The sequence below is a fragment of the Micrasema longulum genome, unplaced genomic scaffold, assembly GCF_059751315.1.
Source record: "Micrasema longulum isolate JH-2025_06_02 unplaced genomic scaffold, ASM5975131v1 h1tg000192l, whole genome shotgun sequence".
NCBI lineage: Eukaryota > Metazoa > Arthropoda > Insecta > Trichoptera > Brachycentridae > Micrasema > Micrasema longulum.
This window is the reverse complement of record NW_028277397.1, coordinates 507,139-651,317: the sequence shown is the minus strand read 5'-3', so window position 1 is coordinate 651,317 and position 144,179 is coordinate 507,139.

Sequence of the window (144,179 nt, the reverse complement as noted above, 5' to 3'; positions counted from 1 at the left end):
ATTTACTTATAAAATTATTCTAAAAACCCACGTAAATAACATCAATTAAATCAACCCTAATAATGTAATACCAAAAGTGCACACACGGCACAAAAAACTTTGTTATAAAAACCAAAATGCATAGACAAATGATTTATGAGACTGCCTGGTTGGGAACTGAAAACGTTGAACAACCTCCTGATAACTATAGAATAACTCAAGCGCAGCCAACTAACCAGATCTTTTCCGTTCTTCACTGGTTGCGCACGAAATTATTCAATTCATCAAATCATTCAGAATTCTGTCTTAGAGATGAACTCACAAGATATACGTTAGTAGAGTTTACTATTCACCAGAAGAGATTCCTAAAGATAATTTTACTTATTTAAATAATCACTAATGTAAGTAAGTTGAGAGAATTTGACAATTCTTACGCGTTCCGGTTTCACAAGAAGAGTTTATAGTAATGCTAAAGAAAGAGACTGCTAACGCTGTAGAGCGTCGTTTCTGTTGCACACGTCCAGTGAACAGAGACAGCGCTATACAAAGTGAATTAGGCCGACCGTGTATTTCTGTCGGCTCTCGTACCTTTTTGTTGAATAGTTTGAGCCTCAAAATTTCGAAAGAAAAAAATGAGTTTGATTTGTTTTGAAAATACCATCAGAATGAAATTCACATGCACGAGTGTGGCTGATCACCACCATACAGCAAATATCAGCGGGTACGATAAAATAATTTAAAGTAGACTTATAAATAATTAATTTTAAAATTATTTCATTTATTAATCATCAGGTAAATACACAAACCAGTACACCACCAGGCTGACTATTCTTTACTCTATTTTTTTAGAAAAATTTTAACCTACGAATATAAACTGGACAGACACAATCAATAATTTCTAGAGTAATAATATATTTGATTACATTGGTAGTATTTTTTATTAGCAATCAAAAGAGCCAACGTAGGGTCACGTTGGCTCTACTGATTGCCAACAATTAATGCTTGTATGGTAAGTTGGTAAAAAAGTACTTAGATGTGGAAAAAACCCAGCTCAGCCACCAACATGGAACTTGGTCAATTTCAATCATGAAACTGGAAAAGTCCCTAGCCCAAAACTTCTATGCAAACAAAAAAAAAAATTGTACCAAGGCTATTTAACAAACCTGGTGCCAAAGTTAAAGACTCTATCAAATTGGAGCAAAGAGCCAGATGATTAAAGGACATTTTTATAAATAAAAAATATGACTCCAAATTGTAAAAATGTGTTTATCTGTTATATTCTTTTTTTTTTAATCGTAATATTGTCTTTTTATTCCGTTGTGTTGTTTTTTTTTTTGTTTATTTGATTTTTTTATTACAATTTCCAAATGATTTTCATTTGTTTTAGAAACGCGTCTATGAACTTTTATTAACTATTTATTAGTTTGGCGTGATCTTGATTTTGTAAACTTTTGTTCAATAATTTTAATGGAAAAAATAAAAATCCATCTCTGCAGCTAAAATCAATAATCAAAACTGCTTACATATTGTAATCTTAAGTTTGAAATCAAACGTTATAACCTCTTGTAACGTTGATCCAGTCAATGCAAATATGGTAATATACAAGACACCAAAGCAATTATATGCTAAAATAATACTCGCTTACAGATACAAAAAATATTCTTACTAAAATTAAAGACATAACCTCAACAATATAACACATACCAATAATACAATCACGAAATCCTCAACACAAAGACAACTCAAACAAATGCTAGCTTATATCACTTTTATAGAAAGAAATTTTGAGTATTATGCAATTAAGACCATCGATATAAATCCGACCTTATAGCAGGGGCGAATGCTCCTTATAATTGATCACATGCAACTTACCATATTTTTTTGACATCGTAAGTAATGTTTTATAATACTGTAGTATTATTAGAAAAAACACATCACCAAAAAAATATATATCTTTTCTTGGGTAAGTAAATTTATAACATATTCCTTTATTCCATACAGCGACCAGTTGCGCCTCTATTGGCCAAAATTATTACGACTGGATTACACGAGATTACTCTGCTCACTGTAAAATCACTAATTCAAATACGTCTTTAACCTAAAACTTTAGAATCTCGTTCGAAAAATTACACTTGCGATTACAGTAAAATCTTGCAGTTTTCATTAATGTAATTTAGTCTTTCAATACTTTTTCATAAGGGCTAGTATTCTTTAAAATACATCAATTTGACTTACGACAGTCTAAGGAAGGTGTCAATATACGCACTCGTTATGTGTGAAAAAGAGATAACGAATAAATTTTGTATGTCTTAATACGGAAGTTACAATAATAAGTAAGTAATTGATCATGTTTCGGTGGTTTGAAAGTAAATTTGCTTTAAAATAAATAAATATTTTGATATTTTGATCGAAACTAATTGATATTTTAATCCATAATATAGTATAAATCCTTTAGTGCGTTTTAAAGAACAAAGATTCGCTAATTGTTTTTTAATTGTAATTCGTTTTTGTGCATATGATGACAGTTGAATATTGCAGGTTATTCTTCAGTATTCATTTAAACTTTTAAAATTTAGTTAGAGTAACAAGTGAAAAGTGTCAAAAATAAATAGATATGAAGAATTATAATATGTATAACTAATGTCGTTTTGTGAATAATAATGTGATTTAAAAGTCGATGAAACAATGATTCTTAAAACGTAATTTATGTTTTGTTTGGTGAACTATCGTACTCGGTAAGGAATTAAAATTATTTAATTATTATCATTTATTAAGAAATAGTGTTTTATTTCAAGACAAGTTATAATAGTCTGACTTAATCAAAGATGCACCGGTACGCTAATGAATAATCCAGTTTATTAATTAATCTTTCGACGCTTAGCCCAAAATGCGAAATAGCTGTGCGGATGGGTCGTTGCTTTTTTATGACGCAGGCGGGGGTTCGAGTCCATAGGGGTCCCAATTTTTTTTTTGCAATTATGTTTTTTCAAATTGTATTTTTTAAATCAAATGTTTGTGCAAAATTACAAAATATTTTTACTGAAACTATTAGCCGCTGGAGCCATTTGTTAGGAATTATTTATTAAATTTTTATATGCCATACTACCGCTAGGGACATTTTATCGGAATTTTTATAGCTTACCAATTTAAAAACTCACCGCTCGCCACTGCCTTATAGTCCTATTGAGTTCAATAAAATTAAATATCCCAACTCAGACAAAACTTACTCTTTCATACCGATAACCATAGAACTAACTATGGTTTTCATTCCCCTATTCCCAGTATTCTTAGGTCTGCCAACAAACATACCAGTCTTGATTTCTTTGTTAATAAGTTGTCTTCTTTCAAACGATCACTGAATCAAATTCAATTATAAACACCTCTCTCCCGATTCCACTTCCACAAAGTCTACTATAAACCATCGAGTCTTCCTAATTTTTTAATTAATAATTTTCTATGTATAAATGTGTCCATAAAAATGCCCACTGAGTGTATATATAAATAAATAAATAAAAATCTATAATCTGCTTTCACGGTCTATTAAAAAAATAAAAATGAGAAAATGTTCAAAAAGACTATTCAAAAATAGAGAGTGAAGCCGGGTAGAAGTTGAATGGATTGTCTCATTCGCCAAAACCAATATTGAATCAACTGCAACACAAATGAAGTTATGTTTTTGTTCTTTAATAAAAGAACAAAAACATAATAATAGTGCGTTTTAGAATATTAATAACAAAGGTGTACATAAATTAAATATAAACTTTAATACATAGCGTTTAAAACTGTCTGAACATTTTGTTAATTATCTCTGGTTAACATTTTTGGTTGCTTATGTTACTATTGTTATAGTTATGCAATTTTATAATTTTTTGTTATGTATTCATAAATGTTTTTTTTTTTCACATTTATGTTCAATACATGTTAAAGGCAATTTATGCCGTTTATGTAAAAATAAATAAATATATATAAATAAGGTTTTTTGTTACATTATTTTTTCTTTAAAATGAAATAAGAAGTACATAAATATTTTATTTATTCATATTTTTCTCTCACAAACTATAATTAATAATAAAAATAATGTGTCCTCACTGGGTACTCGTGCCGAGGACACTTAACAATATACGTTTTTGAAATGTTTTTTCATTAGAGAATAAACAAAGAAGACTAACTAAATAAACAAAGATATTAAACAAACTATTCACAATTTTAAAAACAAGGTATATATGTACATCTATATTATTTACATTACAAAACGCACAATGAAAATAACAAATTATGTTAGTGATAGAACAAAGTCTCATAGTCATTTCACATAATTAGCTAAAACCCACGGAAAGTTCTGCATTTAATTTATTTCAACATAATGACTATCAGAATAGATTTATAAAAAGATTCGTTATCAAAATCACGACACAAAACGGTCTGATATAAACATAATTTCACTCTTACTGTTTGATGGGCCCTTAAAAAGGGCTACTATGTTTTTTTTAACAAGTATTTATTTACGTTCAAAGGAACCGTAATTTTAATTTCCCTTTGGGATACATTTCATCCTTAAATTGCTCAGCACATTTCCCACTGAATAGTATTTCTGTTCGAATGACCGCTAATAGTAATTTGATTCATTCCTTAGAACATGTGAACTCTATGCCCATTCAAAAAACCCACTTGTATGGAAAACGTAGGTCCTTAATTATTTATTAGATCGAGTCTTTTGGAAAAACAGTGATTTATTCAAGAAGAAAACTGTTTGAACTAGGCGATTTCATATACAACATTTAATAATAAAACAACATTAATAGAAACATAATAATATTGGGTATCATATTTACGAAATTATTATATGGTAATACTGAACGAATTGGAATATTTTCTTTCAGAAAATCTGCAATCAATAAATTTTATTCTAATCCAATGTCCCCTAAATTATATGGTTTATTAAAAATTATCCAATTCGCACAGTAGCAAATATCAAGTCATAATGTCCCTACAGTCAAACTCGCTTCTTTCATTTCAAAATCTATTTAGATTTCTCTTTTTTTTTCTCATGTCTTATATAATATATTATTTTTCTCTTTACTGTGTAATATGTTCTCTCATTATATTTGTGAAAAACTTCAACTGGATGTATGTACTATTTTTTATATTTTGTATTCTTATTTTTTATTCTTATGTAATAATTGTTGTTAAAAAAAACATTTTTGTACAAAAGTAAACACTTTGAAATTCCTGTCAACTGATTTCAATTCCAAATAATAAGAAACAGAACTTTTTTGACCCAGTTAACTTTTCACTAATATTTTTATTGCAAAAACTAAAACAATAATCTCCAAATTACTTAACAGTTCAGATTTGTATAAAAAAATGATATCTGATTTATGCAGATTTTGTTATACTTTTTTAGATAAAAACTTTTTTCAATATGATAATCTAATTTATAACCAAACACAGGATAAACAATGAGTCAATCGTGCAGTCCATTATTTGATGACATGTTTATAAATGCATTGGAGAATGAAATATTTTCAAGTAATTTACTTTTACTCAAACTCACTATATTATGGCGATGGTGTGAAGACGATATTTTTTGCCTTTTTACAGAGACAGATCAAGAATTTCAGACATCATTTATTTTCCTTATTTTATTTCATACAAAAATAAAATTTACTTTGGAAATAGAAAAAGATAAAAAATTTCATTTTCTTGACATGTCTTTGACACTTTGTATCCCGGAGCTGTGTAAACAAGTAATTATATAACGTTTATACGGCTCCGGGATACAAAGAAAAAAAAATAAGACCCTGTATATGTGCGAACATTGCAATGTGGCTCTCTATAAAGGCCAATGTTGGCAAAACTATCTTACAAAAATGACTTATTAAAATATATCAAATAAAAATGAGAAGTTTCAATTGATTTAATCCATTTTTTTCATAATTATGACACTTTTAAGAAACCCTTCACAAAGCATGAAATATCACAAAAATGGGCCGGGCACAGGGTAAATTCTATGTGTTTTCGGCCGGTATTTAAAATGTTAATAATAAAAAAATAATTTCTAAATCTACCGTAAACCAACATACAGACACAATTATTCATAATTTTGCAAATCATCAAATTGCCCATAAATATTCCGCATTCCATTTAATCTATATGTTAAATAATGTTACACTAGTTGATAGGTACTTATTTAAAAAAAAAAACCTAATAAAATACAACAAATTTTTACTAATAATGGATATAATGAGTACTTAATTGATAAAATATTGGATTAAAAAAAAAACGCTAACTTCCAAATAAATATTTTTTTTTATTTGAAACGCGAGCTTTGGGGTTCTTCATTTTAATGAAATAAATATTTAAAAAAATCTTTTGAAATTAAAATAATTTATTTTATTTTATCAGTATGCTGCCAATCAAATAAACAAATCACGTCTGTTGTCTTAAAATGATGGTTATGTTAGATGGATACGTTCAAAACTAGACAGACGTGGACTTTAATAAATATTGTTTGTTTGTTTTTTTTTTCTTATTATGAATCGCTTTGATTTCTTAGATTTTCATGTAGTCTAATTTTAAAATTTTATTTTCAACATGAATTATTATTTAAGCACTTCAGGTATTCTTTTACTCTATTATTAAAGTTTCTTTTATTTTTTCAAATCTAGATTGAATCGCAATCATTACAATTTACTTGATATATGCCAGATTTTTTATATTTATGTGCTATGTCTTTGTGATTTTTTACCAATGTTCCTACATTATTAGTTGTGTCGAATGCAGGTTTGATGTTTCGTGGTAAGGAATGAGATAATTGTTGAGAAAAATTGTCAAGAATAAAAAAATCCACCTTCGTTGTTTTGGTGAGTTCGCTTTATATATTGTGGGTGTAGAATATAAATATTTATTCAAAAGTTTGCGATTTTGTTTTTGATTTAAAATTTCATCAATTGAGTTCTCATTATATTTATTTATTTTATTTAATCCAATATAAAATACAATACAAATACATAGTTAACAAAAATGTCTATACAATAGGTAGGTACATTCAATATATATATATTTTTATGGATATAGCCACTCCACTGGCCCACAGGCACGTTCCGGAGTGTCAGTGTATTTTTTATTCATACATAATTGTACATAATTTCACATCAATTGTGTAAAAATTTAAAAGAAATAAAAAAAAAAAAAAAAAATTAAAACATATCTACATCAATAAAACGAGAAAGGATTTTCAAGAAACTATAATTACATTCTTATATATGAAACATATTCCTCAGCTTCCTGTCTAGTCTTTTTAGTAATCCATTTATGTACTCTAGCTTTGAAAATATTGTTTTTCATTTTGTTCGCCAATATGTCCTTGCTTAAAAAGTTGTATAGCTTAGGGGCCAGAAACGTATAATGCCTTTGTCCGTAATATCCATTACTATAAGCAATTTTATTTACTGTAGTAAGTTATTTTTTAAAATTAATATCATATCAGGTTGTAGTCCCGTGCAATCTCATGGGCCAGAGGCCCGAGGTTCAAACCCCACTCTACCCCAACTTGATTCCCATGTTCTTATAGTGAGTCAGTTACAACTCCCTAAAACTGGCTACCAAAATTGAAATATTCGGGTTAATTTTGAGAACGCTCAAATATTAAAAAATATATATATTTATTGTAAATATAATAATAACGTTAATTAACCTTTTTATCATTGAATGAAATGTGGAATGTTTATGGCGATTGGGTGATTTGAGAAATTATAAATATATGTGTCTGTAGTTACCGGTAGATATCTAAATATTTTTTCAATATTTATTGTTCAACACAAGTCAAGAAAGTAAACTTTTTCTATTCTTTAACATAATGAATTGAAAAGGGGAAGATTAATCTGAACTGCTCAGTCCGTCCCTGTAAATAAACAAAATACATCGTCCGCATTTCGTCGCCATAATTTGATACGTTTAAGAAGTGGTGAATTACATAAAAACACTTAATTCTCCAGTTCATTCATAAATATGTCAGTAAACAATTGACTGGACGGTTGTCTCATCGGCAAACTGTGTGTTTGGCTAAAAATTACATAATTCTACTAAAAAAAGTTTTGATTTCAACTAATTTTACAAAATCTACATAAATCGGAAATCAATTCTGCATCTGATTTTATGTTATTATATTATTATACATTTAAAATAACGCGTAAATAAAATATTTTTCAAAAATACAGCATTTTTCATAATTATACACAGTATTTATTTTCGTTGACAAACTATTATAGCCAACATTGATCAGATTATAAACAAGCAAAAGCCATTAAACAAAAATTTAACTACCTTCCGTTGACATCCAGATTTCTTTTGAAACCTGATTCTTTTTGGTCTTTAAACTTTTTAATCGCGATTTTTTAAAGTGATGTTTTTTGGGTTAGTGACTTTTGCCTGAGTGAAGCGGCCACAGTATATATATAAGCTGTTTATTAATAAATACCTTATAAACTATTTGAATATTTAAAATTTGACTTTATATTTTTTAACACTCGAAATTTTGAACAAAATCAAATTTTTAAATCGTCCCAATAAACCGATTAAAAAACCATATTTATCTGTGGGAAACGAACTTATCAAAATAAGGAAGTTTACAATTTTATTTCTCAAATCTGTTGTTATGACGTCATAATAACGAACAACGGATTTAATCATATTTTGATGCTTAAGTACTTAAGATTTTATATTAAAACTCCCCGTGGCGGTTCTGGTGAAACACGTGACAGTTTAATGAACTAAATTAATTTCAGATGAAAAATCAACCCTGCATTTCCCCGGGTTAAATTCTCAATAAACTTAAAAGTTTTCACTAAGAGAAAAGGGAAAATATGTTTCTGAACTTCAACTAAACGGATAATTTCAAAGCGGTGCAAAAAGCACGTTTGAAATATTGATGCTAATAGATTTTTTTTTTTAAATATGCTTTTGTATTTTTTTACAAGAAGTAATAAATACAACTGAGACAATAACATATTTTTTCGAGACGAGAAGAACGAAATCATCTAAATAATAATGTTTGAAAAAATTAACTCTTCTGTGACACGTTGCTTCATACATTATCACAATGATGATTAAAGGTCAAATATATAAAAATGATGATTTTTAACCACTTTTTTTATTTATTGATTTTGCGTTTATTTTGAATGGGCTCAATATTTTTAGTTTTAATATAAAAATCAAACCACGGATTTGAGTCTACTGAACACTTAATTTTATATTTACTACTACTTTTACTATATATATTAGTTTCTACTACTACTATTAAACATATTTATTTAGATTTTTTTTTTAAATTTAAAATATTCAAAAAGGTTCCAGGGTAGAGTGCGAAAATTATAAAGCAATCAGTTTTTTGAACGCTGTAGGCAAAATGTATGGAAAGATACTGATTGAGAGAGTAAAAAAAGTAAAAAAGAAAAGAGTTTGAGATATACAGAGTGGTTTAATGAATGGAAGAGGTTGTATGGATCAAATATTTGCTTTACAAAACATGATAGAAAACATTCTTGCTATTCTTGATTTTCTGCGCATTTGTCGATCTGCAAAAAGCATTTAATAGAGTTAACAGATACACATTATGGAAGGTGCTATCGGAGTACGGATTGAGCGGAAATCTGACATGGGCTTTTGTTTATCTGTATACACAGCACAGCATGCGTTAGGGTAAATATATAATTCACATCGTGGTTTGACATTAACAAAGGAGTCAAACAGGGATGTGTGACGTCTCCATGGCTGTTCAACATGTTTATCGATATCTGCATGAAAGAACTGAAAGGTTTAAGAATGGGAGATCGAACTGTCAATTGTCTTTTGTATGCTGATGATGCCGTGTTTCTTGTTAACAACAAAAAGGAACTGCAATTCTTGGTAACAAAAGTTTACGATGTATGCAAGGGAGGCGATTTGCTGATGAATGACGATAAATCGAATGTGGTTTTTTAAGGAAGTTAATTTATGACTAAATGTGAAATCACTGTGAATTGGGTTATACAAAACAAGCGAATGTGTGGTAAAACTATGTACCACAGATGCATAAATGTCGAGATCCATACGCTATGTAAGGTTGAGATAGACAATATCGACAAAATCAAGAAAAGAGCTCTGCGCTGGTTTGGACATGTAGAGCAAATGGACAGCAAAAGAACGGATAAAAATATTTACAATGCGAATAATGATAAAAAGAGGAAGACCGAGAAAGACATGGCGTGACCAAATCCAACAAAAACTTGAAGATGGACATGTCAAAAGTCGGAATAATCAGCGCGCGTGCATGAGAAGATGTATGAATGCTGAGGAAGCGAGATCGTATGGAAATATAGAGTGATATTTATTTTTTTTATTTTTAATTCAAAAATTTCATAATAAGTACATGTTTTTGTAAAATTCTAAACATATCTACTTTTTCACATAAAGTAAATGTTATCACTGTAACTCTCCAAAAATAAAGACTAACTCTTGTACTTGGAAAGTGACTTACACTGTTTTAATTGTTTATTTATAAGAGTTTACATAATTTTAAATACGAGTAAATAAAAAGAAAAATAAAAACAAAGGATTTATAAAGAAAAACCTTAAAACAATAATTTATTCATACTAATTAAAATTTGATGTTGTTTTTACACGAGTTCAAAAAAATCTTTTGATTAAATTTTGAATACAAGGCTATTTTGATCATGACTTGTATGGAATTTAGGAATAGATGTGGCGTTATATTCTCTCTGCCTACCCTTACGGTAAAACGGCGGATGGTTTGTTGTTGTTATTTTTTACAATTTTTCTTGATGTACAGACTTGTATGATGCGTTATTGATAGATTAATAATTTATAATTGCATTTTTATTTTTATAAATCCTTAAGAAATTTGTTTTTAAAAAATATATGTACAAAAAACCGTTGTGTTTAAATAAATTCTTTATAATATTTAAATCATGTTTAAAATTAAAGAACACCCACTTTTTAAATATTATTATTGTAATTTTCACAACACTATTCCGAAGGTATAAAACTATAAAGGTTCATTAAAATCCCCCATTACCTTGCCCTTAACAATTGGTTTTTCCCAAAATCAACATTACTGTACATTCCAAACTTAGTAAAATTAATTTATTTATCTTAGCACCTAAAATTATTAGCCATAGTAAGAACCTTCCATCCCTAATTATCTTCACAATCGTTTGAAAATGCCCTAAAAATGCGAAACAATTGTCAAAAAAATGTTTGTTCTTATATTGTAAACATAGTTTAGTAGACTCAAATAAATGTTTGCTTTTTTGACGTTCAATCATTAGTGTGGCACAAAAAAAAATGTCGTCGCTTTTAAAAAATAAAATCCCGAAATTTTATTTTTTAAATGCGCCACTTTTGGGTTCGTTGAAAAAATTTAAAATACCACCCCAGATATCCCTCTCCTATTTTTTAAAGTGACTACGTTGAATTTAGCAAACTTTAAATATACATTTTCCCATCAGATTTGGAAAAATATATTTGTTTAAATAGACAGGATTTTAACAAAAGAAAAATAATTATGTAAGTACGCTGCAATTGTTTGATAAATAACAATGATTCCAATACTAAAATAAATCTGTGTATTAGTGCGTATGGGAAACGAAATCGCTAAACTGTCCGAACGTTGGCGAGTCATTAAGTTTATCTCCATACAGAACAATGTGCGGATGTGCCTCTTTTCCGGTAGTTTATAGCAACTAAATGCACGCGTTGACGAGCGTTCAGCCAGCGACCTTTGATCTGTGTTGAAAAATCGACAATACACCGATCGCGCGCCTGCGCTTGTGCCAGCGTGTGTGCCAGCGCGTGTGCCAGCTCTGCCAGCCACAAATATTCCGGTCTACTCGTTTGCCAATACATATTTGCTATCGTATTGGCAAACTTTTTTGTATTGGAAGCTTGATAAAAATCACATTTTCAACTTTTGTGTTCTCACCTAGAATCAAACTTAAAATCTTCCGTGTGTGAGTCAAGAGTCTTTACCACTACGCTATAGAGGCTGCTATTTGGTAGGTAACGCCACGGTTAGTAACAACATTATTTTAATCAAGTCACAGTGAAACAATTCCTATTACTTATGTTTGACAATGATAAACTTCAGCCCTACGGCAAATTGGAAACAAAAAAGATGTCTTGCGAGCGGTAAAAATAAAAGGGCACGCACAAAAGCAGAGATTTTCGTATGATTTTGATTTGAACACGACGGTAACTCTAAGGTCTGGTTGTTGAATCGTTAGTTAAAGTGGAGATTTACTACGGTTTAATTTATTGACGAATTCGGTTGTGCAATCGTTTTACTATCAATGCGTTATTTCACCCGCGTTTTTACTTGAGTGAAATGTTGTAACCACAAATGTTTTTTCGATTCCAAATCTGAAAAACGGAATGTTGTATTTTGTTCAATTTTTACACATTGTTACACTGTGAAATGTGACTTTGCAAACGTCAAAAAAGCGAATAAATTAAACGAGGTGACAACATGGCATATTTAAACGCAATAAAATAACAACGGTTTACAGAATCTTATAATATAAATAAAGTTTGTCAATATTATACAATAAAAACCAATGAACAATAACAAGATTTTGATATCTTATTTGAAAACAAGAATGATAGGAAAAATTAGAAGACAACAAAAATACGGTAATCCAACAAACTCTGAAATAATATAATGTAGACATAGAATTAAGAATAACCAATGTAGGTATAAAATAATATAATATTCATTATATTATTTGTTTCTTACCACTACTAATAACTTTTACTGAATAATTTTCAAAAAGAAGACAAAATTTATCGTCCGAGGTTGGTGGAAAAATACTGTCAAATCGTTTTCAAAATGCTTTCGTTTTTTTGACAATAAGTAAAAAATGTCATCGTCAAACGAACTCTCCGATTTAAATTGCATGAGTATTGATAAGCATAGTCCATTCCGTATTCGGATATAAAACAATACTGAGAGACGTGAGTAAATAACGACAACCGGTAGACGTCAAAAAATGACACCATCTTCATTATTCTACTATTAACGTTTTACTCGCCAACATTGGCAGGTTGAATTTTTAACTTATGTTTGAAGAGTTTTACTATCCACCTTTAGTAACAACAGATGAAAAAACTCATTTTTTCCATTTGGGACGATTACTACAGATTTTTTACTATTACTTACGATCAAACAACCAGGCCTTAGCCAATTGGCGCAGGATAACGTGAAATTACACATTTTTTTATAACGCCAGATTTAAATAAATCACAAAAATTTCAATAAAGCACAATAATTACCTTTCTTAAGTGGTTGTAACAAGCACAGATAATATATTAGTATTATCTTTTATGTGGTAACAAACAAATTAAGTTATTCTTTAAAATTTTGTATTCTAATATAAATATTAGGTAATAAACTCAATACATAAAGCTGTTTTTTGCAAAATGCACATCGTTTGTTGTGTGGTCAGCCAGATTTTTAAAAATCATTAAAACTAGTCAAATATATATTTATATTAATTTTTTATCAATAATAAATGAATGTATCTATTATTTATCGTTTGCCAAAGTAAAAAATATTCCAACTGTTATGTATATTTGATTTTTCACTCTTTTTATAAATGTGTAATTATCTCAGTTTCCTTTTTCTGTAACTAGCTGCTTTATGCCTTTCAGTTACAGTTTCAACAATAGATTTTACCACGCGTGTTTCATAAAAATAATCCATCGACGAATAAAACAAAAATGGATGATCACACAAAGAAAGAATGGTAAATGGTACACTAAAAACTGGACTGTCCAAAGTAAACCAGCTAATAAAAAAATAATACCAAACTCTCATTTTTCTTTCCTTAAAACGATTTCCATCTCTGTTGTAAAAAAGATACGCATTAAAAGAAGTTTCAGCAAAAATAACTATCTAAAAATGTGATAAAGGTTGATTTAATTGCGTTGGTTAACACACGTATATTACGGCCATTTGTATCAGTCCATTAAACTTTTTGAGTTGTTATAAAAATATTTGAAATATCAGAAAAACGTATGAAAATGAACAAGCTTATTGACCCACGTATAATATTGATAGATTGCTTCTCATTGTATGTAGCTTTGAGGTTTAAAATTAAAATTCAAACCCACACACGAATATGTTGTCGAGTGACAAGCTTGCACGGTGGTAAATACCGCCGTAGTCAAAAGGAAACTACAGCAAATTCCAGTGTAAGTTTGGTGCCTGCCAATCAGCTAATTGCTTTTGAGCCGGCAAATAATGGTGCTCAAACTTTTGAATGTAGAAATGAAAAAAGAAACTGACTTGTAAAACACATTTATCTTTTCAAAGCCAGTGGTGCATAGGGCACTGCATAAGTAAACCAAATGCAGCATAGTTTGATCTTCTGTTACATGAAGGGCAATGAATAGGCCTCATATTCTGATTTATTTCATTTATCATTACTCAACGGCAAAAACATTTCTGACTATCGAAGGCAATTGAAATGGCTCGAAATTAGACAGCGGAGAAACTGTTACTCCCTTTAACTTCTGTCCACTATTTTTCATAGTCCTTTTTCTTCTCTTAATGCCCTGTCAGGTATCCCCAACATTGGCAATCACTCTGACAAAAGTCTCTCTGTCCTTTGCTGCCCGGAAAATCTGCTACACAATCCGGCAGCCAGTCCAGTCTCGTATATTTCACAACCAGGACATCTGTCTTTTTCCAGCCTCCCCGTGACTCTCAATAATGCCTTTCAAAATTAAATGAAGCAAGTGGTACTTTTCTCCACACATTGTATGCCCTAGATACACAAGTAATGAACTTTCATGGTAGTTAATAGTTCTCTGTTTGTTCTAGTTCGACTAAAGACTTCTTAGTTTTTTGTCCAAGATATCTTAAGCATTTTGCGATGCAACCACATCTCAAAAGCCTCCAGCCTGTTTAAAGTGTTCATCTTCAGTGTCCAAGTCCTCACAGCTATACAAAAATACAGACCACACTTAACAATATTTGCCTTATTTTCAAGTTAAGATTAGAATTGCAGAAGAGGGATTTCATTTTATAAAAAACAACTCTCGTTGTCTCAATTCTGCATTAAATTTCTATATCTGGGTCAAAAGTCTCAATTAGAATGCTGCCGAGGTACTTAAATTTGTCCAGTTTTTCAATGTCACTACCCTTTAATTTGAGAGAAAATGCGGTGTAATCAAGTCGGCTAAATGTTATCCATTTTATTTTACCAAGATTAATTGTTAAACCCAGTTGTTTGCCAAATGCATCCACGCTATTTAACAACTCCTGAAGATTGGTTATGGTATCCGCCAGCAAAACAGTGTCGTTGGCGTACCCGATATTGTTGATTACAGCTCCATTGATCTTTAGGCCTCTTTCATTGTGGTTCATCGCTTTCTTAAAAACATACAACCTTATTGCACTCCCTGCTGAATGGGTATTGCATCTGATGTTTCATTTCCTAGTCTGATTTCAGCTTTTTGGTACTAGTAGAGGTTTTGGATAAACATATGATCATTGGTGTCTATATTACACTCCATCAATATTTCCATCAAATTGAAATGTTTAAACCTGTCAAATACTTCCTCATAATCTATGAAACATGCAAAAATCTATTTTCTCTGATCATGGCACGTCTGCAGCAAAACATTAATAGGTAATAAATATTAATAGCTAATAGTCCTAACGCAATAATATACCTCCGTGCTGTGAAAAGTTTTAACGTTTATTAGTTCACGGTTTACCTCTTCGTTCTAATTCTCAAAGCACTTTTTTAATACCCATCAACAATTCCTCTTTCTTCTCTTACTCATATAGTATCCATGCGACTTGACTGTTAAATCATCTCCCATCCCTTTAAAGATGTTACTACATTACTTCTGTTTAAACCACTTCTGAAGAAACATCTTCTCTCTCTTCCTTGACTTATTCTTCTTTCCTTATTGTTACCTTTTCCTATTGAGAACTAGAATGGATTTAAGTGAGTTTATATATAAATAAAGATATTTCAATTACGGAATATCTTTGGTTTTTTTAACATTTTTATATCAAATACGTTTTGTAACTTATATTACAAAATTTTATTTTTATTTTATTGGTTGAATGGAAGAAGTTGGCATTTGGTAACTCTCACACATATTAAAATTAAACGTTTTGTTCAAAAAGTTAACTAAATATTGCTAAAAAATGCTTAATATGCCGCATTTATTAAGGGAAATATATTTTTTTATTTTCTTTAAAATTATTTTAGAAAACATTACTTCACAATGTTTATATTTTTTATTTTGTTTTATTTAATTTATTGGAATTACATGTGAAAAAATATAACAAATGAAATGTACAGAGAACAAAATCAATGACAGATATCCACAGAAACACGTGAAATATACTAAATCTTTTGTTTTCGATAGTGTAAAATATGTTTTAGAAAATCATTGTGAAGGTAGGAGTGTTAAAGTGAGTGTAAATATGTGAGAAAGTGGTTGATTGAGAATAAATTGTTGATTTTTAAAATAAATAAATTTTTCAAAATTTAATTCGTATATTTTAATCGGTATTTGTGGGATATAATATTTTCCTGCCATACGATTTTTTTCAAAGAAGGATAAATAATAATCAAAATAATTTTAAAACTTTTATGTTTTGGTTTTTGATTCGATAACTTCTTTTTTAATATGTGAATTGCATTATTCTTTGCTTGTAATGTACGAGGTTTATATTTACTTCAAAGGGATAGTTATTTATTTGTTTACTTCAAAAAAAAAATCTTTTAAATTTACTTCAATAAAAAACTTTGTTAAGTTATTTAGTTAATATGTTATGAATGTTTCAGGAGCCTTTCCGCATTTGCTCTAGTGACAAAGAAACCACATAATATTCGTCAGGAGAAGGCGGACTGTTGTAATTCGTCAACAGATCTTCCGATCCACTTGAAAAGTGTTCGGCATTTGGTGTCCTGCTATCATTCATACCTTTTATTGTCTTTACTATATCTATCATGTATAATGTTACCTCTCTTGACAAGTCCTTATGACTAATTACTACATGAACATCTTGCAAATCCTCATTTAGACTTCTGCATCGCGCCTCCAGTGGCATTATCTGCAGACTAAAAAAGGGGCAATGCATCAATAGATGGGAGACATCTTGGAAAGTAACATCATCGTATGGGCAAGTGTTGATCTCAGATATCTTGAATCTGTGTAAATGGCTCATGAATCCGCCATTTCCTGTCAGAATTTGTGTAAGTTCGTATCCTACACGCTGCAGTTTCCTAAATTCAAAAACATGGTAAATAGATGGAAAAAACATTTGATTCCTTTACTGGATGTTCAGTGATTTATAAATAGCGAGTATATTTGTGATTTTATCTATGTTAATACATTTAATTCCAGCTTGGGCGAGTAGCGGTAGTCATTACGGGAGCCGTCAGAGATACATTTAAAATAAATAGTTTTTCACAGTGGACTGTTGAAGTACCTCTGGGTAGTGGGTGTGATGAGAAACTCTGTCAATATGGCGGTCGTTGATTGCTCGGTAACTAGGATGGAACTGTACCGATCGCCAACAAGTGAGGTGCATTCGCGGTCACATCGTCTTGTGTAATCAAACCAACTTGTACATAAAAGGGAAATTGGTGTTCTCGATATTGTATGGCGCTAGTTGTGCGCTATGCTAACAACAAAACCTTTGCAGCACAAGCGAATCAATGTTCCGAACAACTCGTTGCGTTGTGGCGATAATAAAGAAAAACAACGATATCAGTACTTAGTGCCACGGTGTAGCTTTTAAATATAACAAAAATTTGACTAAATCGTGGAATTCCGTACACGATTTCGAGTTAAGAAGCGAAAACACTCGTTGAGAGTCCTGGTTCTATTTCACACAAAGAACTGTTCTCTTTTTTAGCCTAGACACAGAAAATAAATTCATATATAAATTATCATACTGCGTGAAAAAACTCCCTCGAGTCTCTGTGTGGTAAGTTGTATTTAGGTAACCTGAGGTTAGGAAATGATCGCCTGATAATTTCTGTCTCCTTTCATCTTACTAAAATTACATATGTGATCTGCTTAGTGTTCTAATTAGCTTAAATCGCTTTCTCTTAATGAATGTTTTATATATTTGTTTCAGGGAACTTGATATTTTGTCAGTTCCGAGATCCAGATGGACAAAATATTTTATTTAAAATTTTCCAATACACCTTTATGTGTGGTGTATATTTTTTACGTGTTATGGTTAACTTGAATATAACATAAAAAATTATTTCATTATTTTTTTTAAATTTATTATTTTATGTAATTTTAGTTACACTTTTGATTTTTTAAAATTTTATTCATTTCTTTTATTTGTTTATTTGGTTTTATTTATTTATTTCTTTTTAATATTTTTAACATATTTTCAATTTACATTACATATTTTTTAATTTACAATTTTAACTTATTTATTTTATTACTTTGATTTATGAAAACAAAAAAAAATACATATTCGTAGTAGGTAGTTGCCGAGATATTACTTTAACAAATAAACACAAGAGGGTTCAACGTTGAGTTTTACTTTTGATTTGCGTTACAGAATGTTTTTTTTTATTCCTTAACATTTTGTTTATGCTGTTTTATTTAAAAGTATTACTTACAATATGTGTACTTATAGATGTTATAACTGTAAATGCTCCTTGAGTGTATATGTGTGAGTGTAAAAGTATATTGAACGATAACACACACACGAGTCAAACGATTTTACCTAAAATATAGAGCATCGACACAAGAAGCAAATCAGTATTTTTTATTGAATGCTTTACGTTATATTCTGAAAGCACAACATTATTGCAAACTGTACGTTACTTTATTTAGGAAATCAGACGACATATTTAGTGCAACGTCCTGGTGGACATTAACTTCACTCCCGCTACGGAGACATGAAGAACAAAGGAAGACGGCCTGCAATAGAAACACAGGGCATGGTAATGTCAGTCACTAGCATCATGTTGTATTAGTTCAATTCAGTTCAATTAGTTATAACTCTTAAGTTATTAAGTTATTACTCTTAAGTTATTACAATTAAGTTGTTACTTTTGTACTTCATAACAAAGTGGTGTATTTTATTCACTAAATAATAAATACGCATTTAACGTCAAAGTCGTTTTGTTTACTACCTTTAACTAGAGTAGGAGCTCCACCCCAACAACAACTAAAACCCTACGTGTGTAATTATTTTTTTTAAAAATCAAGCCCGAATTTGAATGAAATTATGAATTTTGCCAGATCATAAGTTTTCTAAATGCATAAAGCTTTGTATTTTTTTCAATAAATAAAATTCCACCTATGGTGATTTATTTAAATAAACTCTTTTTATTAAAATATATATATTTAAGGTAGACGTTGACAAAAAACACCATTTACTCGTTGATTATCATATGTTTATGTATAACACAAGTTGAATTTAGTATCTTTCGACATCTCTAATAAAAAAATGCTGTATTTTATATTAAAAAAAAAAAAGAAAATGCTGTCTACATTAGAACAAGTATTTACTTTACCAATCCAGAAAAGACAGTGCCTTAAATGTTTGTTTATATTTTAATTTTGCTTATTTGTATATTTTTTTGCCTTCTTCACTGTTTTGCAAACATATCACAATAATACTATATTTTTATTATAATTATTTTTTATTTATTTTACAGAAACAAACAACAAACAGTCGACAATGATATAGTAACATAAAAAAGATACGGTTTAAAGACATACCAGCGAAGTTTCTAAATGAAAATCACACATATTAAATTGTGGTTCAACAAGAGGATGTGTTCATGTGTATTTTTATGAGAGTAAGTACTATGCTTTACTTGTAATAAACGCCGTTTTTTTTCCAAATTGAACTGAACGGAACTGAACTGAAATATATTTAAACATTAGATACATCATTTGGGGTTCAAACAATCAGTAGTAATCAGGCTGTGATTCTATAAAATGCTGCCCACGCCCAGTTGCATTCCACCGGCAACACCGCTAACTAGTCCTACTCGTTAGCGTCCACGTCGCAAATCCTATGCAATAGGATCACACTCATAATGGTATGATCACAGCAGATAACAAGACGGTGAAAGGCGAGTTTCTGGCACCTCCAAACTAGAACCAACCAGCTAAGAGAAGGTAACCCCGACAGAAAAATCCACCAAAGAAGGCAACGGAAAGCCACTCTAGTCACCTTTTCCCAGGAATCACTATGGCGATCACATCCAATAAGCAGTTGTCCTGGCTGCGGAATATAAGAGTAGCGTAAGAGAGATGCTTTCGTCGTAGTGATCGCCAACGTCGGAAAGACCTGACAAGGCACGGCAAGAAGAAGAAGATAAAGCATGTTCTACTTCGCATGTTTATCTGAAAGAGTTCTTCCAACCTCTATCACCGCATAGGCTATCTCTACTTTCTAGTAACGAGAGAACGCTTTCAGCACCCATTCACCGCTTAAATTGTTTGCCTCCTCTTTTACAGTAGTAGCTGCTCGATTATGGAATAATCTTTCCACTAATATAAGAGACGACCCTTCTTTATTTACGTTCAAATCACGTATGAAATGTCATATTCTAAATATTCGTGTTTTTTTTTCTACTCCCTTTTTCCTTTCCTCTTCACCCCTTCTCTTTTCAGAGTATAGTTTGTTTAGATTATAGATATTCAGTCAATTAAAAAAATCATTTATGTTTATTTATATTTTGTTTTATGTAATGACAGTATTATAATACAGAAACAACATCGAAATTCTTTTGAGGATGTCCAAATGCTCGCAGACTGGCTAGATTTTCTCCCTAGGGAGTTGTTCATATTTAAATTGGTTGCAACAGAGAGGAAAAACATTTTTAAGAAGGGAATACGGGATTCTAGGAATTAACAAGGCTTATTACCTGTCATTTGGCTGGTTTAAGTGGCCACCTTACACATTCTGTAACATTCATCATTCTGCCCACGTTTAAACATCCACATTTCCCAACTCTTCCATCGGTTGAATTTTATAAAGTAAAAAAGCTGAAACCTTTATCATGTAGGTGAGATTTATCCGGCTGAACCATCCGGACTACTTGGTAAAAGAAGAAGTATAAAAAATTGACAATTTTTTTTCAGGCGTTGCCTAGTAGGTGAATTGGTTCAGCCGGATGAATCTTATCCACATGATAAAGGTTTCAGCTCTTTAACTTCACAAAAATCAACAGATGGAAGATTTGAAAAAATGTGGATGATCAAACATATGCAAAGTGGTGAATGTTACACAGCGATTGAAGAGGCCACTTAAACCATCCAATGACAGGTCATAATCTCTGTAAACGCCTAGACTTCCGCATTCCCTCGATAAAAATGTTTTCCCTCTCTGTTGCATAAAAATAATTTATAAAAAAGAATTAAAAAAATTCAAAAAATGTTTGTAAAAAACTTGAACCGTAGACTACATTTCAATTTCACAGATTATCGCCTGATAAAGTGTTACTCACCAACATAATATCTGATAAAATAGATTTCTCCAAATTGGTTACCCGCATTTATCTTAAGGTACCACAGAGACAAACGCGTTATACACAACTTTGAACATACCTAAATGCAGAACAAATTTTACAAAAAACGCTACGATTAACCGTATAATGGAAACTTATAACCTTAGAGTATAAAAATCTTCTAAGCCTATCTATCTTTGTCGTTAAATTTCTTCATCAGGAAATTTAACGACAAAGATATATTTACAAATAACATTAATTTTATCAAAACTGCCATAGGTAATAAATTATCTTTGCCCGCATCCTCCTCTCCGTTTTTCTCTATCCCTGAATAAATAAAAGTTAAAAAGTGAAAAGATTTTTTAATACAACTACCGGCCAACTAATTGTGACACCTGATTTTTATAATTAGAATATTTTTTATCAAACTTATATGCTATTCTTATTTATATATTATGTAGGTGCCTATATTATGTATTTACATGCTTGTTTTGAATTAACGTACGCGTATTGTCATACCTACTATGCTTTATTGTTGAGATTACATTGTATTCACTGCATTTTGTGGTTACTTACCGTATTGTATGGGACTCGTTGCACATTATGCATTCAGTGTGTATCAATTAAATTAAAAATGATTTTTTTTCAGAATAAGGTTTAAAAATTTACTAAACTTTGAAAAATATAATTTATGACATTTATAAACATATATATTTCCAAAAAAGTTTTGAAAGTAGATATAAATGATAATTATTTTATTTTATTTTTTTAATCAAACTTCAAACCAAGCTCTTTCCTGTACCCTTTTCAATATAATTACAAGTTTTAATTGATTTATTTTTTATATACTAACGCACCTACACACACGCACTCTCTCCTTCATTCATTCACACACGCACATGCACACCCTCCCTCATTCATTCACACATACACACATTCACATACACACACATGAATACAAATGTCACACACATACAATTACGTTAACTCTTTTTCTTATATATTATGTATTATTAGACTAACAGTGGATTTTTTAAAATGGTTCCAGTATTGTTAATATATTTATACTTATTTAATCAGGTTATAACTGTAACAATCCCAAATAAAATAAAATAAACAAATCTAAACAGAAACAATATGTTCATATACCACTGATTTTCTCAAAGTGAACAGTTTGGGTAGGTAGGAAAAAATTACCTTAGGGCAATATGTCCGCCCTAATGCATATCTGTGTGAACTGTATAAAGTGTTTTAATAAATAAATCAGATACAGCCCTTTGCACCCGTTTTGTGTTCCATTCAACGTAAGTTCCAGAACTAAGCTTGTAGTCAGTAAATGTGAAGCAGCGTAAAAAGGCGCGGCATACAGCTTTCAATTCACAGTAAACTGGCATAGACAGTTTATTTATTTTACTCTACTACGCAGTTTGCTCGGGAATTTCGATGCGACAATGCTCATTTTACAGAACATAATTTCAAACACTCGTTTCATGAAGCCTATCTAACTATACTTCAGTTTACCGTGTTTTTATTTTAGTTGGTGTATCTGCAACAATTTTGTAAAATTTCTGAATTGAAATAAACGTACAGTTTCAACTCCTCGTGTTTGTACAGATATAAAAGGTTGTTTCACAATACTGCCTTGGAGGCTTTGCTAAGCTTTGTGCACTCAGTGAGTCAAAGGTTTCTCTTCTATCTAGTGTATTGCACGCTGCTCCAAACACTTTGTTGGGGTACATAACACTAACTTGTACCCGTAACAGAAAGCGTATCATTTCTAAACTATGTTTCTACCACCATTGCCATATATTAAAACTTCACAAAATGAATACATACCCTTAACATAATGTAGTTACTTCGATTTGTTATTTTTTAACTAATAAAAAATAAATATTCAACATGTTTCCCAATCGAGTTAGGTTTTTTAATAGGTTTTACACATTAATGCATAAAGTGCAAACTAAACAAAACGTGTACCTTTTTTGTTAAGACCCGTAATAGATAGGAATTTGCAATGGCAGGCTTTGTTATAGTCACTAGACTCTAGGTTGAGAAAGCTGTGCCATCTATTTTGCTCTCTTAGAGACATTCTGGATATAGGCACTCTCAGAAGTGTGTATTTTGTTATGTTTCAATCAACTGCAACCTATGCAATAGTTGGCTGGGGGGGTTGTGCGGCATCCATTTTAAAGCCTCTCATAATTTCAACAAGTAATAACTTATATTTACATATTGCGTATTGTATATTTTTCAACTTATTTTGAAATGTACCTACACTTCAGATAATATTTAGTTTTGTTTAAATTATGAATACACTTTATAATATTCACCAGTCTTAAGATGCTCATTGGAGGGTAAAGCGCTAATTGGTCAAAAAAATAACTGGAAGTGAACCAAGAATTTTTAAATTAATAACTTATATGTAAATATAAGTTATTACATCATTACAATAGAATTCCATCAAGAATTGTCAATAAATAATTTAAATGAAATCTTATATTATATTTAAATTTATTTAAACAGATAGGGAAAACATTTTTGAGAAGGGAATATGGAAGTCTAGGCATTTATAGGGCTTATGACCTGTCATTGGCTGGTTCAAGTGGCCACTTTACACACTGTGTAACATTCACCATTCTGCCGGATGAATCTTATAAAATATAATATTTTTCTCTTTACTGTGTAAAATTTTCTCTCATTATATTTGTGAAAAACTTTAACTGGATGTATGTACAATTTTTTATATTTTGGATTCTTATATAACAACTGTTGTTTTTCCTTAATTAATAAAATAAAAATAAAAAACTTCTTGATGATTTTCCGAATGTTTGAGTTTACTGTTTACCATATTGATGTGCCACATATATTTATATATATATTTAAAATTAATTTTATGTTTCTGATCCTGTATTTGAGATGATATACTCATGTGTCTGTGTCAACTAATTGCTAGTCCCATCTCAACACAGGATTTTGAGTCCCATGGAGTTGGGGCTTATGTCTCAAATAAAATACAAAAAACTTATGTATGAAAATAAATAAATAAAAATGAAAATCGGTTGTTGACTAATAAGGGGTTAGTCGATATTACCACCTTTTGAATTTATTCCGCCGAGAAAGGTGTCCCTTAAAATTTGTATCGTTGCATAAGCTGTGTATGACGTGGTACGATACTGATGGAACCACACATTTTGTAGACGCAATTGATTAAATTCGGCTACAATTTTTTTTTCCAACACGTCACGATAGTTTTCCCACATCATAATTCCTTTGCAAGCCATCGATGACAGGTGTCCGGGCGATCACGAACACTGTGCCTCACCGCATCAATATTTTCTCATGTATGTTAAGCACGTTGTCACATAGATTTTATTTTGTCTTCCAGTTTATATTTGACTTGCTTGACACCGAAAAACATACACAATTTTCTTCAAATATTCGACGAATATTTAAATAATTGTTTTTTTTTATAATACCAACATGTCATTGTGGGGTTAGGTATTCCATATTTTTTTAACTGTGAAACATTTAAATAATTCTACCCACTCCTTAAAAAAATTGGTTACTTCCTTACTCTCTACTGGTTACTGCCTTAGAAGAAACGTAAAATATTACTCAACAATATTGGAACCCGTTTAAATCGTGCATGTTAGGAACTTGGAAAAAGTTCAAAATATATTTCTAAGATTCATCAACCTAAAACTTAATTTTTCATCTGAACTGATTGACTTAAATGTTTTCAATTACCTTTAAAACTGGTCATCCCTCTTCAAACGAAAGATTTTTGACGATACTCTCATTTTTTTTAAAATGACGAATGGCACACTGGATGTTCGTGATTTAACTAGACTGACAAAGAACTCAATAGATATACAAGTATTTATTTTAAATGCAGATAATTGGTAGAATTCCATAATAAAATTTGGTGGTAAGGTATCTAAAATAAAAAACTTATATTGGGTTTAATTCCACTTTAATTTTTAAAACACACAAGAGAGCATAATGTGACGCTTTTTGTCTAGTTAGGACATTATTAAACTTACTTTAAAAATTAAAAAGTTTCCTTATATACTAACAATAATTGTTATGTTATGATGTAGGTGCATAAAAGTGTTAAAAGTTAATGGAGATATTGGACAATATTTATTTTGTAAATTCTCCAATCGTCGAAAACGAGTCTGGAGAGATTGAAATATTTTGTTTTCCATAGGTAAGTCAGTTTTTAGAGTGAATTTTTTTAATGGCTTTAAATTTCTTATTTCCATTATTTGAATGCTGTAAAAATCATTCTGACTTTCTGTTTTGTTAATCTAAATTTAAATATTGCCAACAATATTTTGAGTATGTCAAAATTTTCGTAGACAAAAACTGGATTCAACTCCCTGGGGAGCTGTTTATATTAACATATTACAGCAGAGATGAAAAACACTTAAGAGAAGGTAATATGGAAGTCTAGGCATCTATAGGGCTTATGACCTGTCAATGGCTGGTTTAAGTGGCCACTTTACACACTGTGAAACATTCACCATTCTGCCTATATTTGAACATCTATATTCCTTCAATTCTTTCATCTGTTGATGTTTGTAAAGTTAAAGAGCTGAAACCTTTATTTATGCGAGTGAGATTCATCTGATTGAATTATTTCACCTGCATACTAGGCAACGCCTGAAAATGTTATTTTTTCAATTTCTATACTTCTTCATGGACCAATATCAATAATATTTTGAGTTTGTCCAAATTTTTGTAGACAAGAACTGGATTCAACTCCCTGGGGATCTGTTTAAGCACTTAAACCAGCCATTGGCAGGTCATAAGCCCTGTAGATGCCTAGACTTCTATATTACCTTATCTTAAGTGTTCTTCATCTCTGTTGTAATATGTTAAATATTGCCTACTGAAAAATTTAATTTTTTACCTCAAACTATTATAATATTTCTACACAATTAAATATTTACCCATGTTAGTATCTGCATATTATCTTACAATACCAAAAAACTTTTTGGTTTTAATTGCAAAAACTTTAAAAAAATAGATATAAAAATAGCAAATAAGTAATTCAAAAACATTTTTTAATTGACTACTCTCCACAACTGTCAAATAATATGAGCTGATAAATGACACCAAAACTAAAATGGTGGCCAGACAACATCGGCGTAAAACATAAAACGCACCTGTATAAAATGAAAGATAAAGAGTGGTAAGTTGTAATGATGGTCATATTACTAAACTCAGCTTTATTTGACAAAATATTTATGTCCGATTAAATCATTGTTCCTATTAAAATTGTTTTTAAATTTTGTTTCACGGACACAAACAATAAATTTCCAGAGACATGTATTAATTTCTAAAGACAAAAGCAAAGCCTTAATTAATAACAAGCAGTTTTAAAGACTTCGCTATAAAACAACGAACAACACCGCTATTGTCAATTGCAAAGGTTAAATTCGTTAAAATACAATTCGTAGCGCAAAAAAGGGGTCTTAAAATAAATTGTCTCAGGTAAATCAACGAAAAAAACCTTAAACACAACCTTCTGTTCTGTCGCAGTTGATAAACGTTCCTTTATTCAAGTGAAATAAAAATTCTCCTTTCATACAATTTTCAGGGCCGCCATTATCAAAAAGGGTTTTTTAAACTACCTCTTTGACCTTAACATACATTTAAAAATTGTAATTAACCGCACGGTAAGGTAATAAATATTTTTTTTTAAATGATTCCTTTTTTAGTAATTACAAGAATTTTCATTAAAAAGGGGTTGTTAATTTGTACATGGCAGCTTTCAAAAAAGTGAAAAGCATGGCTAGGAGTATCAAACGAAGCATTCAAAAGCATCAAATCAAACGCCGCCTGTATAACTCCTGCACAACGCCTATTTCCCTCTACTCATGCGATCGTGATACCTTACTAGGGCCCAAAACACCAAAATATTGGTTTGTGGTGGTTCAATTTTCTAGTAAATGAAGAAATAAGAGAACTGAAGCAGTAAACTCGGGTGATAAGTGCCATCCAGTGGTAGAGATGCAACTCCCTTGGCCATGTACTGCGCATGCCTCCTGAGAGCATTTTTTTTTTGTGGAACAACAACATGCCAGGAGGCCCAATTACATCACAGAAACCCAGGCTTGAGAAAAATAACATAAATTTTTTTTTGTGTTCTCACCGGGAATCGAACCCGAAACCTTTCGTGAGTGAGTCAAGCGTCTTGACCGCTACACCACGGAGGCCGCCACCTTAATCACGCTTGCCTACTTTACAAAGCATCAGGTTGTCGATGTCCTGGACGTCCACTTCTAACCGATTGTCGGCAGTTCATGTCAGAACTTCTAGACGCGAACCTTTTTTCTTCGATCGAACACATTGAGGTGTTAAAAATGCTCACTTTCGTCCACATGACATTCCATTTTTAAGGCTTGTAGTTACACAAAATAATTTATTCAAAGTATGATTGAATAAAATTGATTAATTGTTAACATAATTAATTGATTGACATATGATTTTTAATTTATTGGATTTAATTTTTCTTTTACTTTTTAAAAATATATGGATAGCATTTCATTTTGTAAGAAAATTATTAAACTGACTTAAATATTTACGAAGTATCCTTGTTGGATGCTTAATTTCATAGACCTCGGGACTGTAAAACAAGACCTGCCCTCGGAAATAAGGGAACGTTTTATTTTACGTAAAGTAATTGACGTTATGGTATTAATTGTCAATCTTGGAATAAATGAAAAGGGTAAGGACTCACGATTTCCTCCCTTTAGCTCTGGTCCAAAAAAACTACGTTTTTTTTCACAAAGTCACTTTTTGCGTTTCGTTTATATTGATGATTTGAATGATGTCACGCTCGCGGTACGTTTTAAATTGTGTGTTTGCGCATGTTGCCTGCTTGACTCGCCGTCAGGGAGGGAGGTACATTGGAATTCAAAAACATGGACCACTGGAATCAAAGTAAGGAATGGCTTGGCACTTGAATAAAATAGATAATGAATCCGAAACAATCCTTACATGCTAAAAATAATTTTTGTTTAATGGTATAGGTGTATAATATTGCTAATGGGGCGGTTTTTTAAAAGTATGTAGGATTTTTATATGGACAAAGAAAAGTAAAGTAATTAAATATCAATAAGCGTATAATAAGTACATTTTATTAGGCGAATAATATGAAAACTGTAAATCAATTAAAAATTAATACCTAAATATATAACAGTTTATTATTGCGAGAGTTATTTGTGGCTGAAAATCGCTCATGTTAAAAATCTGCACAATCGATTTTCTCGATTTGTCATTTTTAGAATTATTTATTTATTTGGTAATTTCCATTCCATTATAAACAAAGATTATTAATTTATGTACTTACGTGAAAACTTTCAACGCTTATCAATTCATGGTTAACCTCTTCGTTCTTATTCTCAAGGCACTCTCTTATTACCTATCCATAATTTCTCTTTCTTCTCTAACTCATAAAGTGTCCATGCGGCACGACTGTGGAATCATCTCCCATCTACCGTTAAATATGTTACTACATTATCTCTGTTTAAATCACGTCTGAGGAAACATCTCCTTTCTCGTCCTTAATCACTCCTCCTTTCCTGTTTCCTCTTTTTTCCTCTTTCCTTTTGAGTAATAGTTTTGATTTAAGGTAGTTTATAAACAAATACGTTTATTTCTATTTTTATATATCTTAAGCTTTTTAATCTTTATTTTCTATTGAATATGTTCTGTTACTTGAATTATAAAAATATTTTGTTTTATTTTTTTATTATACAATTAAAAGACGAGTGTTACTTTAATCCACAAATTTGGAATATCCAGTGACCGGTTTCATCGCTTTTGGGACATCTTCGAGAGTGGACGCGGATTAAAGTATCACTCGTCTTTTATTTATACAATAAATTACAATTAACTTCCTTTAGGAATTTTCACTTGTTTTATTATTTTATTGGTTGGTTGGAAGAAATTTCCACTGGCAATAAACCCATAACATAAACCCATAAGCCCTGTACAAATGACATTACGTATAAGAAGTAAAATAAATAAAATTGAATTAAAAAAAAAATGTGACTCTACTGGGGTACCCATGCAGAGGACACTAAACAATAAACTTTAAAAAAAATATTTTTGCATGTGTGAATAAACAAAGAAGACTTAATATACAGAGATAATTAACAAAATGTTCAGACAGTATGAAACTCTTCTCGAGGAGGACGCTTGTTTGACTAAAAAAAAAAACAACGTTAAAATAAAAATAATCACCATTTAACCCTTAATGACAACTGATGGTGCATAGGTCAATATATTTGAAAAGAACATGCAGTATATCTCGATCATGTATAAAAAATTAAAAAAAACATTTAGCACCCTAAGGATCAAACACAGGATCTCGAAGATGAACATTTTAACTACTACAATATAAAGCGGACCGTCACTCGATTATTTTTTTCAGGATATTTACCTGAGAGTAACTATCGAGCTGAAAAATTCAAGATTTCTTACAAAATCAATCAACATTTTGTCAATTTGCCAATTTGCACTAGTTTTGACAGCTTTGAAAGACAAAAATGTTCATCGATACACGAAAAAAAACGTTCGAAGACTATTGATTTTCTTTGCTATGACAGGCGTCATGCAAATGACGCCAGCGATGTTTGAAGTTCTGCTCACAGTCAACGCTCTCTAGGAAACCAGGGCCATTGATTTGCAAAGAAAACGTTTTAGCGACGCCACCCGCCACCACGTGACGGCTGCTAGACGACAGCACCGCTTTCCTAGAAAACCATAGCTCAAGTACTGATTGATAGTCTCGATACATATCTACTGAAACAATATTGCATAAATCACAACTTATGACACCAAAACAACTATACTCTAAATCATTACTTACTTAAAGATTCAAAAACTACTCTTACTCAAATAAAAGACAAAACCCCTACAATACATCACATGCAAATAATAAAATCACTAGATCCTCAACACATAGACAACTTAAACAAATACAAACTAATACCACTTTCGGACAAAGGGATTTTGAGTGTTATTCAATTAAAATCTTTAACCTACTTCCACTATCTATTAATACAATTAGTAACGAAAAAATGTTTAAGGCTATAAGAAAATAAGAAGGCTATAAGAAAATGGATAGTGGAGCTACATAGAAGTAAAATGGATTGTCTCATTCGCCCATACCAATATTGAATCAACTGCTTCACAACTGTATAGCTTATGTTAGGTATTTGTTATTTTCAGTGTATGTTTTGTAATATAAATAATATAGATGTACATAAATACCTTGTTTTTAAACCTGTCTGAATATTTATTAATTATCTTCGTTTTTTTATGTTAGTCTTTTTTGTTTATTCTCAAATGTAATTTTAAAAAAGTGTATTGTTAAGTGTCCTCGGCACGGGAAACCCCAGTGAGGTCACATTATTTTCATTATAATTTATAGTTTGTAAGCAAAAAATATGAATAAATAAGTAAAATAAATAAATAAATAACTGCTTGACGTTCTGTATTTTTCTTACGTACTTTTTCAGCCTGAAGCGCTTACTAAAATCAACCTCTAACGCAGCGGGGTAATTATTATTCAACATGTGAACTGAATCTTGTCAATATTAAGAGCCATGTTTTACTCAACTAATAATGCGCCAAGCTATCGAGGAGCCCAAACGTATGAAAACCATTCTATGACCATTGGGTATTAAGTTAGCTACAGTTCGCAGCAAAACAATGGGCCGAACTCAGGTTAAGAATCGCCAAATGGATATCAATTTGCATTGTAAATATTTTTCAATATGTACCTGTGTATTTATGATTGGGTTATTCCAATGTATTTTTCTAAAATTCGCCTATATTTATTTTATAAAACTGAAAATACATGTGTGTGTTTATTTTTTATATTTATTTATCTATTTTATTCATAATATACTTATGTAACATTTATTGAGACATAAATTCCAACTCCATGGAACCAAAGTCCTGTGTTGAGTTTATTTGTTTGTCCGTCACATCTCCGAAACGGCGAGTCGTAGCGGCCTGAAATTTAGACACGTCATTTAAGATGCGATATCAAGGTTAACATTGCTATTTTCGAGTAAAATTTGAACCGACCTCTACTCGATAAAAACTTAAATTTTATATGGATTCCTAGTGCGGCCCCGACATATTGTCTGTAATCAACTGTCATTATTAACAGTTAACATACTTAAGTTCAAAAATGTATCTCCTAAATTGAGGAAAAATAGTATCTGAAGTAAATATGTCGATATAAGGAAAGTTTTTAAGCAACATAATACACGCGCCGGGACAATAAATGGCAAAAATTAATGTTTATCATGGGAAAACATTTAAAATTAATTACCTGTGAAAACTGAATCTTTAAACACATTTGACGCTCCTATTGCTGCAACCAAACATACTGCAATTCACCATAGTCTTTTTTATTAATTATAACGTAATTATCCAAGTTGTTTACAAACAAAGCCAAGCACATCGGCAAACGCATCAGATCAAACCGTTACAAAATGGCTACCAATTGGTTGCCAACCAACAAACCAAGATTGCTTGCGTTCTATGAAACATAGTGATAGGGCTTCTCTATAGGTTCACGCATTTTACTCTGAGGTTTTTTAAAAATATTTTTGAATAAATCATTACACACACAGAACAACTCAAAACAATGTATTATTAATAAATGAGCGGGGACATTGTTATAGTAAAACTTCACGGGAACATTGTGGCATAATGTTCTCATTAATACGAACAACAAACTATGGACGTTCTTAGTAGCTTAGGCACTGTCTACAGAGAGTTTATTGCATCCCAGGTGCAACAAACACCATTGTGACTGCACATAATATTATCAAGAGGCTTACAATAAGCTAACAAAGCTTTGAACGTATAAAGTATTCGGAGAAACATCAAAATCATGACAGAAATTTAAGATTCATACGAGTAGTTTATAACAAATGTTTCATCTACTGTCTGTTCATTAATACTAGAATTTCCAATTAACTCTTTGATATCTAATGATACAATTTTTTTCTGATGCAAACTAACTCATTAATCGTAGTTGCTCTAAATTTCACTTATTTTGGCCCCATGCAGATATTTTTGATACTAAAATTTGTACTAACTAAATTATGAAAATCCCTCTCTTCCATTTCTCATCCTCAACCTTTTTACACTGCTTTTGTTTTCTTTCCTTATCTTATATTTTATAACAATATTTGAATTGGTCCAAATGTTGTAGAGAAAACACTGGATTTCACCCCCCCGGGAGTCGTTAAGATTAACAAATTATAACAAGGATGGAGAATACCTTAAAAAAGGGAATATGGAAGTCTGGGCATTTACAGGGCTTTTGACCTGTTAATGGCTGGTTTAAGTGGCCATTTTACACACTGTAAATATGGATGTTCAAACATAGGCTAAATGGTGAATGTTACACTGTGTGTAAAGTGGCCACTTAAACCAGCCATTGAAATTCATAAGCCCTGTAAATGGCTAGACTTCCATATTTCCGTCTTTAAGGTATTCTCCATCCCTGTTGTATTTTGTTATATTTTATGTTTTTTTTTTGTGTAATATGTTCTATCATTATATTTGTAGAAAACTATAACAAGATGTATGTACTGTTTTTTACATTTTGTTATTTATTGTTAAAAAATCTCGTATGTGAAAATGCATTTAATGTAACTTATCTCTGTAAGTATATTAACATATTACAACAGAGATGAAGAACATTTAAGAGAAGGTAATATAGAAGTCTAGGCATCTACAGGGCTTATGACCTGTCAATGGCTGGTTTAAGTGGCCACTTTACAGACAGTGTAACATTCACCATTTCGCCTATATTTGAACATCTATATTCCTTCAATTCTTTCATCTGTTGATGTTTGTGAAGTTAAAGAGCTGAAACCTTTATTCATGCGGGTGAGATTCATCCAATTAAATTATTTCACCTACATACTAGGCAACGCCAAATATAATTTTTTCAATTTCTATACTTCTTCATGGACCAGGTAATTTATCAACAATATTTTGAGTTTTTCCTAATTTTTGTAGACAAGAACTGGATTTAACTTCCTGGAGAGCTGTTTAAATTAACCTATTACAACAGAGATGAAGAACATTTAAGAGAAGGTAATAAAGAAATCTAGGCATCTACAGGGCTTATGACCAGTCAATGGCTGGTTTAAGTGGCCACTTTACACACTGTGTAACATTCAACATTTTACAGCTCCCCAGGGAGTTGAATCCAGTTCTTGTCTACAAAAATTTGGACAAACTCAAAATATTGTCTGTAAGTATATATTTTGACTTTTTCGAATAGTTTTAGCTACTGTGAAGTAAAATCAGTTTTACTACTCTTTTACAAACCTCAATATTTTATCTTGTTGGAAAACAAACTTTTTATCCTACGATTCCCTGACGGTAAAAATTTATTTCACTATTTCTTTTTTATATCCAAACAATTTTAAAAGTTAAAAAAAAAAAAAAAAATGTTTTTAATCTATAAATACCAAAATTCAAAAATGAATATTAAAAAACTGTACTAAATCTATATTCAGAGACCAAAAGGTTAAACAAAGCAGCTACGTGATATCAAACAGAGAATGGCTCATTTCACACATATTGCGGCATGCCACGTGGCACGATAACATTAGGCTGGATTGACATTTGCAGTTGATGATGCACATATTCTTATAAGCTAATACTAACGTGGACAGATTATAGTAAAATTATAACTAGTGGAAGCTTCTTACAGCTTGTGTCATCTTTATATTTATTTTGTTATTTTAAATATTAGAGAACATTAGAGTATCCAACTCAATACAAAATATACATTTGAACGTAGTTATGCAGAAAGCAGCCAGTCATAGAAAAGTGAAACTGAGATATTAGCACTTTTTTTTTATTTTTATTTATTTCATAAGTTAGCTTAAATTAAAACTAATATAAACTTTTATGTACATTTACATCATCTATATATATTTACATTTCTATACAGTAACTTATACATTTATTTTTAAATTCTTTCAGACACTTTTCATTCTTCATACATTCAGGCATCTCATCATACATTTTTAAACCCTTATACATCAAACAATTTTGTGACTCAGCTCTTTTCAACTTTTTTTTCACTTTTGTGGAAAGAGAAATCAATTTAATCTACACTACATTTTGAATGTTTTTGACTTTAACAAATAATAAACAATGAATACATTATTTTTTTCTTATATTCCAAACAAAAATCTTATTATGTATTTAACCAGCCTTAATGATTTTTCATGTACCCTAAGATTTTTCTAGTGCTGTGGGTGTTTTATGCAAATTGGTAATGCCGTTTTTGTGATCGGCATCATTTTCAGAAGGTGATTAATACAGTTTTTGGTTTAAAAATGGACTGGCTGTTTTTAGTAGAACATAGAATTGACCTTACTGCGCTCGATAACACCAATATCTCATTTTTTCAAAATTGTCGACTGGCTTCTTTCTGCATAGCTACGTTCGTTTGTCCTATTTAGCATGTAGTTCGGTGTATTATGATATTAGAGTGTTAGTGTCATTAGTGTCCTGATGAAGAGACGGATGCGTCTCAAAACCGGGAGAAATAAAAAGTCGGTAACTGTTTATTCAATTGTTGATTGGTCACAATACAGAATTTTAATTAGACTTTTTTTTTATTGCTAGTAAATAATTCTGTTTTTTGGCAAAAGATGCCGTATTTCGGCACTGAGCTTAAAAGTATTCAAGGTTACTAATTGTGATGACTAGTTATGATTTTAAATCACTGTACTACGCATTTAAAATAAATATCTGTAATTTTTATTTTAGTAGTATTCTTATATATAAAACAATAATATGTCGACACATAAATTAATGTTCTTCCATTCTTTTTTTATGTAATAAAGGAAAAATTCAAAATATAAAAATTATTTAAAATAAAACAATGAGGATTATACAAAAAAAATTACATATTCTAATGTATAAAGAATGCACAAAGAAATTGGCTTGCTCACAGTAAAGCAACGAATTAAATATAATGTGGCAATTTTTAAACATAAAATAATTAATGGGATAAATGAAATAAAAACAATAATAAAATTTAACCAACAATGTCATACATATTGAAACAAAGGGTAAAAAGGATAAGATTACCAATGAGGAAAAAAACAGAATCTCAAAACTCATTGTACAAGGGATTGAAGCTGTACAATGAGTTACCTGAAGAAATAAAAATTGCCTTTGGTTCAATCGACTGTCCTGAACTACTATGCAAACTTTCTATCAATGTTCCTTCTAAAGTTTTAAGAAATTACTCTCTTCTTTACATACTTCTTGTTTCATCTAATTATAAGGAAAATCCATATTTATGGCGAACTTTTAATAATTTTAATGTAATAGATAAATCATTTTACTAAGATTTATTTGCAAATAATCTGATTGATGTACGGCGTTTGCTTTCGAAATAATTCATAGTATTTTTTCTTTTCTTTTGGATTTAAATTAAATTACTATTCATTTTATGTTCGAGAATCCTTTTTAACTTACTGCGATGCTACTTGTGAAAACCTGTAATTGGCTTATTTGTTATTTGTTTTGTTATATATATATATATTTAGGACAATTATAGCTGTTGGTTATCCAAATAAATAAAATGAAATAAAATAAATAAATAAATAAAGGAAATAGAAAAAAAAAATATTTAAAAATAATTTTAAAAAAAAATGTTATTGAGAAATTCTGTTAAAAAAAATTGTATTATTATTAAAAGTTTGTATTAGTTCTTTAGATGTTATGAACTAACTTAATAAAGCATAAATAAATAAATTAAAAAAAGTTTCTTCAAGACAGACAAAAATAATAATTAGAAGTTTAATTGTCCATTCCCTCAGGCTATTCATCATAAAAGATAAGGACCAAGACAAGAAATATTTTCACGTTGTTTCGACTTCCGTTGCGAATTCTTCAAAGCTTTTGTTGCTGGCGTTTAAAGCTTTTTAAAGAATAATACAAAATATATTCAGACATTGAAAAAATTAATGTGCCTTGCGTTTTATGAAAGCAGGGAACATCTGCCCTAGTCCCGAAAAATTCTCAAACTTTACGAGAGAAAGTGTTCTTACATTTTTGTTTTATTATTTTGAAATACATGACGCTAGGATAACAGTCTTGTCGGGATTTTAATGTAGGCAAATTGGTTAAGTTTTTTAACATTTTGGTAAAGAGTTTTTGATAGCTCGCGTTTAAAACTGACTTTAAAACTTAACTACTACCTGTTTCATAATACACTAGAACTTTATTTTACATAGTTTTTTACACGTTTTCAAAAAACACGGTCCAAAAATTGAGTAAAAAAAATACAAATATTTATTTATTTATTTTTATTTATTCATATTTTTTGCTTACAAACTATAGTTAATAATAAAAATAATGTGACCTCACTGGGGTTTCCCGTGCCTAGGACACTTAACAATATACTTTTTTGAAATTTTATTGGAGAATAAACAAAGAAGACTAACTTAAAAAAACGAAGATAATAAACAAATATTCAGACAGGTTTAAAAAAAAGGTATTTATGTACATATTTATTATTTATACACTAAAAATAACAAAAACCAAACTGAAGCTGTACACTTATGGAACAGTTGGTTCAATATTGGTATGGGCGAATGAGACAATCCATTTTACTTCTACCTAGCTCCACTAACCATTTTTTATACCCTTTTTAAACATTTTCTCGTTACTTATTGTTTTAATAGATAGTGGAAGTAGGTTATAGATCTTAATTGAATAATACTCAAAATCCGTTTGTCTGAAAGTGGTTTTAGTTTGTATTTGTTAAAGTTGTTTATGTGTTGAGGATCTAGTGATTATATTATTTGTAAGTGATGTATTGTGGGAGTTATGTCTTTTTATTTGAGTAAGAGTAGTTTTTGAATCTATAAGGGAGTATTGTCTTAGCGTATAATTGCTTTGGTGTCATAAGTTGTGATTTATGGAATATTTCTTCCGTAGATGTCTGTATCGGGACTCTGACTCTATTAACCTTTCGTTTTATATGTATCCAAATTTGTAACAGATTGTTTAACTTTCATAGAGGGTTTTCCTGCGATTGCCATTAGTACTTTCATCTCTGACGTTCTAAGCAGTTATTTGGTTTTTCTATTTAGTTTTTCTATTTAGTTTTTCTACTTGGTTTTTCGTTTTTTTAATTATCTCTTTATCTATCCTTGCTTCCGTTGTATACACCATGATTTGGTCTGACACACGTTTTGTATAACCGAATTATGTTTCCAATAATCATGTGTTTATTGTACTATACGACAGTTTTTAGGCATCCAGATGTTTACTAACTGAGATGAATATGTTTTTATCATCACTATGGCAGCATCATCTGCGTGGCATGTGATGTTAATGACCTTATCTTCCTTAGTAGATTCATTACTTTTTCTTATTCTTAAAAGCGTTTTTTTATATATTTATTCTGCTTGCGTAAGAACAGGTTTTTGGCGTATATATTGTTGTGCTATATTTAGATATGAAGGTGTTAAACATTGCTTTGTTTCTTTGTTGTTCTCAATATGTGTTATTTTCTAAATGTTAATATTATTTATGTCCCGAATTGAGTTGTTGTAACTCCTGGGAATGTATTTCAACGTATTATATGATTTATAAAAATAAAAAATATGTATTTTGATAAAAACATTTTTCCACGCTGCGCTGTATCTTATTAACATCAGAGCCCCGATTACAATGGGAAGTTAACAGAGTTATCTTTGACAGTCTATAAAGAAAAATTAATATTTGCGTACGAACATTAGTTTATTTGCATAAACATTTAAAGTATCTTTATCGGCAACCTTTAATTAAACCTGTTTAAAAGAAAAACATGTATGCATACTCTGCTTTTTATACAGAAAATTGAAGTTTACTTTGTAGATAAAATTGAAGACAAGTTGTAATCGGGGCCCACATCCTTCATATACTCGTATATTATTAACATTAGAGTTTGTAAGTGAAAATTATTGATAGAAGCTCATTGTTATTTATTATGTAAATAAAAGACGAGTGATACTTTAATCCACAAATTTGGAATATCCAGTTACCGGTTTCATCGCTTTCGCGACATCTTCGAGACTTAACAGTCTCACTCATGATAACTCATAATTGAGGAGTTTAATGTATTTATTCAAAACAGAGGTAAGGATACAGAATTCAAAATGATATGAAAGTAAATAATATAAAGTTATTTTTATCTTAAGGATCATTACCAAATTTTTGTTTCGGGCTAACTAATGAGTAGATAAAATGATATTTTAATGAGTTTAAGTATTTTATTCGTGAGTATGATTTTTGTCAATTATGGTTTCTGAAAAACAAAGCGTAAAAAGTCATTAGTAAAAATATATTACATTAACAGTAATGGAGAATGCACGTGTGTTGTCTGTTCATTAAGTAATCTACGTCGGGTTTATTTTCGTATTCGTATATTATACTTCAATATTTCACCTATAGGTGGCGATAGTATTCTGGTTTGAGCGAAATATAACATGTCATTACATGTCTTGACTTGACCGACAGTTTGCGAAATTTATTGTAGATACAATGTTTTCATAGAGGAGAATAGGTGTTATGCGGGCGTTATAAAGGCGGAATTTGGTTTTTATTTAGTAAATATCCGATCTCCAGATAGCCATCATACTGTTGAATGTGGCGCCTGCTATATTTAAAAAAAATAAAATATTAGAGTTAGTATTATTGACTCAAATATTTAAATTTTCAGACCATTTCCTATGAGTCGTAAAAAACTTGTGCCGGAAAAATAAAAATCCAGTTTTGGTAGAGTGGGATTTGAACCTGGGGCCTTTGGTCCATAAGTCCACAATATCACCTCGGGACCACAACCCGATTCTTCTATTCCTAGCCGCACTCCCAGTTCTTTTTTAAATCTGCCATTTGTCGATTTTAGTTAGGCATAAACAGTCCGACGTAAAGTCGTTTTTTTCGTACAGTACCGGGAAGGCATTTGCGAGATAATGACAGAAAACAATGTTCATATACACATTTATCAAAATTCTCACCCACCGCCTCACCATCATTTTAATATGGCATATCTTAAACAATACTTTGAACATAACTATTTTAGAATTCTCTAGATCGTTTTAATATGGCTTGTCTTAAACAATAGTTTGAACATAACTATTTTAGAATTCTCTCGTTATTAGATCGTTTTGTTTATTTTGTTTTTTTTTTACTTTTTACTTTTTGTTTTTGTTATTGACACATTGTAGTAGTTTTTTTAATACATTGAAAGTTATTGCGAAGTGTTAAAATATAATTTATTACGTAGATGTGTGTTACATTTTGTTTTTGTGGAACAGATAAAATGTCATTTACTAACCAAGTCTTTTTGCAGGTGGCAACAGGAAAGCGTATAAAGGTCCATCTAGATCAGTAAGCAAATTCATATCATAAATTTGTTTCGTTTTTGTTTCTGTACTTTTTCTCTATTATGTTTTTTTTTTGTCAACATGTTGTAACATGAAATTATATTAAATAAATAAAAAACTAAAACTGTGTGTAAATTAACTGTAACAGAGAGGGTAAACATTTTTAAGAAGGAGACATTGAAGTTCGGGTATTACTTACTTATTAATACTTAGTTAACATATTACAACCGAGATGAAGAACATTTAAGAGAAGGTAATAATGGCATCTACAGGGCTTATGACCTGTCAATGGCTGGTTTAAGTGGTCACTTTACACACTGTGTAACATTCACCATTCTGCCTATATTTGAGCATCTATATTCTTTCATATGTTGATGTTTGTGAAGTTAAAGAGTTGAAACCTTTATTTATGCGGGTGAGATTCATCTTATTGAATTATTTTACCTACATACTAGGCAACGCCTGAAAATGTTATTTTTTGGACGAACTCAAAATATTGTTGATAAATTACCCGGTCCATGAAGAAGTATAGAAATTGAAAAAATAACATTGTCAGGCGCTTACTGTAATTCTTTATTTTCTTTGTTTGCTTTGCAGAATCTTTGCATTTTTTGTTTAAATGCTTAATATTTTTTCTTGCATACCCTTACACCTTTGTTATTATTGTTTTTTTTTTTACTTTGTATAACTTTTTATTATATCCTTTCTTACTAATATCACAATTTTTTTCTATATATTCTGTGTTTATTCTTTAGTATGTTAAAATGTCTTTTTATTTTTTGTAAATGCGCTTTGGGCGTTAATGTACAAAATAAATCAATTAACAAGGCTCATGGCCTGTCATTTATTAATTTTTATTTATATTATAAAAAAATTATAGAACTATACATTGGTTGATTACAGAGATACAGTTTGTAGTGACACGGCTAGGAACGAACCATACCCGTAAAACTGTCCAGACTAGCTCAAAAATCCGTGTTGAAGTGAATAAAATAAAATAAAAAAATAAATAAAAAAATATGGCAAAAATGAACGGTAACGTGAGACGAGGACGACCAAGGAAGACGTGGCATGATCTGATAAACCAAAATCTTAAGTCTGGTCATGTGAAAACGAGACAGAACCGAAGGGCACGTATGACAAGATGTATGAATGTGGAAGTAGCTAGGAATTTATGCCAGGATAGACTTGTGTGACGGACCATTCTCTCTGCTTATCCCTACGGAGAAATGGTGTGATAGTAGTAGTAGCAATAGTAAAAAAAATATTTTTTTAATTAAAAATAAATATATTCAAAAAAATGTTCACGTTGTGGATGAGACAAGATATTTGTGATAGAACTGCCCGAGGCTATGAATATTCCATGCTCCTGGGCAAGTTTCATTCATATAAGTCCCCAGACAACTAGCGCTCTGTTTAGTGAGAGCTTCAAACTTCAATGGCGTTTTGTGAAGTTTCTATTCTAGCGATACAAGGTGTCTACGAGTATGTATGAAAGGAACACACATCAATTTCCTGAATGAAGCCACCGGCAAAAAGAAGGAATATAAATATTTTGGAAATAATGTTCGAGGCAAATAGGACAGGATTTTTTCGTAGAAAAATATTTTTTCTGATTTTAAACGAAGACATTATTTTGAAAAAAGCAATTTTAATTTTTTTATTTTTCGTCATTACATTTCGGGACCTTAAGGTGCATAAAGCATTCAATTGTACTCCAATCGCAGCGTATCTTGATGGAATAAATTCTCTTATACATCGAAAAATAATGTTTGACCAGTTATTTTTATATACATGAATAATTAATCAACTTGATTCATTTAATCTACTTGAAACACTTCTATTCCGTGTGCCATCTAGACCGACAAGACAAAATCTTCTGTTTTACAGACAACGCGTCAACAAACTATTTGAAACAATCAAGAATACCTAGAATATGCGAATATATTGTTAAAACAATAGGTTCACAGAGGCTGATATTTTTTATGACAATGTATGTAAATTTCAGTCAAAAATCACAGAAATATTGAGAGAAGCCGATATTGAATTGTTTTTATTATTATACACACATTTTTTTATCTTTTACATTTGTTATATAAAACATAATTTAAACTTTTCTCTTAAGTGTAAACAATTTTTTTAGTATGTGTATAATTGTCTCACACTAATATACAAAGAAATTGGCAATATTTCTAAACACACTGTTTGTTTATCTAATAAAATAAATAAGTGAGATTTTTAACCGGGTTGTTGTCCAGTGGCTAGTATTGCGGAATCATGGATTAGAGGTCCGGGGTTCCCACCCCGCTTTACCACAACTTGGTTCCCATTTTCCAATGGTAACTTATTGACAGCTCGTACGCCCCCCAAAATTGAAATATTTATATCAATCATAAAAACGCAAATATTTCTTTTTCATGGAAGAAAACATTATCAGATTTCCAGTGCCAATCTAGGGACTAGGAGATATTCTGGTGTAAACGTATTTTTTAAAATAAATTTTCAATTAACAAATTACAACAGGGATAAAGAATACCTGAAATAAAGGAATATGGAAGTCTGAGCATTTACAGGGCTTATGACCTGTCATTGGCTGATTTAAGTGACCACTTTACACACTGTGTAACATTCACCATTTTGCCCATGTTTGAACATCCATTTTTCTTCAATTCTTCCATTTGTTGATTTTGGAGAAGTTAAAGAGCCGAAACCTTAATTGTTGTGAAGAGATTCATCTGACTGAATTATTTCGCATACTAGGCAACGCCTGAAAACAATTTTTCAATTTTTAAACTTCTTCTTGGACCAGTTGGTTTCATTACAATATTTGAATTTAAACTTTTGTCTACGAACATTTGGACAAATTATAATATTTTAAATTTTCAATGTTGTACGTGTCGGGAATCGAACTCGAGACTTTTTGCATTGTTGGCAAACACGTTGACCACTACGCCACGAGGCCGGCCATATACTATACGTCCATGTACAATACGCCATATTTATAATGGTTTTCTTTGACTGAATAAATTGTCTATTTTTAGTTAAACTTACTCATCTAAATTTATAACAATCTTTTGAATTTGTCGAAATGTTTGTAGACAAAAAACTGGATTTCACCCCCTAGGGAGTCACTGAGATAACAACAGGAAACACAATCATATTATTTTGTTATGCTTAGACAAATGAGTTAATTAAGCTTAAAACAATCAGTTTTTCCCATTCGCCCACTTTACTTATACTTTTTCTTGGAAATTGTCTTTGAATAATAGAAAACCCGAAATTTAATTGGTTTCAATTAATCTCCATGAGAAGTATGAATAAATTATTAATTATATCATTTATCGATAGTCGTCATCATCATCATCATTCCTTTTCCGCACCTTATGGTGCATAGAGCACTGCACCGGTACACCAATCGCAGCGTTTCTTGATAATTTTTGTTACATAAAGGCAAGATGCTCAGTCTTACGCTCCAGTTACCAGTCTAGGGACTATGAAATATTCTAGTATGAAAACACTATTTTTAAATAAATACTTCATACCAACCATGTCGGGAATCGAACCCGAGACCTCTTGCATGGCAGGCTAACGTGTTGACCACTACACCACGAAGCCGACTATCGATAGTACGCAAACAAATAACATTTAAACCGATTTGCAGTTCCGTGGTTAGTGTTCCGGAGAAACGAGGTTCGAGGTTTGAACTCTACTCTACCCCAACTTGATTTCCGTGATTTAACAGTAAGTTATTTACAAACAACTTGTTTGCTGGTGCCGTGGCGCTGTTGGTTAGACGTCAATTATGAAACTGGCGTCGCACAGTGTTTCGTTTCATACAAGCTAGAAACTAAAAATTCTGAATGTACTTTTAACTCACGTATGCGATTCACTTAATCCTAAAAAGAGTTTTTTTTTACTAAATATGTAATAATAATTCGTTTTATAAAAAATATGTCACATTTTGTTATTATAAACGAAATAAATTTTCTGAAAATTGATATCTGCATCCAATAATGTATTTAATGATCATAAATAATTGAAATTATTACTTTAATTCTATTGACTGATAAATCGGTCAACCTATAAAATAAATCATTGAAAATTATATTAGATACTTAGGCATAAAATAAAGATTTCACCCGAGAGAACTAATCTGCCTTCACTTGTTTTGTCAGAATAACCATTTTACAGCTGATTTTATTATGTTAAACACGAAAACTCAAAGGGTTTAAATAAATTTAAAAGTTTGACATTGTAAGGAACACAGAAGTGAGGCAACGGACACAGCAACCCTTGGTATCTACTGTCATCCAGCGAAGGCGTTTTGGCTGGCAAGGCCATATACTACGTATGCCTTCCGAGAGCTTTAACCATGCTTGTCTATGTTACAAGGCATCAGGTTCTCGGCGTCCTGGTCGTCCACTGTTAACAATTTGTCGACAGTTTGCGTCAGAGTTGCGGTATGTGGACTTGACTTGGGAGGATGTACGGGAGGTTGATCGATTGGCCGGAGGCAGATTATGGAATCCATATGCTCCACATAGGGAGCGGATATGGTATGATGATGATAAAACTTGAAGGTCTTTAAATAAAACATTTTTTTAAGTGATTTTCAAATAGATGTATTTTGAGAAATATAAAAAGAGCGTCATAAGGGGAAAGTGCAATCAGAATACAAAATAAAATCAACATACGAGAGAAAAGAAAGTACAAAATTCAGCAAAGTAATTATAACTTAATTTTAATATTTATATAATTCAATGAAAAAGTAAATGGCATGCTAATAAAAAACACATTAATAGGAATAACTTAGGCATTAACAAGAAAGTACAAATAGTATACAATGAACAGAGTTCAAAGAAAATAAAATATGCAAAAATTGACAAAAGAATATTATTTCCTTTAAATGGATATTAGTAAATTTTAGAGTCAAAACATTATAAAATATAAATTAATATGAATAATTAAGGTTAAGTTAAAAGTACAAACAGCATGTAATTAACTGTTTTACAAGAAAATAAAATGCATAAAATTTGACAAAATAATATTATCGCCTAAATAAAATTGGTATTAGTGAATTTCAAAAAAACATTATAAAATACACAGATTAACAACGAACAATTTACGTTTGGTCAAAAAGTACAAATAGCATTAAATCAACAAATTTCCAAGACAATAAAGCAGTACACAAAAATCGATAAAATAATTATTACTTTTACTAAAACTTCTACAATTCAATAATATATGCACATTAAATGAGTAATTTTTTATGTCAAAAACTAGTACCTCAAAGAAGAAGTTACATAAAAATAAATAATCGGAGTAAGTATTAACATAATAGTAAATAAATAAATAAAATAAACCCAAAAGAGTCTAAAGAAAAACTGAGATCGTATCTGAGTCATATTCAGATGAGTCTTCGGAATAATTAGGATGCAAGTTTTGTGTCCTTATCTCTGAAGAGAAAGAAACAATTAAATTTAGCACTTCAGAAGGAAGTGAGCCAATTTTTTTTTTCGGAACCTCTCTAAAACGATTTATTAAAGGATCCGATGTTATTAATAACATGGTCAATAAATCTCTGTTTGTGGATGATCGATCGCATTTTCGGGTATGTAGTTGCCTGAATCGTCGACAATCTTTATTACGCGCCTCTTGAGCTTCTTCAGAGAGCTGACCTATCGGTACAATACAAGATCGAATAACATCAACTGAATGATGTAATATTTTATGAACAGTTGGTGGCATTGTGTACCACCCATAAAGGTTAAGATATTGCTCTTTGGTCACACGCACAAAATGTTCAAATTTTTCTAAATTTATATTATGTCCTGAAGCTAATGTACATAAAATTACGTGAAATCTATTAATCAACCCTGCATCTATACCCGTTATTTCTGCGCTCTTTTCGTGCTGTTGGAAAAACCGCCTTGCCGTATTACCGTCATTTGAGTTGCCAAACCCAGGCTTTGGCTTATCTACAATTAATCCCATTTCAGCTTTAAAAAGTTCCTGTAATTTTTTTTTTCTGTTGTTTAAAATGATTTTATTTTCTTCTCCTTTGACTTGCCAGCATTTGAGTTGAATTCGATAAGCAATATGCAAAAAGCATTCAAAATTTTTTATCCAAGCATGTAATGTAGATAAGCCAAAGGAATAAAATTCTTGTCGAGAAATTCTATTAATACTAATAGAGTTCATTTCACTGGGTTTGGCGCCACAAATATAACAGGACATGGTTGACTTATTTTCAGCCAAAACGTTGCAAATTTTGCCATCTACCATTGTTAAAAGCATTTTGAATTTTATGGACAACACTACACCTCCAATATTAACATTAACATTTTCAAGTTTTTCAATTGCATCTTGAAGTTTTTCGATTTCAGACTTAGTAAGAATATCAGTTTCTTTGGCGAAAATAAATTTAATAGGACGACAATAAGAGGTTGAGGAAGGGCTTAAATTTTGCCAAATTACTATATTAGGGTCATCATTAAGCCTAAGTTGTATTGGAACGAATGACATAATAAATAAGAATTCATCTGTTGCATGCTCTGTGTGAAATTTCTGTTTATAATTACTGTCCCGAGCTTCCATCTCCACCCCACTTGCATATAAGAGTCAGTACAGAACCTGAAGGAACTCTTTCTTTTAAGACTTCTGATTGTACATTTAGCAATCGTTCCACCGTATGATTTAAAATTGCTTGTAGCTGGATTTCTGCACTAGTTTCCGTTATTTAAACAAATTCCTCGCTCGGGCAACATGTTTCTTTTGCTTTTCTTAAACTATAAAATGCCGGATATATGTTGTGGCCGGCTTTTATGGCATTTTTACGCATAACTTTGTAGGAATGCGAAGATAATTTACAGTCAACGTATAAACTTAGCGCTTCCTCAATTGTCAATGCCCGTTGTTTGTTTACTTGTTGACGTTCCCTACGTATTTTTGCTACTTCATTGGGAGTAGCTTCCAAAATTTCCTTTAGGAGATCGGCAACTGTGCGTTTTCCTGATGCTCGAATAGATACCTGCGTGGCAAACGAAAGTTCTTCAGATGTCTTCGTACTCACTAAATCACGCACTTTTGTCCTTTTGCACTGATCACTGCATGCCCCAAAATCCTTTGCGGGCCTTCCAGTAGACGTAGATGGTTCATTCATGTCTACTGAAGGACTTTGTCGAAAGTTTTCACATATCAAAATATTTTCACTACCGTTAAGCCACTCAAATTTTTTTTTTAACAAATCTATCTAGTTTACAGCCAGATTCGGTCCATTTTCTGTTTATATTTAAACAAATAAGCTTAATTTGATTTTTTAACAGTTTTTCACCACTTGCACCAAGTTCACTGACTTCAAATTTACTAACAATATTATTTAACATTCCTTGAAGCCTTTCTTTCTTTGTCAAACTCTTCCACATCACGTACAATTCTTGCCTGGAAATCTCGTATCTGGTACATGTAAAATAACAAAATAAGATAGATGCAACTTCGTGCGGTAAAATATCGAAACTGTAATGAATTAACAATAAATTGGTCTATTGAAAAATAAAAAAAATATTTTGCTACTTTGATATACTCTCCGAGATAAATTCTCGAGAAGTTAGAAATTGATATTTTTTTAACTACTAAAAAATACATAAGTTAAATTATTATTTTTTTAAATACCTAAATGAAATACATTAAAATATTAGAAAAAAAAACATACAACATACCTTCCAAAATAGCTTCCATTTTTTTTTAAATCGAAATAAAACACTTTAAACTTGATAAACAACCTTTACACGTCGGACGCCAAAATGCAAATAAATGTAATTAGGCTTTCAAAAACCAATTATCCGACTTTCATATTCTGGTATGAATCACCCTAAGCATTAATCACCCCAATTAGGCTTACAATCGTCACACTAACTATCTGGTAATGCCCCCATGACGTCATCGTTTAAGAATTCAAAAGTGACTTTTTATCTTCTAGCTTGTATGGGTCAAAACACTGTGCGTCGTGGCGGGGGTTCGGTTCCCACCAGTTGCAAGAAAAAATTCAGAAAACATATTTTTTTTAAATTGGTCTGGATGAAGTCGTGTATTTTCATAACCTTTTTCCATATTCTCTCTTTTCTGCCTGCTGACAAGCCTCTTAAGTAAAACGTTAGCGGGTTTTAAAAAAAAATATGATAAAAAAAACACTCAAATTTAAATGTTCCAGTAAATCACAAGAACTTTAAAATTAGAGATTAATTTGTTGCAACAGAAGGTAAAACAATTTAAGAAGGGAATATGGAAGTCTTGGCATTTACAGGGCTTAATATCTGTCATTGGCTGGTTTATTTTGCCACTTTATTTTTCCTACATTGTGAAACATTCATTATTTTTCCTACGTTTTAACACCTAAATTTCTTCAAATCTTACATCTGTTACCCTTATCATGTCGGTGAAATTCACCCGATTTAACCATTTCGCCCACTAGGCAATGCCCGAAAACAAATTTTCAAGTTTTATATTTATTTTACCGGTTAGTTTAATCAACAATGCTTTGAGTATATAATGGCTTCAGCTCTTTTACTTCACATAAGTTAATAGATGAAAGAGTTGAGGAAATGTGGATGTTCAAACATAGGCAGAATGGTAAATGTTACACAATGTGCAAAGTGACCACTTAAACCAGCCTATGACAGGTCATAAGTCCCGTAAATGCCTTGAATTCCATATTCCCTCCTCAAAAATGATTACCCTCTCCGTTGCAACAAATTTAGCTCTGAATAACTTCCTAAGGAGGAAATCTAGCCTGTCTACAAAGATTTGAACATATTTAAAGCATTGTTGACGTTCAAATTTTTTTTATAAAAAAATTAAAAATGCTTGGTGTTAAAATTTTTTTTTATTTGTTTTCTCTTTCCTATTATCCTTCAGTGAATTTTCGGTATCTTTCAAATATGACATTATACAATATTTATTAATATTTTACTGGAATTAGGGAAGTTGAAAATATGTTTCGGGTTATTTTCTAACAGGATTAGGTTTTAATTGCCAGCTTACCAAAATACCAAATTCAGATGACGTATGATTTTGTTTCACATTAATGAAAAGCGGGTTGAATTTTGAAATGAATAAAACAAGAAAAATTAAAAGCTTTTTTATGTTTTATTAGCTTAGCATAAAACAGCGTTGAAAATGTGAGTAAGAATAATGTATTGTTTACGTCTGAAATACAAAAAAGAAATATTTGCTAATGATCAAAAAAAATATTAACAAACGAATATGTTGATTACTTACATGTTGAAAACAAACATGTTGATAGTAATATTCAGAATTTTAATAAGTTCGAGTTGTTTTTATGTGAAAACTAATGTTACATTTTTAAAAAATAGTGAAGAATTTGCCATCGAGAGTTTATAAATGTCATTTTTCCAATCAATTATCTAATTCCCTACCATCAAACATTAAACCTGCTTTCTACACAACTAATAATATAGGATCATTGTTAAAAAATCACAATGACAAAGTCCAAAAATAAAATTAATCTAGGATATACCAATTTAATTGTAATGATTGCGATTCAATCTACATTGGAAAAACTGAAAGAAACTTTAATATTAGAGTAAAAGAACACTTAAGATGCTAAATAATAATAGTTTTTCTGAATTCGCAAATCATCTGATAAAAAATAATCAAAACTTTAATAAAGACACTGAATTGAAAGAACTTGATGTTGAAAATAATATATTAAAATTTGACAACTTAGAAATCTTAAAAATTTAAAAAGCGATTCATAATAAGAAAAAAAATATTTAAAACCAAATACACAATATTTTTTTTGATATCAAGTTACCACCCATGTAAGGAAAAAAAAGATTTATTAATTCAACGGGTAGTATTTAGTTTACACGATAAAAATAAAATAGGAACTGATTGATTAGTTACGTAAACCTTGACAAAGAAGCTCGTTTGTTTTGAAACCAGTCGGGGAAAAAAAAAAAATAGTGGTTAAAAACAAAGTTGTTTTTATTTATTTTTTTATCATGAATAACCACAAAGTTAGTGCTTTAAATATAAAATGTACAGAAAAAAAATTGTTTACTCATATCTATAAAGATACTTGAACATAAATAAATAGTGACGTATTTCTAACTCTTTGAAGCCGAGACAGAGCCTTGTGTTTAGTTGGGATACAACATAATGGAAAGTGGAAGCATACATATTATTGAACACGGCGAAGATGCTATTAATTATAGATTACATCATAGAATAATTTATTGTAAAAAAAAAATATGGTGTTCTGTTATTCTCTGAATTTAGAAAAAAACGGACAGAAAAATCACGAGGAAAAGACAATACAAAAAAAACGTATCCTAACTCTATGAGCAGAAAAGCCCTGTGTTTAGAATGGTTACAACATAATGGAAAAAGGAAGCATGCGTATTATTGAAGAATACTTAAAATATTTTTTTTGAACATCTGGACAACACGTTTAGCAGTATATAACTATGCAATGTCTCGCTGCAGTCTCCTGAAATTATCTCTTTACTCAAACAAAATACAAACTTGTACACCTCTTCTGAAAATGGTCTTTGTTTTGAAGAACTCAATATGTTAATCCAGGACATTGAACACTTTTGGGGCCACAAATGAAAAATTTCTTTGCCTAAAGTCGTATGTGTTTTTGGTATGAAATAATTCAAATTACAGGATAACCTCGTATGAGCATTTTGCTGGGATCTATTGTTGTAACCGCATGACCAAAAATGTATCAATGACTAGAAACAAGTCTCATGTCCAGTACCTTCATAAATTGAAACAGTTTCTCAGATGTCAAAAATCTCATCACTAGCAACTTCTTTTTTCTATTTGTCCGACAACACACGAATACTTTCTTAATAAAATGACTCATCTTTTGAGGTTATCCACGAATCAAGCCATTTTTGACATCTTCATATAAATGGAAGTGCTGCTCAGACAGGATATGAGTCATTAATTGAAACAAGTGATAATTGGAAGAAATAATGTCCGATGAATCCGGGTTGTAGTCGGTTGAGTCAATAAAAAGTGGTTCATAAAAATAAGTTATTTCATTTCTCTTTAAAAAAAAATATGAAAATGTTTGTTTGTTTGAATGAACACCCGGGAGGAATAGATAAAAATATATCAAAAGAAAATGTTTTTATTTTCCATACGTAAATCACACAAGCTGCTTTGTTTAAATTTTTAGGTCTAACAATGAAAGTTTTCACATAAATGGAATAACTTTTTAATATTTGGGTAATATTTCGTGTTCAACAATAGTTCGTTATCATCTAAAACAATTTGTAATCATCTGGAAGTTTGTTTCGTAGTTGCGTGCAGCCTGATTCCTGAAAACAGGCTGAAATTGCCCGCATTTGAACGTTCAGGTATGTATTAGAATTCATGCATTTAATCTGAAGAAAGTTTCGGCGAGTATTTCAGGAACAGGAGATAGCATTCAGCAATGAATGCCTACCAGTTCGGAAAATGTTGATACAAGAAATACGTTAATACGTTGAAAGTTAACCATCTTCTGTGGAAGTTCTACGTGCCCCGAATCTTACTTACATGTTGTTAACAAATGTGAATTTCAGTCCAGTACTATAATTAATTATTCAAAATTTTGTTTTAAAACGTGCAGTTAAAACATTTTTTTTAAAACATATACTAAATTCAAAATATTTAGAGATTGTCTAATTATTCTTCTTCTTTTTGTGCTTTTTCGAGTCCCCCCGACGTTGGTGATCACTACAGCGAAAGCATATGTATCTCTCCTGCGCTATTTTTATATTTCGTAGCCGAGACGACTGTTTATTGATGTACTCGCCGTAGTGATTCCTAGAAAAATATGACCAGAGTGGTTTACCGTTGCCTTCTCTGGTAGATTTTTGTCAAAGTTACCTTCCCTTAGCTGGTTGGTTTTGGTTTTGAGGCTCTAGAAACTCGCTTTGCATCCTCTCGTTATCTGTTGTGATTACGCCGTTATAGGTGTGATCCCATTACTCTGGGTTTGCTATGTGGAAGCTCAAAAGTTGGACTAGTCAGCAAAGTTACCGGTGGAATGCAACTGGGCGTTCGCAGCATTTTATAGAATCACATCCTCCAGCAAGATGTGACTCACTGCGACCCTACTGACAGAGAAATTAACTATATCTATATATATTTGGGATTGGAATGTTGAAGATTGGTTGGAGTTTCTACCGCAGTTAGAGATTGACAAAGAAGACACGAAGTTGCTGTCTAATGCGTATTTATTACATGGCAAATAAGATACGACACTTGGTTGTGCAGCGCGAGCGTAGCAGCAATGATGGGTTGAAGAGACTGCACTAGAACTACATGCTGGACTGAACTAAACTTGTTGGGGTGACTGACTAGTGTAGCCACGCCCTGTAGTCTTTTTATAGGCGACGTTCTTTTGTAGTTAATTTTTATTGTAGGAACAATGTAAATGTATTGCAAAATGATGCAGAAAATTATGATATTGCTTTCTTTGATCATCGCACTATTTCAAGTGAAACTTTAAGCACGTTAATCATTGATTATGGATTATAAACCTTACATTTAAAAATAAATATACATATTGCAACGTTGTGTAAAACAAGTCCAACGTACCCCGTTTTTAAAAACAGTTTAGTACTGGATTATAATTCTATGTTGCCTGATTTAGCGCCATCTGACGGCCGCTGTAGTAACTCATCCATACAATATCCGTGGGCTAGAAATAAATTATTTTCCATTTGAAAACTCCGGACGAACAGTCCAGCTGTCGCGGAAGGACTCAAAAGGCAGGCGACCCCACATTTCAAAAATGTAGTCCTTTAAAAAAGAGAACGTTCAACGTAACGTTAGCCTATTTTTTTAAAAATTTTTAGCGCAATTCTTGTAAAGAGAGATATCACATTCTAATGAAATTGTATTTTATACTAGTTCCTTTTTTTTCTATCTTTTTCCATTTTTCCACCTTTTTTCTATTTTTATTTTATTCCACCTTTTTATCTTCTTTGTCCGATGACTAAGATTTTACAATATAGTATATTTATTCCATGATTTGAACGGATCACTAATGATTACGAAGTTTATTCGTAAATATCTGGAAAAGTCGGTTTCAGTTTTTTCTAGTTTTCTTTAAGATCATGAGACACAAATTAACAAATGCAATGAAGCAGACGACCATTCATTGAATTAAGATGTCGAAAAACAATATTCTGGGAAATCATAAACTGAGCCAACCATGAGTTAAAATATATAAACCGAAGACGTCACATATCGAATTCCATCTACGAATTTTATTTTGTAAAATCAACATTATTTCATATGACGGCGAGAAGAAAACAATCATGAATCTATTATTTATATTGCTACAGAGATGGGTAGAATTTTTGTTTCAAGATTATGGATATTCGAGTGTTTACAGGGCTTATGACCTGTCATATAAATATGTAAATATATATACACATACCAAAAATAATATTGTGTAATCATGAATCTATTTTAGCTGTCATTATTATTGTTACGAATATAAACTTCTTAGATAAATTTATTGTCAATCATTTTTTCATATTAGCTAGGCAGAATTCTGATTGTTTATATTAACTAATCTTGTTACATTTGAAGAGAATTGCTCCTTTTATTAACATTTTGTATTTCACTAACGAGTTGTTTATTTCATAAAATTCAGATCTTTAAGTCATATTTGTTCCATTTTACAGTTAGGTATTTTATAAATAAGGTTTTTAATGCCGTTCAAAAAAAATAAATTTAAATAACATAATCTTATTCTTTTGGAGAATTCTCATGTTCTTGCCGATTGAGCAAAAGTGGTGAAGGGTAAGTTTTTTGTAGATAATTTATTTGGTTATCTTCATAATTCTTCTATATCTTAAAAATTTGCTTATTGGTTTGTGATAACCTACCTTTATAATGTCGCCCAACTGGGACCAAATAATTAATTTCAACCTATAACTAACTTGCCTCTTTACAATATATAAATATGTATATCGATTGCTCAATTTCATTTCTTTCATTAACAAAATAAAATTTTATGTGGCAGTATTTCTTTACTAAAAAACAGCATTTATCGATATAACTCCTGGCCGATTACCTTTCTTTTACACCTCTTTCTTGACTCATCATTACGGTACCTACCTTACATCAAGATAGAAAAAATATAAAATTAGAATCTTTCGATTTGAAACAAACCAAAACATTATTTTGACATTTAAAAAGATTGCATAAAGTTTCTCGGATTTATCGCGCGTCTCGCAGTAAAAAAATCTTAAATCGTTTTTAATTCTAAGTGAATTTCATCATCTAGTGACTTAAATTAAAAAGTATTATCTTCGTATCAACGGTAGGTCCATGTCCGTGTTCCTTTCCTTTCTTCAATTTTTTCCAACCTTTTACAAAACTGAATGAAATTCGTTTTTATTTGCTACAGTCCGCTACTCGTAAACAGTATTTATTATTATTTGATATCGTGGTGTTATAGTTAGCGCATTTTTCCTACCATGCAAGAGGTCTTAGGTTCGATTCCAGAAATGGTTGATATGAAATAATATTTAAAAAAGTGTTTTTACACTAAAATATTTTATAGTTCCTAGACTGGTACCTGAAGTGTAAGACTGATCACCTTATCTTTATGTAACAAAAATGATAAAGATGCGCTGCAATTGGTCTACCAATGCAGCGTCCTATGCACCGTTAAGTGCGGAAAGGGAAGGATGATGATAATGTATTAATTATACTAAACAAAATCCTTTATTAATCTTCAAAGTACTCTTAATGTTGGTTTTCTCTTGTAAGAAAAATAAACGAATTTAACAATCTTAAACCTTTATAACTTATTAAAACGTTGTGATAATTGGCATAACAACTTTTATCCTAAAACAAGTAACTTTTGTGTATGTATTTGTACATGTACATTAAAAAAATTAAAAACTCTTGTGTGTATATGGTATCACTTTAGTCTACTAACGATACAAGACTTGATATATTTCTCTTATATTTTAATAGTGAAGTTGTATTTCTTGCAATCTTCGAATGGACATTTTCACTCCGGAATTGGAAAGTAAAATTTGTATAACTATGCTGGATTAAAGTATCAAAAATATTTATCCTTGCTACATTAAGAACGTATATGACGTCAATACAAACCTGTACAAGAGAAAGCACCAAAATAGAACGGTATTTGCGTGATAGAGATTCAGTCGGGGGTGCACGCATGTAAGATGACCGGGGTATTTATGATTTTAAATTTGATTTGATATTTTTCTTATTCATGTGTCATGTTGGGTCCCCCAGACGCGACGTTGACGTTGAAAAAGCTTCCCGATTCTCAGCAATGCAAAACAGCACCTCCACAGTTCTTATCCCGGACCATACTCAGATGTTTCGAAGCCAGGAAAGCTGTTTTCTGCCAACCTCTTTACGTCCCTTGATCTTTTCCTTCATGATAAGCCAAAGTATGGAATATTTATCATGATCTGATTTAATTTGATTATCATGATTTGATATGACAGGGCTTAAGTATATTTTAATAAATAAGGGAAAAGGAATTATCAAGCAGTTTGTCTCTATGTTTTTTTTAAATATCTGAACTTCAGAATGTTCCCTCTTTTGCTTGTGGAAACGCGATGTCATATTTAAATTTGTTGCAACAGAGAGGGAAAACATTTTTAAGAAGAGAATTATTATTATTATGGATAACTTATATAGCGCCATTTTCGTAATAAAATACCTCAAGGGCGCTTTACATGGTGATTCTATTGTTAAGTTAATTAAATTGAAGCTTTTAAATTTGTAATTTAATTAAAATAATTTATTTTGTTGTCACGTGCTACTGATTTATTCAAATGATTTAGAGAACAAGTGGGTTTTCAGTTTTTTCCGAAACATCACTTCACTTTCACAGCCTCGCACCTCTGCTGGGAGAGCATTTTATGCCATAGGGCCTGCGACCGCAAATGCGCGTTCACCAAATTTAGTGCGCTGTTTGCGTAGAGGTATAATAGCTTTTCCTCTCGCCGTAGACGTAGCTGATCTAAGCGTGAGACGCCTGTCAGCTAGTTCATCTGGAATGCATAGTTCCCTTAGATATTCCGGAGCCGAGTTGTGCAGTGACTTATACATAAGAATATGGAAGTTTAGCCATTAATTTACTGGGCTTATGACCTGTCATTGACCAGGTGGATTTATCAACAATATTTTGAATTTGTTCAAATTTTTGTAGACAAGGACTGGAGTCCATGAAGAAGTATAGAAATTGAAAAAATAACATTTTCAGGCGTTGCCTAGTATGAAGGTGAAATAATTCAATTAGATGAATCTCACCCGCATAAATAAAGGTTTCAGCTCTTTAACTACACAAACATCAATAGATGAAAGAATCAAAGGAATAAATATGTTCAAAAATGGGCAGAACGGTGAATGTTACACAGTGTGTAAAGTGGCCACTTAAACCAGCCATTGATAGGTCATAAGCCCTGTAGATGCCTAGAATTCTATATTAACTTCTCTTAAATGTTCTTCATCTCTGTTGTTATATGTTAATACTACTGTATATTTAATTATTATAAGACCTTAGATCTATTTAACTGATTCTACACAAATATTTTTTTGAACATCCTATGCTTAGAGGAATTTAACGTATGTGTTCACTGGTGGCAATCGGTAATAATGCCATGCAAAATTTATAGTATTTGATAAGCGAAACAGAAATTGTGTTCCTTACATAACTGTTTTCCAATGTACACTTTAAGAACTTCGAAGATAATTCATTGCACGATGCAACGAGGAAGCTTTTCTAAAAGAAAAACGTAAGAAAAAAAATAACTTCCGACTAGACAAAAGTTCTCAAAAAAGTTTGGTAGTAAAATGAGTTTTAAAATACAAAATAACAGCTTTATCCCAAAACTTTGCATAAAAAAATGTTACTTTACATAATGTAAGAAACTGATTTAAAACTATTATTGTGTACGTACGTTTAACTCATTTTCGTATTGTACTGATTAAAAAAAATAATTCTCAGTGTAACTATAGAAATAATTAAACATAAAATTTTCAAGAAGTTATGGGAAAAACTCATAAAGTCTGGGCATGTACAAATATGAACTTATAGACGTTGTTACGCGGGGGGAGATAGTCCTAGGTTATATGAGATAATACTTTCTACCCTAAGACGGAGTCAGTCAGTGGAGAACATGAGATTCCGTCTCGGGATACAACGTAAGGGTTTGATGACTCTAAACCTTATTTCATCAACTCACGAAGCCACAAGGAACCACAAATAAGTAAAACAGCTTTGATGTTCAAGGCTCGTGAGCCAATTTAATATTATAATATAACATAAATATGGTTCTACAATTCTCTCTGATGATTACATGTGAGGGGGGGAAGGAAATGAAGAAGGTACCACATACACGCGTATCTTGGATCTAAAAGGGTTAGCTAGCTCGGAATTATGGAACGATCTCACCGTGATATGATGCCCGAGGAATCTTGATGACAAAGGCGACCTTGCCTGGTTGTAGGGAAGCCGGTAAACGGCCTCGTGTTAAGCACGTGGGTTGCAAGAGATGCTGTCAAGACTGCAATATGTGGGAAGTGGGTGGTTCGGAAAACATCTCTTCCTGGAGCTCGTTGAGGTCCACCAGGAGCTATTGGGGTTGCCGATACGCCCACCGGGCACCGGATGGGTCTAATAACGTTCGATGGACAGGTATGACGGCCATGCGTCGCGCGGACAAAGGGAAACGGCCCATAAGGTGCTAGAAATCCCGTGATGAAGCCAGAGTTTGCCGAGGAGTCCTTGGGGACACGGGTGGGGCGGGTTGCAAAAGATGCTGACCAGCGCGGCCCGTACTTCGTCGCGCGATCAAGTGGGCGCGGAATATGGCTACATCTTCCAGCCGATGCCCTAGTTAAAAGGCTATGCTCAACTCGTGATACACGACGTGGTATATATCAAACTTCATTACTTTATAACGCACGTCGAAGAATAGAGGTGACGCGATTCGTTTAACGCGGTTCCGGTAGTATGGTGTTCCGGTGTCCGCGAAGTTCACGGGCAGTAGGAGAGAACGTCTTTCTCTTATCAAGGCTGTCCCGGAACTGTCTCAAAAAATGACTCGAGGATAAAAAGTCATTGAAGAGGTATTTGTTAAGTTTACTGTTCTGGAAATTAAGTTATTTTGTTTTGGTATGACTGATTTTTAGTTATAAAAATTGTCGTAAGTGGCGCTGTTGGTCATTTGCGGGAAGATTTGAATAATAATTCTTATGAAATCTGAAGTGTGAAATATAAACATAACAACGTTTATTAACATTTCCCTCACAATGCATCCAAAAAATACACATGATCCGAACGGGGGGATCAAACGGCCCCAGCACCTACTTGTATATGTCGTCAGAAGAATAAAACGTTGAAAGTGTTTATGACCGCGCAATAATTTATTCATGTTTTCGCGAACACATACTTTACTCACTTGTATATTTTATTCATTTTTGTTAGTTTGCTAAATACTAATGTACATAAAGTGAAATTGACCTGTGTTTTTTTTATGCCTTTTTTTGTTTTAAAATTTAAAAACAAATACCGGGAAAATGCTCCTTTTTATTAATATCACGATTACAAAAAATATACGGCAAATAGCTTTAATCCCCTTCTACGGTCCGGCTAGGTTAATACCCGTATGCAGAGACAAAATTTAAGGTAAGGAAAGTTTATTCTAATTTCAAATGCAGAGAATAACCCGAAGATGAAAACAATAGAATGTACTTTCCTCACCTTAAGGTTTGTCTCTGCATACGGGTATTAGTCTCATTCTATTTTACTGTGGTACACTCCTTCTTACACACACCAAAATACTTACTCTCATATAAATATACACAAACACGCCCTTTAACATATATTATATATCGTTTATATGTATACGCTTGCACACATTTAAAAATGAACTATAATTTAATACGTATGATTTTGATTTAGAGACCTCGCTGTCTGTCTTTCAACCTTATATTTTTATACAATTGAATCATTGTTGACTGTTTGTTTCTGTGAAATAAATAAAAATAATAAATAAATCTCTTCATAACATGTAAGTGAATAATTTATCATAATACACGAAACCTTGTTACAAAACTTCTGGTTGGTCCGATTCAATTAATCATTGATGCACCGAAAACAGAATCACTACAAACCTTATTTCATTTAAATTATTCATCGACAATTCTTGATGGAATTCCATTGTAATGATGTAATAACTTATATTTACATATAAGTTATTAATTTAAAAATACTTGGTACACTTTCACTTATTTATTTCGACCAATTAGCGCTTTCAATATCTAATGGGCATATTCAGACTGGTGAATATTATACAGTGTAAGAATAATTTATATAAAACTAAATATTATCTTAAGTATAGGTAAATTTAAAAATAAGTTAAAAATTATATAATACGCAATATTTCAATGGAACAGAGTGAAACAAATTATTGAAACATGTGTTGGTGGTGTAATTTTAGAGAATATGTTATTATTTGAAAAATATTTATTGTTTTATTACAATGTACAGGGTCCAACTAAGAGGGCTAATAAGGGTGAATTTTTGAATTCTATCTGCTGATTAATTAAAATTCTATGGCTATTAGTTTTTATCAAATTTATTTCTTAAATTTCCAATCTATCTAATTTTTGACCTTTACGTCCTACATGTAAAATTTTTATATTTTTGGTTTGTCAAAATTATGTTTTAATTCATTCAATGTGGTGCATATTTTGATAAGTCATTATTTTATCTATGTGAAGCTAAATGTTTTTTCTGTCAATATTTAATTTCTCTCCTGCTTTGTCCTATATATGAACCAGGACAAGTATATGTTAATTAGTATATTCCGCTATTTTTTAATTTGTCGACCTGATCTTTACTATTAATTAATGTCTGGCCCGAAGATTTTTTATCATAAAATGAAACTAAAAGATTATTTTTTAGTTAAACTTGTTTTATTTTATTGCTAGTATTTCCGATATAATTTAATTTTACCCACTTTTTATTATTATTTTTGTCGATGAATATATTTTAAAAATTAATAACTTATATGTAAATATAAGGTTATAACATCATCACTACAAACAAATTTACATTTTCCCTTTTAAAAATGATTTATTTATCTTTTATTAATTAATGGACCATCATCCATTTATAAAGATAAATTTGATATCTTTGGATAACCAATGCAGTATCCTATGTACCATATAGTAAGGTTATGTTGATGATGGTGATCACATACGTCGATACGAGGGAAAATAACGAGGTTGGTAGTAAATGTAGATAAAGGGAGTAAAAAATCGACAAGAGAACTATTTATCAAAGAAGACTGCGGTGCTTTAAAAACTTGTAAAAAAAAAATTAACCGTCAAGTAATTTATCTTTCTTCCTTAGGACGATCATTTAATTTGAAAGGGTATATTTAGAAGTAGGAAGGTTATTTTTTACGTACTTTTTGTTTTAACTCTTAAAAGACTGTGGTTATTATTCCCTCTGCGTGCGGTGATGCAACATCCTTTTACTACTAGTAAAAGACGGAATATTCTAAAGTTCAGACATTTGAAAAAAAAAACATAGAAACACACTGTTTTATACTTTTTTTTCCACACCTTATGCAAATAAACATAAAATTTAGCCCTCTTGTAGCAAAATTAATTAAAAATCACATAAACACTACTCACGTTACACGCGTGCGTCCCCCATCGCTGTCATCAACTGATTGAAGACCGAATCTGTTTTAGACAACACCCGCCGCAAAAGAGCGTCTTTGTTTTCCTTGTTACGACTTCTATCTTCGTGCTCTCTCTTGTATAAGGTATCTGTACAGATATGTTGCTGAATTAGCGGACATTTGTTCTTTGCGGGGCAAGGATATGTATTTTTTGTATTAACGTTTAGCATTGTTGTTCAAAATTGACATTTTAAATTAGGTGTAAAAATGTCCATTCGAAGATAACAAAAAATACGAATCTATCATCTAAAAAAATAAGAGAAACATCAAGTCTTGTGTCCTATGTCAACAAGTGTGACATCACAGCCACACAATAGTTAAAGAAATTATAACCCAATTTCATTTAAGCATCTACGAGTAGGTAGAACTTGTGAAACATAAAAAAAGCTTTTTTGTCCTTAAAAAATACTTCAAATTTGTTTTAACGTTCGTAAACAGAACTGGATTTCGCCACTTAGAGTAAATATTAAGATATTTTAGTAAAGCTCGAGAACACTTTTGGTAATGGAATGTAGAAGTTTTGGCATTAACAAAGCCTATGACCAGTCCATTATCCACTTTTTACCTATTTGGCCTTATTCATATCTCAATCGGTATGTTTTCTTTTCAATCCGTGCCTCATGTCTGAGGATGATGATTATGCCTGACTCCAGGCGCGGCTCGTCTGCGGACAATCTCCTTCTACCTGGAACGGTCATGTGCTCTTCTATAGGCATTTGTCAGTGATGATTCTGATAATTCAATGACTATGCCGCTCCAACTCATTGGGTTGACGTCCACGCGATCTTGTCCTTTAGATACCTCCCAGAAGAATAGTTTTCTCCAAACTATCAGAGTTCCCCCTAGAAATATGTCCAAAGAACTGCAGGACTATTTTCTCACACATGGATGTTAGTCTTTACCCTATGTTCAGTTCCTGGAGTATAGATGCTTCGTACCTCCACGGAATCCGCAGCATTCACCGCCAACATCACATTTCAAAAGCTTCGATTTTTTTCTTTTCAGATTCCCTCAGTGTCTAACACTCCACACCGTACATGAACATTGGGAAAACCAAGGCCTTCACTAGTCTCTTTTTAGTGTTAATGGTTATTCTGTGATTTTTTCAAATCTTCACCAGCCAACTCATAGTACTTTTGGCAATACCAACACGTCACCGTATTTCATCTTCACACTTACCACCATTGCTGATGAGAGAACCTAGATAAATGAAATTGTTGACTCTTTCTAAGTTGCGCAACAATGATAATGGTGCTACTTTATTAGCTCGACCAATAATTATAAGCTTAGTTTTGCTCATATTCATTAAGAGTCCCAGGTCTGAACTAGCAGCATCTATTCGGTCAATTAGTTCTTTTATTTCAGTCTTGGACGATGGAATAAGTGTGGTGTCATCAGCATATCTCAGGTTTGAAACCTTTCTTCTTCCAATTGTGAACCCACTTGTCTAGCCGTCAAGTGCCTTTCGAATGATAGGTATGCAACCCACCTCCATTATCCACCCCGTGATAGTAACTTTATAAAGTGAGTACTTACTAATGAAGAAGTAAGTGCCTCGGGAACCCGGATAAACAAATGTTTTCTTACACGCGGTAAAAATTAGTGCATTTAATTATACTCTGAAGTTTTTCTTGTTTTGATTTTTCTTGAGGAAACTCTACAAATGTCCAGTATGCTTTTATAATAAAAACAATATTAGAAAATGATAAACGCTGTTTTACTGTCTGTTGACAACAAGCATGCCATTTTCTGGAATATTACATTTACAAATACTGACAGATATTTATACTATGAATCTTTGTCTTAACTTTGTGTTAAATCAATATCGGAATATTTTTGGAAACAAAAAACAGATTTTTTTTCATCATCAGAAATATAAGTAAATTTGACATTGACAAAATACATATAAACCCAAAGAGAGGCATTTAAAAAGAGCATTTTTTTATTTGCATTTCGGTAAACATACATTAAAAGTTATCAAAAACAATGCAGAAAAACAATTGTATCTGATTGTTTACAGGAGTTTTAAAAGTATGTTGATCAAATAAATATTTAAAAGAAATAAATATAATTGTTTATTGAAAATATTTCAAGCATTAGGTATGCTATAATAATTGATATAGATATAATTATAGTATATAATATAGATATAGATATAAGGCGTTTGACCTTTGTCAAGAGAGAGAGAGACTTTTCTCTCACAAAATATTACTAAGTAAGCTGTATGGTTTGGGTTTTCGTGGAGCTATCCTTGATTGGTTTCGAGCCTATCTATCTGACAGGTATCTATATGTAAAAATCAAAAATGTAAAATCAGACTGTTTTTCTGCCTCTAGTGGTCTTCCACAAGGCAGTCACCTAGGGCCTGTTCTTTTTCTAATGTTCGTAAATAACATTACATCCTGTTTCCATGATGTCGAAGTTTTGCTTTTTGCGGACGATATTAAAATATTTAAAAAAATATCGGACATTAATCATTGTGAAACTCTGCAATCAAATATTAATAATTTGTATAATTGGTGTAAAAAAAATAATTTATTTCTTAATATTCAAAAATGCAAAATTATGACATTCTGCCGCAACAGGAATCCCATCGTTTTCACGTATAAAATAAATTCTTCACCTTTAGAAAAAGTTACAGAGATGACAGACTTAGGTATTCTTTTTGACGAAAAACTGAGTTTTATTAAACATATACAAAACATTACAAATAAGAGCATGAGAACCTTGGGATTTTTGCTGCGAACGATACGGGATTTTGAGTCTATAAACATAATGAAAACATTGTATATTGCCCTAGTGCGAAGTCAACTCGAGTATAACTCAGTTATATGGTCACCGCATTACAGGGTTCATGTTAAGGACATCGAAAGAGTTCAGCATAAATTTTTGCGTTTTATCAATTTTAAATTAAGTATACCGATTGAATACATAAATTACTCATACTTAAATGATTATTTAAACATCCAAACATTAGAAAACAGACGAAAATTAAATGACTTGCTTTTTTTGTTTAAAATAATAATGTCGATGTTCGATTGTTGTGAACTTATCAATTTGATTAATGTGCGAGTGCCTGGTCGAGTTACCCGATGTAATACTTTGTTCTACTGCGGTCCATCATCGACCAATTACAGCGCGAATTCGCCAGTAATGCGGATGCATGTACTCGCGAACCAATATGCTAACAACATCGATGTCTTTAGCGTGAGTCTTGTAAATTTTAAATATCAATGTATATGTTCCTTATCAAATAGAACTTAATATTCTGTTCATATTGTATTTTATAACATTATGTACCTAGCTGCTTTAAACCTTTAATTGTATTTCTTTAGCTTATTAAAAAAAATAGAAATATATATATTGCTTTAATTTTTTTAAAACCAACTTAACTTTAAAACACAGTTCTATATTTTATTACAGTATATTATATTTTTAAAAAAAAAATTATGTTGTTAATACACTCATCTTTTTATTTTTATACCAACTATACTTCTTAACACTGTTCCTTTATTTTGTTCCTTTATTTTATTTCTTTATATTGTGTTTTTTTTTAAATCTATGCTGTTTATATACTCATCTTCTTTTTTTATACCAACTTTACTTCTTAACACCGTTCTATCTTTTGTTGCTTTATATTGTATTTTTTAAATTTAATGTTGTTTATTTACTTCAACGGTTTATATTTTTTTATCTTTTTGTTTTATTTTTTTGATTAATGTTTTTGTTTTTGTTGAACTGTAAGATATTGTCGATGGCAAAAATTTATTATTAAACCATATCTGTTCCTTAAATATTTAACTACGAGAGTGACTTTGTCCAGGGATTTAACTAGTTTTAAAACCTCTAAAATCCAACACACTTTATTGCAGAATCCACAGATTAACGAGATTTATGCTGTAAGAAAAAATTAATCTCACACATCATTCAGGTCCATAAGCACGGAAGTCTAACATATGCTGTTCATCCTCCAACGATTTTTTGGGTGTTTTTAAAAAAAAATTAAAACACATTATGAATAATTTTATATAATAAATCCAAAGAGTTTTTGTAAAAAACTCGTTTAAGGATATGCAAGTAACGATATATTTATAGACGTATAATATTTTAAACTTTAATACGTATAACTTAAAAATGGACTACCGTGTTTTGTGTATAGGACATTTGTTGCTTTGTTTTCCTTACATAAATGTGTTAGAGCACAAAACATCGTCCATTATCGTTTGAAGTAAACATAAATTGTTGTATTTGTCTAAATTATAACCGAATATGAATTTAACAATTGAGTTCACCGTTTACAGAACCTAATGATTGCAGTTATTCAAAAAGTTATCTTGTGTTGAACATAAAGTTGATACATAAATCGCTTTTCTGAACAAATGTGACTACGGTGTTTTATCTTTTAAGGTACAAATATGTTTATTTTTTTCCTAATATTTTATGTTTTAAAATGTGTTCTATGATCTTCAAAATAAGGCGATGAGGAATATACTTAAAAGAAATATCTATTCTAATGTAGGAAAAATGGACTAAAAAATTGTCTTGCTCACAGTAAAGCGACAAATTAAATAAAATGTAACAATGTTTATAGATAAAATAATTAAGGGGATAAATAAAAACAATAATAAAATTTAACCAACAATGTCATACACATGAAACAAGGGATAAAAAAAGATAAATTTACCAATGAGGAGAAAAACTGAATTTCAAAACTCATTGTACAAGAAATTAAAGCTGTACAATGAGTTACCTGAAGAAATAAAGGAATTAGAAAAAATCGAAATATTTCAAATTAATCTGAAAAAATATGTTATTGAGATATTTTAATAAAAAAATTGTAATTTTATTAAAAGTTTATATACGCTTTTAAGATGTTATGAACTATGTACAATTATTATTATTGAATAAAACATACTTTCAATTTATTAAGTTATTCATAGTAATGTAGACGCCTGATGCTTGGAAGCGAATTCGAAGTAATTGTTATGCCGGGTACACATAAATTGAAAACGCTACCGTTTCAAACATTCGTAGGTGTATGGATTAACATTCATCAAGTTTATATTTGCCCAGTAATCCACATTTAGTTCGAACTGCTCATTTGTACCATTGGATTCGGCTTTGTTTATGCCGACGCACGCTGTTTTCACTGCGAATTCCTACCAAACATTTTGTTTACGTTTGACGAAAATAAACACTCGCAAACATGCCTTGTTGGGTCTCTAAAAGTTCGAGCCACAAAGAGGATTATGTGTGTGAAAGAACTAAATTAAGGTGTAAATAAAACAATATTCGTTAAGAAAACAGGATTTTGTTTATGCTTAAGCTATTGATTTATGCTAGAGGGCTTTGGATACAATACACAATGTAGCATGAAACGCAAGTGATATTTTTGCATCGCGTATCGACAGCTTTTTAATCTTTTAAGAGCCCATAGCACTATGAAAAGTTTAAAAAAAATTGTAAATCTTTATTTAAAAAAGATTATCTACTTTAAATCCACAAAGATAACATAAATACTGGTGTTTCTACGTCACAAACAGTAAATACGCGACCAAGAACAACTGGTAACATCTTAATTTCCAAATTATAAACAACTACAGCACAGCATCATTATACTAAAAGGATTTTTTTTTAATGAAATAAAAAAAATTAAAAGTGCAGTCAGGAATATAATGTATTAAAGAAATATAATATGTTTAAACTTTTAATTTTAATTCTTAATTGAAACTTTTCTTTTTAACTTATACTTTTGGTTTTAATTTTAACTTTTGATTTCAACTTTTAATTTATACTTATTTATATGTACATCTACTACCTGTATCTTATTAGTTATTGTTGGTTGTAAATTTTCACAAAGAAATTTTAATGTTCATGGAAGCAGAGAGAGAGAGAAAAAAGTAAAGTTGGAGCTTTACAATGTCTTCTCACTTTTATGTACTTTTTTTTTAATATTCACATTTTTACTTTTTTAGAATTCAATTATTTTTTCCATCTCCTCCTGCATTCATAATAAATTAGTGTGAAATCTGTAATTTGTCTTACTTTTTTAATTGTTATTTTGTAACTTGTTTTATATAAATACTATGATTTCCTTAGTAAATAATTAAGCGAAAAGTTTTTTTTTGTGTTAGCATTGATTAAAAACACCGTTTATATTTTTTGTTATTTATATGTTTTACTAAAAATAAAATAATTAAAAAAAAAAAGCCACGTTATTATAAGACGAACACATTAGAAGTAATAACCATTTATTTGATTTTCAAGATGGAATAGAAATATTAAATGTTAATAGTAAAACTCATCAATGAAATAATTTGGAAATCCTCGAAATCAAAAAAGCCGTGAAAAAAATCAAAATTTTATTAATTATCAATTAAATTTATCTCAAAGTCCTATTTTTAATATTTTTCTGTAAAGTCTAACCCTACTTTAAATACAATTACCACCTTCCCTACCTCTACTCCACCATAAACACAATTATCCCCTCCTATATCCTTATCGACACCCACTGTTCATTGTTTCTTTTAAGTATGTATATTTAGTCATTATATAATCCTGAAGAGGGCAACGTGAGTTGCCGAAACTAGTCGGTTGTGATAATAAATAAGTAATTTATAAAACAAAGTAATTTTTTTTATTCCTTTTGAGTAAAAAAAATAGTACATATATGAATTAAATGAAAATAAAAAAATGTTTTTAGTAGTTATATTGCATACTTGTATTTGTTTATCTGAATAAAATAAAGAAATCTTAAATTGTCTATACAGTAAAATCAATTTTATTTGACGAAAATTAGATTTTTTTGTAAAAAATAAATAAATATCTTCACCGGTAACATGTAATTGAACATGTTATTTATTTATTATATATACGGACTAAGCCAATTACAACAGTTACATGAAGAAACATAAATGCAAGAAACTGAACAAAAAGAACATAAAACTATTTTGCAAAGACAAACAAGGGCAAAACAATAATTGTATACAATATATTAAAAAAAACGAAAGACCTAAAACTTTGAGCTAAACCATACCACTCCAACTTCATCCCACACTGCTTAGTCGCGAAGAGATCTACGAAAAGCGGGAAGATCTATCCCAAAAAATTCCAAGTCATGTGATGAATTGACTAATCTACGCATTCTGGACATTGGGGCATAAAAACCAAAGTTGCTCTCAGAAGATCTTATAAATAGCAGATTTTGACTTCTGGTGACACTGTTGGGAACATGAAAAGAAATTGATTGCAACAGAGATGGGAAATAAATAAAATGTTATGTTATGTTATAAATAAAAAATCAATAAAATGTACCCATTTTTAAATTAAATTGTTCCTTGATGGAAATTAAAGAAAGGCATGTCAATGGACATGAATATATTTTAAACTTTTTATTTTATAAAAACATAAAAATGATTTTTTTTCGGCCTCGCGGTGAAATGGTCATCGCGTTTGCTTACCATGCAAGAGGTCTCATGTTCGATTACCGAAATGGTTGATAAGAAATATTTATTTGAAAGCGTGTTTTCACACAAGAATATTTCATAGTCCCTGGACTGGTACCTGAAGCGTAAGACTGATCGTCTTACCTTCATCCAATAAAACATTTTAAAGATACGTTGCGATTGGTGTACCCGTTCAGTGCCCTATGCACTATTAGGTGTGGAAAAGGAACGATGATGATGATGATAAATAAATACATAAAACATTATTTTGTATAATCAATATCTATAAATGTAGCCTTTTAAGGAAAATATTGAACATCGAACCGGATAACAAATTGCTTAAAAAAATGTTTTTTGTGATAATTTTTTTGTAAAAAACTCTGAAATATTTTTGTTTTCTTTATAAAAGCTTAAAAGTAAAAAAAGATTTATTACGTTACTTATAAACAAAAAACATCAAAACTATTTCATAAAAAAGAAAACATAATTTATTTTTAATATAGTGAAACGATGTTTGATTTTTTTTCATTGCAGATTCCTATTTCATCTTTAAGGTTTTCATAGTATAAGTATCGCTGTATTGAAGACGGGTAATATCATTACGATTTTCATAAACATCCCTTAGTGTTTTAGAGCACGATATAATAAACGTTATGGAATGCTTTTTATAATGTCAATATAAAAACAAATTGGATACCTTTTGAGCAAAGCTTCATTTCTTTAACGGTAAGAGTTACTTTCATTCCGAATAAATTTGACGAGGCTTCGTTTATCAATTGACGATGATATTTAAAAAAAACTTATAACAGACAAATAGCCAATCTCAAAAATACAACTAAAGTGTGTAATGCATTACATAAATGATGGTATCTACCTGAAAATTTAAAATAATTGTCGAGAGTTTTATTTTTGAAATTTCTTAACTTTTATAAGATATATTAATAATAAAACAAAATTTTGAGTATGTCTGAATTTATGTTAAGAAGGACTGGATTCAACTCCCTGGGAAGCTGTTAATATTAATATATTACAAAAGTGATCTTTTTTTTTTTAGATAAGGTTATATAGAAGTCTAGGCATCTACAGGGCTTATGACCTGTCATTGTTACTAAATTGTTACTAACTAACTAATATGTTAATATTAACAGTTTTCCGGGGAGTTGAACCCCATATTTGTATGCGAAAATTTTCAGGCCTAGAAGTCGGTGAAATAATTCAATTAGATGAATCTCACATGCATAAATAAAGGTTTCAGCTCTTTTACTTTACAAACATCAACATTTGAAAGAATTTAAGGAATGTGGATGCATTAGTATGGGCAGAGAATGGTGGATGTTACACAGTCCGTAAAGTGGTCACTTAAACCAGTCAATGACAGGTCGTAAGCCCTGTAGATGCCTAGATTTCTATATTACCTTCTCTTAAATGTTTTTCATCTCTGTTGTAATATATCAATATAATATATCTATTTAATTACGTAGTATCGAAAATACATACAAAACTATCATGTTATAAAATAAAGTAACATGTTATTTCATAAACGCGAAACCAAAAAAAGTCAATTTAAAAAATAGTATAAAAAAGATAAAGGTTGGTCAATTTCAATACCACGTAAATAATATTTAGAAAATAGGGGATTTTAAACATTCAATAAAAGTAGCAATTATTTGATTAATGTATATTAAGAAAAACTTTAATTAAAAAAATCTTGTTGCTTTATTATGAAATTATTCCGTAGAGAACTTTTTCTTAAATACTTAGAATATTAATAATGAAGCATAAAAATAAGGAATTTGTTTTTTTAAAGACATACATTGTTACACACGGAATCGTTAAATTAAGATTCTGTACCGTACAAAATATATGTTTAAAATTAAATAATAAGTAATCGTTTTATATAAAAATATTTGTTATTTAATACCTATGAGTTTAAGGGCTTTCCCTCTCACAGCTTTTTTAGGTTTAGGTTTTAATTTATTAAATGCATAATAAAGAATAATTCTGATTCGTGAGAATTTTATTTATTTATAAACATAATAATGCATAAAAATCATCAAAAGGATTGAAACAAAACAAGCTTTCAATACATAACAAATATTGAAAGGATCGAAAATGTTCAACGAAATTTGTTTCAATACCTACATTATAAAAAAAACGCTTTGTACTTACAGCCAATCTGCTAAACAAAATTATTTTTTTATTCATGAAAATAGACGAACTATATCCGAATTATGCTATTAATATAAATTATTAAATTAAAAGACAACAATAGTTTAACGGTAACTGCAAAAGTCAAATATCTAGGACACATACTGACTGATAATTGTAAAGACGATCAGGACATAGAGAGACAGAGAAGAGCCATTAATGTCAGGGCCTCTATGCTAGCGAAACGCTTCTTTCAATGCAGTAACGAAGTGAAGAAAATCATATTTACTTCGTATTTGACGTCCATGTATACAGCGGAACTTCGGAACAACTATACGCAAGGAGCGTGGAATAAATTAAGGATCACTTATAACAACTCATACTGACAATTATTCGTATTGCCTAGGTACAGCAGTGCCTCTGAAATGTTTACAGCTGGACGAATAAACACCTTCGCTGCCTTGCTTCGCCAAAGAGCCTGGAGCCTATGGGAACGCCTAAAAAAGTCTAATAACGAAATTCTCCAAGCCACTGCAGAGTGGATCCAATCACCGTTGTTCAAGCGATGGCACGATATGTTAAGACCACCATAAGTGCTGCAATATAAAGTTTTATTTTATGTTTATATTTATGTTTATTGTTATATTTTTGTTTATATTTATATTTATGTTCATGTTTATATGTTTATATGATAGAATTGGCTCTGCACTTTATAGCCATTTTACTGGAATAAAAATTAAAAAAAAAAAAAAAAAGGAAACTTTTTTAACCTACTGTCCAAAATGTATCTTAATGTTTCCTTTTGCGTGACAATAAATAAGTATTCATTCAATCTGCCAGTCTATAGCACTAACTATGCACAACACTCTTTCCTCTATCGTTCTTGCTCAAACTATTATGCTTTTTTTTCATCTATTGATACGTTAAACATACCCATTAATTTATTTAAAAATACATTAAAACTCCTTCCTTCTTGCTGCGATACGCTTCCACTTACTATTTAATGATGCTAACGCTAATACACACTTGAACACTTACTCCCAAACAAATTTACACAAACACACCCTTTTGTTGTACTGCAATTAAATATGTATGATTTTTATTTAGAAACTTCGCTGGTCTGTCTTTAAACTGTATTTTTTTATGTTATTATATAATTGTAAATTGTTTGTTTCTGAAAAATAAACAGATGAATAAATAAATAAAAAACAACTATTTAAAAAAATGTGCCGTTGAATGTTAAATTAGCACACAAAAAAGAATCATAAAAATTTTGCAAGCTAAAAAAATCATTGAAAATATTGTCTAAGAGAAACGAGATTTTATAATCTTAAGAGCACCCTTGTTTATTTTACACTCCCATAATATTTTCACAATAGGATTGGTTTCCTCAGGTTTGGGGTTGATCGAAAAGATTGGGGATTTTTCTCCTTTTTTGATAACCCCCTCGTAAATTGAAAGTGTGAGGTTTATGCAAAGAAATAAGAAAAGTAATAAAAAAAATATTTGGTAAATATATAAAATTCACTTTTTAATCAGTTACTTTCTTTCATTTTACAAAACAGTACATTACTGACATTTAAACAATCAATTTAATATAGGTGGACTTCGCGACGTAATGGCTTAAGTTCGTGTCAAAAGATGGTACAAGATCTTGAGCAAAATTTTGTGCAGTTTTTTGTACAACAATTGAACGTAATTATGCAGAAAGCAGCCAGCCATGGAAAAGTGAAACTGAGATAATAGCAACTTTATGAAACGAGTTAGTATTAAATCTACATAACAGTTGGAATGTTTTTGACTTTCCAACTGTCAGGTTCGCGTCTCGTAGTTCTCATGAACTGCCGAAGAACAGTCAGCAATGGATGTCCAGGACGTGAAGAACCTGATGCTTTGTAATGTAGGCATGCGTGGAAGATGCTTTAAGGAGGCTTCCACAGCCAACCGTATTGCCTCCGCTTGATGAGAGTTGTCACCGAAGATAGCTGCGTCCGTTCTCTTATTACTTCATTCCGCACATAGTCAAACTACCGCGCACCCAAGATTCTTCTGATACACCTATTCTAAATACTTAGTGTTTTGCTGTTTTGGGCCTAATATATCGAATATCAGTTTCGTTTCGAAAGGTCGTTCGTATATCATAAAGTATTGTTGGTATTAGAGTAATTTTTGTTATTTTTGAAATATAACAACAATGATTTGTTAATTTGACTGTTAAATTATGACTCACAGTTTATTAATCCTTTAGAAATTGGTGTTTTTTGGTGTACTATCTGTTGTTTTTTTTACATCTTCTTAATAAAAAACTTATTTTATAAATTGCTCGCATAATTAATAGTGTTTTTGAGTTGGTTTAAATCATGGATATCACGCCGAAGAAAAGAGAAAAGATTATAACCTTTAGTGAACATACATCAATGACTCAGAAAGAGATTGCAAAATAATGTTTTGTGAGTCAGGGAGCAGTCAGCAAAATTATTGACCTGACAAGAGAAACAGGGTCAGTTGAAGCAAAGAGTTTTAAGAAATGTGGTGCTCGAGATGAAATATCTTTAATCAGAAATAGTAAGTTAAACCCTGAAAAAACAAGTTACGAACTTCAAAAAGATTTGGTAGCCACTAAAGGGATGATACATGACTCAACAGTACGAAAAAGATTAATTGAATCTGGAAGAAACGCAAATCACAACTGAAGAAATAACTCATTTGGGTTAGAAAATATACCAAATGAACTGTAAAAGATTAGAGAAAGGTGCTGTTTTCAAATGAGAACTACTTTCTCGTGCAGGGATATTGCACAAAATTTGTTACAAAAAGTCGGGATGAAAAACTTACTGTGGCTTATATTGACCAAACGGTGAAATATCCTATGAAGAAGATGTTTTAGGGCTGCTTTTCGTATATGGGGATCGGGTTCTTAATACCAATAGAAGGAATAATGAATAGCCTATAGTATAGAGCTCTATTGGAGCACCAGTTGAGTACAGAACTGAGTAAATATTGTCCTATTGGTGGGGCTGTATTTCAATTAGACTCAGCCCCTTGTCACAAATCGAAGTTTATGCTTAAATATTTCAATGATTAAAAGATTACTTTTTTAGACTGGCCTGGAAAATCACCTGGTCTTATCCCTATAGAAAATTTCTGGGTAAATCGAGGATACACAAATTGGATTGCACTACCAAGATAAAGATGGTGGAAGCTGTTATTGAGATGTGGCTTCGAGATGACAGAATAAAATAAAATTTCCGAAGTTTAATTGATTCCATGCCAAAACGTGTTTGAGCTGCTATGAAACCAAAAGAAAGACATACACCCCATTAAATAAAAATTATTTTATGATTTTACGTCACCTGTAATATAAATAAAAAACGTATTTTATAATAACAAGGAATTTTATTCCATTAATTCGCACAATAATGTGTATCCGTTTCATTTTATCGCAATCAAAACCATATTTCGCTCTCGTTTCCCCTCATACGATTCAAATGAATTTACGAAATGAATTAGTTACAGCGTAAGGCCACTGACCGAGGATAAATGACGTGACACAACAACAACAACAATAAACCATCACGCCGTTTCCCCGTAAGGGTAGGCAGAGAAAAAAGGACGCCACATCACTCTATCTTTGCATACATATCTCGCTTCATCTACATTCATACATCTTCTCATGCACGCGCGCCGATTATTCCGACTTTTGACATGTCCATCTTCAAGTATTTGTTGGATTTGATCATGCCATGTCTTTCTTGGTCTTGCTCTTTTTCTGCATCCATCAACATTCGCACTGTTAATATTCTTAGCCGTTCTTCCGCTGTTCATTCGCTTTACATGTCCAAACCAGCGCAAAGCTCCTTTCTTGATTTTGTCGACAATGCTTGTCTCGGCCTTACAAAAGGTACGGATCTCAACATTTGTGCATATATCGAACATAGTTTTACCACACATTTGCCCGAGAGATCGAATTTTGACAAGATTCAGCCTACTTTTATCCCTGTTTTTTCAAGTCCATACTTTGCTCCCTTACACCAGGGTCGGGACCAGGACTCCGTTGTAAACTGTTAATTTTGCCTCTTGCGACAAACATTGATTTGCCAAGGTTGATTTGAGTGCACCGTTTACTCTGTTTCCGGCACTCACCCTACGTTCAATATCTTCGACCGCAGATTTGATACACGACACAATATTTATTTGATAAAATATTGCACAATATGTTCTACTTTTTTTGACGAGGCAGAAAGAACTCACCTCGTTCCCGAAACTTTTGATAAAGACTTGCGTCTGTCTTTGACCTCGCATATTCACAATGAATTTTTTAAATTTGCGAATATTTAGAATTTGTTTACAATCAAACCACGAAAATTTCAACACATAGAAGTTTCAAAACTTTTATTGTACCCCTCGCTGCAGTATTGTCAATTTGTGATCAATCAAATACACGTGGTCAGTACAATAACCTTATTTTAATTTCCCAGCACGACGGTGAAGAAATACATTGTTTGTTTCAAATTGGGACCGCGGCCAAATGCTTCAAACCAGGCACATAATGATTGACAAAATTATGTTCGATTTTCCACGAATGGGGGTGTTCTGTTTTGTAAGTCACCACTTTAATATTAAGTCTTTTAAGGTTTAAAAAAAACAAAAAATACTAATATCTCTATAATGTAAATGTATATGTAGATTCTTTAAAGTAAAATAAATGGCGGTTCTAAGAGTCCAACAAAGTGATAACGTTAAAATTACAGAGCAAAAAACGCTAAAACGGCGAGTACAAAATAAGACCCATAAAAAATTAAGCCGCTTAAGCACTCCATGGTTGGATGTGCGAGCTAGGTTTATTTAATATTTTTTATGTATTTTTTACCGTCACTTCTATCTAGGTAAATTCTTAAACTCTATTCTGACAAGCTAAGCTTAGCCAGTACCTGATTAATCGAAGTGTACTCCATAAAATAATTTTGGATTTAGATAGAGGTAAAGGAAAATTAGGCCACGGAAGCTTACGTAGGCGAAGTTGTCAGATCTGATCACCTCGGAGATTGTACCTGTTCACTATTCCTTGACTGGTACCTGATCCAGATACGCTACATTAAAATGCAGCGTATCTGGAAACGAGGGAATTAAAATTAAGTTGGATCGATATTTATTGTACAAACAAACCATCACGCCGTTTCCCCGTAGGAAAAGATAATGAAGATATAATGCCATATAACTCTGTCTTTGAATACAAACCTCGTTTCCTCTACATTTATACATCTTCTCATGAACGCACACCGATTATTTCAACTTTGACATGTCCATCCTGAAGTATTTGTTGAATTTGGTCGTGCCATGCCTTCTTTCAACCTGCGGGCTCACACCGTCTTTAAAAGCCGTCGATGACGATCTTTCGACTTTATTCAGGGGAATTAAGCAAAAAAGACGCTGCGATAGAGTGTCTTGGAGATAACTGCCGATTGCTCCACATGCTCCACTGAGGAGCAAATTTGGAAACGAAGGAGAGGAAAATAATGTCTTCCTTGATCTTCCTCTTCTTTTGTAGCCATCAACATTCTAATCATAAATAGCCGTTTTTTAACTGTCTATCTCTGCGAGTGGCGCATGGCACTTTATGAATTAAAAAACGCATCCTTATAGCAAAAAATGCCATGAATCGACTTACTAAAATTTGGCAAGATCGGATCATCTCGAAAAAAACTAAAATATTCATTGAGCGTACGCTTGTGTTCCCAATATTCTTGTATGGCACAGAAACGTGTACAAATAAAACACTCGGGCAGGAGATAATAGATGCCTTCGAGATGTGGTGTTGGCGTCAAATGCTGAGAATACCATGAACATCCAGAAAAACAAATGTCTCTATACTGGTAGAACTCAACATAAAAGTTCGCCTATCGGCCATATGCTGCCAACGTATGCTACAGTTCTTCGGTCACATTGCTAGACGTGACCCAGAAAATCTGGAGGAAATAATAATCACGAGCAGTGTGCCAGGGCAAAGAAACAGAGGCAGAGCTGCAGCTCGATGGATCGACCACGTGAAAACAACCTTACGGGCGACCCTATATGGAGCTGTGGAGAGAGCACAGATCTGTGAAGAGTGGAGACGTTTTGTCAATGGAATGGCTGATGAGAGTACCAATGATCATGACTCTAAGAACTGAGGATTGACAGAGAAGAAGAACTGTCCATTTGCTCTACACGTCCAAACTAACGCAGCACTTCGTTCTCGATTTTGTCGATAATGCTAGTTTTTATTTTTTGTTTTTTTTTTTTAATTTTAATTTTACAATGCGCCCAAGATGGATTTACAAAAAAATGTTGTTTAGTATAAACGTAGTAATTAATAATTTTAAAAATAAACAATACGTTTTTTAATTTTGTTTTGTAAAATTTAATATGTAGAAACAGAAAAAGTATAATGCAATGCAAAATCAAAAGTGAAAAAATAGAAAAATTTGGATGTAAGAAAAATGACAAAATTAAAAAACGGATTGTAAATAACTTGTAAAAAGTTTAAAAAAAACCAATAAAAAGATTGTTTTAACATATAAATATAAAAAATAAATAATAAAAGTTTATTTACAGTATATATTACATAATATAAGAAAATTATATTCAACATATAATACACATATTAAAAATATTTTTAAAAAATATATCAGAAAGAGAAGATAATAACAACACATCAAAAACTGAGAAAAAGTTGCATCAAAAATAAAATTTTCAACCTTACATAATGCACGGTTCTCTGCTGTTCTTTTTCTCTGTGAATGCATTTTTGTTGGCAAAACGATTTTATTTAATCCAAAAGTAATATAAAAAGGATTTATTATTACAATATAAATAAACTAAACGAATTTATTGAAATAAATTCAATTGTATTTTATGTGGGATTAACTGATTAATTAATGATATACTTTTAAACAAAGTGTGTAAGAATTTTCACATATCCTAAAAAAATCCGTTTTTGAAACATCATCAGCAGTTACAGTTTTGTTTACAAAATTCAATTTCGTGTGTCACACAAACTGACTTGACAGATATTTCGCCTTTTTCATGTACTTATCACTAAAAGACACAAAATATGAAATTTATTCCTCAAAAGTTCTCGTGAACTGTATGGCTTTGAATAATTATATAATTTTATTAACGAATTCGTACATTTACAAATATTTTTTTAGAGCACTGTTATTTAACTACAAAGGTGTGAAATCCAGCTTTTAGTCTAGAAATTTAATATATTCTAATAAAAAATAAATGTTTTTTTCCAAAATCTCATATTAAAACTATCATACAAATAGTCTTTTTTTTAAAACAAACTTGTCCATGAAGAAGTATAGAAATTATGAATCTATTCCCAAAAATAAAGATTTCAGCTCTTTAACTTTAATAAAATCAACAAAAAAAAGAAACGAAGAAAGATGAATGTTCAAAAATGGGCCAAATAGTGAATGTTATACGTTGTGTAAAGTAGCCACTTTAATCAAACAATGACAGGTCATAAACCATAACATGCCTGGACTTCCATATTTCCTTTTCTAAAATGTTCTCTATCTCTGATGTAATTTGATTAACAAGTATAAACAAATATCATCGAGATTCTAGTAGCGTGGAGGCAGTCCAGTAGCAAGCGGTGAATTTTTTAGTAGGTAAGCTACAAAATTTAACACTGAATCAAAAATGTGACCAAAAAATAATTTTATGAGTTTAAACTTACAAATTCTCTATAATACCTCAATGTTTTAATCAAAAACCACGTAACTAGAGTAAAAACGATACAACACTGTTAAAAGATGCTTAACGTATTGTTGAAAATTAAGATCAATATGTTACTAACATGACAATAATAGTGCGGAATTGTGTAAACCCCGCAAAAGATGCCTTTTTTGCCAGAATTGATGACAAGTTTTGTTTGTAATAAGCGGCAGCTAAGTTTTTTTAAACTTACTAAAAGTTATCTCGTTATTTAAGTGGACCTACCGGAAGTATAACTAAAATGTTTTTCCCTACTATTTCCAATGCCTATGATTTCAGGAGAATGCAGAATGCTGGCTAAGAGCTCACACAGATGCTTACGAGTCATGGTGGGTTTATGAACTACTTGCGTTGCTTGAAGCTCTCCGAGATCAACAGCTGGCCATGCGACGATGAAACTCCTCAAGATGTCCTTCACCTGTTGACGCATTGCCCCCTTTTCAGCTTTCAAAGACAACAGCTGGAGGCGCGATGTGAAGCTTGGGTGAAGATCTATGCGACATCTCATCGGTGATAGGTAATAAAGAACTCACACGAGATGAAGTTTTATACATGGTCAATAAAGTGCAGGCAATTGGTAAAATAAACCAAAGTAGGGAAGAAAATGCCCAACACTCCTCTAGTGGAACGGAAGGCCTTTTTACTACTGCCAACAGGCCGGCTTCTCCTGAAGAGTTTTGAGTGGTTTCCTATCTAAATGAGCAAATGCTGAGAAGTTCCTGATTGTCCCACATTAGTATATTCCACCTGATCCCAACAGTTTTGAAAAATGTAAAGAAATTTAATTGCAGAATAATCCACTTTTGAAATTTAAACCTTGTATATTATAAGCAAGGTAAATAATAAAGCAACTCCTCTATAAAAAAATTTAAAAAGTAGTTATCTCCAAAGAAACATCTCTATTTCTTTACAACATTAATAATGTAGTTTTACCTCGTAATTACCACAATAAAGATCTTGATATGATTTTTTAAGCAAATTTCACGTTTACGTCCCATATTACTAGGTTGTAGATAAATCTAGTAAGATGCTTGGATTTGTACTTCGAAACTCTAGATATTTCAATAATACTACTGCACTTGGCACATTGTATGATACACTAGTCCGCAGCATACTAGAATACTGTTCCACAATTTAGAACCCTTCTAAATCAAACCACATTCTTGAAATAGAGAAGGTTCAAAACGATTTTTGGGATACTTATATCTTAAACAAGATAATAATTATGCATTTTTGTATCCATAATTATTTCTAGCAGAGATGCTGGATTACAACACCCTTAAATCTCGTTGTCAAATTTTTCTCGGAAAATATTTCTGCAAGCTGATTTCTGAAAGTATATGTAATCCAAATATACCGAAAGAGATCAATTTGAAAAACAAAAAGAAACAAACCGTCACGCTGTTTCCCGGCATGGTTGGGCAGAGAGGATAGAACGCCATATTACATACATTTTCTCATGCACACACACCGATTAATCCTACTCTTGACATGTCCATCTTCAAGTATTTGATGGACTTGATCGTGCCATGTCTTTCTCGGTCTTCCTTGTTTTCAACATCCATCAATATTCGCATCGTAAATCTTTTGGTATGTTACAATAATTATAATACAGTGAGATTTTATGCACTGTTTTACATATCCAGAAGCCGAACAAATGCATGTCAGAACTCACCCATCAATAGGGCAATTTTGCGGAAAATATGGATTTTTTTTTCTGTACATATCGGCAGTTTAGCGGCTATCTGCTTTTTATTTATTAATTTCTAATTTATATTTTCAACATTTATAAAAAACGAGTAATACTTCAATTCGCAAATTTGAAATATCCAGTGACCGGTTTCACCGCTTTCGCGACATCTTCCAGACTGGTATCTTTATTAAAGAGTTCAATGTATTCAAACAAAACAAAGGAAAGGATAGAGAATCCAAAATTATATGAAAATAAATCAAATTAAATAATTTTTATCATAAGGATCATTAACGTAACTTTTTGGGTTAACTAATGAGTTGATATAATGATATTTTAATAAGTTGAAGTATTCTGTATATATTAATTTTAATGTCTTATCCTTTGTGAGAGTGATTTCTGCCTATTATGATTTCTGGAAAACAAAGGGTAAAATACCATTGGTAAAAATATTACAATGGGTATAGTAATGTGGAATGCACGTGTGTTATCTGTTCATTAAGTAATTCTACGCCGGGTTTATACTTTAACCTATTTATTTCGAGAATTTCTAGATTTGTCAAGTTTATGGCCAAATAAACCATGTTGCTCCTAAAAGCTGAAAAAAAATATATTATAAAGAAAACGGTATGGAAAAAAAATTATATATTACTTTTGTTAAATGAATTTTATAATTCGTAAGGGTTGATAAATACATTTTCAGATAATAAAAAAAAAAGTCAGGTGAGTCTACGGAACCATTCAAAATTTTATAAAGAAAAACTAAATCACAAGAGATCTAAATAACTCTCTAGGGGGGAAATCCAGCCTCTCTATAAGCATTTTGACATACTCTAAACCAGGGGGGGGGGGAAATTTTTCATTTCAAAAGGCCACATTCACTTATCTGATTCAACACAAGGCCACAGTAAAAAAAAACGTTTACACCCTCCTATAAACTCAGCATAAAAAATATAACACAATATAAATTAGTTAAAATGCAATTAAAAAAGTGTTTTCAGAAAAAATGCACATTTACAAAAATGTTTTTTAAATTATCAAGCTACGTATTTATAAAAAACATACTTAATACATAGTTATAAACGTACATCATTAAAAATATTTGCTAATGTTACAGTTAACCAACCTTCAATGGCTAATCTCCTTCTGCTTTTTGTTAGAAAGCATTTGAATATTTGGTTCAAGCATAGATATTCGCAGTATCAGTTGGTCTTCTAAATGTAGATCAGTTATTTGAGTAAGCAATTTTGATTTTGTTTGCGTTAAATAAGAACATGTTGATTCACTGCCGTAAGTTGTTGAGAAGCAAGACAGCAATTTTCTGGCATGTTGTCAAAGACGTGGGTATTCTAAGACTGTTTTCCAAATTTCAATTGGGTCTTTTTTAGTATTAAACAATGATTTCAAAATATCATCCGTTGAGAGTTTAATTAATTTCAACTATCTTAAGTGCCTCGCTATTTTACTTTTTTTTTTCGAGTTTACTTTATGGCTATGGAATAAATCCATCGGAATTAACGTAACAAAGACGTGGAGACTCTTACTAGATAGTATATAAATCCATAAAAATGACCATTTGAAGATGGAGATGTGAAACAAAATTCACATGGATATTTAAGTTAAAGCGTTCGGATAATAACGATCATACGGTATTTACTCGCAATTACTAGCTATTTGTGTTTTATTAGACTGGCAAGCCAACTAGTTGTTGTCACTTCCCTGTCGCTCAAAGCGAGCTCACTCATTCTCTCTCGCTTACACACCAGTAATCTGTGATTTATTTTTAAAAAAAAATAGCATCAGTAAAAGGCCGCACTAAAATAGCCTTAAGGCCGCAGATTCCCCACCCTTGTTCCTAACAATCATAATTAAGTTGATTATTTTGTAACGGTTTCATTTTTAAATTCAAAGGGGAAGTACTATAGTCATTATTTACTGTACTAGAGTGATGTTCAATGTTTCTTTAAAAAAAATTTTGGTTACAATTGAATATATTGCAGATTGATCTGATTAATATTATACTTTGTATTGTATAGTATATGCCGAAGTGCAATCATGACGTTTTATTAAGGCTTTTATTCAGTTTGCTAAAAGGTGTTACGTAATATACAAAACCGAATAAATACAATAGTAAACACAGAGATTTATGTTATACATACAAACACCTACCTATATTTATCTATCAATTGTACTGAGAAATTTACATAACAATGTACTTTATCACTCTGTCTAGTTTACAATCAGATTGAGAAGGGATGAAACCGAACCTTTTTAGTATCCTTACTTATACAACCCCTTAACACTAGAACCTTTTTACTGTACATTCCATCACGCATGTGTATTGTATTCACCATATTGTTAAAATAAATTAAGGCTTTTTCCCTTTTAACATTAACGCATACAATTTTATGTACATGTCAAGACATTTGTCATTAATAACATCACTACAATTCGCACCTGAGAGATAATAATGGCAAAAGTCCGAAAATGTCGGTTTCGAGAAGCAAATCGAAATATTATTCAATATAATTTGTATTCAAACAAATAAAGACATACTTTAAAATTGAGAAACTAAAGTAATTTGGATGTCAAAAGATAGACGTAATGATAAACAAACAGTATGTACACAAATATTGCCAATTTCTTTGTATATTAGTGTAAGACAGTCATGCACACACCAAAAAAATGTTTTCACTTAATACAATAATTTAAATTATGATCAATATAATAAATGTAAAAGAAACAAAATGAAAAAAAAAGTATTTATAATAATAAAATTAAATATCTGCTTCTCTCAAAATTTCTATAATTTTTGACTTAATTTACATACAGCGTCACAAAAAGTATCAGCCTCGGTAAATATATTGTTATATTAGTTGCATATTTTAGGTATTGTAGATTGTTTTAATTAGTTGACGCGTTTTCAATATAAAACAGAAGATTTCGTCTTGTCGGTCTTGATGGCACACGGAATGGAAGTCTTTCAAGTAGGTTGGGAGAATCAATCTTATTATTTATTAATTTGAATAAAAATAACTGGTCTAACATTATTCTTTGATTTTAAAAAGACTTTAATTCATGGTACTGCATTTTTTCAGCATGGTTAGAGAAGTTAATGTTTAACCGGTAGTAGACCTGCGTATAAAAGAATTGTTGGACCCTTTCTAGTTCATAATACTTACATTGGTGACCAAATAGGGGTACAGTATTCTAGGTGGGGGATGAACAAATATTTTATAGAGTTTTTCATATGTCTCTGCATGTTTAAATGGTTTCGATACTCACATAATAAGTCCAACCATTTTATATGTTTTTTTCAGGACTGATTCAGTATGAATATTTAACATTAGTTTCGTATCAATAATAACTCGTGAGTTTGACTATCTGTTATAGAGATCGGGGTATCATTGAAAGAGTAAGGAAAGCCAATCGTTGTTTGTTTGCCCGAAATACAAATGAATGACATTTATTTATAAGAAAGTAATTACACATTAAATTTTCTGAAATAAAAATCCTTACTTCATTTGACTAAAAGTCCTGTGTTGAGTCGGAGCGAGTGATTAGTTGACACAGACATACGAGCATATTACCACAAATATTATATTGAGTCAGAAACATAAAAATTAAAAAAAAAACATAAATGGCACACCAATATGGTAGAGAGCAAACTTAAGCAGTCGGAAAATCATCAAGAAGTTTACCACTCAAATCCTTACCACTAAGGAAAATACAGGCTTTAAATCATTTCTTGAAAATAGTTTTTTTTTCAAAAACACATAAGTTTCACAGCCATATATCAGTACAGGAAGAACACAAGCATATTTTTTTTATTTTTTGGCATTAAAGAAATAAGACAGCTTACCTTTGGTTACCTATGTTAGATCTCATATCACGCGATGGTCTATTTTAAAAACCTATTGGGGTAGTATCCATCAGCAGAATATCCCGATATGATATGAAATAAAATCAATTATTTATAATTATGTACCTCACGATAGTTAAATTATGCACCATGAAAATAATGTTTTTGCGATTTGGAGGCTGTTGGCATAGAAAATATAGAAATATGCATTTAATTATTTTTTTTAAGACGTTTTGACAGCGCCCTCTGTTCGTTGATCGTGTGTTTTGTGAGAAGTTAAGACACATTTCTACCCTTTCAGCTGATAGTTTTATAGCTAGGCAACATGTGACTATAGTCAGAGAATGAAGGTAAGAAAGTGAATTGAATGTAGTTATGCAGAATTCAGTCAGCCATAGAAAAGTGAAACTGAAATAATAGCACTTTTATGAAACCAGTGAATAATCAAATCTACACAACACTTGGAATGTTTTTGACTTAAACAAATGATAAATAATTAATACATTATTTTTTCATACATTACAAACAAGAATCTAGTTATGCATTTGACCAGTTGTAGTGATTTTTAAAGTACCTTCAGATTTTTCTAGAGTTGTGGGTGTTTTCTGCAAATTGAGAAATGCCGTTTTTGCTATCGCCACTGTTTTCAGAAGGTAATTACTTTTTTTTGGTATAAAGCGTTCAAACTGTTTTCAGCAAAACATAGAATTGACCATACTACTACACTCGATAACACCAAAATCTCATTTTTCCAAAATTGTGGACTAGCTGCTTTCTGCATAACTACGTTCAATCGACGTCCAATTCAAACGATGTTTTTATTGCGATGGAAGATGTCTACATAAGAAAAACATCACATATTACGCATATATATTAAAATTTGAAAATGAATTTAAAAAAAAACAATTTTTCATACAAATCAATACGAATATTATAGAAAAAACATTTTTAAATGTTTAAAAATTGTAAATTTAAAATTAAAAAATAAATTTGTCAGAAAATACGCCCTTACAAAAACCTAGACATGATTGACATCAAAATTTAGTTTCGTTTACCTTTGGTATTTATTTATTATTTATTAATAAATTTATTGCAAAAAAATAATAAACATACTTTATAACAGGGAATCTATATAAAACCAATTAATGTAAAATGAAAACGGAGTGTTCTCTGTTTATGATAGTCTCCATCTATTATGGCACAGCCTGTTCTAGGATGGATATTTTTTATCTTAAGAGCGTAAGTAGTCCTATACTAATAAAACAATAACATAAATAAGAAAAACTAAAACTACTTAATTATAAATGCCTAGCTAATCAAATGTAAGAAATTAAAAATCATTATTGTACAAATATAAAGTAAATATATGTGCCAAGAATACATGTTACTTCAACATAAATAATTTAGAATTAAATATAATAAAACAAATATAAAGCAATAAAATACATTAAAAATTAAATAATATGTGTACCAATTGTTTGTCCTTACTATTTGAATAATAATAATAATAATAATGGTTTATCAACAAAAATTACAAATTCTTTATTTACTACATACACACTTATGTTATAGATTTCTCTGGATTATGTCTAGTCTACCTAACAAGGTACAACCTGTTTTAAAGCAGACATTTTTATGTAAAAATAAACAATAATATCACTACCTACTAAAATTTTTTTTCTAGCGTAGTTTTAAAGAAGGATTTTGACGTTGTGATTTATATATTCGCTGTGCATCTGTGTACGATACAGTATTTATAATCTTTTCTTCCAGACGTGATGCTAAAAAACAGTTGCCTAATATATGTAATTAAAGGCGAATGATAATACACGATAGTCTATGTATACAGGATACGTACTGTAATGACAAAACGTCAAACTTCAATGCGGATCGTGACGTATAAGAGGCGTGGCCAATACAATAAAGCGTTTTCGCGGGAATTCAAAATCGTAGTTTATAAATCTTTTTTATGCTACTAATAACTTTTAAAAAAATTGTTATACTTTAAATTATTTCCATAAATTATTAATTCTTTATCGTAAGTAATGTTACTCTTTATTTCTTAGTGTACGTTATTGGTCTATGTTATCTAATCACTTTTACTCGGCGCCTTTAAAATGCTAAAATAAATCATGAGTTTAACTTTACGAACCTTTGTAGATATAAAATGTATTTCACATATATCTTTGATAAGTTTCTTACAACATTTCGTAAACGGAGGTTTAAAATGCCTTACTTTGAGAGTCACCTTTACAAAATCCAAGTTTTTATTTTAAATCCAAAGGTCAAACCCTAAAAATTTTAAGGTATTAGATGGCGTCGGCCAAAATAAATACTATAATGAAAAACATCTTTTTATATTGAAAAGTGTTCCATTAGCAATATTTCAAATCAATAGTCTACTCACAGCTCTGACATATAATGAATAGATACTTTATTCCTTTTAGATGCCGCATCTCTCAGATTAAGCAAACATTGTTTTGAAAACGTGTGAAAAAGAGATGTACATATTTGCTTTATTCATGTTTCTGTGTAAAATTTTACCATGCATTGATTCTGACTGTCAGTATTTTTATTTAATCCCTAGAATATTAAATATGTGCTTAAAATCTTACAAATTATTCGTTTATTGAACTTGCGGGGAGTCTATTACCTATTCTCCTCTAAGGATGCGAACCGTGGCACCTCACTTGGGCACAAATCAGCAAAATTCTCAGTAAGAGTAGGTGTCTCAGAAGAATCATGGGTGTGCGGTTGTTTGGATTTGTGGAGAATAAAGTAATAAGAAAACGGATGCAGCAAATTTCAGTGACAACTGTCGTCGAGCGGAGGCAATACGGTTGGCTATGACATATACTGCGAATGCCTTCTGACAGCCTTAACCACGCTTGCCTACTTTACAAGGCATTAGGTTCTCGACGCCTGGACGTCCACTGCTGACTGTTTGTCGGCAGTTTATGTCAGAACTTTGGGACGAGAACCTTACTTGGGAGGACGCACAGGAGTTGGCAGCCAACAGAGTAGCATGAAGGTTCTTTGTAGATACCATATGCTCCAACTAGGGAACGGACATGAAATGATAATGATGTGGAGGTCATTGTTGATTGATCGATGATACACAAAAGCGGAATGATTTCACTTGAAATATAGAGCAACGACTGATGAAGAAAGTCATCGTCTTATGTTAAATACATACAATAAATTATATTCTGCAAGACTGACAGTATTGCACACAAAATGCCCGTTCACATAAAAGCAACATTCTGCAGTACATTCACGCCATAGAGACATGAAAAGGAATGTGGCCCGTAAAGATACCACAGGGTTTGGTAATGTCAGTCAGCCCAAGCAGTAAGCACGACGAACCAGCCCAAGAAAGTCAACCGAGTCAAGTAGCAAATCAGTTCCGACATGTAGTTCTCTCCTGTTCTGTAAAAATTCCGTATATTTATTCGCCCCGTAATAAATATACCTTGGAACACCAACATTGCCTTTTTTGTCTCTGTGGATCACAAACACCACCATAAGCCTACAAACTGTGATTAAATTATTATATTCAATATAATCTATGAGTACCCAATCAGTTTAAGATAAAAGGATACATACTTGGGTACTAGCATCGGTTGTCTGAACTGAACTCTTGTCTGTCTGTGCTGTTTTTGTCCCATAGAAGGGAAGTGGTAAATTACAAATCTAAATAGTAGACAACTCAAGAGAACAACGCGCCGACCATGCTCTAGGACGCGTTTCGTCTGCTCTAAGGTCTGAGAGATTGTTAAGACGATTAGGGTTTTTGCATAGGATTGTTTCTACTGTTGGTATTAGGATAATGGTTTTTGCGAGGGATTAAGTATTTCGACGAGAAGATATTTTGCCTGAGTTCGATAGAGATCATGTGAGGATCTGTGTTAGGATTTTTTCAGTAGTGTCTTGATAATTTGATGTTCCTCTGTGACTCGGTATAGATTTTTTTTCTGTTGCTTGAGTGCATGCTGTAAAGGGCAAATTATTCTTATGTTTCCTGTATATATTTGGGTTTTGTGTCATTATTTGATAAGTTTGTATTACAACGTTCTTCTTCCTCTCCGAGGCAGGATCTGGAGCTTGCGGCCGCGGTCTATATTTGGAACTAACACTGTATTCCTTCACTGTCATACTGGGAAATTAGAAAAAGGTGATTGTGCTGACCATGTGTATTTGATTGATCACAAATTGAAATACTGCTGTGCGGGGTACAATATAAGCTTTTAAAATTTCTTTGTTTTGTTATTTTCGCAGTTTGATGGTTAAGAAATATGAAATTTTTGCTTAGTTGGTTTTTAAAAAAATGATAGTGATATGTGAAACTGAAGAAAGACACAAATCTTTATAAACAGTTTTGGGAAAGGGGTGGGTGCTTTCATTGTATTTAATATTAATTGTACATTGGCGGTTTAATTCACAAATGTGATTGAATTTTGAAAAACAAATACTGGAATGAATTGATTAGCAGATTCATTATTTCGTCACGGGACACGTTCATGTTAAGCCTAGCAAATTGCTATTGTCACAAGGTCCTGTCCGCACGTGTTCACACGAGGACAATGCGTCCACGCGCGTTATTAGGGGTAATCATTGTTCCGTGGAGATAGCCTGCCCGTATATCTCAGTTCCGATGTTTTGGGACATTTTTTTATCGTACGAACTCTGTGCTGTTTACACAAGGACAATTGTCGAGTCCTGGGACAAATTCAGACATTTGAGCGAAAGGGCTGTCACATTTTTACTCCAAACAACCAATCCATCCCACCACATCAAATACTTTGGTTTGATGTGGTAGAATGCCGATCCAAGTGTTTTACTTTTTATATCTTTTTATGTTATTTCGATCATAACACGTTACAAACTTCTCTGTGCAACTTGCAACTTATAAGAAAAATGTCTGTTCAGAGCCATGGTCTTCGCATCGTATGTTAAGTAGCGTTTTCAAGAAGACACAGCCGCAGAATCCGACCTATTGCTCACGTGTAAACAACAATTTATAGAACGGTTGTGGTTGTTGAATCGGGTTGTGGCCGTGTGGCCCTGTGGCTAGTGTCTTGGACTAACGGACCAAAGTTCTGTGGTTTGAATCCCATTTTACCCCAACTTGATTCCATTTTCTAATAGTGAGTTATTCACAACTCGTCGAAAATGGCCCTCAAATTGAAATATTTTGGTAAATCATTAGAACACAAATATTTCTTTTAAAATAAAAAAAACAAGACATTGTCATAGAGGTAGACAAGCAGGCTATCTCCGCGGGACAATGATTACCCCTTACCATCGCGCGCGGTCTCATCGTTTTTGTTTCGTATAGCCAAAATAATGCTTTTTACTTATTTGTTTCATCCTACAACAATTTCTATACATCTTAGTACAAAAAAAATAATATTTTTCGAAAGCTCTCTCGTAACAAAAGCCGTGAATTGATTTTTGCAGCGCTCACGTGTGAACTACTCGTATTGTCTCCGCGTCTTATCCTGCGCGTTCAAATATGTTCATGGGTTTGGGTTAAGACAATATTGTCCTGTCTCTTTCTCGTGTTAACCTAATTTTGGAACGAGTGGACACACTGGTTAATACTCTAGTCTCTAGGGAGGTTGGAATGGACTTTCAAAACGTGAGATTTTTTACTTCATTGTTTTGATTTATTTTCACGACTTAACACTTATCAATAAATTTATAATATTAAAACAAACATTTTTTAAAATTAAATTAGTTTTTTGTCATTCTTCATATTTTCAGAAATCTTATTATGAAATTTTATCTTTGTACATTAAGACGTTTCGAGATTTAGTTTTTTAGAAAAAAAAAAAGTTTCTTGAAAACAGGAACTTCGAGTATTTTAATAAATCTTCTTTATTTTAAAAGCGCATAGCAGTTTCATTTTAAACAGCTGGAAAAAAGTCTTGCAACAATAATTCTTAAGTTTATTTTTAAACTTGATACTTAAGAACCGTGGTACGAGAATGTTTGTGTATTGTTTTTTCTCTATGTTTACATGTATATTTCGCATATTTTCAGGTAAATTTCAAAGTTGTATATCTGCAACAAAAGAAAATACGAATAAAATGTCTGTACCAAAATTGTATATCTGCTAAAATAAAATAGCTATAGTGTTTTGTCACAGAAATCTTTTAATGTCAAGCTTTTACTATGTGATATATGCATTATATTTATTTATAATTTTTATTTTTGCTTAATAAGTTCGTTCAAGAAAACTTAAGAACTACTATAAACTTTTAACCACACATGAATTTCATATAAACACCTCTCAGTAACACGTTTATAAAAAATACTTTAAATTATTTTAAGACTTTCTATCTAACGAACTCATTATACAGTTTTAATTCTATGTAATAATGGATTTTGATACTCTGTTTTTTTCATCATTGGTATCCCTATTTTTTATGCATTGTGACATAAATGTTTTAAGGTTTTTTTTTTTTTTATCCCCTTAATTATTTAATGCATAAACATTGCTATATCATATTTTATTTGTTTGCTTTACTTTGAGCAAGTTTATTTTGTGTGCCATTTTTCTACATTATAATATATATATATATATATTTTGGGGATATAATCCTTATAGCCTTATATGAAAGAGTTTGTACATTTTAATTTTTTTCTTTGTTACATAAAAAATAATAGAATACAGTTATTTATCTGTGGAAATATGATTGTTTTAAAAATAAAAACACAACTCTAGAAATACATTTTTTAAATCATTTCATAAATAAATTTATTTCAACAGAGAGGGAAAACATTTTTGAGAAGGGAATATGGAAGTCTAGGCATTACAGGGCTTATGACCTGTCATTGGCTGGTTTAAGAGGCCACTTTACACACTGTGTAACATTCACCATTCTGCCCATGTTTGAACATCCACATTTCCTCAACTCTTCCATCTGTTAATAACAATAAAATAATATTATTTGTGATATGTTTTATTTTCATTTTATTTGTTCTATTATGTATGAAAAAAATATATAAGAGGTAAATACTTAAATGTGTATGTTTACATAGGTACTAAGATATGTCAGTAGACATATAATTTTACAAAAAATCAGTTTTAAATGGTTTCTCGCATAAGTAAACTTATTTAATTCCTAACATTAATCAATTTTCCGTCCATTCATATCTCAAAAATATGTAAATATTTACTTTTTGTGAAAATTCGTAAATTTAGAACGTTATTATAAATAATTCTTCTGGTTTTACATTATGGACTCTAAATGTGTGTGTAAAATTTTTATATATTAATAAAATGTAATTTTTATTTTATTTAAAATCGTAATAGTTTAATTTTTAACATGAAAAAACCTTTCAAAAAAAATATTTTGCTCTTTAAAAACGGTCCTAATTTACTAACATCAATGAATGTTCTGATTTTTAATTTTATTAATTGATGTATTTTATTACTTTTTTTGTTCTTTGATAAAAGTCCCGACTATTTAGTTTATTAAAAAAAAATCATTTGGAAAAATGGTAGATTTACGATTTTTGCACAGACTTGACGATATGTAAGGGTAAGCCAAAAAAATGTAGGAAAATAAAAACCGTTGTAAAACGTGTGTGAAAACGCTGGGTGTACCGTAATTTATCTAAATAAACTCGGTCATCCCTTAAACAATAGTTTCTACAATCGTTCGTAGCAGAGATGAAATTTTCTTTTCGCAAAAAAGTACAGAAAAAAACTTTTTTTCTTTTTGAGTGAAACATTCTGACACGTCTTTTAGTATGTTCATTTGTTTACGTACGCATAAAACAATATACGAAGGGTGATTTGATTAAATTTGAATTGCAAATTTTATTGACGTTCAAAAAACATATTGTTGCGAAATCTCATGGAAAAATATATTTATGCATTTATATTTTATTTCTGCCACGAGTGTTGTAATATTTGAAAAATTTTAGAGAAAACACTTTTGAGAAGGGAGTATGGTAGTCTATGTAATTATGTGGCTTTACCGGTCATTGGCTAGATTAAGTGTCCACTTTACACACTGTGTAACATTCGCCATTCTGCCTGTGTTTAAATATCAACATATCCTCAACTCTTCCATCTATTGACTTTTGTCAAGTAATAGAGCAGAAATATTTTCTATGTTGGTGAGATTCGTCCGGCGGAACCATTTTACTTACTAAGCAAACCCTGAAAACAATAAAAAAAATGTACTTCTATAAAAATTAGGTTTTGTCAAAAAAACGTTTTTTCTTATGTACGGTCCCAAATGAGTTTCTTCAATAACTCCTGGGAGTATAATATGTACTTTTTGTATTATGTTTTTATTAATAATAAAAAAAAAAAATTAAAAAAATTTCTATGACTTTTTTTAGAGATGGTTTCGGTAAAGTATATGGTTTTTACAAAATATATTTTATTTTTATTTTTTCTCCTTGCTGCTTTCTATAGCGTTGTGTTATACCTAATATACGAGTAAAATAAAGACATTTGTTATTTTTTCATATAAAATTTAGTGTGTATGAGATTTATAACCTGAATCCTGGACAAGTTTTTTCAACTCAATGTCTGCTCTCAGGTCTAAATAAAAAAATCCACTAGAGATATAGGTCGGCCTCGTAGTGTAGTGGCTAGCGCGTTTGCGTAAAATGCTTGAGGGTGCGATTTAGAAAGTTGACATAAAATATTGATAAAAAAGCTGGTCTACCCTGCACTATTTTATATTTCTGAACCGGCACCTAAGGCGTATCACCTTACAAACATGTTACAGATGGTTGATATACGCTGCATTTGATGTATCAATACAGTGCCCAATACGCCATCTAGTGCAAACAGGGGTATACTTACGATGATGATGATACTATGAGAATACAGCATTAAAAATTGAATGCAATAACTGTATAAAGGTTTATGCAAATTCTATGACACACGTGCTAAAACGTTTCACCTGAAATAGTGCGATGACCGAAGAAAGCAATTTCATCATTTTCTTTGGATCAAATATCAAATTTAATGCAACTCTGTCAGTATTGAACATGAAATCGGGATCATCGCTCTGCAGTACATTAACTCCTTAACTCAAAATATTGTTGATAAATTACGATATATGAAGAAGTATAGAAATTGAAAAAATAATATTTTCAGGCGTTGCCTAGTATGTAGGTGAAATAATTCAATTGGATGAATCTCACCCGCATAAATAAAGGTTTCAGTTCTTAAACTTCACAAACATCAACAGATGAAAGAATTTAAGGAATATAAATGTTCAAATATAGGCAGAATGGTGAATGTTACACAGTGTGTAAAGTGGCCACTTAAACCAGCCATTGACAGGTCATAAGCTCTGTAGATGCCTAGACTTCTATATTACCTTATCTTCAATGTTCTTCATCTCTGTTGTAATAAGTTAATATAAACAGCTCCCTAGACAGTTGAATCCAGTTCTTGTCTACAAAAATTTGGACAAACTCAAAATATTGTTGTTAACAAAAAAGTTGTTTTTTCATTTTCCATTTCCATTGTAGGAATGAAAAAAAATTGAAATGTATTTATTTATTTTATTAATGGTAAAAAGTCATATTTGCATTTTTATGATTTACCCAAATATTTTATTTTTAGGGCCATTTTCAATGAGTTGTAAATAACTCACTATGAGAAAATGGTAATCAAGTTGGGGTAGAGTTGGATTCGAACCACGGATCTTTGAGCCGTGAGTCCGAGACACTAGCCACGGGACCACAACCCGATTTTATTTAAAAACTAAAAGTATAATTAACTTTTTTCAATATATATTTATTTATTCATTCACACAAATACATACCTATTACAAAAAAAAGAAATAATAAAGCATCCCAAACTCTATGAGGCCAAGGGCCCTGTGTTGAGTTGGGATACAACATAATGGAAAGTGGAAGCACGTACATAATTAAATAATAGCGAAAATCAAAATTAAATATTATTATATTAACATCCATATATTTTAAAGGGCATCAAGACAACACGTTTAAAAGAAAATAAATCTATGCAATATCTCGCAGCAGTCTTTTAAAATGGTCTTTTTCCTTAGACAAAATCCAGACTTAAACACTCCTGAAAACCACTTTTGTTTTGGAGAACTTAACATGTTTATCCAGGACATTGAACACTCATTGAATTACGGGTGTTCTACATTCGGTTCATTTATTGCGTAGTGTAAAATATGTTTATTGACGCCGCGTCAATTAAATGGCATTTAGACATATTTTATTAATTCAATTTCTGGTAGGTAGTCTAAGCTTTCCCTTGCTATTTAATACTTGCTCAATCTGATTTTTGTATACGGGGGTTCAATCGACCCTTTCGTTTTTCAAAGATTACATTGCATATATAGGAACGTTATTTTACGGAATGTAAGGGAAAAGATATTACGCTATGGCATACCGAGAAATCGGTGGTGAGAATAATAACTAATATATGAAACGTAAATAAATCACGTGCGATCTGGATGATTTGTTCCGAATTATAAGGGTTGACAATGTTATTGAAAATTACTTGATAAATTAAGGGAGCAAAATGCGAGTTCATTTTTCCTGCAACCCTGTGTATTGATTTATGGAAAATATTATAAAAGGGTGTCGTTTTAAAAGAAAATCTTACATTTCGTACGTCACACAGTGAGGTTTTTCTATGAACATATATGGTGTTTTTAAATAACAATCATCCAGCATTGATTATTAATAGTAAACACACTAGCGGATAATCGTTTATCGCCAGTTTTTCCTAATTTGTTTTAAAAGCACAGCATCAATTAAAAACTACCTGTCGCCACATAATCTTGTTTATTTTTGGCATACGGGTGACAGTTTGTCGGTGTTTGAGATTTTTTTATTTTTACTTCTTCAAATTTCGTGATTGTTTTGGCTACAAAGAAATTACTATTAGATCAGCGCTTGTTTAATACTCGTATGTTACAACTTTAACCAAATAATGTTTCTTACATTAATAATTACCCGAAATCATTAAGATATAAAATATTAATTAGTAAATGTTATTAAATATTTGTATATAACCCTTTACCGACTTTTATATGTCTACGGGTTTTGAGACGTAGGGGAAGGTGGGGCATGATGGGGTAGTGGGGCAAGATGGGGCCTTGCGATAAAAGCCGAAATCTGCTGAGTAGCTCCGAGCACATTATGCCATTTGATGCTCTCTTTAGACCCCCACCAATGATGCAATTGCAGCGGACATGTGTGCACGCTCCGATACCCAGCGATACAAAACGTGTTTTTCGCAAATTTTATGTTTATTTATGGAGTTTTGCTGCTTGTGACATTAAAGAAAACATATCGTGATTTTAACAGGCTGATGGTTTACAAGCTCAAAATATTGTAATTTACAGTAAGTTCATCAATTATTTCCAGAAAAATTGTATTTCGTAAGTAAAAGGAGCAAGACAGGGTATCGGTACCCCGTCTTACCTCATTGCTTAAACACAATAAAGAAAGAGTTTTTATTTTCTTTGTGTAAGCAGAATATGGTCCGAAACTACGTTTGAAAGACCAAGAGGGGGAGTTGGTCAAAGGAATGCATGAATCAAGATAATGAAGACATTTTTGAAGGGAAAAAAGGATATAAACAAGCTGCAAGATTTTATTCAATTCCTCAAACTACTTTGGAGCGAAACGTTATATTGGCCAGGCAAAATAATAGCAGGATAGATAAGGTGAAGGTTCTTTTGGGTCCGAGACATACAGTTTTTAATGAAAATGAAGTAGCCATCGAAACGATCATGACGTAACTCTTCTTCCATAAATGATGAAGATGATACAGAGTGCCTGTTTTGTAGAGGGTCATACGCTGAGTCAAGTAAAGGCTGGATAGCGTGTCAAATGTGCCAGAGCTGGGCACACTGTTAATGCGCTGTAGTAGACGAAAAAAACCAAGACACCATCCTTGTTTGTCCTAGTTGCAAACCGCAGTAGGCAGTACCCCGTCTTTTCCCACCTGTGGGGCAAGACGGGATAATTGCGACTGTTTTTAATTGATTTAATTTACTAGTTTTTTTATTTTATTTTTAGTTTTTTTGTTCACGTTTGTTAGATTAATCATTAAAGTTTAAAAATATGAACTTTTTTTAAAGGATTTAAAAAAAGAAACACGTTTAATTGACGTATTATCTTAAAGGCCCCATCATGCCCCACCCTCCCCTACGCGTCCATTCGTCAGGACACTAATTAAACCAACATGCAAACCAATATTCAAAACCTACTATACACCTTCACCATAGTTGTTGCATAAAAATATAAAACCAACAGGACATGCATTTTAATAAGCACATGCACTGATTAGGACAAACATGCACTGATTAAATTGTGAAAATATTATCTTGTTTGAGAATTAATAAAAAAAGTAGCGGGGATGAAGGGAGGGATGGAGGGTAGTTTTGGATGATCGTCGTTTACATCATAAAGAAACTATCAAAAAAACTCACGAATTGTAACAAAATCACTGCTTCAGTGCCATGATCCAGTGAGAAAATATGGTACTACGTTTATATGAAGAAAAGTTACACCGCGTTTCCTCTTAATGTTTTTATTATGTGCTCCTTGGTATTCAATTTATGAATTTTATCAGAACTAAAACAGGAATCTCGGGTTTGGATTACAGTATCTTAGAATTAGATTATTCCATTGAAACTGTGTGGAAAAATTCCATATATTTCTAGAACCTCCTGGAAAACTCCATAGAAATGTGGAAATGATACATCGCTAGGTTTTGTGGAATTTCTATTCGCGGAAGATATAATAATTCCACGAGGCTGTGGAGACCTGCGTCCTACATCATACGGTTCACGGTGCGGAAATCACAAATGCGTATTAAATTCATTCAATTTCAGGCATCAAATAAAACAATTATATGCCAAAATATTGTATAAAAATTATATTTACTGATTTTAAACCACTGCAGTTGAAGTGGACGAAGTTTCTCCGGTTGATAAATTTTAAGCTGTATTTACCGCGAGAGAATATCACTTCAATCATAGATTGAATTTATTTAGAATTATTTATAGAAGAATAATATCTGATCTGTTTTTTTGTGTGTAAAGTTTTAGATAATTTTTTTGTTCCTGATTTGGTCATATGTATGTATCTATTGTAATGTTCCTAATGGCTAACGAGGCATCATATATATATATCTATGGCAAATTCGCTCATTAATTCTCTGTTCTTGAGAATTCACTCTCTCGGGAACAAATACACTTGTATGGTCAGCTCAATATCTTTCAGGTATTGTGCACTGATAACAGTGGAAGTTAGAACTTTGTGGACTGTATATAAATTGGTTACTCACTTTTAAGTTCTTCCAATTGTTTCTTCCGTGATAAACTTCACTTTTGTTATTTGGACGAATACTTGTATCGTAAAGATGTTTATTTAAGGTTATTTATATAACACTAGCTTCACTTTGTCTGAAGTATGCAGACGCATGATATGATAAGGATTCATGTAAGAGACACTTTTTACAGTGTGATTTGCTCACAAGACAGGTAAAGCAACAACAATTTGAAAAAGGAAGGACTTAGGTAAGAACAGAATATTTACAGTTTTATACGAGTTGTCAATGTAAAAAATGTAAATTCAGTACTAAACTACACTGATAACAAAAAAAAAGTATTCGCTATAACTTTATAAAACTTCAGGAACCAATTATTGTCAAATTAAAAAAAAAAATTGAGTGTCCAGCAGGCGCGTTCCGCCCATGCATACTGTGGATGCGGCGCATCCCTTGAATATTTGAAAATACGTAGTTTATTATTAAAAATATGAAAAAAAAATCTGCAAATATTCCTAAAATTATATTATACCGTATTTTCTGTTAAAGTACTGAATATCAAAGTACCTTGGCCTTGACAGTATTTGAAAAATACGCTGGAATCTTGATACGGATCTTCATTTTGAGTCCAGTCCAATTAAAAGTCATCGAATTTCCGCTCACGCGCATTAAAGTTCATAGCGTTGTCATATTGCTCTACAAAGCTCATAGAGATAAGAGCATCCAACTCGTGTAACGCGAAGAAAAAACGACTCTATAAGAAATGGCATTCAGATTTAAATAGCGTATTATTGTTATTTGACCAAAATTCAAGAACATCTTGAGTTCTAGGTACTTAAAGCAAACTTATAAAGCATCATTTTTGTAATATAATACCTCAAGCGCACGTTAAAAAAGTGATTCCTTGCTATTTATATATTTATTCATATTTTACTCTTACAAACTATAAACAATAATAAAAATAATGTGACCCCACTGACTTGGGGTTACCCGTGCCGAGGACACTTAAAAAAATACTTTTTTGAAATGTTTTTACATTTGAGAATAAACAAAGAAAACTTATTAAAAACTAGGTATATATGTACATCTATACTATTTATTTTACAAAACGCACAATGAAAATAACAAAAACCTAACATAAGCTATACACTTGTGGAGCAGTTGATTCAATATTGTTTTAGGCGAAAAAGACATTGATTTAAATTAAATATTTACCTGTACCTATGTACAATCATGCCTACAAAAATTAAAAACAGGTTTTTTTTTCAGCATCTTTACTGATAATATTCACCGCACGCGCCTGGTGTCTAGTATTTTCGTTTGTTTTTTTTTATATACGAGTATATGTAAATTTTGTTCATTTAATATTGTTTATTTGTTTATTTATTTGTTTATTTGTTTAAATTTAATGTTGTGCACACAGTGCTATGTTAATATAAATCTAGACATTATTACGAACAAAAAATAAACCTAACACAGCACCAATTACGTACACAACACAATATATGAAACAACTATCTAACAGTACAACAAGATGTAAGAAAAAATTGTGCTTTGTGTGAATTTACTAGCGATTGTGTTTTTATTGTTGTGAGTATGAAATGTAGTGCGTGGAGTGAGGTGTATGGAGTGATGTGTATAAGATGTGGTGTTTATGTAGTGTGTATTCTGGTAGTACCTAGTTAAGTATTAATTGTTTCTGTTTATTTTCAAAGAGGCTGTGTTGTGTTTCTATATTTAAAAATTGTTAATAACTTCTGTATGTGACGTTTTAAAAATATTTCCGGTGTGTATTACAGCTTTACATGATATTTTATAATGACTTACCTTAGATCAGATAGGTGAAAACTATATTTTTTTACGTACACTCGTTCTAACTTCACACGTCCCTTCGCCATTATTGTCAAATGTATAAAACGTTGTTATGTATATGTTTTTAAAATTAAACAATAGACGGTTTTAGTAGTTTTACAAAAATTTAAAGGGATTGTTTTACCGTGAGGAGCTTTATTAAGTAAAGATTTGAAAGTATAAATAATAATGTTTTATCTTAAGAATAAACGCGGTTTACCTTTTTTTGTAAGAAACGAATTCCGTATTTCCTCCCTTGATTATGGCACTACAGCAGTATTTTTTTTAAGAATGTAGATATTTATTATTGTTGTGGTCTATTTATTTTGTTCTTTGTTAAATTGTTTATTATGGGAACTAGAGCCATCCAAAAACCCATGGAAATGCCCAGTGTTATCTGCTGTCTTTAGGCGCACGGTTTACAAATATGATATTTATTTGAAAAATAAAAAACGCAAGACGTACCGATACAAAAAAAAAAAGAAAACTGATAATCCGTGTAAAAAAATAACAAAAACAGTTCAGTTGTGCCAAAAATGGGACAGCGAAACCACAAATTTTGACGACGATTTGCAGTTGTTTTTTTCACACAGTATTGGGGAGGCATTTGCAAAAAAATGACAGACAAAAATATTAAAATTCTTTAACACCGCTAATCCTCACAATTTATGTAATTCAAAAAATAAAAATAATAATGTGAACATATTTATATTATCAATATTTAAAGCATTAACTTTGCGGTTAAATATTTTACTAAATGTTATTCAATATTTCAAATATTATTAAATACATGTGTAATTTAAATTAAATACAATTATTCATTTTCATTTCAACTATATACTCAAATCGAGCAAAAGAATGGCTTGCCGCGTTCATCTCGTTTTACATTAAAATGACAAAATGGTGTATCTTTTTTGATAAAATAATATAAAAAAAAAAAAATTAAGCTTTTTTTTACATTTATTCATTTTGTTTTATCTTAAACATTGAAATAATTCACACGTATAAAACGTGTGCTCAAAAGCTTTGAAATCTTTCAACGGCCTTGTTTAAATTTTCGCATTTTCCTTTCATCTTAAACGCTTTTTCTTATTTCTTAAATTTTTTTACCGCTTTATTAATTGAATTTTGTGACGTTGCCTACTTTCTTTCCCCAAACTGTTTTATATTTTTAATTAACTTGAAAGTTTTGGTACATACGTGCAAAGAACGTTAAAAAAAAGTTGATAACAGAAATGTGATGAAAGTGATGAGTGTACTCTACATTTAAAATGTCATTTCAGTTTTTTGCAATAGGCTTCAAATTAAAAGAAAGCACAAAAGGTGAAACAAAATCGCAAAATTTAAACGTTATTGAAAAGATTTTCTTACCTTATAGATATTTGTTTTTTGTTGATTATTAGACTTTAAAATATAATGTCAAGTAGACAAAGGTGAGCATTTTCAACACATTTTTCTGTTCGAGTTTATTTGATAGAAAAAAAACTGCGAAAGCTGTTAGCGATATCTGTATTGTGTACGTTTACCTTTTTTTTACTGTTGGTGCTCGTTTGTTATTTGGAAAAAAATGTGCATAAAATATCTCACATTTAATACTTTGAATATATATGTTAACGAGTTCATCGTTTTTATTTACACGTAAAACATACCTACAATGTAAAAGCGTGTATCTTATTTTAATCCCTTATGACTTAACTTCAACCCTTTATAAAAATGTAAAAATATCAGGTGTTCTTATAGCTCTCTCCGAAAAACAAAACACGTAGTTTTTTAATTAAAAAAAAAAAATCATAATTAAACTAGAAAACTGGAGTGTAACATTTCTTTTCAATTGCTAACAATGACTGAAAGTATTCTCATTTGTCAAATTAATTTAAAAACACAATGGGCAAAATATGTACTTAATAGCACGTATAAATATTTTTGTTGATTTTTTTAATGTTTCAAATACGCGTCTCTGTTACAATCCAAAATAAATTTCACAACAACCAACGTCATCGTTCATCTATTTAAAAAAATGTACTTTAATTGTCATTAATTTGAATCGAATTAATTTTACTATATATTTTCTATTGTTAATTATTAAGGCTTGACACAGGCACTGCCTAAAAAACCTTTATAAGTCAATTTTGAATGAATAAATAAATAATTAAATTCTACTGGGTGGTGCATGCCTGTACTATGACATTGATTTAACTTTAAATAGATAGCTTTCGTCGAATCGACAAAATCGATCAAAAAAAATTGACAAAATTCGCTCGTTTATGGCACCACTCCGATCGTCGTTCCTGCCAACTCAGTCGACGGTAAGTCCACTACTTTCGTGAATTTGCAGATATTTACGAAAGTTGTGGACTAACCTGTCGTTCGTCGAAGTGATGTGTGGTTATCTTATGTACTACACAATATAGTTATTTATCTAGGACTAAAAAGCAATGCGAAAAAAATATGTTATGTGTGTCACGAAAATAGTAGACTTACCTGCGGTTCATAAAAGTAAAGTGTGATTATCTTCAATTTACTATACAATTTGGTTATTTATCTAAGGCAAAATAGCAAAACGAATAAAATACAATTTTTCTTACTAACTTTCCTTATATTCAAATGATTACGAAAAATGAATTCATTAAATCAAAAAATTATTAAATCTCAATATACTTTAGTTTTGTAAAGCAAAAAATTATTTTTTTTATTTCGAGATTTTTTCAAATTTTGCAAAAAAAATGCAAATATATCTCATCTATGGTTATCTTTCTCGGATTAAAATGAAATTTTGTGTTTTTTTTAGATTTTTTGGCACTGAAATAGTTTGTAACAGAACTGTTAAATGACGCTTTAAAGAGTTAAAACGCTTGTATTCAAATTTCATTTGAGTTATTATTTAATGTCAAATAAATCTTATGGTATCTTCTCTTAATGTCAAAAGAACCAATATTAAATACAGGAAATATATAAAAAAAACTAGGCGTACTAATGGATAAAATTTATGCTGCCGAGCTCATACTAATGAATTAAGCCGCAAAATATTTTTCAGTGTACACTCACATAGAAGGTTATAAAAATTCTCACCCATTAATACTAAATGCTCACTCGTGCGAGCATTTCTACTACCCATTTAAGATTACGCTGATGGTCCCATGACTGATTTAAACTGTGAGTAACTCGATAAACTTGAACGAATTTAGAATAAATGCATAAGGTAAATTTTTGGTCTTAAAAAATATGACCACATTTCTGATTATTGTAGGTAACTGAAATGGCTCCAAATAAAACAACAGAGAGACTATAACTCCCTATTTCTTCTGTTTACTGTATTTTATAGTCCTAACACTCCTATATACGTAGGTAAAAACGAAGATTGATAGTTTATATTCTAGCGTAAAAAAATTCAATGCTTATCAGTTCATGGTTAACCTCTTCATTCTAATTCCAAAAACACCTTCCTAATACCCATCCATAATTTCTCTTTCTTCTCTAACTTATACATATTGTGTCCATGCGGCTCGACTGTGGAATCTTCTCCCATCAGCTATTAAAGATGTAACTATTAATCGCGTCTAAAGAAACATCTAGTTTCTCTTCCATAATCTCCTCTCCTTTCCTTTTTCTTTTTTATTTCTTCGTCTTATTGAGTAGAATAATTGATTAGAGGTAATTTATATGCAAAAGCAATCATTTATATTTTTGTATACTTTATCTTTCAACAATATTTTGAGTTTACCAAATTTTTGTAGATAAGTACTGGATTCAACTTCTTGGGGAGCTGTTAACATTAAGTAGCCTAGTATGTTGGTGAAATAATTCAATTGGATGAATCTCACCCGCATGAATAAAGGTTTCAGCTTTTTAAATTTACAAACATCAACAGATGATAGAATTGAAGAAATATGGATGTTCAAATATAGTGAATGTTACACAGTGTGTAAAGTGGCAACTTAAACCAGCCAATGACAGGTGATAAGCCCTGTGAATGTTCTTCATCTCTGTTGTAATATGTTTCTTTATCTTTTGTTATTTTCATTTTCTATTGAATATGTTTTGCATCTTGAATTATAAATATATCGAGTTTTTAAATATGTAACTTATTTAAATATATACATTTCTTGGTGGAGCTGCATTTTGATTGTAATAATACACGTTCAATCCCCATTATTGAATCTATTTAAATACAAACAATAACGCTACTTGATAAGAATTAACCACCGGGAATTTCGCTTTCAGAGAATCACTTAATTACCCCCGGACCCGGGGACACGAATACGGACGAAAATACCAAGCAGCACCACTGTTATAGGTTTAATCAAATTTAAATTCATATAATTCGTTTAGATTTTTATTATAAAACTTCATTAAATTATACATTTTACATATGTTTTTATTATATGCATTCTAATAAATCTTAAATTCATACAATTAATATTACTTTATGCTTAAATTATTTTAATTTCAACTCTTTCATTCCCATAATTATATAAAATCATGATTTACAATCTCTGCTTGCACTCATGTATAATATAAACATTTGTTTAGATTTAGAAATCGGTACAGACTGGTAGACCAGTCTTATTTAGTTATTTATTTTACAATTTACATACATATACTATTTATATAAATATAAAGGCACGTATATTGCCTTAAGGCGGATTCTTTCTACCTATCCAAACCGTTCAGTTTAAGAAAGTTACAAGGATATGGACATATTTAATCTTAAATTTTTTTACAAAATTATAAACAAAAATTAACAAAAAAGTATTTTAAAAAATTAACACTCAACTACAAAAAGTGAAAAAGGGATGGGCAGGAAAGAAGAAGGATATAGGAACAACTTAAATATTTAGATAGTGACATTTCAATCTTGACTTAAATGTTAATAATCTCGGCAAGGCGCTGGCTGGTATTTTACTGCAAGCTGCGATAGGTATCAGTAGCCCGTAGGTATGAATATTTATTCCAAATACTGTCGGCTAACAGTGGCGACTAGCAGGTTGTTAATCCGCTTCTGGATTCGGCTGAGTCCAGAAAAATTGCAGTGAAGATCTAAAGACGAAGTGGCAGAGTAATCGGGCAGAGTAGAGTCAAACGAGAGTGTTTACTGTTTTCGATCGATGTCTTTATTTTTCACTTGCGCACATATTTATACAGTGTTACAGAATCTGTCCCTACGGTTAACCTAGGTATGGATATCGTGCCGGCCCCCCACTCTTGCCAAGTATTCTCCCGATCGGCCAACGTAAATAGGCGCCCTCTAGCCAACGTATAAGCCACGACCCCCTCCCCCGTTCCTCCATTGTACAATCATGCGCCGACTAGAGTGGACGTGGAAGGGCCGCTAGCTTGACACGCTTCGCTCAGTTCGTCCTTTATACGGCGGCGGCCGGTTAGACTCGGAATTAGCTCCGCAGACTCATACATATTTATCGATAACATATAAATACAACTAAATAAATATTTAAACATTTAACTAAACATATAATAATAAACGAAAAGACTATGACGTCAGCTACAGAAGGAGCGTCTCTAACATTAGTTGGTAGATTATTCCATAATCGAGAAGCTACTACTGTGAAAAAGGAGGCAAGAAAATTAGAGCGATGAAAGGGTATAAAAAATAGTCCGTGTTGTGATAGAGGTTGGAAGAGCTCTTTTAGATAAACAGGTGAAGTGGGTAACGACAAAACCCGGTGACGACAAAACCCGGTAAAAATTATAAATAAAAGTGAAATAAAACAGTTTACGTATTTTTATAATTGTAACTAAAATATAATAGTTAAACTTTTATTAAATTGGTTGGTTGGAAGAAATTGCCATTTGGTAATGAGCCCGCCAATGTACAAAAAGTTAATTAAATTAGTACAATAAGAAAAATAAATAAAAACCAATTTAAAAAAAAACTCAAAATACAAATTTAGGTTATCAAGTAAGAAATATCAAGATATAGGCATAAAAACTGCGAAGAAAATTCCAAATGTTCACTTTTACAAATTTATTTTAACCCACTACAAAATGATGAAAAATATTCTACGAAAAATCTTGTACGTAAATCTGAAAATCTTTTCAATACCGTATCAAAAGAATAGATAATATTTTCTCATCCTTTTTGTAACTTAGCGCCACAAATGATTATAATATTTCCAGGTAGGTTGTGCCTTTAAGGCAACGGGGAACAAAATCACATACATGGCTTACTCCTGAAAGAAAAGGGACCTTTTTCATAATCAGTTAAGTCCTTTCAATCCCCCACCGCGGGTTTAATATTGATATTCGTGTTAAGGTATAGAGTATTGATTTTTCCTGTCGAGTTTCCCGTGCAGAAGTGATACTCCGTGTAGTTGGCTTAGAATATTGAAAAGTTCCATGTAAAAAGAAGCCGAAGGATTCATATAAAGCTCATTTAATGCTTTTCAGTATCATCGTCATAAAATTAATATTTTGAGCAAATCGAGTAATTAGTGGAGTTAAAATCTGTTATAAACGCGATACATGAAATTGAAACATTGACAATCTAAGATGAGTAACTCGTTTTTTGACAAAACAGTATTGAAATATTTGAGTTTGTCCAAATGTTTGTAGACATATTACTGGATTTCACCCTCTCGGAAGTCGTTAAGATTAACAAATTACAACAGAGATGGAGAATACCATAAAGAAGGGGATAAAAGTTTCAGCTCTTTAACTTAACTAAAATCAACAAATTGAAGAATTGAAGAAATATAGATTTTCAAACATAGGCAAAATGGTAAATATTACAAAGTGTGAAAAGTAGCCACTCAAACCATCCATTGACAGGTCATAAGCCCTGTAAATGCCTAGACTTTCATATTCCCTTTTTTAAGTTATTCTCCATCCCTGTTGTAATTTATTAATCTTAACGGCTCCCGAGAGGGTGAAATCCAGTATTTTGTCTACAAACATTTGGACAAACTCAAATATTGTAATAAAACCAACTGGTTCAAGAGGAAGTTTAAAAAAATATGAAAATTGTTTTCAGGCGTTGCCTAGTATGTGAAATTATTCAGTCAAATGAATCTCTTCACAACAATAAAAGTTTAAGCTCTTCCACTTTACACACAGAGTAACATTCACCATTTTGCTTATATTTGAACATCCATATTTCTTAAATTCTTCAATTTGTTGATTTAAGTAAAGTTAAAGACAACTACAAAACTACAAAAATTTGGACAAACTCAAAATATTATTGATACAATTATATTATAAAGCATATTTACAGGCTTCCACATAATATTGTGAATGTAAATTTTGTCACATAAAAATTATACATAACATAAAATAACTTATCATACAAAACTTATATTGTTATTAAAAATTTTAATGAAATACATATTATTGAAAAATATATCTTCTTTTAAATATTGGTCACACAGTAACACGTTATAATATATATAAAATAAAATAAAACTACAGTTTATTATACAGTGCACATTTATAATATGCCTACATACAGAACTGCACATAAACTGCATATTACAGACTGCGAATTCAAGGCGCAATATCAGAACTTGAATTTTTTTGGAAAATTCATTTTTAAAGGGAGTTAAAGATATGTTATTAATATCAATACGATTTAATTTCTGATACACATATTGCAGGATCTATTTACAAATGCCTTTTTAAAAGATTACGTGCAACATTAAGAAATTTTAAATAGAGATTGGTTTCTGGGCTGTGTTACTAGGAGTCTTAAATTAATAAGTGATAGAATCTTAGGGCAATCTATCATGATATTAAAAGTTTTATACATAATGGCGTCAGTTATGTTCCTGCGAGTTTGGTGAGTTTGGAGTTTAGGCAAGTTTGTAGATTCATCTGGACCTGTATTTAGAGTCAACCGTCTAAAATTGCAATACGATATAAATTTTAATTTTATGGATTTCATTTGGTTAATGTATTATTTGTATTGAGGGCTCCAAGCGGGAGATGGAAATTCTTCTTTTTCTTCTTATGGTTCCTCTCCTCAATAGAGGTTGGAAATCCTCGTTGCGATTCATACTTTATTGGCAGCCCTGAACAAAGACCGAGTGCTGCAATGGAACCAGTCGCGAAAGTTCTTAAGCCAAGAGATGCGCCTTCTACCTGCACTTCATCTTCCTTCAATCCTTCCCTGTAGAATGACTTGTAAAATTTTATATTTTTCGCCCCTCATCACATGCCTAAAGTACTCAAGATTTATTTTCTTTATGGCCTTCGGGACCTCTTTATTTTTTTTCATCCGTCGAAAAACATCATTGTTTCGGACTCTATCCACCGAGGAGATTTTGAATATCCTCCTCTTGCACCACATTTCAAAGGTTTCGATCAGTTTTGAAGTGTTTTGGATGAGTGTCTAAGTTTTGACGCCATAAAAAAGTACTAAGAAGACATCACATCGAGCAATGCGCATTCAAAGGTCTAAATTAAAGTCTCTACAGCGAAGAAGGTCACGCATCCTGAAAAATGCAAATTCTAATTGACTTCAAACATATGTAAAGTAAAAAATTCTAAGAGTGCGCGCATGATTGAATTCTTTCCCTATACGGAAGAGGAAACTTAACAATCAAAAATATATGAAATAGATTTAGAAAAATTAGTTGTATTTTTTAAATCAATATGGATACGGTAGATTAATGTTTTTATACATAAATGTACAAAAGAAATTCAATAAAAATATGTTAGAATAACGTGACGTGTTTGGCCTTAGTTGTTGTGACGTCAAGATTCATGAAACTGTTGTACACAAATTTTAATGGCAGAAATAAATTAATATGAATCGTGACGTATAAAGGGCGTGGTCTTAATTTTTTTTCTATCGTTAGGTTTTAAAAAGTTTAATGTTTTTAGTAAAAAATCGTGATTTAAAAATTCATGACTGATTATCAGTTTAAAATTTATATATCGTATTTCATCAGTGTACAAAGCTTAAACAATGATGAGCTAAATAAACAGTAATCTTCAATTTGTTTTGAAAGCAAAATTAGATTTCCTGTTCGAAAAACTTAATAGTTGTGTTTGTAAAATATATATAGGCACCTCTTTAAAAAACCGATTCTAAACAACGACATTACAAATTGTATAATTATTATATTTCGCATTACTTTGTCAAAGCAGTACCCTATACACCACTAGGTGCGAATAGGGAAATTATGATAATGTCGTACATACACTTTTACATATATCAGGGGTTGCTTCGGAAAGGGTGGTAAATACTTATTCTAGATTCGACCACAAGATTGTGTAAGGGAAACCATGAAAATCGCCGTGTTCCGTATTTCGCGCTCATGTGGAAAATTAGGAATTTTCTTGGCTCTCTCTTTGCTAGGAAAAGTATTTGATTTTATGTATTAGATTCGTATTTGTTCATTTTCATATTTCTCACGGGAGATGAATGAAAACCATCTGGATTTAGGATTTTTATTACAATATGTTTTCAACCTTTCAAACATAATTTCAAAGAAAAATATTGATTTACATTTTATTACCATATAATTTTAAAAAGAGATTTCAACAAATTCATCATCAATCCTCATCTGCATACAGTAGTGCATAAGGAACGGCTTTTTGAATTAAATCGTCTGTTTCAAGAAAGTTTTATGGGTAATTATAATACAACCTTTGGTCGAAGAGGATTGGCCTACTACTCGGTTAAAGTGTACAATCTACTTCTATTATCAATAAGGACAATTAATAAGTACTCACAATATTAATTTGCTATTAAGAAATGTATAGTGTAGGTGAGTTGCACACGAATCAATGAGTGTATCAAGCCAAATAGCTAAAATGTGTGTACTGTTTATGAAATTTGTTCTTTGGGTCTATCTAAATTGGCTATCTTTGTTATAATTATTTTAGTTTATATTGCTTATTATGTAATTGATAATGAGGGTCGCAGTGGGTCATATCTTGCTGGAGGATGTGATTCTTTAAAATGCTGCCAACGCCTAGTTGCATTCCACCGGCAACACTACTGACAAGTCCAACTCGTTAGCGTTTACGTCGCAAACCCTGGGCAATGGAATTACACTCATAACGGTGTGGTACAGCAGATAACGAGAGGATAAAGGCAAGTTTCTGGCGCCTCTAAACCAGAACCAACAAGCTAAGGGAAGGTAACCCCGACAGAAAAATCCACCAGATAAGGCAACGAGAAACCACTCTGGTTCTCTTTTCCCAGGAATCACTATGGCGAGTACATCAATAAGCAGTCGTCCTGGCTGCGAAATGTACAATCGCTACAGTGATAGCTAACGTCAAAGGGGCCCGGCAAGGCACTAGAAGAAGAAGATTATGTTAATGATAATTAGGTTACTAAGATTAATTATATATTTTTTATTATTATTACAATGTAAACTTTGTTTAATAACTAATTTAAGGCACTCCAGTGAGGGAACATTATTCTGTATAAAAAAAGAATACAAACAATGTGAAAATATAAATAAATAGATTGCCTTACTGAACTCACCAAACTCCAGGTGACAAACCTGCTCACACAACAGGGCGTTGACGACAAGAAGCGTCAAACAGACCCTCTTTGACAACCATTTATTCCGGTTGCCATCAAAACGATATTGTTTTTCACTTATAAAATTTGACGTTAAATTGTTTGGATTTCCACGGATAATTTAAACAGCACTGTTCGGCATTCATTAGTTGTATTTAATATAATTGTACGTTGATAAAGTTTTTAATAAGACTCCAGACAAAATATCTAAGTGGAAATAATTTATTAAATACACGCCGCCTCGCAAGAAATCATTGGTAAAAAAATAATTCTTTACAATTATCAATTATCAACAGGTTCCTCTATAGTATATTTACTTTCAAGATAATATAATACAGTACAAAAGTACATTCCTCCACATACCCGAAACCATTGTAAAGAATGTGGACCTTCCTATGCGTTTTACTCATATAAAAAGGCATTGTTGTTTGTCAATAAATGAGTAACTCTTTTATAATTTATAAATTCATATATCGCGATTTTTTCAGAATTTAATTTTACGACTTTTCTAGCCCCAGATTAAATATAATATTCAACTTTTTTGGGATTAAAACCCGCAACCCCAAACGCGGCAACTACCTTACTTCGAGGTTGACTTTTTTTTGACAATAACAAATATTGCGTTTATATGATTTACTCATTTGTGTTCGACAAATTTTCCTACTTCGAGGTCGACTTTTTTTTGACAATAACAAATATTTGCGTTTATATGATTTACTCATTTGTGTTCAACGAATTTTCTTACTTCGAGGTTTACTTTTTTTGACAATAAGAAATATTTGCGTTTATATGATTTACTCATTTGTGTTCAACGAATTTTCTTACTTCGAGGTTGACTTTTTTTTGACAATAACAAATATTTGCGTTTATATGATTTACTCATTTGTGTTCAACGAATTTTAAAAAATCACCGCTAAAAAACGACAATCAAGTTGAGATAGAGTGAAATTCGAACCTTAGACATCTGATTCGTGAGTCCACAATACTAGCCACGGAACCACAACCCGATTCAAAAATTTTTCTCGTTGAATTCCTTTGTCAGTAGGCCTGAGAGCAACGTTTCAACACATGTCTAGGACTCAGGTTCTTTTTCATGATTATAATTTTTTTCCAGCGATAATCTTGATGCACACAACTGGCTTGCTTTATGGCAAAAACCACAACGTTTCGTTTAAAATTAATTTATTTTCACTGTGAAATTCGGTGTTGGGAATTCGATTTACTTTTTAGTCAATTGCGAGGTTATTGAGTGAAAAAAAGGGTTTTATCGAAAAACCGGAAAAAATATAATTAAAATAATAAAACAACTATAGTCATGTTCTAAATGATCAATATCATGATCAGCATATTAAATCTGTTTTACTGATTTTGCACTCAGTGAATACACACAAAATTGGATTATTTAAAATGAAAAATCACAAAATTCGTATTTAATTAGTTTATTCTGAAATATATGAATACTTTAAATGCGAAAGTGTGTTTGTTTGTTTGTGTGTCCTTCATGTCTCAACAATTCAGAGTTTTCTAAAAAATCTATAAACTTTTTCGTAAAATACTGTTGCAATAGGATGCTCTCTTCTAGATGCTACACGTTGAACCAGTGTTCACTGGTTTAAAGCCATACGATTCGTAAGAAGGGAGTTGAGATGAGGAGAGTATGTAAAATCCAACACACGAAATCCGGATTTTTGTGGTTGTTGCTGAAAATAAGCCAGAAAATAGCAAGAAGCATAATTTATCATTAAATTTACCATGACCTGATAAAAGCTGAATATCGAAAATAAACTAAGAGAATTTTAAGCGCTGACGCATTGTAGGAAAAAGAAGAGATAAAAAAAGGTAAGAAGAGGAAGATTCCTTCATTGATTGCTTGGCATCAAGAAGATCATTGAAAGACGCCTTTTTTTAGTATCTGATTGAGACATTCTTTCAGTTGGGTGAAGATAAATTATTTTTTTTTTTTTTTTTAAATAAAAAGCAAAAAACTCTTGCAAAAATTATATAAAATACATATTTGGCTTAATTAACGCATGCAATGTGTATTTTTTACATTAGATTTTGAAAAAAAAATTAACCCTTAAATTTTAAAACACATTCAAAAGTTATTCAAAACTATTCAATAAAAATGCAAAAATCAAATTAGATAATTGAATATTTCAAAGAATTTATAAAACAAGAGAATCATTAAGCACATTTTCGTAAAAAACGCATTCAATTCTTTTAACCTAGTTGTGACAGTTAAGTCGTCTTTATAAGTATGAATTTATTTACACTTTTGGATCTCATATATTGTAATTCCGATGTATAATTATTTGTACAAAAGTAAACCAACTGAAGGCAGATACCGAGAACTTACAGTATATAAATTCAAAGATAAATTTGTAGATACCCGTTTTTGGAATAAAAATTTGTTCCAAAGAAGGTGATTATCGATTCCTTTCATATTTACACAGAGCGGGTATAAAAAATCTTCTCCAATCATCCCCAGCGCTTTTATTTCCCAAAGGTGCCGTTCTCCTCGCTGTCTCCGTACCTTTTATGATACTAATATGTACGAAAATAATATAGGAAAAAAGAAAAGAGGTGGTAATACAGAATTGGCTCGGTATTATTTAGCAAGAAAATAAGCAATGCTTACTTAAAATAAGGATGGCATGTTATTTTTTCTTTATTAATGTAAAGAATGTACATCTAAAAAAAAACATCGAAATATTTTTTATTGAAAAGTCATGGACGTCTTAAGATTTAAAACGATAAATAATTAACCATATCGGAATCAACGGGCTTATTTCGTTTTATTTTCGAGATACAAATGCAATCTATTTTTCGAAAATTAATTTAGTAAAATGGAGTTTTCAAAACTGACAAAATTAATGCGGCTCCTTGTATTATAAACGGATGGAAAACTAACAGCAAAAATGCGACCATTGTTGCAAAGAGCTCGATTTTCTCAATTAAAAAAATACGTTTTTATCTCATAAAAAGTAAACGTTTTCGTTTTTTTTTGTCCTTTTGTATTAAAAATCATACATTGTATTAATCGTAAACTTTTTGTAATTAACACAAGACCCTAGGGCCCCACAAATAAAGTTTTTATAAAAGTTTTAATAAAATACGGCATGTGTGTGTGAAATAAAATTTGAGCCTTAAACGAGTGCCTACGACTCAATGGCTTCTTCTCCTTTTTTTTTTCCATATCTGTTTCTTAGTGGAGCATGTGAAAATCACCAGTTGCCTCCAGGAAACCCTGTCGCCAGCCAGCACTCTTGCCTCCTCCCATATCAATCCATCGCCCTTTAGTTTGGCCGAATAAAGTCAAAAGATCGTCATCTATGTATGTAAATCCGGGTCTTAGTGGAAGGTTGGCGCGTTACCTGTCATGTTTGAGGTCATGTGTTCGATTCCCCGCAGGGTCAACGTAAAATATTTATTTTTGAAGGAAGTCGTTCGATCTAATGATTGCTTTTTTAACTTTTGGTGATGATATTGTCAAATGTAGTTCCAACAATGTTTTTGTTGTGACTTGAACAAATTGAATTTTGTTTTACTTTTAACGAGTTGTTTGATGAGCGTTGGAGTTAAGTAATTGTTAATAATTTTTTTAATAACAAAGGTCTACGATGTATGCAAGAGAAGCGATTTGCTGATGAATGTCGATAAATCGAATGTGATGGTTTTTGAAAGAAATGAAAGTATGACTAAATGTGAAATCACTGTGAATGGAGTTATACTAAAACAAGTAGAGGAATTTGTGTATCTGGGAAGTATGTTCACTAGGGATGGAATGACTGAGAAAGATATTGAAAGGAGGGTGAGTGCCGGGAACAGAGTGAACGGTGCACTTAAATCGACTTTGGCAAATAAATGCTTGTCACAAGAGGCAAAATTGGCAGTTCACAACGGAGTCCTGGTCCCATCCCTGATGTATGGGAGCGAAGTATGGACTTGGAAAAACAGGGATGAAAGTAGGCTGAATGCTGTCGAAATGCGATCTCTCAGGCGAATGTGTGGTAAAATTATGTACGATAGATGAACAAATGTTGAGATCCGTACATTATGTAAGGCTGAGACAAGCATTATCGACAAAATCAAGAAAGGAGCTCTGCGCTGGTTTGGACATGTAGAACAAATGGACAGCGAGATAACGGCTAAAAATATTTGCAATGCGAATGTTGATGGATGCAGAAATAGAGGAAGACCGAGAAAGACATGGCATGACCAAATCCAACAAATACTTAAAGATGGACATGTCAAAAGTCGGAATAATCGGCGCGCGTGCATGAGAAGATGTATGAATGTAGAGGAAGCGAGATCTGTATGCAAAGATAGAGTGTTGTGGCGTTCTATCCTCTCTGCCTACCCTTACAGGGAAACGGTGTGATGGTTTGTTTGTTTGTTTGTTTAATTACACAAATTGATTTGATTAATGAATGATTATAAAACGAAAATTTTGCTACATGTGTTACACGGTAATTATATTAAAATTACATAATTTTAGTTTTAAGAGAGCCATTCTGTAATTGACGGATGATGCAAAACTAATATGTATAACTACAGAATATTGCGAATATTAAATATATATGAAAAACAAAAAAAAATACTGCTAGAAACGAATGCTGGATTGGTAGGTCAGTCCATTTATCTAAGGTGCTCAACTAAGCATATATACGGCGTTTCAGGGCCAGACCGAAAGGAACACTTCTCTTGATAATCTATAAATCTAAATATCTTGAGGAAACATTATTCTGTATAAAAAGAAAAATACAAAAAATGTAAAAGTAAAAATAAATGAATAAATATATATTATATATTAACATATTATAACAGAGATGAATAACATTTAAAATAAGGCAATATAGAAGTCTAGGCATCTACAGGGCTTATGACCTGTCATTGGCTGGTTTAAGTAGCCACTTTACACACTGTGTAACATTCACCATTCTGCCCATATTTTTACATCTGTATTACTTCAATGAAAATTGAAATAATATAAATTTCAAGCGTTGCCTAGTATGCAGGTGAAATAATTCAATAAGATCTCACTCGCTTAAATAAATGTTTCAGCTCTTTAGCTTCACAAACATCAACAAACGAAAGAATCGACAGTGATGAGGGGCGTACGCGTGTAACAAGAGCGGCGTATTTGTGATTTTAAATTTATTTTGCTATAACAGGGCTTAAATATATTTTTATTTGCATAAATTATGGAAAATACATTATTATTTTTCTTTTAATGTCAGAACTTAAGAATATTCCGTATTTTATTAGTGGTAACATGATGTAACATGACCGCACGCAATGGGATTATTTACTACAGTTTTTTGTTGAAAGTTGAAAAGAACATTGGAAAAATGTTCCTTGTGAAGTTTTGCGGTATGGCCCTGAAAACCTGTGTACATGGTTGTCTTAGTCTAGAGGAGAAATAAGAAAACAATTGATTTGGAAAGTTTATCCAGAAGGCGGAAACTGGGTGATTTAATGTTCCTTTTTAAAATTACAAATGGTATATTGGACTCTTCTAATTTGCTAAAAATGATTTAATTTTACATACCTGTTAGAACTACTAGACATAATGCGCCAATTCATATAGATATTGCTGTAAATAGTTTTGTACCTCAGAGGCAGGCAAATGCAAATGCATACTCAAATGTTCAACATTAGCCTTAAAAATATACTTTTTCTTCAGTGGTTTCTAATAATTTATAACATTAATTCTTAAACACAGTATTTGAATACATTGGTATATTCAAAATAAGACTTACATTTTTTCAAAATCAATGGACATAAACTGGATACGAAAATCGTAATCTCATTTTAACAAATTCTGGATTTGAATCTGACTACTTCTGAGGTACAAAATTATGCTGTTAATTCACCGTTTCTAAGATTGCCCAGTCTCGGAAACCAGATCAGTTGTATTGACATTTTTCACATTAGCCAAAGGAAGTTTAAACTTGGATTTTGACCGCTGTTTTAACACTGATGTTAATTTATTAAAAATGAAAAGAAATCGGTATATAAATACACGTTATCAAAGAATTCTGAAAAGTCCAGAAACCGCATATGCACATCAAACAGAAGGCAACTCAACTATTCATAAATGTGTAGGTTTACGTTTTGACCCATTAGTTTCTTTGTAGACGTCGCTCAGTACGCAACTCCTGATTTGAATTCAACTATGCCGTGTTGTGTCGTTTTGCAGTTTAAAAATACTGCTAGGATCTTAAAGAAACAGGATGCAATCACATTTCATGTGTAATTAGCAAATGAATGTGTAAGTAGCAAATGCATTACTTAAAAATTGAATTATTTTTCCATCTGTTAGATTGTCGAAGAAACAAAATGGAAATTTCGTTAGTGTTGCCAGGGTAGTAAATTGTTTTACCCTACATTGCTCATTTAATGGAAGAGTTAATGTAAATTAGACCTCAGATTAAACAACGCCGTGGGGAACATTTGAGCGACATTAACTTTAAAACATCAAATATTATTTAACAGGATATAACTTTTTTTTTATTTTTATTTTAAGTTCAAAGTTCAGTAATTCAATTACTCTTATTAAATGACCCTTTACTTATCTACTCTGTTGTGTCAGTAAATGTTTCCGTGTGCACAAAAAAACTAAAGTGAAATTAACCGATTACTTTTTTTTTTACCTTACATTTGTGTTATGATTTTTTTTTCCCATCAAGCAACATTACCTGGGGAATTATTAGACACAGTCCGATGTATTCAAATATGACTTAATTCTATGCACGTTATATTATATATATTTATAAATATACGTGTGACAAGATGTTTGATTTTTATAAAGTTTTAATAAAAAAAAAATACACTTAACTTCTTATAAGGGTCAGTTTGGTATTTTTTTATAAAATTTTATTTTAGGGCATTCTATGTACATTGCAACAACACCAAAAAATCAAGAATGTATGATTTTAGCTTATTATTAAATTCAGATTTTAGCTCTAATTAACTGCCACTGCTTTTACCTTAATTTTACATAAATATATTAAGTTTAATAAATCGCATAGTTATGAAAAAGTAAAACAGATAAAATAACTGTTTAGTACGTAAAAATAAATTGTTCTTGTATTATTTAATAATTTTGTAATAAAACACCGTTGTTCAGACCAACGCTCAACCTAATCAATAAATACCTACCCGTCCTTTTCATTTCCTAGTGCAATGCATGTAACAATAATTATACGTGTCAGTGCCAGATAAAACATTATATTAGCAGTAAACAAATAACATTCTACGAGTGAAGTGCGTTTTTTTTCATCAAGTGAGCTCTGCCAGCGTTCATTTAGACCACTAGCTGGTTCCTTACAAACTGTGCCAACGTCTTACGACCGCCAGCTTCAACAAGGTTCCAGCACACCCGCCTCATCATCAGCAGGTTAGTGGAGTTGCGCAACCTTTCTCCTTTAACAATATAGTCAACTTACTAAATTTTCCTCCTTCTAGGGCGAGGTATTATTCACACCTCGTCCACTCCTCAACAACTGTAATGTTCAATGTATTTGTGTGCCGTATACACTAATAAAAATAAAATTTGCACTTTGCACCACTGGGTGCGGAAATGAGTATGATGATACAAATAAATCAACCTCTTCCTATACTAGCCAAACCTAAAACATTTATAGCCAATATTGTGTTACTCTCAACTAAAAAAGAAATTTTTAAAAATTAAAAAAAACAAAAAAGTTCAAACATCCAATAATAAATATAAAAAAGAAATGAAAATGTTTTATTAGTTCATATGTGTCGGTTTATATTAAAAATATTAAATAATTACTAAACGATTTTTCAGAATTGACGGTTTTCTATAACAAATTATTGCAATTCAACAAATTTATCAACACTGTAAGATCTAGATGTTAGAAATGGCTTAAATGCATTTTATATAAATAAAATAATCAGAGATGAAACAGTATCCAAAATAAACGAAAGTAAAGAAGGTTTATTTAAGGTTAACCCACGTTTGATATGGTGAAGTATTTTTTTACTATTCATAAAGAAATTCATAACCAATTTTTATTTAATCCATCATTTATTGTCTTTCTAAGTACTTTCACCTCTTGTCAAATTATTCATCCCCTTGTTTTGTCTATATTTATTTTTTAATATAATTTTTATTGATAAACTTCACAAAATGTGCATGTTTTTAAAAAATTCTATACATATCTACTTTTACACATCTAGTAATTGTTATCTCTTTAAAAAAAGAGACTCGTGTGCTTGGAGAGTGACTTACACTGTTGTAGTTGTTTATTTATAAGAATTTACATAATTTTAAATACGAGTACATGAGAAAATAAATAAAAACAAAGGATGAAAAAAAAAAAAAAAAAACATAAAACAATAATACATTCATACTAATTAAAATTTAATGTAGTTTGTAAACGTGTAAACGTGTTCAAAAAAAACCTTTAGATTTACTTTAAATTTATTTATAGATTTATTATTTTTAATATTTTTTAGTTTATTGGGAAGATTATTATAATTTTTTTCACCTTTGAAGACAAAGCTATTTTGACCATGACTTGTGTGAAATTCAGTAAATATATGTAAATAGTGTATTAATTTTTCATATAGTTAAAAACGCCCCGCCCCTTCTTAATTTACATTTAAGTCAAGATTGAAATGTCACTATCTAAATATTTAATTTGTTCTTTCATCCTTTTTCTTTCCTTTCCATGCCTTCTTCTCTCTTCAGAGTGTTAATTTGTTTTTTTATTTATATTTTTATTTTGTAAATCTTTGTTTTCAATTTTTTTATAAAATTGTAAGATTCAATATGTCCATGTATTTATAATTTTCTCAAACTGAACGGTTTAGGTAGGTAGGAAAAAATTGCTTTAAGGCAATATGTCCGCCCTTATATGTATATATATTGCATATGTATAAAAAGTGTCAAAAAAAATATTATCTTAAACCATCGTCGCTTTATTGCAATAAAATTGATTAAATACATAATATTAGATGGTAGGCCCTACTATGTATACATTTTTTATAGTTTTTTTTGTATTCATTTAACCTGTACATCTGTTTGTATTAAAAATAAATAAAATAAAATAAAATATACATCTGGTCATGGTTCCAATATTGTCAATGTATTTTACAATTACACAAGATAGTATAATTTTGGGTAGCATCACGTCTGATCACGATAAAAGCACGCTATTTAATGCAGGTACGAAAGTCAATTACCTACGAATTGACCAGTTTCTTCGCGTTTGTAACGTTTTTTTTAAATGATTCGTCATCGCCTGTCATATATAAGAGATAAACGGTTTATCACACATTCGTCCAAGCAAAAATGTTTTACAATAGGAGGTTTTTTTGGGTTTGTCAATCCCGTATTTCTTTCTTTACGTGTTTTGGGTCAGGAAGCTATAAAAATATGGATGCCTTTGTTTTCATGCGACTTTCCGGTTTATGTACTAAGCCCATCAAAGCCTTCAAAACTCTCTTCGATATGAAAGTGCTATTTGTTGTGAAAATATTTTTAAGGCCAACATATTGACTTTACATTTTCACAAACAAAATCAACTTGACCTAAAGATAACAAAGAAAAAGAACGACTTGTAGTTATTTATTTATTTATAATATATCGGTAGTCAGATGGCAGAAGGGACCATCTGTATTTATGTAAATGTTTATGTGCAGTATCGTCTCTCTATGAGGAGAGTTTAGCGTGTATAAGAGTAAATGGGGGATTTTGCATCTTGGTTTGCGATCTCAAAAGGCGTAAAACAGGGGTGAGTAATGTCATCATGGTTGTTCAATCTATACACGGACAACTGTACGAAGAAGATAGAATGTATGGGTATTGGAGCAAAAGTGGATAATTTTTCAGTAGGCTGCTTGTTGTATGCTGATGATGCAGTTCTGTTAGCAAACAGCAAATTTGCAGCAAATAGTATCTAGAATGTATGATGCATGTCTGGAGAGCGAATTGGCGATGAACGAAAGTAAGTCAAAAGTGATGGTATTTGAAAGGGATAGTGAGGTTACTGACTGCATAATAAATGTAAACAACGAATGTCTTGAGCAAGTAGAAAAAATTGTGTATTTGGAAAGCATGTTTTTAAGAGATGGAAGAGTAGAAAAAGATGTTGAAAGAAGAGTGAATGCGGGCAACAAAATGAACGGAGCACTAAGCACAGTAATTTATATGTCAATCGAAGCTAAACTGGCAGTGCACAACGGAGTTTTAGTCCTTACACTTATGTATGGAAGTGAAACATGGAACTGGCAGAGAAAGGGTGAAAGCCGAGTGAACGCGGTTGAAATGCGATCACTTAGACGGATGTGTGGGAAATCAATGTATGACAGGGTTACAAATGATGAAATCAGGCAAGAGTGTAAATCTAAGTCAAGTATAATTGATAAGATTACGAAAGGGTCTCTGAGATAGTTTGGTCACGTAGAACGAATGGACGACGAAAGAATGGTAGAATAAGTATTTATGGCGAAAATGAACGGCAACGTGAGACGAGGACGACCAAGGAAGACGTGGCATGATCAGATAAACCAAAATCTTAAGTCTGGTCATGTCAAGCAGACAGAACCGAAGGGCATGTATGACAACATGTATGAACGTGAAAGAGGCTAGGATTGTATGCCAGGAGAGACGTGTGCGGCGGTCCATTATCTCTGCCTACCCCTACGGGGAAATGGCGTGATGGTAGTAGTAGTAGTAGTAGTAGTGGTAGTCAGATGGCAGAAGTGACCATCTGTATTTATGTCTATGTTTAAGTTTTCAAAAGTTTTAATTAATATTTCAGTAAATACACGCAGAAAAAAAAAATCAGCGTCATTTAGAATGGTGATTAATTATTAAAAAGCAAAACTAAAATATTTTAGCTTGTCGAGTAAAGTCTTGAAATTGAGACGTATTTTAGCTCTCCTGAACATTTTTGAAAATAACAAATGGTCCCTTCTACCATCTGACTACCGATATACGGCCTAAGCCAATTACAACAGTTACATGAAGAAACATAAATGCAAGAAACTGAACAAAAAGAACAAAAAGAACATAAAACTATTTATCAAAGACAAACAAGGGCAAAACAATAATTGTATACCATATATTCATAAAAACGAAAGACCTAAACCTTCGAGCTAAACCATGCCAATCCAACTTCATCCCACACTGTTTAGTCGCGAAGAGATCCACGAAAAGCCGGAAGATCTATCCCAAAGAATTCTAAGTTGTGTGATGAATTGACTTATCTACACATTCTGGATATTGGGGCATAAAAATCAAAGTTGCTTTTAGTTATGTAAAATATCTGCGTTGTTTAACCGGGTGTCAATAAACCTGGGTTTTAGACACTCGGTATATTTTAAAACGATTACTACTTAAAGAATTGACAACGTCGTCACCCTTATTATTTATTAACTGAAGTAAAGAGACTGACTTGAGCTTGCATTATTTAAGTAGTTCCTTGCGCATTGGCTGAGATAAGTTGATTCAAAGTGCGTTTAGGGCCGCGATTATAAAGGCTGTCTTCATCGGTACCCACCAAAATAGTACACTTTACTTTTGTATTATCTCTATCTACTTCGGTTTATCGAATCCAACCAATGATGATCCCGAAAATTTTGTCCGCGGCCCTTACCTAATTAAAATTTTAAATAGTTTTTATTTATATTTTAAAAAGGCTTTTGTAATAAAAAGTGGCCACTTCAAAGTGATTATTATTTTCAATAAATCCCATTGCAAGCAAAAAACGCTCGCTTGATTTATTTTTTTTAATGATTTTTGACAATTACCATGACGGTAAACTTAACAATCCTCTGTATTTATCTACCAAGCTATTATAAAACTGGCTCTTTTAAAATCTCGATACATCTATTCAAGAAGATAGTTAAACAGGTGGAAAAAATATAAAAACTAAATTATTTTTTATAATGGCGACATGTAGCGGCCTAGATGCTCTTACAGATGAATAGGGCAGAGTTTCGCCACATTTGTGTCTGAATTTAATTCTACTTCAAAATTGATTTATTTGTGTCTCGTATTTTGTATATGCTTTTAAGAAAAGTTGTGCCATCCTCAGAACGATTAAAAATGTAAACAAATCGTAATTAAAAATCTCCTGGGTGGACATTCGAAACGTTCTCTGATGGATGGATAAACATAAAAAATACTGAAGATCTTAAAGAAAAGAAAATTTTAGTACTTTGGGCTTGTGATGAAAGGCGAAAAATGTAACATTTTATTCTACAGGGAAGGATTGAAGGAAGTTGCAGTGCAGGTAGAAGGTGTATCTCTTGGCTAAAGAACTTGCGTGACTGGTTCCATTGCAGTACTAAGTCCTTGTTCAAGGCAGCTGCCAACAAAGTGAGAATTGCTACGATGATATCTTATCTCCATTGGAGATACGAACGATAGAAAGAAGAAGAATTATAGACAATTTTAAATGAAATATTTTGTTCATTAGAATCTCAGAAAATTACAAAATATCGAGGATTTTAAGAAAAAATAATTATATAGAACACGCATTTGAGAGAAATAGACGTAATCGATCACTATGCAAGACATACATATAATTTAAATAAGATGAAAAGAGACAGTGATTATCAGGCAATTATTTCCTACCCTCATATTACAGAAGATTAACCTAAGGTTACGTCTGGTTACCACGCAGACTTGAGGGAGTTTTTCATCACAGTAAGTTAAAGGATAATGAAGGTTCTAAACCAATTTTGTTTAAATCACATTTGAAGAAACATTTACCATCTCTTATTCAAACACTTATATTCCCCCCTGAAGACCGATATGGATTTTTTTAGTTTAAACATCAGTTTTTTTAATTTTTCAGATTAATTTTGTTTGTTTTTTTTTTATGCGTATTATTACTTAAACCAAAAAGAGTCTGTGGTCCTGGCTGTATGATCAGCACAGCCCCATTTCTGTCTGGCAATCCTGTGGATCATATCGGCGACTTTGAATTGTTCTTTTATCTATGTATAAGTTTTTCTGTCTCTTAACAAAATAAAAATGGTAAAGACAGTCCTAAATCGACCCAAATCAACCAAAAAAAGTATCGGCAGGCCTCAGGCAAGATGGTCTGGTGACGTAAGTGGTTGGATTCGCTCAGGACAGGGAGATGTGGAAATGTAAGGGGGAGGCCTGTTTGAAGAGATGTTCACCATCGGACTGGGAGAACTGAGAGGGCAGAAGATGATGATGATGATATTTATTTTATGTTTTTGTTCTTTTATAGTACGTTTTATAATAAAAATAATAAAGGTGTACATATATTAAATATAAATTTAAATACGCAGTATTTAAAACTGTCTGAACATTTTGTTAATTATATTTGTATATTTTTTTTTTTTTTTTTTAAAAAAGAAATATTTGCGTTCTTATAATTTACGCAAATATTTAATTTTGAGGGCCATTTTCAACGAGTTGTAAATAACTCACTATTAGAAAATGGGAATCAAGTTGGGGTAGAGCGGGATTCGAACCACGGATCTTTGATCCGTGAGTCCGAGACACTAGCCACGGGACCACAACCCGATTCTGTAATTAAGTATTAAGTCTCACATGCAAAAATATCAAAAAAAGTATATCATTAAGTGTCCTTATAGTCCAGTAAGGGCAGATTATTTTTGTTATTAATCGTTTTTTACAGTCGAAAAAAATTTAAAAAATATAAAAAAATTATGACACAAACAAAAAAATAAAGGATTTATTTTTTATCTGTTGTTAGAAATTGCTAATGAAACTATGGCAATTGAAGCTTAACTGGCAGTGAACAAGGGAGTTTTAGTCCTAATACTTTTGTATAGAAGTGAAACATGAAACGGATAGAGGAAGGATTAAAGCCGAGTTAACGCGGTTGAAATGCGATCTCTTAGACAAATGTGTGATAAATAAATGATTAAATCAGGCAAGAGTGTAAATTTAAGTTACGTTTATTTGATAATAAGATTAAGAAAGGGTCTCTGAGATGATTTGGTCATGTAAAACGAACGGATGACGAAAAAGTGGTAAAATAAGGTATAAATGGCGAGAATGGACGGTAAAGTAAGACAAACACGACCAAGGAAGACGTGCCATGATCAGATAAACCAAAATCTTAAGTCAGGTCGTGTCAAAAGCAGGCAGAACTGAAGGGCACGTGTGACAAGATGTATAAATGTGGAAGACTCTAGAAATCCATGCAAGGATAGACGTGTGCGGCGGCCTAAGTTATAATTAGTTGCTTTAGTTTTTTTACGGCTATCTAGATAAATACATTACATTATCTCTGTCTACCCTTACGCGGAAATTGCGTGATGATAAAAGTAGCTATAGAAGAATAAATAAACTGCCATTAAGAAAAACGTCCGTAAACGTAATAAATTCACGAAATATCAATTAACTTAATTAATTAACTATGTTGTGTTTGAAAATTATCATTTCGTTTAGTTTTCAAACTATTGGCATTTAAATCCTATGTCGTTAAATAGTACTTTGTGAAGTCAATTTTTTTCATAGGAAGTTATTTCGTCGAAACCTTTCGAAAGTTAATGAAAATTAAGGGTGTTATGAAAACTGAAAACCATTTAAAAGTTTAAATTATTTCTGAAGACATCTGAAATGAATAATAAAATTTTCAATTGCGAAAGTTCGGCTGTTACGATAAAGCATAGAGCATAACTACGGTCTATGGCGTGGAATTTTCAGTCTCCATTCCATAGACAAGCCAGTATCTATGCATATATAATTGAGTGAATATTGTTAGTTTATGCAAAAACAATTATTAAAGTGAAACTTCTTTGGGCGCACTGCGTACATTTACATTTTTTCTTGGCAGAGAATGAGTCTGATAAGTCACGCTTCAAACTTAAACGCTTATTCGAGAAATTCGAAAAAATTCTGACAAGCCAAGTGAAACATAAAAAACACGCTTACACATTTCTTTGTAATGGGAGTAATTGTTTCGATACATCACGTTTCCCGGTACCACGGTTATTCGTGAATTGTAATTACCAAACCTGGTAGCCAAAAATAGGTCATAAGCCCTGTAGATGCCTAGACTTCTATATTACCTTCTCTTAAATGTTCTTCATCTCTGTTGTAATATGTTTAAAAAAATATTTTTAAATTGTTGCAACAGAGAGGGAAAACCTTTTTGAGAAGTGAATATGGAAGTCCAGGCATTTATAGAGCTTATGACCTGCCATTGGCTGTTTTAAGTGACCACTTTACACATTATTTAACACCAGCCTACCTACAAACATTTGAACATACAAACACTATTGTTGAAAAAAAAAATGTTTTTAATTAAAAAAAAAAAAACAAAAAATGTCAAATTATTTTTTTTTGTTTCTTTGAGCAGTTAGTACTTAACCTGCTTTAGTATTGATAGGTTTTATATAATATAATACTCTAAATATCATTAATAAGTATTAAATTAAATCAATCGGGTTGTGGTCCTGTGGCTAGTGTCTCGGACTCACGGACCAAAGGTCCGCGGTTCGAATCCCACTCTACCCCAACTCGATTCCATTTTCTAATAGTGAGTTATTTACAACTCGTTGAAAATGGCCCTCAAAATTAAATATTTGGGTAAATCATAAGAACGCAATTATTTTTTTTATTTTTTTATTTTTTTAATTATTTTGCTAAAGGAAAAAAAAAATTTTTTTTTTTATTCATTTAATTTCAGGGACATTTACAAAATTACTGTGTAAAGGTACGGACAAACATAAAAATTATCATTTTTAAAAGGACATGATGTAAAAATTCTGAAAAGATGCATAAGAACCTAAAAAACATGCTGTAATGCAAGTAAAAAATGTTTTAAAAAAATTGTTTAATTACAAAACTCATTTATTAACGAATGGAATTCAATTCATTTTTTTTTCATTTTGAATTACATAAATATTTTAAAACAATACCAATACACGTATTTAGTACGATTTTGGAAAAAGTATTTAATACATTTTAATTGTCACCTAACAGTATAAAAAAATTAACTCATGTTTATTTACTGTAGCCACATATTTTTTCAGTACCAATTTCTTCAAGAACAACTGTTTTATAAACACTGGTTGTAAATCTAACAAAAACCTTAATCATATTGCACTACTTAACAAGTTTGTGAGTTAGACCACCAATATAAATATACAAATTTAAAACAGGTATGTAGTAACTATACGCATTTAAATGGGCCCTGATTATTCTTACAATATATGTAATAATATTGTTGTTGAACTAGATTTCAGCATCAACTTTCATTTTGAGCTGACGTAAAATAATAAAAGAAGAAATTTGAATCGATTCACTTCACAGCTTCATAGGAATTAAAGGTTTTACTTTATTTTAAATTTTCGTCCTAGCCGTGTTTGGTTAACTAAATTTTTAAGCGAGGCCAAATAATTTTAACATAATGCCAACATTTGTAGACGTCTGACATTGAAATAACTTGTCAATATTAGAGTAAGCGCAAGCAGTTAACAATATGAGTTTATTCACAATCCCGTATTAGGGGAGATTTGAGGGGGCAGAGGTCAGGAGGTCGCACTCTTCACTTTCGACTTTTATTGGTTATTTTGTCAATAAATGTTTTTGAAAGTTGTTAGCCCGACAGAGGTCACGCCTCAATACGTAAGGCGAGTGGTCGCGTGGGATACGAATGTTAACCAGTTTAATTTGGGGAAATTAAAATGAAACGCTCGAGCATAATTGTTTTTTTTTAATTTAAATTACAACGAAATTTTATTATTTAATTAAATTAAATTATGGACAAGATATATTTTAAATATTTAAAGCATCAACTTTGTGGTTAAACATTTTACTAAATGAAATTAAATATTTGTATATAACTACTTACCGACTTTTCTAAATAATGTTTCTTTGATCAATAATTAAACAAACTTCCAATATAGTCCTTTATACGATGTTCCACTGCAATGGTCACCCTATAAAACCTATTAAGCTTATCCCCTCCCTCCATCCTCTCTACTTTTTTCATTAATTCTCAAACAAGATAAACTTTTCATAATTTAATCAGTGCATGTTTGTCCTAATCAGTGCATGTGCTTATTAAAATGCATGTCGTGTTGGTTTTATATGTTTGTGCAACAACTATGGTGAAGGTGTATAGTGGGTTTTGTATTTTGGTTTGCATGTTGGTTTAATTGGTGTCCTGATGAAGAGACGGGTACGTCTCGAAACCGGTAGACCTAGAAAAATCGAATAGTGGTTATATTAACCACTAACTCACTATTATAATATTCAATAACATTTAGTAAGAAATACACCCGTAACTGGCGTATTGCATAGACTTCGAGGCTTGCTTCCTCATTCCGTTTCGTTTGCCGTCTACTAGGCTTTGATTCATTCCCACCTATCTTATTTATCATGCATATGGGGTTTTTCCAGCAAAAATCAGATCTCGGAAATACAAGTTCTTAAGAACAGAGCTCTAAGAAACATTCTTGGACTTAAACGGGATTCTCATGTCAAGGATATCTACCGACAAACAAAGATACTTCCTTTCAAGGTAATGCCACTGCATGACATAACCAATACTATTTTAATTATCATCAACTTTTCTGCTCACTCAAATTTAAAATACACATTTGGTCATAATATTCATAATTATAATACGCGTTATTCAGGGAATCTTCATGTGTCTAAGTTTCGCTCAACAAAGTTTGGCAGTAGGTCCTTGGAAAATATTGGCCATTCCGAAAATAATAAACTGCCTGATGAGCTAAGACACGAAAAACTAAATAAAAAATCCAGAAGTGTCGCAATTAAAAAATATTTCTTAAATCTTTTTGATAGTAATATTTTTTATTGTAATTTATATATGATGGTGTTTTATGTTTCTTATAAAATAATGTTTTCTTTTTATTTCCATTGTATTAATTTGTATGATATTATATATTGAGAAAAAAATGATTTTTCTTATGTACGGTCCCAAATGAGTTTTAATAATTCCTGGGAGTATAATATGTAATTTTTGTATTATATATTTTATTAATAATAAAAAAAAAATATTCTTCTCTTACATAAAAATAACAAAAAATGTCATTAAATATATAATTTCGAAAATTTAAACGTCATTTTCCGAGACAACTAGTCTTACTCAGTGTTTTTTTGTCAAACTAACCCTTAAAGTGCAAGTGATACAACAACAATTTAATGCTTGTGAGTTTTTTTTCAATATGATGGTGCATTCTTTGACCAAAGTGTACTGTCATCGCCCTTATGAAAATTCCGATCGGCACCTCGCCAGTTGCAAATTTGGAACGACTGTAGGTACTTCACCTGTTTTTTTTCTTATTCCGATTGGAATTGCGTTCCTCAAGGAATCCTTGATCATCATCAGAACTCAAGTCCTTTAAATAATGTTCCACGTTTTCCGGTTGACGAAGTCATGTGCGGTTACGCTGCAGATTTTTAAAACTTATTTTTGATAATTTATGTCTACATTCATATTAAAACGTATTTTCTACAATATTTAAACAAAATACTGCCTTAAAAAAATAACAATCAAAATAAACAATCTTATAATCATCTATGATGCAAATTTTTTTAATGAAAAAACGTTTACGTTACTGGTTGCGCGGGTGACATATGTACACCATGCATTTTCAGAGATCCTCCTAACACGTCCAAGCATCTCCAAAGCACGACAAACTCTGAGCAGGGAAGAGAATACAGATATTTTAATAAAACAAAATAAATAAAACAACGTTGTTTTTGACCACTAATTTATTTATTTTTTCCACCGACCGGTTTCAAAGCAAACAAGCTTTTTCCTCAAGGTTTACATAACTAATAAATTATTTCATCAGTTACGTAAACTTTTAAATTTATTACGTAAAGAAATGAAATTTACTTAAGAAATAAAAATATATAAGAAATTAAACTTTCCTGATTTGTCTTTAACACTATGTATCCCGGAGGCGTGTACACTCCTGATTATATAACCACGCGTTTTCCCGTGTTTTCATATGGTTTACCAGCTGTCAAAAAAAGGGCATTTAATTGACATATAGTGACTTTTATTAGTATTTTTTTGCTGTTGGTAAACCACGTGAAAAACGGGACCAGGACACAACGCAGGTTGTTAAAATCACGTGTTTACACAGCTCCGGGATGCAAAGCACAAAATAAGGAGTGATACCCTGTATATGTGCGAACATTGCAATGTAGCTCTCCATAAAGGCCAATGTTGGCAAAACTATTACGCAAAAAATATTTATTAAATTGTTTCAAATAAAGATGAGAAGTTTTAATTAATTTAACTTAGTATTTTCATAATCATGACACTTTTAATACACCCTTCACAAAGCATGAAATTTCACAAAAATGGGCCAGGCACAAGGTAAATTCTATGTGTATTTAGCCGGTATAATTATTCATAATTCATAATTCTTCAAATCATTCAATTGCCCATAAACATTCCGCATTACATTCAATAATACAAAAGTTAATTAACGTTCCATTAGACGATACTAATTTAATAAAAGAACATAACACAATAAAACGGATTGCTTATAATAAGAGATATAATGAGAAATCAATTAATAAAATATTAAATCAAAACAAAAACGCAAACTTATAAATAAATATGTTTATTCTACTCCCATAAAGCAAACTCACCTAAACAATGGAGGCGGATTCTTTTTATAAATGGCATTTTTTCCAAACAAATATCTTATTCCCTACTATCAAACATTAAACCTGTAATCTACACAACTAATCAAATGGGAACATTTTTTAAAAATCCCAAAGACAAAGTCCATAAATATAAATCTGGGATATACCAATGAAATTGTAATGATTGCAATTCAATCAACATTGGAAAAAATAAAAGAAACTTTAATATTAGAATAAAAGAACACTTAAGGTGCTTAACCAATAAAAATTTTGATTAATTCGCAAACCATCTGTAGAAAATAATCATAACTTTAATAAAGACACTGGATTAAAAGGACTTCATGTTGAAAATAAAATAAATCTAAGAAATTAAAAAAGCTTTTCAAAACCGAAAAAAGTTAATTATTGAAGAGATTACAATATTTCTTAAAGTTAACTCCTGTCTAGCATCGAAAAAAATCATGTCAAATTACCACCCCTTAAGGAAAAAAAAGACTTGATTTATTGGCTCCATGTGTAGTATTTAGTAAACATGATAAAAATAAAATAGGAAACAATTCATTAGTTACAAAAACCTTGACGAAAAAGCTTTTTTACTTTGAAACCGGTCGGTGGAAAAAAATTTGTTGTTAAAAACAAAGTTGTTTTATTTATTTTATGATAATGAAAAAACATAAAGTTAGTGCTTCAAATATAAACTTTAAACATATGCTTTATTTTAAGTACACGGAGTTCCAAGTGACACGTGAACATTGATTTCAAGATATTCATATTTTTTTATGATAGGGGGTGGCCCGATATGTACCCCGCGCGACCACTGCAGGGTTGAGGTATAAATATAACAACCTATTTAAAATGTAGGTATAAACTGCAGGTTACATAATTGGCTTCAGAGAAATTCGTGAACAAAAGTATAATGACAAAATTTTTACATTGAATTTGCATTTTAGCATTCGAGCAAAACGCTTAACTGCCATTTTTCCTAATATTGTTACGTTTGACATTTTATTTCTCTCTCTTTTAGATCTATTATATTTAAATCTTTTCTGACTTGCTCTTTAATGAATCATTTGTTCTATATTGTATATATCTGTTTAATTTGATATGAGATATGCTGTTTTTTATACTGTTTTTTCTGATTTGTTATAATTACATCCGACCTTCTGTTCCATTTAAAATTCTCAACTTACTCTTTGATGCGCTTGAACTACTGAGTTCAATAAAATTAAATATCTCAACTAGAAACCTCAGACAAAACTTCTTTTTCATACAAATAACCATAGCATTAACTTTGGTTTTCATTCCCCTATGCCTAGAATTTTTAGATCTGCCAACAAACATACCAGTTTTGACTTCTTTGATAAAAAGTTGTCTTTTTTCAAACGATCACTGAATCAAATAAAATTATAAACATCTCTTTCCCGGTTTCACTCCCACTAAGTTTACTATATACCATTGTGTCTTTCTACTTTCCAATATAATAATTTTCTATGTATAAATATGTCCTTAAAAATGCCCATTAGGCGTACATTACCATTCCCTTCTCGCTCTTAATGGTGCATAGGGCACTGTATTGGTGCATCAATCGTAGCGTATTTTTTCATTTTTTGTTACATGTAGATAAGATGATCAATCTTACGCTTCAGGAACCAGTCCAGGGACTATGAAATATTCAGGTGTGAAAACACCCTTTTAAATAAGTATTTAATTTTAACCATGTCGGGAATCGAATCCGAGACCTCTTGCTTGGTAGGCAAACACGCTGACCATTACACCACGAGGCCGACAAATATTAATTAATACATTTCATGGCCCGTTGGATATTCTACTACCCACCTAATCGAACTGGAATAAAATAAATAAATATATTATTATGTTGATACTAGTTGATAACAACGAATTGATTTCTATTCAATAATCAAAAGCATCTACTCTTGTTTCAATTCAAACCACCGTGTACTACTTAATGTGCACATTAAATTATAAATCTCGATAGCAATGATACCATTGGTTTAGTTTAGAACAGACCATACAATTTATTATAGCCCGCGACATATCGTATTCGCCCAGAGTATGAAACCATTGGTCACTGTCGATTGTATGTTGTAAATACCCATATGTAACAAGTACTTTAAATATAACGTAGTTATGCAGAAAGCAGCCAGCTGTAGAAAATAGAAACTGAGATAATAGCACTTTTGTGAAAAAAGTGAATAGTCAAAACCAGACCAGGTGGATTTATCAACGATATTTTGAGTTTGTCCAATTTTTTGTATACAAGGACTGAATTCAACTTCCTGAATCGCAAAATATCGTTGATAAATCCACCTGGTCCATGAAGAAGTATAGAAATTGAAAAAAATAACATTTTCAGCCGTTGCCTAGTATGTAGGTGAAATAATTAAATTAAATGAATCTCACCCGCATAAATAAAGGTTTCAGCTCTTTTACTTCACAAACACCAACAGATGAAAGAATCGAAGGAATATAGATGTTCAAATATGAGCAAAATGGTGTTTGTTACACAGTGTGTAAAATGGCTTCTTAAACCAGCCATTGACAGTTCATAAGCCCTGTAGATGCCTTGACTTCTATATTACCCTCGCTTAAATGTTCTTCATCTCTTTTGTAATATGTTAATATAAACAGCTCCCCAGGAAGTTGGATCCAGTCCTTGTCTACAAAAAAATGGAAAAACTCAAAATATCGTTAGTTGTTTTATATTACTAACAAGAGTCTTATTATAAATTTGATCAGTATAAATGATTTTTAAAGTAATGTTTTCTGCAAATTGAGTAAATTGACTGTATATTGACCATATTGACTGTATATTGTCAATACACAAATGTAACTTTCCCATCCCCTCTCCTCTCTTCATAGTATAGTGTTATTATTTCTTTTTTTTATATCTATTTATTCTTGTTAATCTTTGCTTGTAATTTTTGTTTCATGTATTTATAATTTTCTCAAACTGAACGGTTTGGGTAGGTAGGAAGAAATTGCCTTAAGGCAATATGCCCGCCCTTGTATGTATATTTATCGTATATGTAATGTGTCAAATAAATAAATAAATAATTAACACGCACTATAAATATAACGTAGTTATGCAGAAAGTTCTTCAATGTTTCCAAATGTTTTGTAATGGCATACACAAGAGCATCCAAAACAATATACTATCGTTATCTCATGGACGGAGTAAGGCTTGAAAGGGCTTCAACGTCCAGAGATCTTGGGGTGTTGTTTGATGCTCAGTTATCTTTTAATCTTCATATAGTTAATCTATGTAATGACTCCCTTAAAAAGCTTGGTTTTGTTCTTAGAAATGCCAAGATCTTTTCTAACACTCAGATTATGAGGACATTGTATAATTCCTTAGTGTGAAGTCGTTTGGAGTTTAGTTCCATTATTTGGTCGCCACATGAGACTCGATACTCTTTGATAGTGGAGAGAGTGCAGAAAAAATTCCTGCGCTATCTGTTTCTAAAAGAGTGTGGATATTATCCTTGGCTCTTCCCAACCGACTTTTTACTGGGGATGTTAGGCTATCAGTCATTATGGAGGAGGAGGGACGTTCATTTGGGTGTTCATTGGGTGATGTAGGTCTGTTCGTACCTGATAACTATTTTAGACAAAGACAGCATCGATTGTTTTACCTACCGCGATGTAGAACTAACCTGCCAATGGTTATGCCGGTTGGTAGAGCAATCTTGCTACTCAATTGCATCGTCTCGGATGTCGACATATTTCACGACAGTGGGCCTTCCCTTAGGAAAGCACTTTCTAACTTTTAATTTTTCTTTTTACATTTTGTTATATTATTTTAATAACATAACTATCTACTGTAATTTGTGATCTTTTATTGTATTTAAAATGAATTGGGTCTTTTTTTCTGTAATGTTCTAAATATCTGAATAAATAAATGAATTATAAATGAATTGTAAAGCAGCCAGCTATAGAAAAGAGAAACCAAGATAAAAGCACCTTTGTAAAAAGAGTGAATAATTAAATCTACACAGCAGTTGGAATGTTACTTTGACGAATGAGAAACAATGAATTTGTTAGTTTTTTTTTGTATGACCAACAATAATATGATTATAAATTTAACCAGTTTTAATGATTTTTTAAGTACCGTAAGATTTATCTGGTGCTATGGATATTTTCCGCAAATTGAGAAATGTCGTTTTTGTGATCAATACTATTTTCAAAATGTGACAATAAAAGTTTTTTTTTATTTTAAATCTCTCTGGCTGTTTTTAACACAACATAAAATCAACTTTACTGCACACGATAACACAAAGATCTCATTTTTTTCGAAATTGTGGACTGGCTGCTTTCTGAATACCTATGTTCAATAGCAGATTTTGGATACTAAAACAATAATTGAATTTAGTTTATTCATTCATAGTCCTTGTATCGGCGGATGATGCTATACGAGTACAATTAGTCTTTGATTCAAAAAACAATGAAATAAAGTTATATGCAAAACAAAAATATGATTTAAAAATAATGCAAATAATATTAATGTAAAAAAAACAAACAAAAACAAAAATTTGTTTGTTTGTTTCTCAGAGCTTTGTTCTAGAGAACTTGCAACCCCAAATACATATTTGATGGCTTTAAGGCAGTTTGCTCACCTTTAGTTATTTGTAAAGCACTCAATTAAAATTAGCAAAATCTTATTTGCATGAGCAATTATACAGGCAAAGGTTTTCTTTGTGCCTCTTTTTTTGACGCAGTATTTTTCGCAATTACAAAAACATGGTTTGTTCATTAATTAATTATTATCTCCCCTTAGTTTTTCCATTTTCTAGCCCTTCCTTCAGATAAACCCTCGAATCTTTTCCGGGTGAGTTTCGTACTAGGCAGAAATAATTTTTGAGGCATTAAAAAACTGGAAGGGTGTTTTTTTCCTGAGGTATTAAAATAGTATTACTCTAGGGGTTGAAGTGGAGCGTTGAAACTCACTCCAATGGGTTTGAGGGTTGCTATTTTATACCCCGATGGATGACACGATATTTTTTCAATACATTGCTTCAATTTGCACCGGTGTTTATGCAGTGGGGGTGAGAGCAATCCGGAAAGGGTACTACTGCTACGTTTATCAATTAAAATAAAAGTAAGTTCGATTAAATAATAATAATAATCATGATTTATTAACAAATATAACAATTACTTCATCTACTTCATACACAGTTAGGTAATAGATTTATCTGGATCATGTCTAGTCTGCCTAACTAGGTACAACCTGTTTTAAGGCAGACATTTTAATGCAAAATACCCAAAAATATTTTATTTTATCATGTGAGAATGTTTTAGAGTAAATTATCCGATTTTTCTTGACCTAAACTCAATAACCAATTTTTTACAAATTCATTCAATTGAATCCGGGTCATGGTTTTGCAATGTTTGGGTAACATATTTAATATTTTGGAGACCAGAAACCTGAAGATTTTTTTCTTTCATAAATCAGAACATCATCCAAATAAACTTCGGCAACATATGGATATGATATAATATATATATAAAATAAATTAATTATGTTCTAAAATTCAAGTAAATTATGTTCGTTAGATAATATAAATGTGGAATGATAATTTTGTTTATATGTTATTCTTCACTGCAGAAAACTGTTTTAAAATATAATGACTTTAATTGTCGGCCCTGTGGTGTAGTGCTCAACGCATTTGCCTACAGGAATGCAGGAATGCAGGAATGGTCAACAGAGGGCGCGGTCAGTCATTATAAAAGGAAAAACAAAAGAGAGATAGCTTTTTTCCATACCCGACGGCTCCCAGAGAACACGTTTGTTCCTTTTTCTGTATACACTTCCTACTTAACACAGAGTTATCTAATAAGTCAGGACACGAAAATAATTATAAATTCTTTCATATATTATGTAATTATGCATGCATACTAATTAATAAAATAAATTTATAAATATCCAAAGTTTTTTTTTATAAATTATTTATGTGTTGTAAACTCAGTCAAAAATCATTTTCATGTATGTAATTTGCATCGTGTAATCATGACATGTATAATTCTAAATAACTATAATTAATTAATCTTTATCATTATTTCTTTTCCACATCTAATGGTGATAGGGTATTGCATTGGTACACCAATTGCAGCGCATTTTGTTTATTTTCATAACATGAAGGTAAAATGATCAGTCTTACGCTTTTGGCACCAGTGCAGGAATAATGAAATATTGTTGTGTTAAAACATTTTTTCAAGTAAATATTTCATGACATCCATGTCAGGAATCGAGTCCGAGACCTTTAGCATGGTAGGCAAATGCGCTGCCACTGGGTCTCAGATGCATTTCTTACCAGTTTGTGTTTTAAAAGCCAATACAAGGTCGGCGCCAACTAAGTGAATGAATGTTCAAAATCGCCACTAATGTCTGAAACATGTCCAAAATGCCTCTGTTCACGCACCGTCCCTATAAGTCCAGTTTATTTTTTCTCGTGTTTTTTTAAGCAGGGTCTTGGGCGGCCTTATACTACTTGAATTTCCGGACAGTTACTGGTCCACAGCCCGGGGATTGGGAACCTCCGATCTATTTTTTTATTTAATTATTATTAATACGGCCTAAGCCAATTACAACAGCTACATGAAAAAATGTATACATAATAAACTAAACAAAAATAACATAAAACTATGAAGCTTAAACAAACGAGAGCAGAACAAATATGGTAAACAATTTACTAATAAAAACGAAAGATATATAAGACATCGAGCTAAACCGTGCCAATCCATCTTCATCCCAAACTATTTTAGTGGCGAAAAGATCTGCGAAAAACCGGAAGATCTATTATCTATATCTACTCCGAATAATCGCAAGTTGTGTGACGAATTGACTAATCAACACATTCTGAACATTGGGGCATAAAAATAAAAATTACTATTTGAAGATTTCATAAATAGCAGATTTTGACTTCTAGTAACATGGTTAGGGACACGAAAATAAATCGATTGCAACAGAGATGGGACATCACTTATAGCATTAAATATTTCAAAAATGCATATAAGGTCCATCTCAGTTCTACATTTCTCCAATGAAGACAGATTAAGAGATTGCTCTATTTCAAAGGAGAAATAATTACCCCTCTGTAATCCGAGCAACCATGCCACTTTTTTTAGAAAACGGTGTTAGACATACTTGATGTGGTAATTATGAATTCTGTAGAATGGAGACCAAATAGAAGAAGCATATTCTAGATGGGATCGAACTAGTGAGCAAAAAAGAGTTTTGATAGTTTTATGTAATATTTTATATCAATTTTTTTTGTACATACATATGAAAATTAACTTTTTTTAACTATCCCTACTAACTCCGTTGGTTTACAGATGATTTTCCAGAACTGGTCAAATATCCCTAGAAAAACGAAACGTTCTACTACACATCCAAACTAACTAAGAAAGTTACAACAAAACTGCATTATCACACACGTTAACGAAAATCAAACCCACCCTTAGGTGGATAAACCATCTCCCTAGCAAGATTGAGGGAGGGGTTAACTTTACTTCCAACCATACACAGGTTTGGGGTGAAATTCTTAGGGGTGAAATTCCTGGCGCTTAGTTACGGATACGGGGCGAATTGAATGATATGAAAAGTTACAAGACAGATGACTTTATTGGGTCATTGAACCTCAAGATCGATGACGTGTGAATAAACAAAGCGGGTGATTTAAATGGTTAATTGGATTTGTATTTTTATAGAACGAAAATATAAGCTTTTTATGAAAATGAAGGCCTTTGTTTACTTGCTTTAAATAACAATTTAAAGCGAGCTATAAAAAATATTTTTAATTGATAAAAATGGCAATGTGTCTCAGAAACTATTCAATCAAAAGTTTTAAATTTGTTGTAAATTTCTGCGTCTATTTTTCAGCTACAAAAACCTTGAACGATGTTTCGCTTAGTACTTTTTCTGTGTAATCAAAAAATTTCAAATGCTATTTTTACTACAAAACACAGGTATCAAAAGATTTTTTGCTTATATTAATCAGTAGGCTTGGTGAGACGTAAAATATCAATACTTTAATAAAATATTTTTGTTTTGTAAGCGATTCACTGTTTTCATACTATGTTAGTTTGTAGATATCACAAAATCAATTCATTAAACAAAAAAATATTTATTATGTACGCTCTTAGAACTTGACAAGCTACAAAATGACAATTTAAGCGTTTTGTGGAATAACAATCAAATATGTAGGTCTAATTAATATGTATCTAATTAACATAACTTTTTTTAGTTTTTTAGAATCGGATTACATTATGCTCTAAAGATTTACATAATTAAACATCAAATATAACATTGAAGTAAAGAGGTACATTAGTTGATATTTGTAAAGAAAATATAACAGTTTTAAGCAAAACAAAAAAAAAACAGTAAGTTTTAATTAAGGCCAGTTTGTTTATAATTTAATAAAAGTTAGAAACTCTTATTAAAAACTCTAAAATTTGTTAATAATTACTATGGCAAACAATCATCCCCTCAATATTCAATTCTCTGCTAAGGCAGAAAATAAGCATAATGAATAAACTTTTATTAGAACATATCATAAAAGAACAGGTATTGTGTCAAATGGTAAATAGCTGAAGCCAATGCATATTTACTTTTTACTTAAAGGATTGAATATATAATTTTTTTTTTATTCAGGAAACATAGAGTACAGTTACAAAATTTAATATTTTACACAATTAGACTTAAGTATAATCACAAGTATTCCGATATAAAGTAAGAAATTAATAAGATTTTACCTTTTAAGATGCCATCTATTTAAAACTGAGCAATAAATAAAATGAATATTAAATAAAAACAATCGTTTTGTTAGATATTTTTAATTAAAAAATAAAATTTTACAAACATGTTTATGAAACAATAATACCTCTTAGAATTAAGACATTACTAAGGTTTATTGAATCTCATATAAACACGAACTTTAAAATTAAATTTGATCGGATAATTTGGAGATAATACACTTAGTTAAATATTATGAAAGCAAATCAGAAGTTTTGCTCTATTTTTTAAAAATTATTAATCGTTTAAAAAAAATAATAAAGAGTTCTCCTCTAAAAAAGTTCAGTTCAAACCCGTTTTTATAAAATTGAATTTTAAACTATTTTTTAAGAATATTGGTTTTTTCACAAGAATAAACAAGAGAATACTTAAGTTCTTGTTGTATACTTAAATATTTAAATTTTCAGATCATTTCGTAAAAGTTGTACATAACATGTGCTGAAAAAATGGAAATAAAGTTGTGGAAAAGTAGAATTAAGTAAGTAAAGTAAATTAAAGTAAGTAAATCCACAATACTCCCACTAAACCACAACCTGGTTTTATATATAATAAAAAAAAAACATTTTAATAAAAATAAATACATACTTAAGCTAAATTATAAAAACAAAAAAACGAAACAAAATACCACACCAAAAAAGAGGCAACCTCATGTGCTTGCTGTGGGAATATTAACAATTTAAGAACAAAATACACATATATTTCAAAAAATTAATGGACGTTTATAAAACATTTTTTATAAATTAGTTTATATACAATATTTGCATGAAAATGCGCATGCGTGCATGTGTTTGTAGCAAAGTTTTATTTTCATATCAGCCATTCAACGATATTCAAATTTTGCTAAAGTTTTACGAAATTTTACATTTAGAAGAAAAAACGTATGAAGTGTACATGTTTGTCTAAATTTAAAAAAACTGAATCTAAATCTAAATTAAAGATGTATATTATTTGTATCATTTATTAAATGAAAGGTATATTTTTTTAAAAGAAATGCTTATCGAATAAAATTACTGCTTTTGACCAGCAGAGAATGTTGATATCAGAAAAGATGTTTCAATACATGTGCTGGATATGAGACAACTGTACCTAAATAAAGCGCTTACACACTTCTGGTCGAACAATAAGGAGAGGTCTCAGCAAAATGTCTGTACTAGATTTGCCCCGAGCATGAATTATGTCATACCCAAAACCCATTCGACGTTTGCTCAGAAACATCTTTCATTTATCGCACCGAGAGTGTTAAATATTTTGGAAGAGCGTATTAAGCTCTCAAGGACAAAAACTGTTTTCAAGAAAGTAGTTAAGGACTGGATTTTCCTTAGTGGGAGGGATTTCAGTTGGAAACTCCTAGATGATTTTCCGAATGTTTGTGTTAACTGTTTACCATATTGATGCGCCATACATATATAATATATGTATATATATATACATATTTTTTAAAATTATTTTTTTATATTTCTGATCCTATATTTGTGGTGATTTACTCATGTGTCTGTGTCAACTCATTGCTAGTCCCATCTTAACACAGGACTTTTTGTCCCGTGGAATTGGGGCTTATGTCTCAAATAATGCACAATAAACTTATTTATTTATTTCATTTTATTTTATTTGAGATTTGTACAGCTATAACATAAACAAAATAAATCAAAATATATTAACAATACTTGAGCCAATTGAAAAATTCCACTGTAAATCTAATTACCCACAATATGATAAGAAAATAGTTAACGTAATTGTATGTGTGTGACGTTTAATAAATCAATAAATAGAAAAAGCTCTTTGTCACTCCTTTGTCAATTGTCATTTGTCACAATATTATTAATACAAGATTTGTCTAGAAAAACTAAACTAATCTACTATGTTCATATATTATAATCCATACATATGTTTCTCCTATTTTTTGATGAATAAACGGCATTAAGTGTTACTGTACTCAAAACGCAGACAGTATCAAGGTATTCCAGTTTTCCAGAATTGACAGATTTTTAGCTCTTCATTACAAGATCACTCCAAACAAATTAATTATGAAATAATTCTTACTTCTAGTTGTTGAAAATCAAACAGAACTGTGGATTTCAAAGTAATTTACCATTCTCAGTTATAATTTCCTGATTCCCGAGTAGATTTCATCAGTATAGTAATGTTACAAAGAAAACAATTGATTTCAATGCGATTAACTGATTACAGAGAACCTTTTTCCATTTCATTCCAAGCCTTTTGAAAACTAATTGGATTAACTGTTTAAAGCTTGTGTCTAATTCTAGTGTCATTGATCTCAAATTTATAAAAAGTTTCTATCCAAATCCTCTCCTGTACCCTTTCCCCTTTAAATGTTCGTACATTTTTTTTACTTACGCACCCATACACACGCCCCCTTAAATACACATTCACATACACATATATAAAAACATCGTACACATAGGGTTATGTGAACTTATGTGAACTATCACCTTCCATATATGGTACTAATACTTTTTGCTGAAATAAATATATATTTCCTCGCTAAAAACAAATTTAAAGAAAATGTTAGAACCCTAATTAAAAATAATAATTAAAATTTAATCTAACTGTACCTACGTAATATTATTTTTTTTTGTACACTTAAATATTGTGATTATTTTCTCTTGTTTGAAAGAAGAAAGAAGGGACGACTGATAGCTCCGTATTACTCCGTATGGATCCGCTGGCAAAAAGATTTTTAAGTCCGAGTAAACAAAAAACTTTTTGTTTTATTTTTTTTACTATTTCATTTTTATTGTGATATTTTTTTTTTTCCGCGTGGAATGATGCGGAGTAATGAGTATTTTAAAGTACGCTTTTTTTCTTATTTTTTTGACATCGTAATTAGTAATGCATGGAAAACTATATTTGGCCTATAATTTTGGTTTATTTGTAAATATTATTTTTTTTGTTGTAATGGCTGTTGTTTTTTTCAATAAATAAAGAAAAAATAAAATAAATTATTAAATTGAAGAAATTCTGAAAATTGTCTCAAGTATTTATTTATTTTATATAAACGGCAAAAATTGCCTTTAACATATATTGAACATGAATATGAAAAAAAAAACACAAATACAAATACATAACAAAAAATGATGAAATAATATTACTTTAACAATAGTAATAAGTAGATAAATACACAAAAGCAACCAAAAATATTAACGAAATAGATACATGAATATGAAAAAGTAAAATAGAAAAATATTTTTTAACATAAAAAAAGTTTAAGAATTATGTTGTGAGAGAAAAAATAAAACAGATTCGTTTTATAAATATTAAGTCCAGAACCAAATATATCAGCCTTATCCTCATACTGATTACCTTATATTTGGAGCCTAGGGATAGGCGAGTGCATGTGATAGTTGGTCCTAGAACTTGCAGAAAAAAAGGAGATCTGTAGCGGATTTGTCGGCCAGGTACACGGAAACACACCAACTCCAGCAAATCTGGACATTCAATGAAAAAATTGATCACTTTATTTAGTAATATCAGGTCAATTTGGATTTTTCTATCGGAAATATTGTTTCTAATAATCGGTATGTAAAAGTAAGCATCCACATGTCCGAATCGCACGCATCGGACGGATCGTATTAAACAAATTTGAGAATTGTTTGTATGGAGAATTATTAGTCATACAAGTGCATCCACTGATCCGTATCAGACAGACCGCACTTGTGACTAACTAGGTATATAAAGAATTCTAAAATCCGTTTAACGATCTGTCCGATACGTGCGATGCGGTCATGTGGGTGCTTACCTTGAGAATAGGCGCGCACACGTTGGAGTTTGAACGAGCGGGTAAACTCGCGCTCCCTCAAGAGTAAATAGCTTGCGCGCAATGGCGGGTAAAAAAACAGTACCGTATCGGTTAAAAAATGATGTCGTGGAGACAGCTTGTGCGTGTGCATTTATTTAAAGATCGAAAAAAAAACGCAACAACCGTTTTTGGATACATCCTCAAATAAGCCAAACACTTATCAATCAGCAATTTTTCAAGCAATGTAATGACTTGAGTGAACATTTATTTTTCATTAATTCGTCGCATCACTAGAAATAAAATATTTTTGAGAAGGGAATATGGAAGTCTAGGCATTAACAGTGATTATGATCTGTCATTGGCTGGTTTATGTGGCCACTTTCATATTGTGTAACATTCACCGTTTTGCCTATGTTTAAACATCCACATTTCATTTTTTTTTTATTTTTAAGTAAAATAGCTGAAACCTTTATCATGTAGTTGAGGTTTATCCAGCTGAATCAATGAGCAACGGCCAAAAACAATTTTACAATTTTCAAACTTCGTATTTTACCAGTTAGTTGATTCAACAATGTTTTGAGTATGTCTAAATTATTGTATACTGTCTGGATTTCCTCCCAACGGAATTAATTAGATCTAAATTGGTTGCCACAGAGGGAAAACATTTTTGAGAGGGGAATACGGAATTCTAGCCATTCTCAGGGCTTATACCCTGTCGTTGGCTGGTTTGAGTGACTACTTTACACACCACGTAACAATCATAATTTTGACCATGTTTAAACATCCACATTTCCTCAACTATTCAATATGTTTTTTTTTTCAATGAAGGTGGAAATATTTGATCAACTGTCGGAAATTGCGGGTGCACAAAAACATCAATCATCATCACAGGATGGCGATTTTGTGACGGACAATATGCCGTGTGACATGTGTTTAAGCTTGGACCCGCAAGTGCGCGCATGATATTACTTTTCCATGCATAACGATTTTGTTTGCGAGTAGCGCACCACGTCAAAAATTAGTATAGCAGGTTATGAATTTTTAACGGCAGTGATCTTTAACTCGCGTGTGTGCGTACGTCATTCCTAAAACTATGACGTCGTTACCCTTGCAATCAACAAACATGTAGCGGAATTTCCCTATGTATTAAATATCACAGAAAGGTTTTGCATCACAAAAAAAAACCATATGAACTTTTTCATTAAAACAGTTTTGTAACCTCCATTTACATTCATGCGATCCAAGAGGTGTGTTCAGATTATAAAGGGATTTTTTTAATTTCGTAGTTTTGGAAAGTCCGACTGTCTAATGAAAAAAAAAAAAAATTCGATGTACATCCCTGTAAAGTAAGCTAAAATTTTTGAGCTGTATCCATTCTTTACTTTGTCTGTGGCAGCCGCTAAGGTTAGATGTAATTTGATGAGCTCGGCGATTTTCGTTTGTTATTTTTTTTTTATACTTATTTGTGTATGTTGTGTTCACAAATAATTGATGAATAATATCTGAACATAACAATTTGTGATAACTGTACAAATGTCGTGTGTGTTGTTTACTATTTGAGTACCACAATAAATAAAATGATTAAAAAAAAATCATTCCATGTCCCCTCACTGGTTGGAGCATATGATGTCCAAAAAGAACCTTGATGCAACCTCTATCGGCTGCAGGCTTTTGTGCGTTTTCCCAAGTCAGGTTTGCGTCTCTGACATAAATTGCCGACAAACAAACAGCAGAGGACGCCCAGGCCGACGAGAGTCGAATGACTTGAAAAGTAGGCAAGCGTTGTTAGGGCTCTCAGGAGGCATCCGCAGTATGAAGACCAGCTAATCTTATTGCTTCCGCTCCACTTCATTCCTTACAAAATCAAACCACCGTTCACCCAAAATTGATCTTAGACGCCTATTCTCAAACTCAGTACTTTGCGGTTTTAGGCCCTAGTGAGGTTCTATGATTTGCGTCCGTAGAAAAGAATAGGCCTTATAAATATGTTAATATAACTTTATACATACTTGTAGACAATTTACGTTCAGACGTTGAATTCTTGGAAAAAAAAAGCATTGGGAATTCTTTATAAACAAAAATTACAAATCAAGCGTTTTTTTTATTTTTTTATTTTACCCAAAAATAAAACAAAATTAAACAAACCTTCATATATTTATGCAATATATAATTGCTTTCATAATATTACTTTATTCAGTAGTAGAATTCTGACTTTCTTCGAAATATTATCTAAAGGGATAATGTTTATCAACAGTCAAAACAAGATTATCTTATGATTCAGTTACTTGGAAACATTTATCAAATCCAAGAACAAGGTCAAAAGTTACCCAATTACAGATTTTCCTGTGATTAAATAGTTTAAGCATGTTAATATCAAACAGTCATATTCAAAATAACGTTAAATAAAAGTCTTTTTGTTAAAATACATTAAACTTCATAATAAAGATATCTATCTTGAAGATGTTGCTGAAGCGAGGAAACCGGTCAGTGGTCATTTCAAAATTTGTGGACTAATTATCACGCGTTTTTATTTCGATAATAAGCTAAAATGAACATCTACCAAAAATATTCCCTAACAAACTTGAATCTTTGACAATACGTAGCATTTTTTTTAGCTGCATGATATCACTGGCGCTTAGGACTTCAGTTAATCAACATATCGGGCTTTTATCATACCTAAGGCACACAACAAT